This window comes from Balaenoptera ricei, chromosome 11 (assembly GCF_028023285.1).
Source record: "Balaenoptera ricei isolate mBalRic1 chromosome 11, mBalRic1.hap2, whole genome shotgun sequence".
NCBI lineage: Eukaryota > Metazoa > Chordata > Mammalia > Artiodactyla > Balaenopteridae > Balaenoptera > Balaenoptera ricei.
Window position 1 is genome coordinate 39,032,480 of NC_082649.1, and position 144,179 is coordinate 39,176,658.

At 40.6% G+C, this 144,179-nt stretch overlaps 5 protein-coding genes across 8 annotated transcripts; 2 read left to right on the forward strand and 3 right to left on the reverse strand.

Moving 5' to 3' along the window:
* The first annotated feature begins 208 nt into the window (after positions 1–208).
* SRPK1 (SRSF protein kinase 1) lies at positions 209–90,329 on the forward strand. Of its 3 annotated transcripts, XM_059938827.1 has the most exons (16): positions 209–281; positions 810–870; positions 54,152–54,270; positions 55,308–55,416; positions 56,337–56,424; positions 57,502–57,589; positions 66,631–66,737; positions 67,723–67,888; positions 69,238–69,263; positions 69,691–69,904; positions 70,288–70,707; positions 71,436–71,536; positions 78,888–78,995; positions 83,516–83,585; positions 87,650–87,742; positions 89,665–90,329. In XM_059938827.1, exons 1-16 carry the CDS (start codon positions 269–271, stop codon positions 89,847–89,849), a joined length of 1,968 nt encoding a protein of 655 aa, XP_059794810.1. In that variant the 5' UTR covers positions 209–268; the 3' UTR covers positions 89,850–90,329. The 3 variants fall into 3 exon arrangements, with proteins under 3 accessions (XP_059794810.1, XP_059794811.1, XP_059794809.1); XM_059938828.1 differs by lacking the exon at positions 89,665–90,329 and having other exon boundaries at positions 87,650–88,024; XM_059938826.1 differs by lacking the exon at positions 87,650–87,742 and adding an exon at positions 88,055–88,147 and having other exon boundaries at positions 269–870.
* Positions 90,330–101,920: 11,591 nt separating this feature from the next.
* LHFPL5 (LHFPL tetraspan subfamily member 5) lies at positions 101,921–107,338 on the reverse strand. Its single transcript, XM_059940571.1, has 2 exons — positions 106,927–107,338; positions 101,921–102,312 (listed from the first exon to the last, which is right to left on the reverse strand). The coding sequence occupies exons 1-2, from the start codon at positions 107,336–107,338 to the stop codon at positions 101,921–101,923; spliced, it is 804 nt and encodes a 267-aa protein (XP_059796554.1).
* Positions 107,339–123,393: 16,055 nt separating this feature from the next.
* On the forward strand, positions 123,394–125,429 carry CLPS (colipase). Of its 2 annotated transcripts, none has more exons than XM_059937491.1 (3): positions 123,394–123,477; positions 124,717–124,839; positions 125,296–125,429. In XM_059937491.1, exons 1-3 carry the CDS (start codon positions 123,394–123,396, stop codon positions 125,425–125,427), a joined length of 339 nt encoding a protein of 112 aa, XP_059793474.1. In that variant the 3' UTR covers positions 125,428–125,429. The 2 variants fall into 2 exon arrangements, with proteins under 2 accessions (XP_059793474.1, XP_059793475.1); XM_059937492.1 differs by lacking the exon at positions 123,394–123,477 and adding an exon at positions 124,254–124,287.
* A 2,003-nt stretch (positions 125,430–127,432) lies between these two features.
* CLPSL1 (colipase like 1) lies at positions 127,433–132,324 on the reverse strand. The gene is given in 3 exon segments (XM_059940572.1): positions 127,433–127,723; positions 128,470–128,590; positions 132,317–132,324. Coding segments are annotated over 3 exon segments (420 nt in total).
* Positions 132,325–135,724: 3,400 nt separating this feature from the next.
* CLPSL2 (colipase like 2) lies at positions 135,725–137,955 on the reverse strand. Its single transcript, XM_059937494.1, has 3 exons — positions 137,872–137,955; positions 137,032–137,154; positions 135,725–135,881 (listed from the first exon to the last, which is right to left on the reverse strand). The coding sequence occupies exons 1-3, from the start codon at positions 137,953–137,955 to the stop codon at positions 135,786–135,788; spliced, it is 303 nt and encodes a 100-aa protein (XP_059793477.1). The 3' UTR covers positions 135,725–135,785.
* Positions 137,956–144,179: the final 6,224 nt, after the last annotated feature.

Sequence of the window (144,179 nt, forward strand, 5' to 3'; positions counted from 1 at the left end):
AGGCTTCCAAGCTCGGTTCTCAAACACCCCTTGCGTGTTCATCCTCGGCGTTCTTTCCTTCACCCCTCCTCCCCCATTCTTTGCTGCGCCCCCCCTTCTCGGGAACAGGTGGTAGGCTCCGCGCTCAACGCGCAGGCGCGCGCCGTCGTGGGCGGGGCGGGGCGGGAACTGGGGGGCGGGGTGTGCGCGGGCTTGGTTTTGGGCCGCGGCGGGAGCGGGAGTCACCGCCACTGGAGTGCGCAGGCGCCTGGCAGTTACCGGTCTCGCCATGGAGCGGAAAGGTGAGCGGTGGAGCGGCCTCCGCCACGAGGGGCAACGGCAGCCGGGGCAAGGCCCGGGTCAACGCCGGGAGCTTCGCCTAACCGCCGCCGTCCGGTCCCCGGGCGTGCGGCGCCCCTCCACTGAGGTGGTGCCGCCCCTCACCCCCCGCCTCTGGGCAGCCGGTCCGCGCCCCTCAGCTCTGGCGTCCTTCCGCGCCGGCAGTCATTGCCTCTCGTTCCCCGCCAGGCCGGCCCGCCCCTTGGGGCCACTCCAGGGCCCGGCCCTCGGCAGGCGAGGCCGACCCCCGCGCGCCAGCCCCCTGACCCGGCCTGAGCCCCTTCCGGCGTGCCCCGCCTGGGCGCTGCTCTGCGCTCCGTGGGCCGCCAGTCCCCTGAGCGGCCGCCTGGCCGACGCCGCGGCGCTTGCCCCGGAGCCGCCCCTCAGGCAGGCCCCGCACCCGGGCCTCGCGCCCCTGCTGGGTCTCCACCCTCACCTTGGTCTCTTTCTTTCATCCCTATTCGCCCTTCATCCATCCCTCTCTCCTGCAGTGCTTGCGCTCCAGGCCCGAAAGAAAAGGACCAAGGCCAAGAAGGACAAAGCCCAGAAGAAGTGAGTCTCGCGCCCCAACATCCCTTCCTTTGGATTTGCCCCCGCACCTCTTCTATGGTTGCACGCCTTAAACGTGCATCGGGTTTGGACACCCGGCGGCCGCAGCCACATGGCCTCGGGGCGGCCGAGGAGGGTAGCGCCCCGTGAACCATGTGGGCGGGAGCTTCTGTTGGTGGAGGCCAGGTCTGCGTCTTAGCAGCCCCGCGCCTTCTGGAAAGGGCTGTTGGGAGAGGACCGTAGCCCGACCGGTACCTTACCTTCCCAACTCCAGAGAGGAGGCACAAGCTCCCCGAGTTTGAGCCTCCCCACGGAGCTGGTAGATCATTATCAGTTTGCGAACCCTGCTCTCTATCCATACCTGCTTCCCAGCGTCTTAATTTGCCTCCTCCGTCTGCAGGGTAGGCGGCAGGGAATTCTTGAATGAATTTTCCGTATTTTGGTCTGCTAGCCACACGCTCCCTTTTATAGAGGAGGGCATGGAGCTTTCCCCTGGGTTAGGCAACTTCCTGAGCCTGCAGGCGCCTGGCCTTCCTTGCAGTGTGCAGGCAGCCCTCTGGGGTATGCAGCCGGTTTCTGTTGCTGCTTCTCTTTTCCCTGAACCTCAAGTCCTCGCACTGAATGCAGATACCTTCTGGAGTGGGCATCACAGTGGTGACGGGGAAGTTCTTTAGCCAACGCTGTTGCTGATTCTGGCTTGGTGTGTTAAGTACCACTTGCCGGTTTTTATCAGCAGGATGCAGAATCGTGGTTTAGCGCTATTGTGGGAAACACAAAAGTTGGTCAGAGCGTCATAGAAACGCCCAGTAGAGGGCTTCTGCAAGTGAGGCTTAGTCTGAAGAACTTTTATCTTGTGCTCACATTTAATTGCAGAGGACCTTGGAAATTGTCTTTTAGACAATTTGTACTCAGAAAAAAATGCATTATTTTCATGACACTTTTCCATTTCCTTGGATCTACGTGGAGTTGTACACCATCTAAGTCTTTCTGAGCTGATAAAACTCATTTCAGAGGCTTTCCTAGGTTTTCTTTCTGAATGATGATACAAGATCCTGGCATGTGTGCGTGTGTGTATGTTTGTGTATTGTTTTTGGCAGCTGCCTAATGTTTCAGGAGAGCAAACGATGACTTCTATCAATAGAGCTAAAGTGGTAGGTGACCTCACCTCTTGCTTCATTTCTATCAACTGTCATGAAATTTTTTATTTTGTGAAGTGCTTGGTAACCAGTGCATTTAAATGTGAGTTTATATATGTTTGTGTGCGTATTTAATTTGCCTCTTGATTATCCATGTATGGATGATTCAAAAACCAGTTTTTACTCCCAGATTGGTTTAATGGAAACAGCCAGGAGCTAACCTGGTTCTCCCGTGCAGTGGGAATTTAAATGTTACTCTCTGTGTGTGTGTGTGTGTGTGTGTGTGTGCGCGCGAGCGTGTGTGCACAGCCTTAGTTTTGTTACTCTCTGTGGAGCTGATAGGAATGTGTTATAAAACCATATGTTTTCTGCTGATGTAAGGAGGTGGTGATCTTATTATTCACTGTATTATTTAGATTTCATCTGTCCTGGTCTCTCCACTTGGAAATTAACCTTGATATTAGCCTGAATCAGCCTGTAATTTGGGAGATAAATATGTATGGGTGATCATATACTTTACTTTTAACACCAGATATTCATTACTTTGGATTATCTATTTATTTATTTATAATAAGTTTGTTCATTTATTTTTGGCTGCGTTGGGTCTTTGTTGCTGTGCATGGGCCTTCTCTAGTTGCGGCGAGTGGGAGCTACTCCTCGTTGCGGTGTACGGGCTTCTCATTGCGGTGGCTTCTCTTGTTGCGGAGTACGGGCTCTAGGCACGTGGGCTTTAGTATTTGGCTCTCGGGCTCTAGAGCGCAGACTCAGTAGTTGTGGCGCACGGGCTTAGTTGCTCCAAGACATGTGGGATCTTCCCGGACCAGAGCTCTAACCTGTGTCCCCTGCATTGGCGGGCAGATTCTTAACCACTGTGCCACCAGGGAAGCCCCATGGATTATCTGTTTAGACCATATGCTTTATTTGTAAAGCTGAATATATGTAATTTGGATTATCTGTTACTCCTTCATTCACTACTGTGGGTAACCTAGAGTCACTTGTATAAAAGCAAGTGAGTAGTACAGATAATTAGTTATTTTACTGAATATTTCATCTTGTACAACTTTGACTCCTTGAACCACCCCCATTTACTTATAGTTTCAGAGGTGCTTAATTTTTTATTTTGTCTTCAATTAATAGTTTTTCTTGATAATATTACTTTTTCTTTTTTTTGGTTTCTCCAGCCTCCTTTTAAGTACTTGAAATGTCTAATTAACTTGGTTAGAGTACTGTGTCAGAAGTTCAAGCCTCACCTGTCTCAGGTAAATTGACTCTATTCCTTGACTCTTGACTGCACTCCTGACTTATAGTCATTTTGCAAAAGCAAGCTGCTAGTTACCAGGAGATCAGTCAGGGAGAAAGTCTGAGGAAGAAGGTGTGATAGTTTGGTCTTTGGCGTCTTTGGAGTGAGTCAGATTTGAATTCTGATTTTGCCACTTTTTAGCAATCTGACCTTGGATTACTTAGTTAAGGAAACAGTCTTATATGTTATGACTGGTAGCTCAGTCATAATGAAAACTCATCAGGACTTGAAGTTAAAAAAAAAACCAAACATTTAAATGAAAAATTTTAGAAATTTTGGATGTACAACAGTAAATAACATCCTAGTAATTTAATCATGGTGTGGAACAGGTGGAAAAGATTTTCAGTCCCCTGATTTTGTAGATCTTAAAACTAGAATCTACATACTTTAACTAATATTCCCATGGAGCTGAACCTGTTTGTAGCAGTGTCAAAACTGGAATCCAGGGCTCCTGCCTTCCAGCTCAGTGCTCTTTAGGATTTGTTTCCTTTGGGTTCTTTTACTGTGCTGAAAGATCTGACTTTGGGGATTTTTAGTTGTCTTTAGTAGTTTTATTTGAGGAATTCCTTCTCCATTTCAGTTTTTCAGACACTGTACTCTTATTTACTAACATTAACTAGTTGGTGATAATCTCTATTTTACCTTACAGATAAGGCAATTGAGATTTGCCAGATTACTCCCCTAGAAAATTTAAAGCTAGGTTTCTAACCCAGATCTGACATACCCCAAAGCCCTGGATACTAACCATTGCTGTCTCCAAGTGACAATTCCTTTTGGTGTATCTGAGAACAAATAAGAATAGCGGCTGAGTGAACAGAGGCTTCTGAATAAGGGACCTCAGGACGCATGGGTGTTTAGGTACACTTTCATGGCCCATTGGGTATGTCTCTTAAAGGGTACAACATTCTAGCTCCCTTTGAGCATTCAGTTTTCAATGTGTATATCAAGAGCTGTGTGCCTTTATCTGTTTGTCATAGGTTTTTATAATTTAAGACAATTTAGGTCTGCTTTTTTTTTAAGATTTATTATTTATTTTATTTATTTTTGGCTGCATTGGGTCTTAGTTGCAGGACGTGGGATCTTTGTTTAGGTGTGCGGGCTTCTCTCTAATTGTGGCGCACAGGCTCCAGGGCGGGTGGGCTCTGTAGTTTGTGGCATGCAGGCTCTCTAGTTGAGGCACACGAGCTCAGTAGTTGTGGCATGTGGGCTTAGTTGCCCCATGGCATGTGGGATCTTAGTTCCCTGACCAGGGATCAAACCCACATCCCCTGCATTGTTAGGCAGATTCTCTACCACTGGACCACCAGGGAAGTCCCTATGTCTGCTTTCGAAATTGTTTCTATGGAATATAATTCCAGAATGGATTTCATATCTAATAATTTTACTAAGATAAAGGGATTGAGAGGTGGGAAATGGGGGTGCAGTTTTAAATAGGGTGATGGAGGACACATTGATAAGGTGACACTTGAAGGAGGTAAATGAAGGGCTGCTCTAGGCAGAATATTAGGAGTGGGAATATTCTTCTAACTCCTGCTTAGCCACCAGAACTGGACAGTATTACTTGAAAAAGCTTCCCAGAGACGGTAATCTATAAGGTATCTTGTTTTAATTTCTTTTATTACTAAAAAGTTGACCATTTGGAGGATATATTTATTGATCTGCTACTATCTTTTGTCCATTTTTATGTTGGATTGTTGATCATTTTCTTGATCTTAAGAGCTATTAAGAATATACCTTTTGTTATGTGATAGATCTGTATTTATCAGCTTGTTAGCCTTTCAAATTACATTTATAGTATGTTTTTGACATAAATTGATTTTTTAAAATGTGGCTTATCTATTTCTTTGCTTTTTACCTTTGAAATTTTTGATGTCAACTGTCCTATGTTTAAAGAAAGTTGCATTTTTAACTTTGTGTGATTCCATTAAAGTATGTACTTTCAAAATTATGTACTGCTAGAATTGCATTTTAGAATTGCTCTTAGAAATATTTTCTTGTCCTCTTTTCTTTCTCAGTAAGTTTATGTACGTTAGTAAATTTTATTTGCATTAGTGTTTCTTCTACAGTGAGGCCCAGAGGCTTGCCAGTTTACCATGTTTCTTTAGATTACTACTTGAAACCAGCAACTTATTGAAGTGCTAAAAGTGGTGGGTGTTTAGGAACTCCTATATTAAAAATGAAAAGACAACTCACAGAAAGATAAACAAGTTGAAAAGGCAGAGGGCTATGTACCAGATGAAGGAACAAGATAAAACCCCAGAAAAACAACTAAATAAAGTGGAGATAGGCAACCTTCCAGAAAAAGATTTCAGAATAATGATAGTGAAGATGATCCAGGACCTCGGAAAAAGAATGGAGGCAAAGATTGAGAAGATGCAAGAAATGTTTAACAAAGACGTAGAAGAATTAAAGAACAAACAAACAGAGATGAAGAATACAATAACTGAAATGAAAAATACACTAGAAGGAATCAATAGCAGAATAACTGAGGCAGAAGAACGGATAAGTGACCTGAGAGACAGAATGGTGGAATTCACTGCCATGGAACAGAATAAAGAAAAAAGAATGAAAAGAAATGAAGACAGCCTAAGAGACCTCTGGGACAACATTAAACGCAACAACATTCACATTATAGGGGTCCCAGAAAGAGAAGAGAGAGAGAGAGGACCCGAGAAAATATTTGAAGAGATTATAGTCGAAAACTTCCCTAACATAGGAAAGGAAATAACCACCCAAGTCCAGGAAGTGCAGTGAGTTCCATACAGCATCAACCCAAGGAGAATCACGCCGAGACACATAGTAATCAAACTGGCAAAAATTAAAGACAAAGAAAAATTATTGAAAGCAGCAAGGGAAAAATGACAAATAACATACAAGGGAACTCCCATAAAGTTAACAGCTGATTTCTCAGCAGAAACTCTGCAAGCCAGAAGGGAGTGGCATGATATACTTAAAGTGATGAAAGGGAAGAACCTACAACCAAGATTACTCTACCCGGCAAGGATCTCATTCAGATTCGAAGGAGAAATCAAAAGCTTTACAGACAAGCAAAAGCTAAGAGAATTCAGCACCACCAAACCAGCTCTACAACAAATGCTAAAGGAACTTCTCTAAGTGGGAAACACAAGAGAAGAAAAGGACCTACAAAAACAAACCCAAAACAATTAAGAAAATGGTCATAGGAACATACATATCGATAATTACCTTAAATGTCAATGGATTAAATGCTCCAACCAAAAGACACAGGCTTGCTGAATGGATACAAAAACAAGACCCATATATATGCTGTCTACAAGAGACCCACTTCAGACCTAGGGGCATATACAGACTGAAAGTGAGGGGATGGAAAAATATATTCCATGCAAATGGAAATCAAAAGAAAGCTGGAGTAGCTATACTCATATCAGATAAAATAGACTTTAAAATAAAGAATGTTACAAGAGACAAGGAAGGACACTACATAATGATCAAGGGATCAATCCAAGAAGAAGATATAACAATTATAACTATATATGCACCCAACACAGGAGCACCTGAATACGTAAGGCAACTGCTAACAGCTATAAAAGAGGAAATCAACAGTAACACAATAATAGTCGGGGACTTTAACACCTCACTTACACCAATGGACAGATCATCCAAACAGAAAATTAATGAGGAAACACAAGCTTTAAATGACACAACAGACCAGATAGATTTAATTGATATTTATAGGACATTCCATCCAAAAACAGCAGATTACACTTTCTTTTCAAGTGCACACGGAACATTCTCCAGGACAGATCACATCTTGGGTCACAGATCAAGCCTCAGTAAATTTAAGAAAATTGAAATCATATCAAGCATCTTTTCTGACCACAATGCTATGAGATTAGAAATGAATTACAGGGAAAAAACCATAAAAAACACAAACACATGGAGGCTAAACAATACGTTACTAAATAACCAAAAGATCACTGAAGAAATCAAAGAGGAAATCAGAAAATACTTAGAGACAAATGATAATGAAAAGACGATGATCCAAAACCTATGGGATGCAGCAAAAGCAGTTCTAAGAGGGAAGTTTATAGTAATACAAGCCTACATCAAGAAACATGAAAAATCTCAAATAAAGAATGTAACCTTACACCTAAAGGAACTAGAGAAAGAAGAACAAACAAAAGCCAAAGTTAGCAGAAGGAAAGAAATCATAAAGATCAGAGCAGAAATAAATGAAATACAAACAAAGAAAACAGTAGCAAAGATCAATAAAACTAAAAGCTGGTTCTTTGAGAAGATAAAAAAAATTGATAAACCATTAGCCAGACTCATCAAGAAAAAGAGGGAGAGGACTCAAATCAATAAAATTAGAAGTGAAAAAGGAGAAGTTACAACAGACACTGCAGAAATACAAAGCATCCTAAGAGACTACTACAAGCAACTCTGTGCCAATAAAATGGACAACCTGGAAGAAATGGACAAATTCTTAGAAAGGTATAATCTTCCAAGACCGAACCAGGAAGAAATAGAAAATATGAACAGACCAATCACAAGTAATGAAATTGAAACTGTGATTAAAAATCTTCCAGCAAACAAAAGTCCAGGACCAGATGGCTTCACAGGTGAATTCTATCAAACACATAGGGAAGAGCTAATGCCCATCCTTCTCAAACTCTTCCCCAAAATTGCAGAGGAAAGAACCCTCCCAAACTCATTCTATGAGGCCACCATCACCCTGATACCAAAGCCAGACAAAGATACAACAAAAAAAGAAAATTACAGACCAATATCGCTGATGAACATAGATGCAAAAATCCTCAACAAAATACTAGCAAACAGAATCCAACAACACATTAAAAGGATCATACACCATGATCAAGTGGGATTTATCCCAGGGATGCAAGGATTCTTCAATATATGCAAATCAATCAGTGTGGTACATCATATTAACAAATTGAAGAAAAACCATAAGATCATCTCAATAGATGCAGAAAAAGCTTTTGACAAAATTCAACGCCCATTTATGATCAAAACTCTCCAGAAAGTCGGCACAGAGGGAAACTACCTCAACATAATAAAGGCCATATATGACAAACCCACAGCAAACATCATTCTCAATGGTGAAAAACTGAGAGCATTTCCTCTAAGATCAGGAACAAGACAAGGATGTCCACTCTCGCCACTATTATTCAACGTAGTTTTGGAAGTCCTAGTCACGGCAATCAGAGAAGAAAAAGAAATAAAAGGAATCCAAATCGGAAAAGAGACGGTAAAACTCACTGTTTGCAGATGACATGATACTATACATAGAGAATCCTAAAGATGCCAACAGAAAACTACTAGAGCTAATCAATGAATTTGGTAAAGTTGCAGGATACAAAATTAATGCACAGAAATCTCTTGCATTCCTATACACTAATGATGAAAAATCTGAAAGAGAAATTAAGGAAATGCTCCCATTTACCATTGCAACAAAAAGAATAAAATACCTAGGAATAAACCTACCTAGGGAGACAAAAGACCTGTACGCAGAAAACTATAAGACACTGATGAAAGAAATTAAAGATGATACCAACAGGTGGAGAGATATACCATGTTCTTAGATTGGAAGAATCAATATTGTGAGAATGACTATACTACGCAAAGCAATCTACAGATTCAATGCAATCCCTATCAAATTACCAATGGCATTTTTTACAGAACTAGAACAAAAAAATCTTAAAATTCGTATGGAGACACAAAAGACCCTGAATAGCCAAAGCAGGCTTGAGGGAAAAAATAAGGAGCTGGAGGAATCAGACTCCCTGACTTCAGACTATACTACAAAGCTACAGTAATCAAGACAGTATGGTACTGACACAAAAACAGAAATATAGATCAATGGAACAAGATAGAAAGCCCAGAGATAAACCCACGCACCTTTGGTCAAATAATCTATGACAAAGAAGGCAAGGATATACAATGGAGAAAAGACAGTCTCTTCAATAAGTGGTGCTGGAAAAACTGGACAGCTACATGTAAAAGAATGAAATTAGAACGCTCCCTAACACCATACACAAAAATAAACTGAAAATGGATTAGAGACCTAAGTGTAAGACCAGACACTATAAAACTCTTAGAGGAAAACATAGTAAGAACACTCTTTGACGTAAATCACAGCAAGATCTTTTTTGATCCACCTCCTAGAGTAATGGAAATAAAAACAAAAATAAACAAATGGGACCTAATGAAACTTCAAAGCTTTTGTAAAGCAAAGGAAACTACAAACAAGATGAAAAGACAACCCTCAGAATGGGAGAAAATATTTGCAAAGAAATCAACGGACAAAGGATTAATCTCCAAAATATATAAACAGCTCATGCAGCTCAATATTTTAAAAAAACCAACCCAATCCAAAAATGGGCAGAAGACCTAAATAGACATTTCTCCAAAGAAGACATACAGATGGCTAAGAAGCACATGAAAAGCTGCTCAACATCACTAATTATTAGAGGAATACAAATCAAAACTACAATGAGGTATCTCACCTCAGACCAGTTAGAATGGGCATCATCAAAAAATCTACAAACAACAAATGCTGGAGAGGGTGTGGAGAAAAGGGAGCCCTCTTGCAGTGTTGGTGGAAATGTAAATTGATATAGTCACTATGGAGAACAGTATGAAGGTTCCTTAAAAAACTAAAAATAGAATTACCATATGACCCAGCAATCCCACTACTGGGCATATACCCAGAGAAAACCATAATTCAGAAAGACACATGCATCCTAATATTCATTGCAGCTAACTATTTACAGTAGCCTGGTCATGGAAGCAACCTCTATGCCCATTGACAGAGGAATGGATAAAGAAGATGTGGTACATATATGCAATGGAATATTACTCAGCCATAGAAAGGAATGAAATTGGGTCATTTGTAGAGACGTGGATGAACCTAGAGACTGTCATACAGAGTGAAGTAAGTCAGAAAGAGAAAAAGAAATATCGTATGTTAACGTATATATGTGGAACCTAGAAAAATGGTACAAATGAACTGGTTTGCAGGGCAGAAATTGAGACACAGATGTAGAGAACAAACGTATGGATACCAAGGGGGGAAAGCAGCAGGGGGTGGGGGTGGAGTGTGCCAAATTGGGAGATTGGGACTGACATATAGACACTCATATGTATAAAATGGATAACTAGTAAGAACCTGCTGTATTAAAAAAAATTTTTTTTTCCCTTAAAAATGAAAAGACAGGCTGGTCAACTAAAATCTGGTTTTACTCTAGTTTTTAGACTTGGTAGAATAACTGCAGCAGGCTTTTTTGTTTTTTACCCACCTTAGGTAGACTTTTGCCTAGTGTTCCCCAGGTCTTGTCTACCACTAATGCTGGTTTGGGGACTAAGTTCATTTTTATATTGGCTGAAGTATTTTAATGCTTTTCTCACTGTAACTGAATTAATCCCAAGCAAATAAGAAAATTCAGAAAGCTAGGAGTTTTTTTTTTTAACTCTTCCTTTCCAGGTACAATGCAAGTAATGATTTAGCTAAACAGAAATAGATATCTAAATATATTTATAATCTTATGGTTTTTTCATCGAATTTAAGATGCTGTCGGTTTTTTAATTCACCATTTTATGTACTACTAAGAAAAAAAATACTACCAATTAACCTGATACACCATTTACTGTAAGATGTGTCTTGATTTCAGAGATGTAAAATGGGGGACATTTTCATGTTTGAGTTTGTGAAATGCAGTAATTCCAGGGTTGTGCAGAATTGGCAGCATGATTGTCTTTTTTAAAGCTTTGTTGTGGAAATTTTCAAATATGTATAAAATGAGAAAAAAAGGCAAAATAAACTTTCATATATCCACCTTAACTTCCAACAGTTATCAGCTATGGCTGGTGTTGTTTCATCTATTGATACATCTTCTCCTACTCCCCTCCATCTTATTTTAACGCAAACCCTAGACATTATCATTTTGTAAGATATGGACTCTTTATTTTTAAAAACATAACTACAGTACTATTATAACACCTAAAATTTTTTAACACAAGTTGATATCAAATATCCAACTTTGCCATTGTTTTAAAAGTCTCTAGTCTTTTTATCTATAGGTTCTGCATGGTTTTGGTTTTTGTTTTTTCTTTCTTTGAAAACTTTTTTAAATTAATTAATTTATTTCTTTTTGGCTGCGTTGGGTCTTCATTGCTGCGTGGGGGCTTTCTCTCGTTGCGGTGAACGGGGGCTAATCTTCCTCGTGGTGCGCGGGCTTCTCATTGCGGCGGCTTCTCTTGCTGTGGAGAACGGGCTTCAGTAGTTGTGGCACGTGGACTCAGTAGCTGTGACTCACAGGCTGTAGAGCTCAGGCTCAGAAGTTGTGGCACACGGGCTTAGTTGCTCTGTGGCATATGGGATCTTCCCAGACCAGGGATCGAACCCGTGTACCCTGCATTGGCAGACGGATTCTTAACAACTGTGCCACCAGGGAAGTCCCTGCAAATTTTTTGCTAGACTGCTTCATTGGTGGTGTTGTATACTTCTATCAGATGGCACCTACTGTCTGGTTGACTCTTTATTTGTGATGTTAGTGGCCTTTGATCATTGCCTAGATCCCTGATTTTATTTGGGGTTGCAAAATGGTGATATTCTATTATTCTTTAATTTATTAATTGTAATACTTGTGTAAAGAGAAACTATCTCTTCTGTTTGCTTATCTAGGGAGAGACTTCATGTGTATGACAGACTGGATAAATACTTTTCAGTTTTCAAAATAATGAGCTGGGTTCCTAGCATTCTCCAAAATGACCAATAAGATTTATTTGATTATGAACGCTCAGATTTAAACATATTTGTGGTTCAATCCATTGTAGTTTTGTTTTGTACAGCTTTATGGAGGTATAGTTTATATACCATAAAATTCACCTGTTTAAAGTGTACAATTGAGTGATTTTCAGTATGTTCACAGAGTCGTGCAACCTTCACCACGATCTAGGCAGTTTGAAATATATCCATCACCTCAGAAAGAAACGCTGTACCCATTTGCAGTCACTCCTCATTACCCCCCATGCTACCTGACCTCCAAACATAGGCAACCACCAATATACTTTCTGTCTCTATGGATTTGCTTAGGCTGGATATTTCATATAAATGGAATTGTACAATATATGGTCTTTTGTGACTGGCTTCTTTTACTTAGCATGTTTTTAATGCTCATGCATTTTGTAGCATGTATAGTTGTTATTTTTATTGACTGTCCTATCTTTGGCCAGTTGGAGTCCCTTCATGATGGCCCTTGAGTCATTTTGACTCAGCCTGAGGCATCTTTGATAGCTTTTTGCTATCTGGTATGACAGTTTGTCCAGACTTGTACATTTTCTGCCCCAGTCAAGGAAATAGACCTTTCTCTAAGAAGCCTTTTAGTGGGAAATGACGTTTGGAGATCACAATCTGGGCACTTAAGATGCTTATTTCTACTGAGTTAGTCATTGTTTCTAGGCCTTTTCTGTGGTTAATTAGGAAATAAGTTGTGTTTTTTCTCTTTAAAAAAAAAAGTCATGAGTTCAAGTTATACTTAAAAATCAAATTAAATGACCCAGGGACTTTCCTTATCTTCTTTGATTTTACATCTCTATCTCCTTTCTCCCACGTTGAAAACCCCAGTTCTCAACAGCACCAACATGATTATTCATTTTCTTTTCCCACAGTATAAATACAGAATAGTCTGAGAATGACACTGTCAACACTACAACCAATAATATGATTACTGAAGAAAGCTAATGATTTCTTCTTATTGTTCTTCTTAGGGCATAGTATTTCAATAGGGATGTAGAGTCAAATTACTGAATTTTAAAGTTACGTGAGCTAGTTCCTTGCTGTGTGATTATGTTACCACCTGGTACACAGATTCATTTGTTTAATTTTTGCTTTCATTTGACATCTTTGGCTTTTTTAAATCTTGTAGAATTTGGGTCATCTGTGTTCTTAGTTTAAAATGAATATTGAATATATAGTAATTTGTGATTGTGTTGATTTATTTTTAGAATATGGCTTCTGAAGCATACTATCAGTAAGCCAAAAGAGAATGGTGGTTATTAGAATGTATGGAGTGGGCTTTCTCATTTGTCCTGTGAGAAGATGAGTCGTGTTACCATATCTTCAGATTTTTTGAGAGACCCTGGAAATCTTTGCTTTTATGTGCTTCTCAACAACTATTTAGATTTTTTTTTTTTAACCATTATAACCATTATAAACAAGTTTAGGGGCAGGATCTTACAGCCTGCAGTTTATAATCTCTGCTGTAGAATCTTCAGGGTGAGAGTTAGTTACTAATTGGCCTAATTATTAGGTCTAATACTATCTCTAGCCCTTCCCCTTAAAGTTATAGTAAACACAGTTGTGGAAGAGATCTGTGGTTCTGTGTACCTCTTACTGGAAGATTAACTTTGGGAATTTGAAAAAGATCCATGCGATTAGCTATGAAGACCAGAGTATCTAGTTTTTCAACTACTTTAACAAGGAATGCTTTCAGAAAGTTGTCAGAAACCACAAAATAAGTTAAATATACTTTGTTCATTTTCAGAGAAGTATAGTAGCACTGGACACAAAAGTTAGTTGGCAGGAGCTAGATAAATAAAAATCATATTCATTTGTACCATGATGAGCCTTTGGTTATATAGATGAAGGTTAAGGCCAGGTATAATTCATTGCTATTGAGTAATAAATTCCTTGGTGGCTTAAATGCTTTGCATAATAGGTATTTAAAGATTGCTTATCAAAAAGTTTGAGAACATTTGATATACATTTTAACCACTATATAAGAATTGTCACCAGTATAAGAGTTGTCATCAGTGGCATGAAGTTTGGTGTTGGTACCATGAGTCATGTTGATGACCTTTATATATTATTTAATTTACTCAAATTCTAACTTCTTTGTTCTGAGTGATCAGGCATTTTAAACAATGCTACTCATTCTTTGGGGGTGGCCTTGTGAACTTTTGTTTCCTGAAATACTAAGGTGGCCTTATGTTGTAACTAATTACTAATATAAAGGTAATTTATGGGCAACTGTATCTTCTCATTCACTTTGTTCTTGATTGTGGTGCTGCCCTTCGGCCTGTGAAGGACCTTGAATGTCCTTTAAGCCAAGCAGTTTGACCACAGATGTCAGGTTCTGTCTATACATGAGCTTGGTGGCAAGCTCCCTTGATACGCTTTTTCTCTTCTATGACTACCTATGCCTTTGAGAATAGATTTTGCAGGAATTGTATGTTGCATATTTCTTGCTAGTATTAAGAATATAATGAGAGGGCTTCCCTGGTGGCACAGTGGTTAAGAATCCGCCTGCCAATGCAGCGGACACGGGTTCGATCCCTGGTCCGGGAAGATCCCACATGCTGCAGAGCAACTAAGCCCATGCACCACAACTACTGAGCCTGCGCTCTAGAAGCCTGCGAGCCACAACTACTGAGCCCGTGTGCCTAGAGCCCATGCTCCGCAACAAGAGAAGCCACTGCAATGAGAAGCCCGCGCACCGCAACAAAGAGGAGTCCCCGCTCGCCGTAACTAGAGAAAGCCCGTGCACCGAACGAAGACCCAATGAAGCCAAAAATAAGTAAATAAAATAAATAAATTTTTAAAAAATAGAATATAATGAAATAAATTAGCTAACTTATGCCCGTGTTGTAGGTGGAAGGATAGAATAGGTATATGTTTATCAAAAAAGAGCTTGTCTTCTTGAATCACACAGTCCCAGGTTCCAGCTTGCCTGTTTATCAAAATACTGGTACTGTTTATCAAATACTGTTTATCAAAAAAGAGCTTGTCTTCTTGAATCACACAGTCCCAGATTCCAGCTTGCCTCCAACATGGTTGTTGGATGAACTTGGACAATATCATTTGACTTCCTTGAGTCTGAGTTGCCTTATCTGCAGATGGCGAGATTCTGATGCTGAAATTGTACGTGCATGCCTACCTAGTTCAGTACTTAGCTAGGAGTATAGTGCTTTGGTGACTACTCCCATGCTCATGCTTCCTTCCTTAGCTAAAATGGGTTTACCCTTGACTTTTATGTAACATTTCTTACTAGTATTCATGTGTTGAACTAATGGTTTTAACTCACTTGTTGGTATTTCCTATATATATGTATCAGATCTAGTTTGGGTTAGAGTCCCTAAAGATCAGGGATCGTTTATATTTAATTATGTGTATATTTCATCTGATAAATTCAGGCACTCAAATTTTTGTTTCAATGCTGCCAAACCCTAGCTCCTAGGATTACTGAGTTGATTTTGCTACTTGAGTATGTCTCAGAAATTAAATTCAGTTTGTCAGTTTGCAAAAGAAAGAAATTATCTGTCAGGAAAGATATATATGGAAAAGGTTGTGGGAGAAATTTAGCATTTATTGAGCTCCACTGTGTGTAGGTCCTGCAACTTAAAATAGTATCTAATTAAATTTTTGCATCAGATTAGGTACTCCAGAAGGGATAGAAAAATGACTTAAAACAGAGTGAAGGGGACTTCCCTGGTGGTGCAGTGGTTAAGAATTTGCCTGCCAGTGCAGGGGACACAGGTTCGATCCCTGGTCCAGGAAGATCCCACGTGCTGCAGAGCAACTAAGCCCGTGCATCACAACTACTGAGCTTGCACTCTAGAGCCCGAGAGCCACAACTACTGAGCCCGCACGCCACAACTACTGAAGCCCACGTGCCTGGAGCCTGTGCTCCGCAACAAGAGATGCCACTGCAATGAGAAGCCCGCGCACCGCAACGAAGAGTAGCCCCTGTTTGCGCAACTAGAGAAAACCCGCGTGCAGCAACGAAGACCCAACGCAGCCAAAAATAAATAAATTAGTTAATTAAAAAAATAAACAGAGTGAAGCCTTCCCCTCAAGGGGATTTCTTAAGGGAGATAAGTACACAAATATGATTTTCTTCTAGTCTCTATTAGTTTGCTATGGTTACTGAACAAAGTACCACAATCTGGGTGGCTTAGACAACAGAAATGTATTGTCTCACACTTTTGGAGCCTAGAAGTCTGAAATGAAGGTGTCAGCAGGGTTGAAGATGGCCATCTTCTCCTTGTATCTGTGCATCATCTTCCCTCTGTGTGTTTTAGTCTGTGTCCAAATTTCCTCTTTTTATAAGGACACTAGTCATATTGGATCAGGACTCATCCTAGACCTCATCTTACCTTGATCACCTCTGTGAAGATCCTATCTCCAAATAGTCACACTCTGAGAAGCTGGAGGTTAGGACTCCAATGTGTCTTTTTGGGGGGACACAGTTGAACCCATAACACAGTCCGAAGAAGATAGTTCTCTGCATTAGGAGATCCTACAATTATTCATTCCCCAAGGCAGGGAGAAATAGAAGACTGAAGTTCACATGTAAGTAAACTAGAGTTTCTAAGGTGCTTTTTCCAGTCAGCTTTTTTTTTGTTAACTTATTTATTTATTTGGCTGTGCCGGGTCTTAGTTGCAGCACACGGGATCTTTGTTGCAGTATGCGAGATCTTTGTTGCAGCGTGTGGGATCTTCATTTGCAGCATGTGAACTCTTAGTTGTGGCATGCGGGATCTAGTTGCCTGACCAGGGATGGAACCCAGGCCCCCTGCATTGGGAGCGCACAGTCTTAGCCACTGGACCATCAGGGAAGCTCCTCCAGTCAGCTTTTAGTTTGTCTTTTGAAGCCAAATCATTTCTAAGACCCAAACACATCATCTTCAAATCAGTTCTTCCTCCTGAGTTTCAGTTTCATTTTTGAATCATTCCAGATAAAACTCTAGCATCTCTTACCTCTTTACTAAAATGTCACAATCCTATTTAAAATGTCAGCATACTCTGTCCCCTTACCTTATTTAATTTTTCTTTATAGCTCCTCTCATAGCCTGACATTATAGAACATCTATCTCCTTGAGAGATGTTGAGAGAGGACTTTGATGGGACTTGCTGTCCCAACTTTAGCTATTCACCAGCAGAAACTCAAAAACCAGATAGATTCAGATAAATTAGGGCTATTTTTTGTCACCTTGTGCTAGTATGATGAAGACCAGGGACTCTTTTTTTTTTTTTTTCCTCACAGCTGCATTTCCAGTGCCTGGAAAGGTATCTGACATACCTATAGGCACTCGGTAAAAATAAGTTATATAAGTAAACATTTGCTTGTTTCTTTTCCGTTATTTCTTACATGTAATGCTAAAATTTATGTATCAGGTACTGTTATAGTATAAACATAACCTCTGTGTTCCCCACGAGGTAGATGTTTTTCTGCCCTCGTTTTACATACTGGGCAACTGAAGCACAGAGAGCTTCTTGAATTAGCAGTTCATCCAAAGTCATGGAGCTCTGGTAGACTATGGAACCAGGATCAAACCTAACTCCTGACACCAGAGACCGTGGCTGTGTCTCCTGCATCTTTGCTTTCCAGTCCTCCTACGTTTTTACCACCTTCTTGTCAGAAGAATTTTTCTAAAGCACTGCTTCTGCTTAAATTTCTTGATGATTTCCTTCCACATAATACACTTCAACACTTGACATTTAATATTCTTCACAGTCTAGTTCCATTAGGGGATTGGTTGGAGGTGGGGTGGGGTGTAATGGTCTTCAATTGAAGAATGATGAGTAACAGCTAAAAATGAAAAAGAAGATACTTGTCTGATACATATACCTTTTCTGGGTATTTCTATTTTACAGGCAGTTAGCAAAATAAAGTCTGTTCTCATGAAACTTACATTCTGGGAGTATGGGTAGGAAGAAATGGCAAGTGCTGAAGAAAAATGAAGCAAGGTCAGAGGGCAGGGGAGGGCATGCCTCTAAGTGCTGTTTTATACAAACGGGTCAAGGAAGTTTTCTGAAAAGGCAACACTTAAACATGGACCTAAAGAGATAAGGTCAGAGAGATGGGTTGGGGGGGCAAGGGTGGGCAATGAAAAAATCATGTAAGCCCTGTATAGGCCATTGTGAAAACATCTATTTTGAGTATAGTGGTTGCCTAATACATAATGATATGTTATTATATAATAGGGCTTTATTAAAGATCACCAGTTGTTTTCTGTTTTTGTTTTTTTAAGTATTATTGAGTCTAAAATGCTCCCTGCAGAATCCTAGGCTGCTGGGGTTAGGAGATCACAGATTGCCATCTAGTGGCTGTTTATCATAAATGTGGGCAAGCCTTCCAGAAAATAAGCAGGTTCTACGGAAGTTTGTATTGCTAGCTTAATGATATCAGTGCAAAGTGTGGATGTCTGAAAAAAAAAAACCTTCATATATGAACTATTTGAGAGTAAGTTGCAGATATTGTGCCACTTTACCCCTAAATACTTCACATATTCCCTTAGAACAAGGACATTCTCTTACGTAATCACAATTATCAAAATAGGAAATAAAATGTTAATACAGTATTTAATGTAGATCTTATTCAACTTTTGTCAATTGTCCCAATGTCCTTTGTAGAAAGAAGGTTTTTTTCTGGTCTAGTATCTAACCCAGGATCATGCATTGCATTTAGTTTTTGTGTCTCCTAAATCTAGAACAGTTCTTTGCCTGCCTTTGTGTTTCCTGACATTGATATTTTTTAAGAATATCAGCCATTTATTTTCTAGAATGTCTCTCAGTTTGCGTTTTTATGTTTCCTTGTGATTCAGCTTATGCATGCTGGCACTACCTAAGTGAAATGTATCTTCCTTGGTGCATCCCATCAGGAGACACATGATATCCTTGCCAGTATTGGTGATGTTACCTTTGACTGCTGAGATAAGGTGGTGACTTCCAAGTTTCTCTGCCATAAAACTACGATTTTCCCCTTTGCAATTAATAAGTTATTTGTGGGAAGATACTTTGACCTATGTAAATAACTTTTTCCTCATCAAAATCTCACTGTTTTAGCATTCATTGTTGATTCTCACCTAAATCAGTTATTAATGTGATGGTTACAAAATGGTAATTATCTAGTTCTACCATTTCCTTCTATAGTTATTGGTCAGCACTCTGTTAGTAGAAAACGTTCCCTTTTCCCCATTCATTTATTTATCATCATAGTCATCAACATTAGCATGAATTTATGGAGTATTCTTTTATTCAGTGAGCTTTAATCCATTACACTCATTATTACGATGCTCAAATTCTTTCATATTTGGCTATTGGGAGCCCCTTCAAGCTGGCTTCTTGTTCTTTGACATGTCTCCTTTATTCTTTGAGCACTTCTGTACTCTCTGGCACAAGATATTCCATGTTCATCTTGTACTTTTCCTGCCCCAACCCTGGAATCAGTCATTTCCCTGAGGAGCCCTGGTTCCTTTTAGTGAGGATTGGTATTTAGAAACCAAGATTTGGGTGTGACTTTAAGTAAGTTCTTAAAAATTTTGTGTCAGAAAATATGTTAGCATGGTAGGTTTCTGTGATATCACAGTTCTTTATTTCTGGTGAAAAACTTAGGTGACAAATCTGTGATAATTATTCTTGGGCCCGTTCTTTGACCTTGCCTTATGCTGAGTAGGCTACTGGAGCAATGATAATTAATGTTGTATTTGAAGCTTCATATTTCCTTGTGTGGTTATTAAATAATCTAAAATACTGAATACATGAAGAGATATATTGATTTGGAAGACTCAGATTTAAATAATAATTAGTTCTTCCTAAATTAATATATAAATTTCCTATTCCTGTAACAGCATTCTGTGACGCCAATTCCAAACTTTATGGAAAATACAAATGTAAGAATAACCCAAAAAATTTCCAGAAAAGTGTAATCCATTTTGAGGGGTTTTTTTTATATCGTGTGAGAAAATGTTCTAATTTAATTCTTTTACATGTAGCTGTCCAGTTTTTTCACCACCTATTGAAGAGGCTGTCTTTTCCCCTTGTGTATTCTTGCCTCCTTTGTCATAGGTTAACGTAAGTGCATGGGTTTATTTCTGGGCCCGCAGTTCTGTTCCATTTATCTGTCTCTTTTTGTGCTGTTACCACACTGTTTTGATTACTGTAGCCTTGTAGTATAGTTTAAAATCAGGAACCTGATCCCTCCAGCTCTGTTATTCTTCCTCAAGATTGTTTTGTTTATTCAGGATCTTTTGTGTTTCCATACAAATTTTAGAATTGCTAGTTCTGTGAAAAATGCCATTGGTCTTTTAATAGGAATTGCATTGAATCTGTAGATTGACTTGAGTAGTATGGTCATTTTAACAATATTAATTCTTCGAATACGTGAACACAGTGTATCTTTACATCTGTGTTGTCTTCAGTTTCTTTCATCAGTGTATTACAGTTTTCTGAGTACAGTTCTTTCTCCTTAGTTAGATTTATTCCTAGGTATTTTATTCTTTTAGATGCGATGGTAAATTGGATTGTTTTTAAATTTCTCTTTCTGATAGTTTGTTATTAGTGTATAGAAATGCAACAGGTTTTTGTATATTAATTGTATCCTGAAACTTTACCGAGTTCATTGATGAGCTCCAGTAGTTTTTTTGGTGTTGTCTTTAGGATTTTCTATGTATAGTATCATGTTATTTGCAGACAAAAACAGTTTAATTCTTCCTTTCCAATTTGGACTTCTCTTATTTATTTATTTATTTTTTTGGACTTCTCTTATTTTTAAAGTAATGTCTGATTGCTGTGGCTAGGACTTCAAATACTGTGTTGAATAAAAATGGTGAGAGTGGGCATCCTTGGTTCCTGATCTTAGAGGAAATGCTTTCAGCTTTTCGCAGTTGAGAATGACATTATTGGTGGGCTTATATATGACCTTTATTATGTTGAGGTATGCTGCTTCTATATCCACTTTGTGGAGAATTTTTATCAAAATGGATGTTGAATTTTGTCAAACGCTTTGTCTGCATCTGTTGGTGATAAGATTTTTATTCTTCAGCTTGTTAACATGGTATATCATTGACTGACTTGTGGATATTGAACTATTCTTGCATCCATGGGATAAATCCCACTTGATCATGGTGTATGATCCTTTCAATGTATCACTGAATTCAGTTTGCTAATATTTTATTGAGGATTTTTGCATGTATGTTCATCAATGAGATTGGCGTGTAATTTACTTTTTTTGTGGTATCTTGTTTTGGTATCAGCTTGATGCTGGCCTCCTAGAATGAGTTCAGAAGCATTCCTTCCTCTGTAGTTTTTTGGAATGGTTTGAGAAGGATAAGTATTAGCCCTTCTCTAAATGTTTGGTAGAATTCACCCATGAAGCCATCTGGTCCTGGACTTCTGTTTGTTGGGAGGTCTTTATTTATTTCTTTATTATTACTGATTCGGTTTCTCATTACCGGTAATTGGTCTATTTATATTTTCTATTTCTTCCTGACTCAGCCTTGGAAGATTGTACATTTCTAGGAACTTGTCCATTTCTGCTAGGTTGTCCATTTTATTCACGTGTAGTTGTTTGCAGTAATCTCTTATGATTCTTTGTATTTCTGTGGTATTGGTTGTAACTCCTCCTTTTTCATTTCTGATTTTGTTGATTTGACCCTCCTTTTTTCTTGATAAGTCTGGCTACAAAACGCAGTTATTTGTATGTTGTCTTCACTGAAGTTATCAAATTTCTTGCCCATATTTTATTGAGTTGTTTGTCTTGTTATTGTGTTGTGAAAGTTCTTTTTATATTCTGGATACAAGTCCTTTATCAGTTTGTATTGTATTTACAGAGGTTTCTAATTTTGTATAGTATTTATTTGTATTGTACTTAGATTTCTGTTGTATTACAGAGGTTTTTAATTTAGACAAAGTCCAGTTTATCAAATTTTTTTTCTTCTATCAGTGTGTTTTTTTGTGTTTTAGGAAATCTTTGCCTACACTAGGGGTGTGAAGATACATTTAGTTCTGAGGCAAGAGGGGAGTACTGTTTTGGTTTTTTTCCCCATAAAATACAGAGAATTATATAAGATTTTTTAAAGTCTTCAACCCCATCCACACTCCCTTGAAACCACAGACTGGCTAACAGGCATTGTGTGCTTTCTAAGTACAGTTGACCCTTGAACACTGTGGGGGTTAGGGGCACCTATCTCCCCACCAGTTGAAAATTTGCATGTAACTTTTTTTTTCACATCTTTATTGGAGTATAATTGCTTTACAATGTTGTGTTAGTTTCTGTTGTACAACAAAGTGAATTAGCTATATGTATACATATATCTGCATATCTCCTCCCTCCCACCCTCCCTATCCCACCCCTCTAGGTTGTCACAAAGCATCGAGTTGATCTCCCTGTGCTGTGCAGCAGCTTCCCACTAGCCATCCATTTTACATTTGGTAGTGTATATATGTCAATGCTACTCTCTCGCTTCGTCCCAACTTCCCTTTCCCCAGCTGTGTCCTCAAGTCCGTTCTCTACGTCTGCGTCTTTATTCCTGCCCTGCCACTAGGTTCATCAGTACCGTTTTTTTATTTTCTATTTTTTTTCATTCTGAATTTTAGTTTATTTTCTTTTGTAATTTAAGATGAAGCAACACTACCTCTAAAACTGTACCTAAAAGTTGACTCACTTTTACAATGACCCTTAGTGATAAATTTTTTAATTTTTTTAAGACTCTATCTTATTTTATTTTATTATACAGCAGGTTCTTATTAGTTATCTGTTTTATACGTATTAGTGTATATATGTCAATCCCAATCTCCCAGTTCATCCTACCACCACCACCCCCCCACCCGCTTTCCCCCCTTGGTGTCCATATGTTTGTTCTCTAAATCTGTGTCTCTGTTTCCGCCTTGCAAACCAGTTCATCTGTACCGTTTTTCTAGATTCCACATATATGTGTCAATATACAATATTTATTTTTCTCTTTCTGACTTATTTCACTCTGTATGACAGTCTCTAGGTTCATCCACGTCTCTACAAATGACCCAATTTCATTCCTTTTTATGGTTGAGTAATATTCCATTGTATATATGTGCCACATCTTCTTTATCCATTCATCTGTTGATGGACATTTAGGTTGCTTCCATGTCCTGGCTATTGTAAATAGTGCAGCAGTGAACATTGGTACATGTATCTTTTTGAATTATGGTTTTCTCAGGGTATATGCCCAATAGTGGGATTGCTGGGTCATATGGTAATTCTATTTTTAGTTTTTTAAGGAACCTCCATCCTGTTCTCCATAGTGGCTGTATCAATTTACATTCCCACCAACAGTGCCAGAGGGTTCTCTTTTCTCCACACCCTCTCCAGCATTTATTGTTTCTAGATTTTTTTAAATTAATTAATTTATTTATTTTTGGCTGTGTTGGGTCTTCGTTTCTGTGCGAGGGGTTTCTCTAGTTGCAGCAAGCGGGGGCCACTCTTCATTGAGGTGCGCGAGCCTCTCACTATCGTGGCCTCTCTTGTTGCGGAGCACAGGCTCCAGACGCGCAGGCTCAGTAGTTGTGGCTCACGGGCCTAGTTGCTCCGTGGCATGTGGGATCTTCCCAGACCAGGGCTCAAACCCATGACCCCTGCATTAGCAGGCAGATTCTCAACCACTGCGCCACCAGGGAAGCCCCTCTAGATTTTTTTGGTTATAGCCATTATGACCCGTGTGAGGTGATACCTCATTGTGGTTTTGATTTGCATTTCTCTAATGATTAGTGATGTTGAGCATCTTTTCATGTGTGTGTTGGCAATCCGTATGTCTTCTTTGGAGAAATGTCTATTTAGGTCTTCTGTCCATTTTTGGATTGGGTTGTTTGTTTTTTTGATATTGAGCTGCATGAGCTGCTTATATATTTTGGAGATTAATCCTTTGTCAGTTTCTTCATTTGCAAATATTTTCTCCCATTCTGAGGGTTGTCTTTTCATCTTGTTTATGGTTTCCTTTACTGTAGCTTTTTAGTATATTCTGAAGTCAGGGGGCCTCATTCCTCCAGCTCCGTTTTTCTTTCTCAAGATTGCTTTGGCTGTTTGGGGTCTTTTGTGTTTCCATACAAATTGTAAAATTTCTTGTTCTAGTTCTGTGAAAAATGCCGTTGTTAATTTGATAGGGATTGCACTGAATCTGTAGATTGCTTTGGGTAGTATAGTCATTTTCACAGTGTTGATTCTTCCAATCCAAGAACATGGTGTATCTCTCCATCCGTTTGTATCATCTTTGATTTTTTCCATCAGTGTCTTATAGTTTTCTGCATACAGGTCTTTTGCCTTCTTAGGTAGGTTTATGCCTAGGTATTTTATTCTTTTTGTTGCAGTGGTAAATGGGAGTGTTTCCTTAATTTATCTTTCTGATTTTTCGTTGTTAGTGTGTAGGATGCATGTAACCTTTGACTCTCCCAGAACTTTTCTACTAATAGCCTACTGTTGATTGGAAGCCTTACTGATAACATAACAGTCGATTAACACATATTTTGTATGTTATATGTGTTACATACTGTGTTCTTACAATAAAGTAAGCAAAGAGGAAAGAAAAATGTTACTGAGAGAAAATGATAGTAAGAAAATCATAAGGAAAATACATTTATAGTACTGTATTGTATTTATCGATAGTGTAAATTTACATCATGTATTCGTAAGATAAATTGTCATACCTACATCAGTATTGTCTTACATAGTATAAAACACTGTAGATGTTATACATATCACTAACACTAGACATCAAAATGAAAAAATAATGTGAAAATAAAATTCATGTTTATTTACAGGTACAGTGATTCATGCATTGATAATAAAACAGCAATATGATTGCTTTATGATATCCTAGTGTGATTGATACAGTTGCTTCCCGGTAGCCTGGCCTATACATTAATGAATGAATTGTTGTAAAATTTTAATGGCATATAGGATTACATATTATAGTGATATTCGTAACACAGTATTGGAAACATTATTACTTTTTAAAAAAACCATTTACTTGTAATGATAGGCTGATACGCAGTTTCTCCAATTAAGAGGTGGGGACATACTGAATACAGTAATGTAATTCTTATGCCTATGTAAGGATAGGCTATCCACTTCAATACAAGTCTTGCACACAGTGTACTACACGATGCATTCTTAGGCGATGATGATGATGCAAAAAACATTTCATACAGTTCCTGCTCTACAATTATTAGATTTTCACAAAGACATACACATACACAACAGATAAGTTTGTGAACTGTACTGTGTGGTGATTATTTACTAATTTACTAAGTGGAAGTGGATTTTAAAGATCTTCATCTTTGTCTTCACGTTGAGTAGGGTGAGGAGGAGGAGGGAGAGGAGGGGTTGGTCTTGCTTTCACAGAGGTGGCAAAGGTGGAGGAGGTGGCAAGAGGAGGCAGGAGAGGTATGCACACTTGGTGTAGCTTTATGGAAGTACATGGAAATTTCTGTCTGATATTTTTTGCTGTTTTATTTCTCTAAATGTGTTTCTATATGTTACCAATCCTTTTTCCACCATTTGCTTTAGTTTCAGTTTCAGTGATACGTAGAAGGGTCCATGTCATAAAAGAAGTCAGAAGCAGTCTTGAATAATCAGAACCCTTCTTCCAAACTGTATAATGTCAGTTTGTTTTCTGACACTGCTTCTTCTATGTCTTCTTCCTTATCTGTCACTGATTTGGAAGCACTCATCTCCATCAAATCTTCTTTTGTTAATTCCTCTGTTGTGTCTCTTAGTTCTTGAATTTCTCCAAGATCCATATCTTGAAACACTTTAACCCCCACCTTTACTGTCATGTCCACAATCTCTTTCACGATTTCCTTGATTGGCTCTTTTATAAATCCTGTGAAGTCATGCACAACACCTAGGCACAGTTTTCTCCAGCAGGAATTTATTGTTTCAGCCTTGATTTCTTTTTTTTTTAAATTAATTAATTAATTAATTTATTTATTTATTTTTGGCTGTGTTGGGTCTTCATTTCTGTGCGAGGGCTTTCTCCAGTTGTGGCGAGCGGGGACCACTCTTCATCGTGGTGTGCAGGCCTCTCACTGTCGCGGCCTCTCCCGTTGCGGAGCACAGGCTCCAGATGCGCAGGCTCAGTAGTTGTGGCTCACGGGCTTAGTTGCTCCGCGGCATGTGGAATCTTCCCAGACCAGGGCTTGAACCCGTGTCCCCTGCACTGGCAGGCAGATTCTTAACCACTGCGCCACCAGGGAAGCCCCAGGCTTGATTTCTTTCATGGCTTTTTAAGTAACAGTGATGACATCTTCAGTGGTCTAATCCTTCCAGACTTTCATAATGTTTTCTCTCTTGGGGTTCTCTTCCATAGCATTGACAGTTCTTTCCATAGAGTACCATGACCTAGAGGCTGACTTAGAGATGACGCGTTTCGGGGCAAGTACACCACTTGGATGCCATTCATTAGTTGATGGATATTTGGGTTGTTTTCACTTGGGGCTGTTATGAATAATGCTGTTGTGAACATTTATGTGCAATTTTTTGTGTGGGCACATGTTTTCATTTCTCTTGGAAATATACCTAGAAGTAGAATTGCTGGGCCATATAGTAATTTTTTTTTTTTTTTGGTCACGGCATGTGGGATCTCAGTTCCCCAACCAGGGATTGAACCCATGCCCCTTGGCATTGGGAGCGTGGAGTCTTAACCACTGGACCACCAGGGAAGTCCCCATATAGTAATTCTGATGTTTAACATTTTGAAGAACTGACAACAGTTTTCCAAAGTAGTTGTACCATTTTGCATTTCCACCAGCAATACATGAGGGTTCCAGTTTCTCCACATCCTCACTTGTTATTGTCTGCTAGATCCACTTTTGATTACTTCGTAACTTTAATGTACCTCAACCTTTATTTTTGGTTTCATCCACTCTAGGCAAACTTTATTTTTTTTTAATTTAATATCTTTATTAGAGTATAATTGCTTTACCATGTTGTGTTACTTTATGCTGCACAACAAAGTGAATCAGCTATATGTATACATATATCCCCATATCCCTTTAGGCAGACTTTTAATTTCCCACTTTGTAAAATGGAATTTTGGTGGATCTACGCCTCTCCTACCCTTCCCACCTCTGCCCCTAAATTCTCTCTTTACCATCTTAGGGTGATTACCTTACATTCTCCTCTGTAACAATAATTATTTTGTATTTTGTTTTTTCACCATAAATATTTGTTTGTTTTCTTGGTAGCACAATGAAAAAAGCATTTGGCTGGAATGCAACACACTTAGGTTCTAGTCTGTTACTACCTATACCTGGGACACTTCCCTAACTTCTGGGTTTGAGTATTCATCTGTAAAATGGGGCTCTGGATAGAGTTCAGGACTTTGCTAGTTCTAAAATTCATTGATTCTATGAAGGAATAAGCATCTTCAGTGTATGTATGTAATAATTCATTTTATAAACTTATTTCACACAATTTTTAGGGCTCCATTCATTGCATAAAGTACATGCATATTTCACACAAAATACATAGACTTTAAAACTAAAATAGGGGGCTTCCCTGGTGGCGCAGTGGTTGAGAATCTGCCTGCCAATGCAGGGGACACGGGTTCGAGCCCCGGTCTGGGAAGATCCCACATGCCGCGGAGCAACTAGGCCCGTGAGCCACAACTACTGAGCCTGCGCGTCTGGAGCCTGTGCTCCGCAACAAGAGAGGCCACGACAGTGAGAGGCCCGCGCACCGCGATGAAGAATGGCCCCCGCTTGCCGCAACTAGAGAAAGCCCTCGCAAAGAAACGAAGACCCAACACAGCCAAAAATAAACAAACAAATAAACAAATAAATAAAATTTAAAAAAAAAAAAAAAAACTAAAATAGGAACTTGATCAGCAGATTGTAGTTGGTATTTCCCAGATCCCCAAACTTCTGCAAGATTATCTAAAAGAATTTTTATCAAATTCAGCTTATTGTTAGGCTTGTCTCTTTCTATTAGTGTCACTCCCCTAACTGCTCAATGAGCTGTGTAGATAATTAAAAAGCATGTTGCTTTTTAAAAAGAGCTGATCCTTCCTAAAATGGGTGGTTGTAGAGCATGAATCATTCTGTGCTGTTCTGGAGTTTGGTGATTAAGACCGAATTTGCAAATTTACTTCTGAAAAGAAGTTTCTAAGATTGAAGGAGATTATTGGATTTAGAGTTCGAAGTCTACCATTCTTTAGCTCTGTGACCTTTGGAAAGTTTTCTACCTCTCTGATTCTGTTTGCCCAATTTAAAGGGCATGAGTCTCAACATTGTTAAAAGTGAGATAATCTACAGATTTCTATACTGCAAGTAATCGTTACATGTATAGGTTATTACTTTTATGGTTTTATGCAGATAATTCAGATTTTTTTTCAGATTCAAAAGGATTTTGTTAAGCTTGTTCCATGTTAAGCTTTTTTTTCCCCCTTTTAAAATTTATACCCCCTTCACCCATTTCTCCCACCATCCACCACCCACATCTGGCAACCACCAGTCTATTCTCTGTATCTGTGAGTTGTTCTGTTTTGTTTTTATTTTTTGGTTTCTTTCCTTTTTTTTTTTTTTTTAAGTTTCCACATATAAGAGATACCTTACAGTATTTGTCTTTCTCTGACTTATTTCACTTAACGTAATACCTGTGAGGTCTGTCCATGAGAAGATTTTGTTCTTTCTTATGGCTGAATAATATTCCATTGTGTGTGTATACCACAGTTTCTTTATCCATTCATCCATCCATGGAAATTTAGGTTGTTTCCATGTCTTAGCTATTGTAAATAATGCAGTGAACATGGGGATCTGTATATTTTTTCAACTTAGTGTTCTTGTTTTCTTCACATAAATACCCAAAAGTGGAATTGCTGGATCATATGGTAGTTCTCTTTTTAATTTTTTGAGGAACCTTCATACTGTATTCAGTAGTGGCTGCACCAATACATTCTCACCAGTAGTGCAGAGGGTTCTCTTTTCTCCACATCCTTGTCAACAATCTGTTGTCTTTTTTTTTTTTGTCTTTTTTGTAATAACCCATCCTAACAGATGTGAGGTGATATATCTCATTGTGGTTTTGATTTGCATTTCCCTGATGATTAGTGAGGTGATATCTCATTGTGGTTTTGATTTGCATTTCCCTGATGATTAGTGATGTGGAGCACTTTTTCATGTACCTGTTGGCCATCTGTATGTCTTCTTTTAAAAAAAAAAAGTCTATGTCTTCTGCCCATTTTTTAATTGGATTGCTTGGTTTTTTGCTATCAAGTTGTATGAGTTCATTATATTTTTTTAAATTTATTTATTTATTTATTTTTGGTTGCATTGGGTCTTCGTTGATGCACGCAGGCTTCCTCTAGTTGCGGCGAGCAGGGTCACTCTTTGTTGTGGTGTGCGGGCTTCTTTTGTTGCGGAGCATGGGCTTCACTAGTTGCGGCCTGTGGGCTCAGTAGTTGTGGCATGTGGGCTCAGTAGTTGTGGCTCATGGGCTTAGTTGCTCCATGGCATGTAGGATCTTCCCGGACCAGGGATTGAACCCATGTCCCCTGCATTGGCAGGCAAATTCTTAACCACTGCACCACCAGGGAAGTCCCTGTGTAACACTGTATCAGATCTTTGGTTTGCATATATTTTCTCCCATTCCATAGGTAGCCTTATCATTTTTTGATGGTTTCCTTTGTTGTGCAGAAGCATTTTATTTTATTTTTAAACATTGTTTATTTTTTTAATATTTATTTATTTATTTGGTTGTGCCGGCTCTTAGTTGTGGCAAGCAGGCTCCATTGTGGCTCACGGGCTCCTTAGTTGTGGCTCGCCGGCTCCTTAGTTGCGGCACATGGGCTCCTTAGTTGCAGCAGGCAGGCTCCTTAGTCATGGCTCCAGGGCTCCTTAGTCGCGACACAAGGGCTTCTTAGTTGTGGTATGCAAACTCTTAGTTGCGGCATGCATGTGGGATCTAGTTCCCTGACCAGGGATTGAACCTGGGCCCCCTGAACTGGGAGCGCACAGTCTTATCCACTGCGCCACTAGGGAAGTCCAGAAGCATTTTAATTTGATGTAATCCCACTTGTTTACTTTTGGTTTTGTTGCCTTTGCTTTTGATGTCATATTCAAAAAATCACTGCCAAGATCTATGTCAAGGAGCTTACTGTCCATGTTTTCTTTTAGGAGTTTTATGGTTTCACGTCTTACGTTCAAGTCTTTAATCCATTTTGAGTTTATTTCTGTGTATGGTGTAAGGTGGGGTTCAGTTTCACTTTTTTGCATGTGGCTCTACAGTTTTCCCAGCACCATTTATTGAAGAGACTGTCCTTTCCCCATTGTATATCCTGGCATATTTCCTGTCTTAAATTAATTGACCATATATGTGTGGGTTTATATAAGGGCTCTCTTCTGTTCCATTGTGTTATGTGTCTTTTTATGCCAGTACCATACTGTTTTGGTTACTGTAGCTTTGTAATGTAGTTTGAAATCATGAAGCATGATGCCTCCAGCTTTGTTCTTCTTTCTCAGGATAGCTCTGGTTATTCAGGGTTTTCTATGGTTTCATACAAATTTTAGGAGTATTCTATTTTTTGAAAAATGCTGTTGGAATTTGATAGGGATTGCATTGAATCTGTACCTTGCTTTGGAGAGTATGTACATGTTAACAATATTGAGTCTTCTAATCTGTGAACATGGAATATCCGTTTATTGGTGTGTTCTTCAATTTCTTTCATTACAGTTTTGTAGTTTTCAATATACAGGTCTTTCACCTCCTTGGTTAAGTTTACTCCTAGGTATTTTACTCTTTTTGATGAATAAATAGTATAGTTTTCTTAATTTCTCTGATATTTCATTAGGGTATAGCAATGCAACAGATTTTTGTGTATTGATTTTGTATCCTACAACTTTACTAGATTTATTAGTCCAAACAGTTTTTTGATGGAGTTTTTAGAATCTTCTATTTATAATGTCATGTCATCTGCAAATAGTAAAAGTTCTACTTCTTCTTTTCCAATTTGGATGTCTTTTATTTATTTTTCGTGCCTAATTGTGCTGACTAGGACTTCAGTACTATGTTAAGTACAAGTGGTGAGAGTGGGCATCTTTGTCTTGTTCCTGATCTTAGAGGAAAAGCTTTTAGCTTTTCACCACTGAGTATGATTGTCATTGTGGGCTTGTCATAGATGGCCTTAATGATGTTGAGATATGTTTCCTCTGTATCCACTTTGTTGAGAGTTTTTAATCATAAATGGATGCTCAGTTTTGTCAAATGCTTTTTCTGCATCTATTGAGATCATATGATTTCTGTCCTTCATTTTGTTAATGTGGTGTATCACATTGACTGATTTGCAGATGTTGAACCATTCTTGCACCCTTGGAGTAAATCTCACTTGATAATGGTTTATGATCCTTTTACTGTGTTATTGAAATTGGTTTGCTAATGTTTTGTTGAGGATTTTTGCATCTTTGTTCATCAGTGATACTGGCCTGTAATTTTCTTGCGGCATGCTTGTCTAGTTTTGGGATCAGGGTGATGCTAGCCTCATAAAATGAATTTGGAAGAGTTCCCTTCTCTACTGTTTTTGGAAGAGTTTATGAAGGATTGGTATTAATTCGTATTTGAATATTTATTAGAATTCACCAGTGAAGCTGATCTTGGCCTTTGGTTGTTAAGAGAATTTTGGTTATTGATTTAGTCTCCTTACTAGTAATCAGTCTATGTTCAGATTGTCTGTTTCACCATGATTCAGTATTGGTAAGTTGTATGTTTCTAGAAATTTATCCATTTCTTATAGGTTGTCAATTTGTTGGCATGTAATTGTTCATAATACGATCAGTTATAATCCTTTGTATTTCTGTTGCATCGGCTGTAACATCTCTTTCATTTCTGATTTTATTTATTTGAGTCTTCTCTCTTTTTTTCTTGGTGAGTCTAGCTAAAGGCTTGGCAGTTTTGTTTACCTTTTCAAAGAACTAGCTCTTAGTTCCATTGATCTTCTCTATTGTCTTTTCGATCTCTATTTCATTTATTTCTGCTCTCATCATTATTTGCTTCTAGTAATTTTAGGCTTTGTTTTTTCTTCTTTTTCTAATCCCTTGAGGTGTAAAGGTAGGTTGTTTGAGACTTTTTTTATTTCTTCAGGTAGGCATTTATCACTATGAACTTCTCTCTTAAAACTGCCTTTGCTGCATCCCACAAATTTTGGTATGTTACTTTTCCATTTTCATTTGTCTCAAGGTATTTTTTTATTTCTCTTTTGATTTCTTCTTTAACCCTTTGGTTGTTCAGTAGCATGTTGTTTTACCTCCACATATTTGTGAATTTTCCAGTTTTCTCCATGTAATTAATTTCTAATTTCATACCATTGTGGTCAGAAAAGATGCTTGATAAGATTTCAGTCCTTTTAAATTAAGACTTGTTTTATGGCCTAATGTATGATCTGTCCTGGAAAATGTTCCATGTATACTGGAGAAGAATGTGTTTTCTTTTGGTTTTGGATGGAATGTTCTGTATGTATCTGTTAAGTCCATCTGATCTAATGTATCATTTAATGCATATTTTTCCTAATTGATTTTCTGTCTGGATGATATATCCCTTACTATTATTGTATTGCTGTCTGTTTCTCCCTTTAGGTCTGTTAATAATATATTTGCTGTATATATTTATCAATAGGTGTTCCTTTGTTGGGTGCATAAATATTTACAAATGTTATATTCCCATGTTGGATTGACCTCTTTCTCATTATGTAATACCCATATTTGTCTTTTTATTACAGTCTTTGTTTTAAAGTCTGTTTTGTCTGATATAGGTATATGTACTCCAGCTTTCTTTTGGTTTCCATTTGGATGGAATATCTTTTTCTGTCCCTTCACTTTCAGTCTGTATGTATCCTTTCATCTGAAGTGAGTCACTTGTACGTAGCATATAGGTGGATCTTGTTCTTTTAATCCACTCAGCCATTCTATGTCTTTTGATTGGAGAATTTAATCCATTTACATTTTAAAGTAATTTTTGGCAGGTATATGCTTTTTGCCATTTTGTTAATTGTTTACTGGCTGTTTTTGTAGTGCCTCTCTCTTCCTTTCTTCTTCTCTTGCTCTCTTCCTTTGTGGTTTGATGATTTCCCTTAATGGTTTATTTATATTTCTTTATCTTTTTTGAATTTTCTATAGGTTTTTGCTTTGTGGTTACAGTGAGGCTTACATATGGCAACTTCGATCGGTAACAGTCTCTTTTAAGTTGATAACAACTAAGTTTGATCCTATTCTGAAGCTCAGCATTTTTACTCTTTCCTTCCCCTCCCCTCATTTTATGTTTTTGATGTCATGTTTTACTTGTGTATCCCTTAATTAATTATTGTGGACTTCCCTGGTGGCGCAGTGGTTAAGAATCCGCCTGCCACTGCACATGCCTGTTTTTACATCTTACATAGAATCTATCACAGCATTTACCCAATAAGAAGGGTTAGCAAACTTTCAAATAATAGAGCTCTGGATCAAGAAAAATGTGACTAGAAATAGAATTGGAGCCAAAAAGACCTAAGACATGTACAATTTTATATGTGGTATTATACAATTCAGTTCATCTCTCTCAACTTCTGAAAAATTCTAACTACTAAAGACTCAACAAGGGGACTTCCCTGGTAGCACAGTGGTTAAGAATCGTCCTGCCAATGCAGGGGACATGGGTTTGAGCCTTGGTCCGGGAGGATCCCACGTGCTGCAGAGCAACTAAGCCCATGTGCCACAACTACTGAGCCTGGGCTCTAGAGCCTGCAAGCCACAACTACTGAAGCCCGCATACCACAACTACTGAATCTCACGCACCTAGAGCCCATGCTCTGCAACAAGAGAAGCCACCACAATGAGAAGCCTGCATACCGCAACGAAGAGCAGCCCCCACTCTCCGCAACTAGAGATAGCTCACGCGTAGCAGCGAAGACCCAACACAGCCAGAAATTAATTAATTAACTAATTAAAAAATATTGTAACCATAATTATTTTTACTACTTTTGTCTTTTAATCCTCATACTAGCTATAATAGTGTTTAGTCCACTTTAGTATATTTTTACCTTTCCAGTGAAATTTGTTCTTTGATATATTTTCTTATCAATTAGCACTCTTTCTTTCCAGCTTAAAGAAATCTCTTTAACATTTCTTGTTAAGGCCAGTTTGGTAGTGATGAACAACTTTAGATTCTGTTTGTATGGAAAACTCTCTCTCCTTGAATTCCGTATGATAACTTTGCTGGGTGTAGTATTCTTGGTTAGTTCTTTTCTTTCAGCACTTTGAGTGTATCGGCCGCTTCCTTCTAGCCTGCAAAGTTTTTGCTGAAGAATCTGCTGATAATCTTATGGGAGTTCCCTTGCATGTAACAAGTTGTTTTTCTCTTGCTGCTTTTAATATTCTCTCCTTGTCTTTAACTTTTGAGATTTCAGTTATAATGTGTCTTGGTGTGCATCTCTTTGGGTTTCTTCTTTGGAACCTTCTGGGATTCTTGGATCTGGGTGTCTGTTTCCTCCCCAAATTAGGGAAGTTTTCAGCCGTTATTTCTTCAAACAAGATTTCTGCCTCTTTCTCTCTTCTTCTGGTATCCCTTTAGTGCGAATGTTAGTCTGTTTGATGTTGTCGCATAAACCCCTTAAACCATCTTCAGTTTTTTTCATTCTTTCTTCTTTTTGCTGCTCTGATTGGGTGAGTTACAGTACCTGTCTTTGAATTGACTGATTATTCCGCTTCATCTAGTCTGCTGTTGAACCCCTCTAGTGTATTTTTCAGTGAATTATTTTATTCTTTAGCTCTGTGACTTTTATTTGATATACTTTCTTATTTTTTCCATCTCTTTGTTGAAGGTTCCACTGTATTCATCTTTTCCTTTTCCCAGCTCATTGAGTATCTTTATGACCATTACTTTGAACTTTTTATCAGGTAAATTACTTGTCTTCATTTCATTAAGCCTCTTTTCTGAGGTTTTATTTTGTTCTTTCATTTGGAATATATTACTCTGTTTCTTCATTCTGCTTCATTCTCCATGTTGACTGGTTGGAAACAGCCACCTCTCCAGGTCTTGAAGGAGTGGCCTCGTGTAGGAGCCGAACCTTGTCTTTCAACCCTTCCCCAACTCTTTGTCTTCTCTCAAACCTTTGTGCTTGTTCAAGCAGGCTGTTATTATTTTTTATTTTGGCTGCACTGCGCAGCATGCAGGATCTTAGTTCTCGGACCAGGGATCGAACCCATGCCCCCAGCAGTGGAAATGTGGAGTCTTAACCATTGGACCACCAGGGAAGTCCAGCAGGCTATTATATTTTTAATAGCTCCTAGTTGTTGAGGAGGTGCCAAGATCTGTCACTGTCCCTAAGGGGAGGATCTCAGCACCTAGATTCAGGCTGTTTGGAAGCTTGACTCTCAGGCAGCTTTTAAAAGTATGCAAATTGATACAGTTCTGTGGAACTGCAGGTGTAAGCCCTGCTGGCCAGGCAGTCTGGTGGTGTCCCCTGGGGAGCAGTTGCAGAAATCAGGGCACTAGATGAGTATATAAGTTCTCTTCTGTAAGAAGCTCATACTGGTGAGCTGGAACAAGACAGAGAGCATCAGATGTGTGCCAAACATGAAGCATGCCCCTCAGGCCGAAGCTCTAGGACAATCAAGAGGCCTCCTTCACAGAAAGACTGGGAGTTGTTCCTCAGTCTACTGTCTGCAGTGCCCTGGGGGTGACAGCCTGCCAAGAGCCATCTCTGATTGCCATAGCCCTCTGGGCCTCAAGAATGCAAGACCAGCTGGCCACCAGAGACTGGCAATTAAGGGGCATCTTCTGGGTGGCAATTGCAAAAACCGGGACAACAGATGCAAAAACCGGGACAACAGATGTAAAAACCTATCTGCCACAGGTAAAGCTCCCCTCCAGGAGACACTGGTGCTTTGGAGCAATGCTATGGAGAGTTAGACTGGGTAAAAAGTTCATTTCCTCAGATTTAGAAGTCACTGCCTGATGGTCTTTTGCTATCCTGGGTTTCTGATGAGATATTTAATGCCAGTCTGATTACTCCCCTTTAACCTTATTCTTTTTCCTAGAAGCCTTTAAGATCTTCTTAATACTGGATTCTGAAATTTCCCTAGTACTATATTTATATGTAGGTAAAAGTAATCCTGTTTAACACCAGGAGGGCCCTTTTGATTTAAATGAAGATTCCATTTAATCCTCAGACATTTCTTGTATTTCTTTCATATTTCTTCCCCTCCATTTTCTTAAGCATCTTTTTCTGCCGCTCTTATTATTCAGATGTTGGGACTTCTGGATTGATTGTATCTTGTCTCTTTTTGGTGCATTTATCATTTCCATAGTTTTTTCTCAACATTTAGAGAACTCGTTTTTTTTCCCCCCAAATCCTTTTTCTCACTTCAACTACTTTTAGAGCACTTTATTTTGTTTGGAAGTCAATATCATTTAAGATTTCTCTATTCATATTAACTATGTTTAAAAATTGTGTTTTTCCTGAGTGCATTTTTGACCTGTAGGGTCAGTTTCCCAATTATTTCTCTTGGTCTCTATCTTTGAGGTTGAAGGCTTTCCTCAAAGGTTTAGTGATCCTTGGTCATCTCTTCATATTTATGGATAAAGTGTTAGAGATCTCATTGAAAGCCCTGTGTTCCTAGCAAGGTTTTTTCTTTAAGGTGAATAGGTAGGGAGCTGTCGGTGATGCTGGGCACCAGAATCTGGAAAACTTTACTGTGGGATACCATCATCTACACTAACAGCCTTTGTTCTTTCCAGTTTTGTTCTCTTTCTTTAGAGAATAACCTTCCTTTTGTTTTTTCCCTGCAGGGTAAATGTAAGGTGTCAACTTTATTATACAAGCCTTCAGTTAACCTCCCTCTTTACCATCCCTCTTCTCACACCTGTGTTCCTATCCCCCTTCTCCACTTCAGCTCACCCTACACTTTTTTTCCTAGGTTGCCAGAGCATTGCTCCCTCTCCCTGTTTCTACATTGTGGTAGATTTATAACTTTATTCTTTATTTTAGTTTTATTGGCTTTGAGTGGGGAGATGATATAATTATGCAATCTATTAAAGTTTTTGTTTCTAGCTTTTTGCTTTAATAAATGCTGTGATAGCCATCATTGTGCCTAAATCTTTGTGCATATGTTAATTTTTCCATAATTAAAAGAAAACTTCTTATTTTAAAATAATTGCAGATTCACAGGAAGTTGCAAAGATAAGACAGGGAGGTCCCCAGGTACCCTTCATCCGGTTTCCCCCAATGGTTGCTTCTTCTGTAACAATATCAAAACTAGGTATATCATTGGTATAAAGTGTGTGGTGAGTGTGTGATTATCTTAATTTTTAGGATAAATATATATAAGGGAAATAGTTCAAAATTGTTGTGATTATTGCCTAATTATGTATATGTATATGACCTATTTAGAATGCTTCTTGTTATAAATAACCAAATTCCAACTCACTTTTTAGACTATATCTAGAGGGGTTAATAGGTACGGATCTATGAGGCTGGACTCTGAATATATCTCCATGGATTTGCCCATTTTTCTCCACTCCTAGCCAGTGAATGTCTTAGCTTCATTTTCCCGTATTTTAATATCATTCTCAGACATTTTCTTCCTATTTGGGGACAGTAATCCCCTCTGACAACTCCTTGGTCCTTATTGCTTAAGATTTCAGAAGTAGAGCTTCCAGCATCCATTATTTCCTTCCCTAAAGGTTTCTAATCTTCTTAGATCATGCAAGGGAGGTACCTACCTATGGGAAGGTAGGGTGGATAGGACCAGGTGCTTAGTAGCCTTGCCAAGCTGTGGAGGGTTAGTTCCTGAAAGGAAATGATGCCAGACAGAAGAAGCTGTGTATGAGAGTAGCAGTCCAGTGTCCCTGCACTCTTCCCAACATAACAGTGAGTTGTATTTTTTAAAATTTTGTCTGTTTTTGAAATGATGTGAATATTTCATGAGTAATTCTCATAGGAAAAGATTCCAACAATTCAGAATTGTATTATATAAGACAAAATATGAAAACTCCCTTTTATATTCCCCCACATCCTTATTCCTTCACAATTTCCAGGAGGGGAACCCTGTCAAAAATTGTCTGTATCCTTTAAATCCCTCTCAATATGTTTGTATACTAATATATGTACCTATATACATTTTATTTTATTTTATTTTTTTATTGGAGGATAATTACTTTACAATGTTGTATTAGTTTCTGCTGTACAATGAAGTGAATCAGCTATTAAATGGATTACACTATAGCTAATCTACCTACCTATGTATCTATCTTGTCCAGTTACTTGTCTTTTTCATTGTAATGGTGTGTCTTAACTTTCCTTGATAGTACCTCTCCATTATATGGATGGTGCCATAAATTACTTAGCTGTTGCTATTGATTACAAGTTACATTCATTTATTTTACACTAACAATAAAATGATGGCTTTTTTTTTTTTTGCTTCAGTATTTATTTCCTGCTTAATTAAAAGATCTAGGACTCTAGATACTGTGTGACATCACAGCATCATGCTAAGGCACTGTTAACAAGTCCATTCATAGTGTTTTGGCATTGGTTTTTTTTCCTATGTTGATCTTTTTTTTCAAATTGTGGTAAAATACACATAACAAAATTTACCATCTTAACCAATTTTTAAAATAAGTATTTAAAAAAGAACATCGAATTTATTTATTTATTTATTTAGGCTGTGCTGGGTCTTAGTTGCGGCACATGGGTCCTTCGTAGCAGCATGTAGCACAACCCTTAGTTGTGGCATGCATGTGGGATCTGGTTCCCCAAGCAGGGATCGAACTTGTGCTCCCTGCATTGGGAGCAGGGAGTCTTACCCACTGGACCACCAGGGAAGTCCCCACCATCTTAACCATTTTTAAGTATGCAGTTCAGTTGTATTAAATACATTCACATTGTTGTGCAGCCATCACCACCATCTATCCCCATAACACTTTTCATTTTGTATGACTGAAACCCTATACCCATTAAACATTTTGAGTCCTTGCTTTCAATTCTTTAGGTATATACCCAGAAGAATTGTTGAATTATATGGTGATTCTATTTTTAATTTTGGAGGGACTCCCATACTGTTTTTCATAGCAGCTGCACTATTTTTATATCTCAGCAAAATGCACAAAGGTTCCAATTCCTCCACATCCTCATCAACAAGTTATTTTAAATGTACATGTACTTTAGAATACATTAATAATAGATAATATGTATCACGTACTACCTATGTACTAAGCATTATGCTAATTACATTAAATGTCAAATTCTCATAGCAGCTACTATCCTCATTATATAGATAGTCATTTTTGAGGCTTGGGATGTTAAGTGACTCCCACTTCAAGCAGTCACCCTTCAGTAGTACCTGTGTTCTTGATATTCCATAACTGTTGCCTCCCAGAAATAAACTTACTTAGTCAAAGGATATAAATTTTTTAAACTTTAAACTGCCAAATTACCTTTCACAAAGACTTCACCAATTTTATTCCCATCAACAGCATAAAAGAGTGCCTACCCACTCCCTCCAAATCCTTGTCAATATATGAAATTATTGCTTTTTGATTTCTCCCAAGTCACTGGGCAAAAAAATTATCTTTGTTTTTTTTCTTTGTTACTATTGATTTGAGATCTTTTCATGCATTTATAGTACATTTGAATGTTTTCTTGAACTGGCATGTTATTAGTTTGAGTAATGCTAGGCTGCTGTATTAGTTTCCTGCTATAAATTTAGTAGCTTAAAGCAACACAAAGTTATTATCTTACAGTTCTGGGAATTAGAAGTCTAAAATGGGTCAGCAGCACATTGTTTCTTCTGTTGGCTCTAGGGAAGAATCCATTTCCTTGTCTTTTCCAGCTTCTAGAGGTTGAGTTGCCTGCGTTCCTTGGCTCATGGCCCCTTCCTTGTATTGTCATCATATCTCACTCTGACCTTCCTGCTTCCCTCTTAGAAGGACCCCTTTCCCAAACAACTTCAGTTTTTCTCGTTGTTGTTGTTTTTTTTTCACACACACACACACACTGTATTTTATTTTTACAAGAGATAAATAGACTGACACCAAGCATTGTCCATGGATGACCACAACAAAAGCAACAATGATTGCAATTACCAAACATGAAACACACTCATACTATGTCATAATATTGACATTCAGTCCAGTAATCCTCCACTGTAACAGCTCCTTTACTTTGCAGTGAAAATTGATTTGTATATTCTTTGCCTCTGAGTCCTTGTGGGATTTTTTTTTTTTTAATTCAGACAGAAAGTCACAAAAATTATACTCATCCTCATCAGTTCACTCAGTCCCATGTAATTAATTTTTTTATCTTGATCTTTTGTTAGCACTTTTATGAGTTCATCAGTTTTTCATTAGAGTTCTGAAAATGCTTATTCATTCAGTTCAGCAGTACAGTCAGTTACCAGAAACCTGTACTTGTCAGAGTCTTTCCATGAATTTCTTGAAGATGAAACCCTTTTATAGGAACATATTTGCAAAAGCATCAGAGTACACCCAGAACTGTCTGTAAATGACAAAAGACTTAAAAATGACCACAGTTAAAGATTTGATGAAAGTTCATAATAATGCAGTTGACAAGAAAATTAGTTATTTCTGAGATATACATTTTAAAGTAATAACTAGGATTATGACTTATAACATTATACCAGAACATATAAGATTTTTAGAAATTTCATGTAATGTCTGAAACATTTATATTAACATATTTCCATACATATTTCCATACAAATACAAATATAAGATTTTTAGAAATTTCATGTAATGTCTGAAACATTTATATTAACATATTTCCATACAAATAACCCAATGAAAGTTTAGTATTAGTTGTTTTGTTTGGTTGTTTTTTTATACTGCAGGTTCTTATTAGGCATCAGTTTTATACACATCAGTGTATACATGTCAATCCCAATCGCCCAATTCAGCACACCACCATCCCCACCCCACCACAGTTTTCCCCCCTTGGTGTCCATATGTCCATTCTCTACATCTGTGTCTCAACTTCTGCCCTGCAAACCGGCTCATCTGTACCATTTTTCTAGGTTCCACATACATGCATTAATATAACGATATTTGTTTTTCTCTTTCTGACTTACTTCACTCTGTATGACAGTCTCTAGATCCATCCACTTCTCAACAAATGACTCAATTTCGTTCCCTTTTATGGCTGAGTAATATTCCATTGTATATATGTACCACAACTTCTTTATCCGTTCGTCTGTTGATGGGCATTTAGGTTGCTTCCATGACCTGGCTATTGTAAATAGTGCTGCAATGAACATTGGGGTGCATGTGTCTTTTTGAATTACGGTTTTCTCTGGGTATATGCCCAGTAGTGGGATTGCTGGGTCATATGGTAATTCTATTTTTAGTTTTTTAAGGAACCTCCATATTGTTCTCCATAGTGGCTGTATCAATTTACATTCCCACCAACAGTGCAAGAGGGTACCCTTTTCTCCACACCCTCTCCAGCATTTGTTGTTTGTAGATTTTCTGATGATGCCCATTCTAACAGGAGTGAGGTGATACCTCATTGTAGTTTTGATTTGCATTTCTCTAATAATTAGTGATGTTGAGCATCTTTTCATGTGCTTCGTGGCTGTCTGTATGTCTTCTTTGGAGAAATGTCTATTTAGGTCTTCTGCCCATTTTTGGATTGGGGTGTTTGTTTCTTTAATATTGAGCTGAATGAGCTGTTTATATATGTTGGAGATTAATCCTTTGTCCGTTGATTCGTTTGCAAATATTTTCTCCCATTCTGAGGGTTGTCTTTTCGTCTTGTTTATGGTTTCCTTTGCTGTGCAAAAGCTTTGAAGTTTCATTAGGTCCCATTTGTATATTTTTGTTTTTATTTCCATTACTCTAGGAGGTGGATCAAAAAAGATCTTGCTGTGATTTATGTCAAAGAGTGTTCTTACTATGTTTTCCTCTAAGAGTTTTATAGTGTCCAGTCTTATATTTAGGTCTCGAATCCATTTTGAGTTTATTTTTGTGTATGGTGTTAGGGAGTATTCTAATTTCATTCTTTTACATGTAGCTGTCCAGTTTTCCCAGCACCACTTATTGAAGAGACTGTCTTTTCTCCAGTGTATATCTTTGCCTCCTTTGTCATAGATTAGTTGACCATAGGTGCGTGGGTTAATCTCTGGGCTTTCTATCTTGTTCCATTGATCTATGTTTCTGTTTTTGTGCCAGTACCATATTGTCTTGATTACTGTAGCTTTGTAGTATAGTCTGAAGTCAGGGAGTCTGAATCCTCCAGCTCCATTTTTTTGCCTCAAGACTGCTTTGGCTATTCGGGGTCTTTTGTGTCTCCATACAAATTTTAAGATGATTTATTCTAGCTCCGTAAAAAATGCCATTGGTAATTTGATAGGGATTGCATTGAATCTGTAGATTGCTTTGGGTAGTATACTCATTTTCACAATGTTGATTCTTCCAATCCAAGAACATGGTATATCTCTCCATCTGTTGGTATCATCTTTAATTTCTTTCATCAGTGTCTTATAGTTTTCTGCATACAGGTCTTTTGTCTCCCTAGGTAGGTTTATTCCTAGGTATTTTATTCTTTTTGTTGCAATGGTAAATGGGAGTGTTTCCATAATTTCTCTTTCAGATTTTTCATCATTAGTGTATAGGAATGCAAGAGATTTCTGTGCATTAATTTTGTATCCTGCAACTTTACCATATTCATTGATTAGCTCTAGCAGTTTTCTGGTGGCATTTTTAGGATTCTCTATGTATAGTATCATGTCATCCACAAACAGTGACAGTTTTACTTCTTCTTTTCCAATTTGTATTCCTTTTATTTCTTTTCTTCTCTGATTGCCGTGACTAGGACTTCCAAAACTATGTTGAATAATAGTGGTGAGAGTGGACATCCTTGTCTCGTTCCTGATCTTAGAGGAAATGCTTTCAGTTTTTCACCATTGAGAATGATGTTTGCTGTGGGTTTGTCATATATGGCCTTTATTATGTTGAGGTAGGTTCCCTCTATGCCCACTTTCTGGAGAGTTTTTATCATAAATGGGTGTTGAATTTCGTCCAAAGCTTTTTCTGCATCTATTGAGATGATCATATGGTTTTTATTCTTCAATTTGTTAATATGGTGTATCACATTGATTGATTTGCGTATATTGAAGAATCCTTGCATCCCTGGGATAAATCCCACTTGATCGTGGTGTATGATCCTTTTAATGTGTTGTTGGATTCTGTTTGCTAGTATTTTGTTGAGGATTTTTGCATCTATATTCATCAGTGATATTGGTCTGTAATTTTCTTTTTTTGTATTGTCTTTGTCTGGTTTTGGTATCAGGGTGATGGTGGCCTCATAGAACAAGTTTGGGAGTGTTCCTTCCTCTGCAATTTTTTGGAAGAGTTTGAGAAGGATAGGTGTTAGCTCTTCTCTAAATGTTTGATAGAATTCACCTGTGAAGCCATCTGGTCCTGGACTTTTGTTTGTTGGAAGATTTTTAATCACAGTTTCAATTTCATTACTTGTGATTGGTCTGTTCATATTTTCTGTTTCTTCCTGGTTCAGTCTTGGAAGGTTATACCTTTCTAAAAATTTGTCCATTTCTTCCAGGTTGTCCATTTTATTGGCATAAAGTTGCTTGTAGTAGTCTCTTAGGATGCTTTGTATTTCTGCGGTGTCTGTTGTAACTTCTCCTTTTTCATTCCTGATTTTATTGATTTGAGTCCTCTCCCTCTTTTTCTTGATGAGTCTGGCTAATGGCTTATCAATTTTGTTTATCTTCTCAAAGAACCAGCTTTTAGTTTTATTGATCTTTGCTATTGTTTTCTTTGTTTCTATTTCATTTATTTCTGCTCTGATCTTTATGATTTCTTTCCTTCTGCTAACTTTGGGTTTTGTTTGTTCTTCTTTCTCTAGTTTCTTTAGGTGTAAGGTTAGATTGTTTACTTGAGATTTTTCTTGTTTCTTTAGGTAGGCTTGTATAGCTATAAACTTCCCTCTTAGAACTGCTTTCGCTGCATCCCATAGGTTTTGGGTCGTCGTGTTTTCATTGTCATTTGTCTCTAGGTATTTTTTGATTTCCTCTTTGGTTTCTTCAGTGATCTCTTGGTTATTTAGTAATGTATTGTTTAGCCTCCATGTGTTTGTCTTTTTTATGTTTTTTTCCCTGTAATTCATTTCTAATCTCATAGCGTTGTGGTCAGAAAAGATGCTTGATATGATTTCAATTTTCTTAAATTTACTGAGGCTTGATTTGTGACCCAAGATGTGATCTATCCTGGAGAATGTTCCGTGCGCACTTGAGAAGAACGTGTAATCTGCTGTTTTTGGATGGAATGTCCTATATATATCAATTAAATCTATCTGGTCTATTGTGTCATTGAAAGCTTCTGTTTCCTTATTTATTTTCATTTTGGGTGATCTGTCCATTGGTGTAAGTGAGGTGTTAAAGTCCCCCACTATGATTGTGTTACTGTCAATTTCCTCTTTTATAGCTGTTAGCAGTTGCCTTATGTATTGAGGTGCTCCTATGTTGGGTGCATATATATTTATAATTGTTCTATCTTCTTCTTGGATTGATCCCTTGATCATTATGTAGTGTCCTTCCTTGTCTCTTGTAACATTCTTTATTTTAAAGTCTATTTTATCTGATATGAGTATAGCTACTCCAGCTTTCTTTTGATTTCCATTTGCATGGAATATCTTTTTCCATCCCCTCACTTTCAGTCTGTAGGTGTCCCTAGGTCTGAAGTGGGTCTCTTGTAGACAGCATATATATGGGTCTTGTTTTTGTATCCATTCAGCCAGTCTATGTCTTTTGGTTGGGGCATTTAATCCATTCACGTTTAAGATAATTATCGATATGTATGTTCCTATGACCATTTTCTTAATTGTTTTGGGTTTGTTTTTGTAGGTCCTTTTCTTCTCTTGTGTTTCCCACTTAGAGAAGTTCCTTTAGCATTTGTTGTAGAGCTGGTTTGGTGGTGCTGAATTCTCTTAGCTTTTGCTTGTCTGTAAAGCTTTTGATTTCTCCTTCGAATCTGAATGAGATCCTTGCCGGGTAGAGTAATCTTGGTTGTAGGTTCTTCCCTTTCATCACTTTAAGTATATCATGCCACTCCCTTCCGGCTTGTAGAGTTTCTGCTGAGAAATCAGCTGTTAACCTTATGGGAGTTCCCTTGTATGTTATTTGTCATTTTTCCCTTGCTGCTTTCAATAATTTTTCTTTGTCTTTAATTTTTGCCACTTTGATTACTATGTGTCTCGGCGTGTTTCTCCTTGGGTTTATCCTGTATGGGACTCTCTGCGCTTCCTGGACTTGGGTGGCTATTTCCTTTCCCATGTTAGGGAAGTTTTCGACTATAATCTCTTCAAATATTTTCTCTGGTCCTTTCTCTCTCTCTTCTCCTTCTGGGACCCCTATAATGTGAATGTTGTTGCGTTTAATGTTGTCCCAGAGGTCTCTTAGGCTGTCTTCATTTCTTTTCATTCTTTTTTCTTTAGTCTGTTCCGCAGCAGTGAATTCCACCATTCTGTCTTCCAGGTCACTTATCCGTTCTTCTGCCTCAGTTATTCTGCTATTGATTCCTTCTAGTGTAGTTTTCATTTCAGTTATTGTATTGGTCATCTCTGTTTGTTTGTTCTTTAATTCTTCTAGGTCTTTGTTAATCATTTCTTGCATCTTCTCAATCTTTGCCTCCATTCTTATTCCGAGGTCCTGGATCATCTTCACTATCATTATTGTGAAATCGTTTTCTGGAAGGTTGCCTATCTCCACTTCATTTAGTTGTTTTTCTGGGGTTTTTTCTTGTTCCTTCATCTGGTACATAGCCCTCTGCCTTTTCATCTTGTCTGTCTTTCTGTAACTGTGGTTTTTGGTCCACAGGCTGCAGGATTGTAGTTTTTCTTGCTTCTGTTGTCTGCCCTCTGGTGGTTGAGGCTATCTAAGAGGCTTGATGGGAGGCTCTGGTGGTCGGTAGACTTTCTCGTTGTTTTGAAATGCAATTTTATTTAATACTAAATTCTCATATTTACTTGAGTCTGTGGCTAGATTTCATTCTGATCCAGTACCAGGACTACAGGGTTTTAATTACTATAGTTTGTTATATTTTGCTATCTGGGAGCCAAATTCCCAATTATTTCTCTTGTTTGAAAAATTTTTGGCTGTTTTTGCTAATTTCCTTTTCTAAGATTTTACTGGTCAGGTTCTACAAAATACCATGTTGCTTTCAGTTGAGATTGTTTTGAATTTATGGATTACTTTCTGGAAAATTGACACTTAAAGTTTTGATTCTTCCCATCTAGGAGTATTCTATAGCTTGCTTTTGTTAGTTTGTTAAAGCATCATATACCCTTCAGATGTGTGTGTTTCTAGATTTTAGAGCTGTTGCTGTTGCAAATTTATTTTTATCTATTACATTTTTTATTGGTTATTGCCATTATGTAGAAATACTTTTGTTTTTGTAATTTGTATGGTAGTTTGTTTCTTCCTTGCCTAAAACCCTTTATTGGTTGTACTAATTTTTCTCCAATTTTCTAGGTAAATAGCCACTTTGTAATGGTGACAGTTCTGGTTCTTTTTCTTGCCTTAAATTATTATCTGTGACTGCAAGTACAACTTTGAAAAGTAGCCATTAAACTGTGTAATTGTGATGAACATCTGTCTTTTGTAGGAATGCTCCTATAATGTTTCTGTGATTTTCTAATAGATAACTTTGAGTTGAGTAAGTTTTTCTCCACTTCATTCCTAGATTACCAAGTGTTTCAGTCTCAAATGCATCTTGAAGTTTGTCAGATGTCTTCATAATTTTTCTAAGAGTTTTCTTCTGTACATATATTAAATAGTGAATAACAGTAAGTTTCCTGTTTGATTATCCTTTTATGTCTGCTTGTGAATATTACAATATTCAGTAGTTGTATATGAAGTTCACTGGTGAAACTGACCAGTAGTTTTCAGTTTGTTGTGTGTGTGTGTGCACACGCACGCACGCACACGTGCATGCATCTGTGTTATTCTCTTCTGCTTTGGATGTCAGGGTTATGCTAGTGCTCTCAAATTAACTGGAAAGCTTTTCCAACTCTTAGAGATGCACTGGTACACTTTATTAACTGGTATTCTTTGTTGAAAATGTAGTAGCACTTGACCTTACTGTCTGACCAACTGAACTTGTTGCCTTTTGGGGTGACTCTTCAATTATTTAATCTCCATGATTGTTATATCTCTGTGGATTTTTTTTTTTAATTAGTTTTGCCAGAGGCTTATCTATTTTATTAATCTTTTTCAAATAATTAACTTTCAATTTAGAGTTAAAATTTTACTCCTTTTATTTCTAGCTCTTTATTCAGTTAACAACAGCTTTTCTTGTTTTCTAATTGGTATACTCATGGTTATAAATTTTTCTCTTGAGTAAAGCTGAGTATGTCATAGATTTTAACATGTAATGCACTTATACCTAAATACTTTGAAATTTTAAATTTCATTTCCTCTTTAAATCAAGATCTGCCAAGATATTTTCATTTTATTCTATAGTATGCCAATTTTTTTTAATGTTTGGAAAGAATGGATATAAAGTTACATATACGAATATATCAATTTAGATCGAACTTGTTTGTTATTTAAATTCTCTCTGTGCACTTTTCATTTATTTGAATTGTTTATTCTCCATAAAACAAACAGAAGACTCTAAGTTAACTATAGAAAATTTTTGTGCAGATATAGATTTTTTCATGAATTAGGCATGCAGTTGAATCTCTCCCCTTTCCCCATTGCCACCATTTGTATTTTGTGATAAAGCCGTGATTAAACTGAGAGAGGCAATATAAAGTTACTTTTTGGGATAACTTGATGGATCAGGTCAATAAGATTCCCAAGTGTCTGATAATATTTTAGCAAAATCTCAATAAGCCAACCATATGTTAGATTCATACTTGAACTTGAAAGCAATCAGAGCCAATATTTTTTAAACAAAATATTTGAGATATACAAAAAAAGAAAAAAGAATAAAATAATAAATAATAAAATGGTAGCTCCTACCCAGCTTAAGAAAATGTCATTGCTGTACAGGTGATGCCCACTTGTACTCCTCCTTGATCATATCTCTATATTATAGTTCACTTGTGGAATTAATAGCTATCCTGAATTTATCCTGTATTTCTTTTGTGTTGTGGTTTCGTTTTTCATTCTTTTTTCTCAGCTTTTTAAAAACTGAGATATAATTGACATATTGCGTAAGTTTAAAGTGTACAACCTATTGATTTGGTGGATTTATATCACATTGATGGATTTATATTACATTATGATTGCCATTGTAGTATTAGCTAATACCTCTGTTCCATCTCATAATTATTATTTCTTCCAGTGGTGGGAACAGTTAAGATCTAGTCTCTTAGAAAGTTTTATGTTCGTAATACAGTTTTATTGTCTATAATCACTGTACTGTGTTAGAGCTCTAGGATTTATTTACCTACTAGTTGCAGTTGTGTAATTCTTTATATTTTAACTATATATTGGCTGTTTTGTATGTTTTAAAAATTTGATTGAAGGTGATGCATTGTATTTATTCTGCAGCTTGCTATTTGCATTCCATCTTATGTTTGTGCAGTTTATTCAAGCTGATGCTTGTAGCTTATTCATTTTCACTGTTGGGTATAATATTTTATTATATCAAAATACTATAACTTACTCATTCTCCTCTTGATGGACATTTAGTTGTTTCCTGCTTTTCGTTATTACAAACAGTGCTGCTCTGAACACGATTGTATATGCTTCTTCTAGGGTGTTCATAGCAGCAAGATTCATAATAGCTAAAGAGTAGAAACAACCCAAATGTCCATCAGCTGACTAATGGATAAATTAAAATGTGGTCTATCCATATAATGGAATATTATTCGGCCATAAAAAGTAATGAAGTACTGATACATCCTACAACATGGATAAACCTTGAAAACATGTTAAGTGAAAGAAGTCAGTCACAAACGACTGCATAATATGTGATTCCGTTTATATGAAATATGCAGAATAAGCAAATTCATAGAGACAGAAAGTAGACTAGTGTTTCCCAGAGTCTGGGGGAAGAGTGTAATGGTGAGTGACTGTTAATGGGTTTGGGGCTTTTGGGGTTGGGGGGGGAATGAAAATGTTCTAAATTTAGATTGTGGTGATATTGCACAACTCTGAATATACTAAAACCACTGAACTGTACACTTTAGATTGGTGAGCTTATGGCATGTGAATTACATCTCACTAAAGAAGTTAAAGATAATTTCTAGGACAGTATTTTTCAAACCCAACCCACTAGTAGGTTATAAACCAATTTTAGTGAGTCAGAATAGAGTTTGCAGAGTGTTTTTGTTTTGAGCTGTAAGAATTTCTTCATTTATTCTTTAGAAAACGGGAGCGGGGAGCTCACGTGGCTAGTTTGAGTATATAAATTCATGAAATGTTTAAGTGAAAACTCGTAAATAGCATATTTATGATAGTTATGAATATATAATATTTGTCTGCAAAAAATTCAGTAAATTTTTGTTTGGTACTTTGGTTTTACTATTTATTTGGGTGATTAGTGATGATTATACCAGAAATGGAATCTTGAAAGGATCCTCGGAAATAAGAGAGAACACTCTAATTTGGCTTTTATCATCTCTTTGTTCACACTCCAGAGTTCCCGTGTCAAATCTGTCAAGCTTTTCCGCTACTTTCTGCCTTTCTCCCAGATTTTTGCCTTGGCTCTATTCTGTACCGCAGCCAAATACATTCCTATTTCTAACATTCTGGTGTTTTGATCAGGTTATAAATTGACTCCTTTGGAAGCATACTGCTATTAAAATTAGATCTGTTGTCCATTTCAGTTTATATTAGAGATTTTGTAGATGGTACTGGGTTAAATTTTATATGCTTTGAGAGCTTTAAAGTACTGATACAGTTTTTGTCTTCTGAATATGAATAACAAATACTTGAGGCATGAAAATAGAGATGAAGAGTTTAAAATCACAGATTGAAACTATTTTAGAACTCTCCTTTTTTGTTCTAGGAAGAATTGTTTTCAGTTTCAAATGTTAATAAGCTGAAATTTCTTTCTGTAATATTTCTTCAGATTTTTTATACTATTTTCTTATAACAACCATCAATCAAAGTTATAGTGGTTTTGAGCTCTTTAATCATGTCATCGTCTTATCCTCATTATCTAATAGTAACTATCTCTGTTTTCTCAAATTTTCTCTTTTTGTTTTTGGTTTTTGTCTTTCTGACAGAGGCTTTTTTTTTTTTTTTTTACTTATTTTTGGCTGTGTTGGGTCTTCGTTTCTGTGCGAGGGCTTTCTCTAGTTGTGGCAAGCGGGGGCCACTCTTCATCGCAGCGCGCGGGCCTCTCACTATCACGGCCTCTCTTGTTGCGGAGCACAGGCTCCAGACGCGCAGGCTCAGCAGTTGTGGCTCACGGGCCTAGTTGCTCCACGGCACGTGGGATCCTCCCAGACCAGGGCTCGAACCCGTGTCCCCTGCATTGGCAGGCAGATTCTCAACCACTGCGCCACCAGGGAAGCCCGGCTTTTTTTTTTTTAATTTATTTTATTGAAGTATAGTTGATTTACAGTGTTGTGTTAATTACTGTTGTACAGCAAAGTAATTCAGTTATACGTATAAATATGTTCTTTTTCATATTCTTTTCCATTATGGTTTATCAGAGGATATTGAGTATAGTCCCCAGTGCTATACAGTAGGACCGTAGTTTATCCATTCTATATATAATAGTTTGCACCTGCTAATCCTAAACTCCCAGCCCATCCCTCTCCCACCCACTCCTGCTTGACAACCACAAGTCTATTCTTTATGTCTAAAACTGGGACCTTTAGTCAGTAAAACTGGTGTGTGTGTTTTGGCACGAGGCTGGGAAAAAATTAGACTGAGGATGTCATTAAAAGGCAATATTTAACGTGAGGGGCTTGTGGTTGCCAGGCCATTTTTGCCTTTCTCTGACAGAGGCTTTTTTCAGTTGTCTGATGTTCATTGATTGACATCATGTATAAAAAGCATAGCATTAGTAAAACATGGGCAGTTTGAGAAAGCCAAGACAATGCAGGGATCAGAAGGAAACTTAAAAACTATAATCATATCCTGAAGAGAAAAGAAGGCGTAGGAGTCTGTCGAAAAAGAATGTTCAAGAGAGAAAAAAAAAAGTATGGGAAACTAAAATACGGTCGAAATTTAAAGGATAATACAAGTTAGGAAGATAAATCTGGAAAGTAGAATGAAAAACTTAAAGATGCATAAATAAGAGAAAATATAAGAAGATTAATGAAGTAGACCAGTAGATCCAGAATCTGGAGGGGGAAAAGTTCCAGAGAGAGTAGACAATATGAAGAAGATTGAATTTTCAGTGAATTACAGGAAATTTTCTCAACTGAATGAATCTCTATTTTGCAAGTACATAGAAAGTACTTAGCAAGATGGATTTTTTTAAAAGCCACTCTGGAAATTTCAGAACATGCGGATTAAAGAGAAGGTCCTTCAAAACAAAAAACAAACAAAAAACACCTTCCAGGGAGAAAAACAAGCCCTATTTCAAAGCTCAGAAGACATTGATGGACTTGTCAACAGCACCACTGAAAGCTAGAACGCAACAGAGCAGTGTATTTTATACCCAGACTGGCAGTCAAGGATGAGAATAAAATAAAATAAAGATAGGAGAGATCTTAATAAATTTACCTCCCATGCACTCATTCTCCAGAAGTTACTGATAAATGTGCACTATGAAAATGGAGTAAATCAAGATAGAGGAAGACTGTGGGATTGAGGACACAGGACATCCAACACACACAGAGATGACAGAACATTTAAGACATTATGTATATACTTAAAATTAATAAATATAAATTAAGTGTATTTTTTAATGAAATTTAAAAGTTAAAAATTGGATCTTTTCCCCTTTTGTTGATCAATTTCTCTTATTGATTTAGAATGAGACAGGATTTTCTTCTGTACCAGCCATGGTCAGGATAGAGACTTGTATTTTACATTGAGACCTGGAACTTATAATTCCTTTTTGAATCCTTGAACTGGGAATGATACTTAATAATGTTTGGTTTTATAACTAAAAACAACTTCACAAATACATATTCTTCCAAAAATGTTGCGAATCTTTAAAAAATAAATTTTTAACTTGACTACTCCCATGATACTTGTGGAATTGTAATATTCCAGCATTTTCATGTCTGTTTTTTGCTACTTATATTTCACTACTTTTCAAAAATTTCTCAATTGTAGTTCTTAAAATGAAATTTTAATTGCAAAAGGCAACAAGTTTGAAATCAGAGAATTTGTTTTAGAAACATGTCTTAATCATAAATTTGGAAATGTTCATTCAGACTCATTATTTTTCCACTTAGGAAAGTAAGCCAGGTAGTTCCATACTGAATAAATTTCCCAAGGACATGTTTTCACTGAGAATGAACACATTGAATCCTGCAGTGTTATAACTACTTTTGTATCCTCTGGGGGACAAAAAATACCAAGAATTGAGGCAGGTTGGAATGGCCACCAAAAATCTAAATCTAGTCATGCTTGCCAAGGTATTTCTTAGGTCTCAACAGCCCATGTAACTGATTCTGCTATTATAATTTTCTGTTAAATTGAATCTTTTGAAAAAACAATCTGATGAAACAGGTTTGAAAACACAAATAAAATACTGGAAAATGGGAATTAAAATTCCTTTTCCTACAACTACTGAAAAGAGTGCTATGGACACTGTTTCTTTTGCTTAAAGCTTTACGAAGCAGGCAGCTAATAAGTGTCAGAGCCTGAATGCAAATCCAAGTCTTTCTGCCTCCTGAACTACTACTCAGTGCTCAAAAATTTTGATATGACTAATTGACAGCATGTAGAGAAAGGAATCAATTTGGAAGTGTTTAATACATTATAAAATGAGATACCATTTTTACCTGTTAAATAAGCTAAGTTTTCTGAACTTAGTAATACTTAAATACTGGAAGCCCATATGTAGCTGGAGGTGTAATTCACTACAACCCTATCAGAAAAGTCATACTATGTAATAATCCTAAAAACTGTTCATGGCCACAGACTGGAAGGAAATAGTCCAAAGTGTTAATATGTTCAGAGTAGAGATCTAACAAAATAATTATTTTCCAAATTTCCTACATTTAACTTTTTTTTTTTTTAATTTATTTTTGGCTGTAGTGGGTCTTCACTGCTGTGCGCAGGCTTCTCCTTGTGGTGGCTTCTTTTGTTGCAGAGCATGGGCTCTAGGTGCATGGGCTTCAGTAGTTGTGGCACACGGCCTCAGTAGTTGTGGTATGCGGGCACTAGAGCGCACGGGCTTCAGTAGTTGCAGTGCATGGGCTCGTGGCACATGGCATGTGGGCTCTAGGGTGCAGGCTTCAGTAGTTGTGGCGAACAGGCTTAGTTGCTTCGCGGCATGTGGCATCTTCCCAGACCAGGGATCAAACCCGTGTCCCCTGCATTGGCAGGCGGATTCTTAACCACTGCACCACCAGGGAAGTCCTAACATGTTATTTTTATAAATAGGGGAAATGTTTCTATCTTTATCTGGTAGTTTAACTTTAGGGAAATAATTCTAAATACAGAATAAAGATTATCTAAAAATACTCAACAGCTTTATTTTTTAGTAGTGAAAAATTAGAAACAAATGTCCAGCTGAGCAGAATGTACCAGAGTAAATAGTGATACTTCTATGGGAAATATGTAAGACTTAAGAGATTGCATAGGTATGAGGGGGAAAGTTTACAGTATAATAGGCAAAGCCGGATACAGATTTGTTTATCAAGTATGTGATTACCGATATATATTTTTATAAAAATACAGCAGATTACTGGAAGAAGGTCTAGTAGTTTTATCAGCAATTTTGTTTGGACATTGAGATTCAAGTAATTTTTTCCCTTTGTACTTTTATATATTTTCCAGATTTTATTTAGTCATGTACTGACTTTTTAAGGCTAATATTTTCCTAACATGAGGTAAAGTGATAGGTAATGTTTTCCTAGGCTGCCACTACATAACATTCTGTTTGTAGTATCTGTTAATTGGTCCTGTTTTCTTCTGTCCATATGGAATGAACATGTTTGTATTATTTCTTAGATCTGAAACTCAGCACCGAGGCTCTGCTCCCCACTCTGAGAGTGATCTCCCAGAGCAGGAAGAGGAGATTCTGGGATCTGATGATGATGAGCAGGAAGATCCCAATGATTATTGTAAAGGTAAGATTTTCTGTGAGGAGATACTAAGTAAGATGTGATCCATGTATATGCAGTTTTTCATTTGAATATTTGGTTTATCAGCGTAAACAGTATTAATGCTTTCTGCTTATTGCATCCTTTTCTCTAAGTATAGGAATTAGTATTTCCTTTTACTTTGACTTAATTAAAGCTTAGTTTAAATTAAATTTGTTTCTACTCCTTAAAAACGATAGTGCATATTTACCTTAGAAAATTTCAGAAATATGTTAAACAAAAAGAAAACAAAAGCCGTCTATAATGCTGTCACCCAGAAGTAACCAGTGGTAAGATTTGGTATGTAGACTTTTGAAAAACACCTTTCACTACTCTTTTCTCAAAGTGATGATTGCTAAGATACATTAAACTGGAATTATAGATACTTAAACTGTGTCATAAGGTTGCCTATTATCTTTTCTGTTTCTTTTATGAAACTTTCCAGGATTCTTGGGTAGGATATTATAACAGAATATCTCTTAACCATTGAGGAGAACCTGGTTCTTCTCAGTAGGCAGAGATGCATGTTTAAATCCCTTGATTCCTGCCACTGTTGGCAGTCTTTTCAGGCCTTCCTGGTTTTTATGTTTTAGAAAAGCAATTTCTTTTTTTAAAGTTAAATAAATGGAATTCATTAATCTCTCTCCTAAAAAAACATCCTGAGACTACAACTATAAATAGATTTATATGTTTAGATAAATCTTGGATTACTGAGGGGCAAGAATGTTGTGAAACATAACCTTATTTTTGTTTGAGGATGACTTATTTTTTTAAGTAATCATTGGTTGTTCCACAAAGCATCACTTGCTCACTCTAAATCATTACTCTTATTCTTTAAGATATTTTTTGTAACATGAGCTTAATAATACTGTGTTGCTGACTTGACTTAACATTTTCTTTTGTTGAATTGGTTGCGTTAGAAGAAACCATTTTTATTTGCTAAAAGGTGTATAGATGTTGAAAAATGTGTTGTGAGATACCTTTTCCTACTACTTAACTGACTATTTCCCCCCTGTTTCTTCCAGGAGGTTATCATCTTGTGAAAATCGGAGATCTATTTAATGGGAGATATCATGTGATCCGAAAGTTGGGCTGGGGACACTTTTCAACAGTGTGGTTATCATGGGATATTCAGTAAGTTTTAGTGATCCTGCAAGAGAATTAGGTGATTCCTAAATGTTTGTGTCTGATTTTCCACTTTTAGTCTAAGCTCTAGACTGATTTCTTGATAAGAATCTTATTACTGAGAATCTTGATGTTCTTGGGCAAATGACTTTCCTCAGATGAAGAGTCAGCTTAGAGGAGACACAAGATTGATTAAATTAGTATCAGTAAGGCGCTTGAAACTCCCAAATTCAAAACATTACAAATACCCAAAGAAAGTGTAGTATGTAAGTTCATAGTTTTTCTCATTGGAGTAGAGCTAAATTTTTAGATGATGCCCTAGACCAACCTTTGTGAAATTACTTATTTTCTTGTATTTTGTTTTGATAACAGATTTGTTTAACCATACAGTATAAAACTTCTCTACATAAAAATCACAGGCAATTAACATTGGATGTTTACCTAAAAGTATACCATCTATCTTTGGTGAGACAGCAGTTGCTATCTATGTGCTTAATTTTTTTATCAGTTTTTCACCCAAGTATTTCTTCTGGCTTCTTAGAGGAAAGTATTATAGCTTTTAACCTTTTAGGTTTTGCTATACAGATATACAGAATACTTCTGATTTGGTGGAGCTTTCCCCCTTATTTATCCCCACTTCATGGTTTTACTTGGATTCACGGAGCATTCAGAAAGTAGATTTTAACTTAGAGGAAATGTTTGGTGACTGACATTACCCAGGAACAGATTTTCTTCTTCTCATAAGTTAAGTTTGGCCAGTTAGTGCTATTAACAGGTACAGGTGATCCCATAGTAGTAGTTCGTGTTTGAGTACAGGGAATATGAAGTCAATATTTGTACTTCTGTCACTGTCTCCCAGTTATAGTTAAATCTCAGCTTCCTAACATAAAGGTAGAGCATTTAGTCTTAATCGCCTGTTTGTTTCTTAGGGGGAAGAAGTTTGTGGCAATGAAAGTAGTTAAAAGTGCTGAACATTATACCGAAACAGCACTAGATGAAATCCGGTTGCTGAAATCAGTAAGTATTAGATTGTATGTGTGAGCTGCAAAGCATTATAAATAAATGAAGTTTTATTCAGTTAAGATATACCAAGTGTATACTCTTTGGCATGGCTAATTTTTACTGTAAAGTTCTAGTATCCTTAAAGAGGTAGAGGAAGACAATATTTACACATCCTGTGTATGGGGTAGGGAACTGGTGGAATATGCTGCGATGGGAATTTTCCCTACATATACAATGGAAAAAAACCTTGCAAATAAACAAAAATGTTTATTGAGTATGTTTCATGTGCCAGATAGCACAAAGAATGTTTTTCTTTCCTGCTATGGTTAAAAGAAAAGTTGTGTGAATAAATATATAATATCTATTTTGTTTTAAAATCTTATACAGATATATAAAAATAAGCACTATATTTACTAATTTCCTTTATTACCTGGAAACTTAGGTAAATATTATCAAAAGCTTATTTTCAGTTTTGTTACAAATTAGTAAGTGTCAGTGTAGTAGAAGGAGCTTAAACTCAGAGTTAGAAAACATGAGTTTTAGGGCCAGCTCTATCCGAATATATCCTTCAACTCATCGTTTTATTTCTTCTGAGCCTTAGGTTTTTCATTCGTAAAGTAAGGAAGCTAGACCAGGAGAGCTCCGAGGAAGTACTTTTCAAAGTGCCAGTCTGTGATAAGATAAGGAGCTCATGCCCCAAAGTAAATCAGTGTACTGCTTCCTTCCCTCAAAGTTTTTCTATGAAAAAAAATGAAGGCTGAATAAACAGTATGGTTAGTGCAATGGTTGACTGCATCCTGCAAAAGCTCCTGAATTCCTCCTGGCCTGGTAACTAGCAGTTAATTTGGGAGTAGCAAAATGGTATAATTAAACAATAGTCTTTGTTGATTGTGTTTTCTTTTGTGAACTGCTTATATTAAGTTCTTTGTCTGTTTGAGCTATTAAAATTTTATGTTTGTCTCATAGATTTGTATGAGCTCTTTCTTGGAGTAATCCTTTGTTATATTTGCTGCAGATATCCCCTCCCCCACCACCATTTGGTTTATTTCTATGGTTTCCCTTTTGCTAAGCATTGTTTCTTCCCTGTTGTAGGTTCGCAATTCAGATCCTAATGATCCAAATAGAGAAATGGTTGTTCAACTACTAGATGACTTTAAAATATCAGGAGTTAATGGAACACGTATCCTTTTTAAAACCTATTTGAAAACAAATCATGAAATAACTTTATCCCAAAGAAAGGAACGAGATTTGTACAGGTAACATTGGTCTCTTCTCTCAAAACAAACTATAATCAAATTACTTTATTTTATTGTAAACTTTTGAACACAGATATGAATCAGGTCTCTCTTTGTATGTTGTGATTTTTTAGGCTATTGGCGTTACACTTTTTTCCTTTTTTCAGGCAAATTAAAACCAAACACAAAAGAAACTTTTTAAAAAAAGAATCTTGTGCTAGTAAGTAGTTTCTATGATTTTTATCAATTAGCACAGAAATTTTAATGGAGTTAATGAGAAATACTGGGTAAAGGACTTCCCTGGTGGTCCAGTGGTTAAGAATCTGCCTGCCAATGTAGGGGACATGGGTTCGATCCCTGGTCCAGGAAGATCCGCAGAGCAACTAAGCCCGTGCGCCACAACTACTGAGCCTGTGCCCTAGAGCCTGCGAGCTGCAACTACTGAAGCCCGCGCACTCTAGGGCCCGTGCTCCACAACAAGAGAAGCCACCGCAGTGAGAAGCCCCCGCACCTCAACGAAGAGTAGCCCCACCTCGCCGCAACTAGAGAAAGCCCACGCGCAGCAATGGAGACCCAGTGCAGCCAAAAATAAATAAATTAATTAATTAAAATTTAAAAGAAAGAAAGAAATACTGGGTAAACAAGAATTTAATGCATTTTATCTCAGTATTTAAGAGGCTGTACATGTATGCTTAAAATCTAAACAGGTGTAATTGTTCACATTCTGTCATAATGGAAAAACTGACTTGTTTTATGTTTTGATCCAGAATTTTAGAATTTTAAAGTTGGAAGGAATGTTAGCTGTTTTTTTCCCCACAGGTTAATATCAGAGTGACATGCACCGAAGTAATTGAAAGGTTGTTGCAACAGCTATGCTTGTAAAGGCCTATCACATTTTTCAGAATGAAAGATGAAGAAGAATCTCACTTGGATTGGAGAGTCTGAAACCTGTTTATAAACTATTTTAAAATGTATAAGGAAAGACATTGCATATATCATTCTACTTTCCCTGCATGTTTAGCTTCTCTTAGCACACATTTTTAATTGCCAGTGATGATCTTTTTTTAAGGAGATGGGCTACATAGGGCCCATCTCTAATCATGTGGACTATGGTTAGAGATTTGAACAGAGAAGCAAGGAGAGAGGATGAGAAAGGAGAGAGAACAGGTGATAACATAAAGATTTTATCTATCATTCTGAAGTTAGTTTTCAGTTACTTCCTTGGAGAAATATAAATCAAATCCCCCCCTTCCCCAAATCGCTAAGGAAACTGGTACAAGAAGCATTTCATATGAATCATCATTTTACGTCTGTTGTGGTCATTTCATAGATGGCTTACTCTGTGTGTGTGTGTGTGGTATGCATGTTTTCAGAGAATTAAGAGGAAGGCTAACCATGAAATAAAACCATACAGGATGTCATGATTGCCATTAGGTTATGTTTCCCTATTTCTTCATCTTGTACTGTTTCTCACTGTGCCACATTTTCCTATTAATTTGGGAATATTGTAGTAAAACTGTAGAAATATTCTAAATAGTCTCCTCAGTAATGCTGAGTACCTTTATTTGACCCTAAGCAAGAAGGCTTTGTTTTTAACTATTGAAATATCTTATTAGATTTGAATTTCAAGTTCTAAGATATTTTCCAGACACTACCAGATGGTTTCTCTGTAGTTTCTATCCACTGAGTTCCTTTTTTATTCATTTCTGTCTTTATCCATAGCCATTTCTCTTTGCCCTTCCTCTTACTTGTCTCCCAGCTATCTTGGCTACTGCATTATTTGCTGCTTCTAGAGATTAGAAAGGATAAAACGCAGAGTACTGAGTTAAGGTTTAATGGATTATGTCATTCTCCTGCCCCTCATCTCTTTTCACAACACAGGTACACCTGCATGGAGCTATATATCTGTATTTTTCATTGTATCTGGGCATACTGCCTTTTCTCTGGAGCACTGTCCTTTCTCATATTGAAGTATCACAGGACTCTGAACTAGAAAGTTAATATAGACTTCAGTATAAATGGGTTCATTCTACTTCCATGAGTGGTGAGGGGAGAAGAGTGATTAAGAAGGGACAGCTGATTTTATATAATATTGACATTAGTAAGTGTCATTTTTGGCCACCTATGTGACCTACTATGTTTTAGGAAACCTTTTTTTTTTAGTATGTGTTTTACCTCTTTTGCTAGCTTTTCTTATAAGGCACTCTAAATGTGGCTCTTAATTAGTTTTCAGCCTTTTTTTTTTTTTCCTTTACAACATCTCCCACAAAATTTTTTTTCACATATTCTTTTGATATTTTACCCAATTCTTGTTTTTTAAGCTACTGAATGTTTGGTCATTTTTATATCACTGCTTACAAATTAAAATAACATTGTTGTCAAATTGTAATCTCTCAACAAATGAAAGTTAATATTGAAGCTAGGAACATGAAAATAACTTAAAAATTCTGTTTTCTGGTTTGTTTAATCAGTCTGCATTCTAAAATACCTTATTTTGATATATTTCATATATACAGAAGTAGAATAGTTTGATGAATCCTCATAGATCCATTACCCATTTCAGAAGTTATCAACTCACAATCTTGTTTTGTCTGTATCTCCTGATAATTTTGTGACCAATCTTAAAGATATGTTTTCATCTGTAATTATTTTAGCATGTATCTCCAAAAGACAAAGACTTAAAATATAACCCCAACACAGTTATTATTCCTAAAACATTGGGGACCAGTTTCTTAAGTCCTTTTTTCTAGTCAGTGTTTCAGTCTCTCCAAATGTCTCATACTTTTTTTTTCTTTTAGTTTTTTAATTCTTAATTTCAGTCAGGAGCCACAAGGTTTTTGACAGTTCCTTTATGATTTGGCACATCAAAATGTTCCAGGCTCATTTTGTGCATTTCTTGTCCCAAACCTGGGGTCAGCCATTTCTTTAAAAAGCCCTAATTCCTATGAGTTGGGAAATGAGAACAGAATCTAAGCGCTAGGTATACACTTTGCTACTGGGTTGATTATTGCCATCACTTTTATGATTTCTTGATCCATTGCAAAGAGCAAATACCTTCCTTCCCTTCCCCCCCTTCCTTTTTTTGGGTCACTTGAAGTTGCCGGTGCAGCTTACTTTTGTGGGTGGGTGGGTTTATTTGTTGGTTTGTATTATTTTTTCTTTGTGTAGTTCATTTTGGATACTTTCTATTGCTATACCTTCGAGTTCACTAATCTCATTCTGCAGTGCTTAATCTGCCATTTATCCCATCCAGGGTCTTTTTCTGCTTTTCATCTCAGAAGTTCAATTTGGGTATCTTTTTTTTTTTTCTTCCAGTCTTATTGAAGTATAATTGACATACAGCAGTGTATAAGTATAAGGACTACAGCATAATGATTTGACTTACATACATCATTAAATGATTATCACACAATAATTCATCTCGTAAAATAACAAAATTAAATAGAAAAAAATATATTTTTCTTTGTGGTGAGAACTTTTAGACTTTACTCCCAGTAACTTACATATATAACATATAGCATTGTTAATTATATTTATTGTATTGTACATTATATCCCTAGTACTTATCTTGTAACTGGAAATTTATACCTTTTGACTGCCTTCATCCAGTTTCCCCTCCCCTAACCACCACCTCTGGTAACCACAGATTTGATCTTTTTCTTTTGAGTTTGTTTGTTTATTTTTGAAGTATAATTGACCTATAACACTATGTTAGTTCTGGTGCACAATGTGGTGATTTGATATTTCTATACATTTCAAAATGATCACCGTGATAAGTCTACTTAGTTTATGTTACCATACAAAGATATTATGTAGTTATTGACTATATTCCCCACACTGTACATTTCACACCCATGACTCACTTATTTTGCAACTGGAGGTTTGTACTACTTAATCTCTCTCACCTTTTCTTTCCTCCTTCCACCTTACTCCCCTCTGGCAACCACCTGTTTGTTCTCTGTATCTGTAACTTTCTGTTATGTTTGTTCATTTGTTTTGTCTTTTATATTCCACATTATTAAGTGAAATCGTACAGTGTTTGTCTTTCTCTGTCTCACTCATCTCCCCGTCCATGTCACAAATGGCGAGGTTTCATTCTTTTTTATGGCTGAGTCACATTCCATTAATACATATACACCACATCATCTTTGCGTCTCTCTTTTTTTCTATATATATCTTCTGTATCTCTTTTCAACATATGGAATACTACTATAACTGTTTAATTTCCTTGTCTGCTAATTCTAACATCTGGGTCAGTTCTGGGTCAATTTCAAATGGTTGATTTATTACTGTATCTAATTTTCAGATACATTTTCCTGCACCTTTGTTGCCTGGTAGTCTTTGATTGAGACACTGTGATTTTTACCTTGTTGGCTGCTGGATATGTTGTATAGCTATAAATCTTGAGCTTTGTTCTGGGATGCAGTTGTTACTTGGAAGCAGTTTGGTCCTTTTCTGATTTTACTTTTATGATTTGTTAGATGGCTCCAGAGCAGTGTTCAGTCTAGGGCTAATCATTCCTTCTACTGAGGCAAGGTCTTCTGAATAATCTATCCAATGCCCCATGACTATGAATTTTTCTAGTTTTTTTTCTTAATTGAGATATAATTGACATATAACATTGTATTAGTTTTGGGTGTACAACATAATGATTTGATAGATGTATACATTGCAAAATGAGTACCATAGTAAGTTTAGTTAACATCCATCACCACACATACTTACAGTTTTTTTCTTGTGATGAGAACTTTAAGATTTACTGTCTTAGCAACTCTCAAATACACAATATAGTATTATTAACAATAGTCACCATGCTGTACATTACACACCCAGGACTTACTCATCTTTTTTTTTTTTTTAATAAATTCATTTATCTATTTATTTTTGGCTGCATTGGGTCTTTGTTGCTGCATGCGGGTTTTCTCTAGTTGTGGCGAGATGGGGCTACTCTTCGTTGTGGTGCGCGGGCTTCTCCTTGCGGTGGCTTCTCTTATTGGAGAGCACGGGCTCTAGGCGCCTGGGGCTCAGTAGTTGTGGCTCACGGGCTCCAGAGCACAGGCTCAGTAGTTGTGGTGCACGGGCTTAGTTGCTCCGCAGCATGTGGGATCTTCCTGGACCAGGCCTCGAACCCGTGTCCCCTGCATTGGCAGGCGGGTTCTTAACCACTGTGCCCCCAGGGAAGTCCCAGACTTACTCATCTTATAACTGGAAGTTTGCACCTTCTGACCACCGTCACCCATTTCCCCCACCCCCCACCTTTGGCAACCACTAGTCTGTTTTCTGTATCTATGAGTTTGTTGTTTTGTTTTGTTTTTAGATTCCACATATAAGTAAGATCATACGGTATTTGTCTTTCTCTGTTTTATTTCACTTAGCATAACACCCTCAAGGTCCATCCATGTTATCACAAATGGCAAGATTTCCTTCTTCTTATGGCTAAATAATATTCCATTGTGTATGTAGACCATATTTTCTTTATCCATTCATCCATCAGTGGACACTAGGGTTGCTTCCATGTCTTGGTTATTGTAAATAATGCTGCAGTGAACATGGGGGTGCACATCTTTTTAAGTTAGTGATTTTGTTTTCTTCGGATAAATACCCAAAAGTGGAATTGCTGGAATGTATGGTAGTTCTCTTTTTAGTTTTTTTGAGGAACCTCCGTACTGTTTTCCGTAGTGGCTGTACCAGTTTACATTCCCACCAACAGTGCACAAGGGCTCCTTTTTCTCCACATATTCACCAACACTTGTTATCGCTTGTCTTTTTTATAATAGCCATTCTAACAGCTGTGAGGTGGTATATCATTGTGGTTTTGATTTGCATTTCCCTGATGATTAGTGATGTTGAACACCTTTTCATGTACCTGTTGGCCATCTGTATGTCTTCTCTGGAAAAATACATGTTCAGATTCTTTGTTCATTTTTTAATCAGATTGGGTTTTTTTCCCCCCTATTGAGTTATATGAGTTCTTTATATATTTTTGATATTAACCCCTTATCAGATCTTTGATTTGCAAATATTTTTTCCCATTCCATAGGTTGCCTTTTCATTTTCATTTTGTTTCCTTTGCTCTGCAGAAGATTTTTAGTTTGATGTAGTCCACTTGTTCATTTTTGCTTTTGTTGACTTTGTTTTTGGTGTCAGATCCAAAATACCATCGCCAAGACCAATGTCAAGGAGCTTACCACCTGTGTTTTCTTCTAGGAGTTTTATGGTGTCAGGTCTTATGTTCAAGTCGTTAATCCATTTTGAGTTGATTTTGGGGTCTAGTGTAAGATAATGGTCCAGTTTCATTCTTTTGCATGTAGCTGTTCAGTTTTCCCCCCATGATTTATTGAAATTACTGTCCCCATTGTAAGTTCTTGGCTACTTTGTTGTAAATTAATTGACCATATATGTGTGGATTTATTTCTGGCCTATGACTATAACTGAATTTTTCTAGTCCTTTTCATGAGACCAGATACTGTTGGAGCCCTGTGAGAATGCTGGGCACTATTCCCTCTAATCCTTTCAGATGATTTTTTTCCCCTCTAGTAGTTTCCTCATATACCTATGCTGATTACTACTCTACTGAATACTTGAGGGGGATCCCTTTGCACATCTCCAGGGTTCTCTTTCTCTGCAGCTCTCTCCTCGCTAGTATTGTTCTGTGAACCATAGCTGCTGCCTTGATCTCCCAGGACTCTCAGCTCCGTCTGTTTAACTCAAGGGGTTTGCTTGGAGAGTCTCAAGACAGTAAGAAGACAGTGATCTCTCAGGGATCACTGCCTTCTTTGCCTGATGTCCAGGGTCTTTAAATCTGTTGTTTTATGTATTTTGTCTGATTTTTTTGTTGTCGCTTAAAGCAAGAGGGTTAAGCCAGTCCCTGTTACTCCATCTTGACTGAAGCAGAAGTTCCTAGATGTATGTTTAACTCTTAAGAAATTACCAACCAGTTTTCCAAAGTGGTTGTACCATTTTATACTTCTGTTAGCATAATATGGGAGTTCTAATTGCTCCATATGCTCATCTACATTTGGTCATGTTAGTCTTTTTATTTTAGTTATTCTTTTGAGTTTGAAATAGTATCATCCTGTAATTTTGATTTGTATTTTCTGAGGTAGTCATGTGCCTTTTTTAATCTTCTTTAATTAAGAACGGTTCCTTTCATGGCATTCACTCCCCCCCCGCCCCACCGGCCAGAGAATCCAGGCCAGTTGTATTGTTCCTTAATTTGGATTTGTCTGATTATTTCCTCATGATTAAGTTCATTAATCATTTTTGTCAAGTATGCTACATGGATGATGTTTTATTTTTCTCAGTGTATTATTATATCAGAGGGCACATAATGTGAATTTGTGCTTATCATTGGTGATGATATGTTTGATTACATGGTTAAGGCAGTGTCTGCTCGATTTCCCTGTTTAAAAGTATCTTTTTCCTTTTATAATTAATAAGCAACCTATGGGGTGATAATGTGACACTGTGAGAATTCTTTTTCCCCTAGAAGTCTTCACTTAGTAGTTTTAGTATTCATTGATTCTTATCTGAATCAGTTCAGTTATTACTATAGTGATGGTAAAATGGTAAGTTTTTATTTCTGTCATACTTTATGTATGTATTAGTTGACTTTTTCTCTGAAGAAGACATTTTCCTCCCCCGAACACACACTTATTTTAGTATCCCGTTTGGATTCATTCTGTTTTTCATTTATAAGCTAATTCATAACTTCACTCTTTAAAATGTTCTCAACTTTGGCCAGTGGCTTCTTTTTTTTTTTAAATAGATTTATTTTATTTACTTATTTATTTATTTATTTATTTATTGGTTGCGTTGGGTCTTCGTTGCTGTGCACAGGCTTTCTCTAGTTGCAGCGAGCAGGGGCTACTCTTCGTTGAGGTGCGCTGGCTCCTCATTGCGGTGGCTTCTCTTGTTGTGGAGCACGGGCTCTAGGCGCACAGGCTTCAGTAGTTGTGTCACGTGGGCTTCCGTAGTTGTGGCTTGTGGGCTCTAGAGCACAGGCTCAGTAGTTGTGGTGCACGGGCCCAGTTGCTTTGCGGCATGTGGGATCTTCCCGGACCAGGGCTCGAACCCATGTCCCCTGCATTGGCAGGCGGATTCTTAACCAGCCAGTGGCTTCTTCAAGCTGGTTCCTGTTTCCTCCTGACGTGTTCCCTTACTGTTGGCACAGCAAGGTATTCCAGGTTTTCCCTGGAATTGGCCATTTCTTTAAGGAGTCCAGGTTTTCCTTTAGCAGAGAATCTTATTTAAAACAAAAGTCTGAGTGCTAGATCATTATTACATATGTATGTCTTGACTTTCCAATTTATGTGGAAGCTTCTAGAGGTCGAAAATACCAACATCTTCTGACTAAAATCCCTGCAGTCCCCTAGCCCTGGCACTACTAGGCCCAAAGAGTATTCCTGTTATGAGGCGTGATTAGGGTGTTCATACATAAGAGAACACATGGTGGCAGTAGAATCAAGATTAGTTTTGTAAAGTAAAGAGCGTAAAGCAAGTCAGTTTCCTATTTTTTTAAAATGTTGACATTTACATTTTTTAGCTCGTTTTGGTACATTGTCTTCTTTCGCTAAAGCCAAATTTATTTTTCCTTGCTTTGATACTATGAGAGTAGGCGTTGTTACCCTGGACATTAGTTTTGACATCAGGGAAGAGACTAATCAACACCTTAAGCCTATAGTGCTTTTACTAATTTTATGTATATGTTTCACTTTTATTTTTATCACTGAGTGTTTTAATGTGCATAGTTTTATTAATAAACCAGCACCCCAGAGTTTTCCATATTTGGGGTATTTTCTGTGACTAAAGCATTAATTAACCTTTAGAATTTCAGAATATTGACAGCTAGATTTTCTTTTTTAGTCAAGCTCTATAACTCTTTATACTGAAAGAATACAATAATAATTTCATTGAGGTGGAACACAGCTTGTCTTGCCCCCTTTCTTCTCTTCTGTCTCCCTTTTCCTCCTTAACAAACTCCTAGATATCTGCATGGTGTTTGAAGTTTTGGGGCATCATCTGCTCAAGTGGATCATCAAGTCCAATTATCAAGGGCTTCCACTGCCGTGTGTCAAAAAAATTATTCAACAAGTATGTATCTTAATATTTTCTGTGTGGTGGGGTTTTTTTTTAAGGTTATACTCCATTATAGTTATTATAAAATATCGGCTATATTCCTTGTGTTGTACAGTATATCCTTGTAGCTTATTTATTTTATACATAATAGTTTGTATGTGGTAATTTTTTTAGATTCTTAAAGTGTCAGGAGTTTCCTATTTCCAATAGCATTTTTATTTTTAAAACTAGGTTTTTTTAATTGCTGAAATTATTTATTCAGCCCCTAGGGTTTATTGTGTTTATTCTGTTTTTAAATGTTTTAGTGTAACCATTTTCCCCCAGGTTAATCGTCTGTAATAATTATTAGGTGGGGAGCTGAGTGTAATGCCTGATTTTAGAAATTTGGAGCCCTTATCCAGAAGTTCTGGTTGCAAAAATTGATTATATATTAATAGAAAATTGTCAAATTTACCATCTCTTTATATAACATTATTCATGAGCATTTTCTCATATTCTAAACAGCTTTCAATATATAGTGAAGAAGTTTGTCACCAGGAAAGTGGTAATACCTCAGAGGGCTAACAGTTTGTTTAGATAATGTGTTTTGTTGGACAGAGCTCCAAACTGGGAAGCAAGAGACCTCAGTTCTTCATCAACAAGGATATTTGAATTTAAAGATACCTAAATCTCTTTCATGACCTACATTTCAGTAGTTAAAGGACAATGTCAACCGTTTATTCTTCGTCTCTATAATGTATCAATAAATATCTCCAAATAGAATTAGCTTTGTAAAACTTGGAAGAACTTTTTATTGTAAATAAACTCTTGCCTTTGTTCATAGTTTACAGTTAATCTTTCTGGGGAAGTTTGTTGTGCTTTAAAAAAAATGCTTTCTCTGTAGAAAACTACCATATCATTTTTATTTTTTATTTTTTCAAAATGTTGTATTGTGATTTTTTCCCTCTCCAGAAAGACTTGTATTTTGTGTTTGCAAGTCTACTGCTCTATTCCCATTCAGGTGTTACAGGGTCTGGATTATTTACACACCAAGTGCCGTATCATCCACACTGACATTAAACCAGAAAACATCTTGTTGTCAGTGAATGAACAGTACATCCGGAAGCTGGCTGCAGAAGCAACAGAATGGCAGCGATCTGGAGCTCCTCCACCTTCTGGATCTGCAGGTATATTTTCTTTGGGGACTTCACTTTCATTAGAAGTTAAGAGAACTTCTTGTTTTTATTCCATTACCTGACAGTTAAGTAAAAGTAAAACACCACTAATTCATTTAACAGTAAGATATAATAAGTACTTACATAAGAAATAGTTCCAGCCTTCAAAAGACTTTTTATACTCAGTATTATTCCCATAGGGGAAGAAGACTGTGCCTTTTAGGTCCAGATATGTTGTGTATTATAAAAGCTGATTCACGTTGTTGTTAAAATGTTTTCTCTTGTGATTTGATGGTCTTTTTTGATGTTCATACATGCTCACCTATGTGAATCAGTGATCCCTGTGCAGGGGCAAGATAACATTGCTAGTAAGAGCTTGGGTTTAAGCACTGGAGTGGACATAACCTATTTTGAATCCTTGGTTCATTCATTGAATGACCTTGGGCACATGACTTGACTTCTTTTTTCTCAGGCAGGAGTTACTGGGATTAAATTTCATGTTAAAGCAGTTAGTAGTATGCCACACAGTACTATGCGTTAAATAAATGGTGGCTACTATGATTATGATGACTTTTTTCCATTTGTGGTACAGATTTTAATTTTAGTAGTTTAATTATATTTGAGGAACTCTCTTGATCCTCAGGTTGAAATATCAATTATCCAGAGACTTCCTTTGAAAAAGAAGACCTACAAAGGGAGCAAGGGGCAATTGTTCAATGGGCATAGAATTTCATTTTTGCACAGTGAAAAAGTTCTAGAAATGTTACACAACTATGTGAAATTAACACTACTGAACTGTATGCTTAAGGATGGTTAAGAGGGAAATTTTATATTACAAGTTTCTTACCACAATTAAAAAAAAATTTTTTTTTTTTTTTAAGGAAGACTGAAGATCCTACCTCCCACCTAAGCTAAACTAATATCCATAACATGCTATGTAATAAATTACTGTAGCTTTTGATGCCACTCTCCTTTTAAAACTGACAAGTGTCACAGGGACGAATTAGTCCTGGGTGGGGATGAGAGGGTTGTTGCCTGTCCTTTTCTGTTTTAAGCAGTACATGGGAATGAGTTTTTAGCAACATGAATGACGTAAATCAGAAAGGAAGACTTGGTTCTTTGCATATATTGATGCTACCTGGCGAAGAATTTATTTAAATTTATTTTAAGTTTGTTGACTTTTGTATGCATTGTTTGTTCTTTTAAAAAAAATAATGTTGCTTCTACCAAAATTGCTTAAAAACAGTAGTTCTCTCTACAATATAAACTGTACAAGAAAGACTTTTCATTCTGGTAGGGTGTCTTGGTTTATATTTCCTGCTGAATGCCAGGATTCTTACTTGGTTTTCTTTTCTTTTCAGTCAGTACTGCACCCCAGCCTAAACCAGTAAGTATAAGGTGTTTCTATATTTAATTCTGATCTATGGGCAATGGGCAGGGATTCTTCTGTTATGGATCACAGTTTATTTATAGTTTGGAAACCAGAGAAAAAAAATATTCCTGCGCTTCTGTAATTTTCTCCAATAAATTCCTGTGCATCTTCAGCAAGTTTGTACTGGTGACGTTTCCATAAATTTGAGCATGAGAGTGGACCAGCCCCACAGACTGTTCAGAGGACCAAGATTTGTTGTTAATTTTGTTTTAATTTGGTTTCTTAAGAGTATCTGCATTTTTTAAATTAATGAAAAGCTTAAGTGCTATGTTAGGACAAGAGTGGAATTTAATTAAGAAGTAATTAAAATGAACAGTTATCTCCAACTGGGGATAATGGATTAGCCACCTGAAGGCTTTATCTGTTTGTAATCTCCGCCCAGGCTGACAAAATGTCAAAGAATAAGAAGAAGAAATTGAAGAAGAAGCAGAAGCGCCAGGCAGAATTACTAGAGAAGCGAATGCAGGAAATTGAGGAAATGGAAAAAGAGTCGGGCCCTGGGCAAAAAAGACCAAACCAGCAAGAAGAATCAGAGAGTCCTGTTGAAAGACCCTTGAAAGAGAACTCACCTAATAAAATGACCCAAGAAAAACTTGGTATAAATAGAGCATCACAAAAATTACTTTATAGCAAACTTTAACATTAATTTATCATTGTTTTATAATATAGTGGTTTCATGCATATACAACATCTCTGGGGGTGTCGTTATACAGTAAGAATACAGAATTTGTCATAAATGTTAGGTAATATTCAAATGTAATTTCTAACTTTTCTCAGGAAATGCAACGTAGACCTCATTTAGCTATTGGGTAAGAATAAGAAGATCTTTGTCCTTTCATAAATAGATTTTAGATGTGCAGTCATGTTTTTATGTCACCCTGTATAAAGTTCTAGAAAACGTTTTAATCTTGTGGAGAGATTTTTTTTGTTCTTTCATGCGTATGCATACACGTACATCCTTTTTGTCTTTGTTCCTTAGAAGAGTCAAGTACCATTCACCAGGATCAAACATTTACAGAACATGGTGTAGAGGGTGGTGCAGCAGAAATAAATTGCAATGGAGTAATTGAAGTCATTAATTATACTGAGAACAATAATAAAGAAACATTGAGGCTTAAAGAGGATCTACATAATGCTAATGACTGTGATGTCCAAAATTTGAAGAAGGAACCTAGTTTTCTAAGTTCCCAAAATGGAGACAGCAGCACATCTCAAGAAACAGACTCCTGTACACCTGTAACCTCTGAGGTGTCAGATACCATGATGTGCCAGTCTTCATCAAATGTAGACCGGTCATTCAGTGAACAGGACATTAGCCAACTTCAAGAAAGCATTCGAGCAGAGATACCCTGTGAAGATGAGCAAGAGCAAGAACATAATGGACCACTAGACAACAAAGGTACTTCCCCAGTACTCCTTCCCTGCATAACATATTCATGAATTTCTAATAAGTCAGACAGACAAAGACAAATAATGTATGTTATCACTTATCTGTGGAACCTAAAAAATAAAACAGATGAATTCAGCAAAACAGAAACAGACTCACAGGTATAGAGAACGATAGGTGGTTACCAGTGTGGAGAGGGAGGAGGGGATTGAGAGGAACAAGCTACCATATATAATAAAATAGATAGGCTACAGGGATATATTGTACAGCACAGGGAAATATAGTATTACTTTGTGGTGACTTTAAATGGAATATAATCTATAAAAATGCTGAGTTGCTATGTTTTATACCTGAAACTAGTATGTTGTAAATCAGCTATACAATTTTTAAAAATTCACCACATAGAAAAAAATTTTTCATGAATTTCTAAACTAAAAGTACCATTGTTGTTATAAATATAGCTTTACAGCAGGTGTCCAAGTTACCTTCAATGTGTAAATGTGTAGCTCAATTTGATTTTTATTGGTTAAACAGTGAGTATACAGCATTTTACTTGTTGCTGTGAAGGCAGAGGTTTTAATTCTGGGAAGTCAAGGTGTTGCTTTACTTGGTTTATTATAGAAAATTTATTGTAGGTTGCCAGTTGGGGGCCTGGGTGAATTACTTCATAGAGTTTTATTAACCTTTGGATATTTCTGTGTTCATTGAACAGTCTTATTGATGATACCTGTTGTCTATAGGAAAATCCACTGCTGGAAATTTTCTTGTTAATCCCCTTGAGCCAAAAAATGCAGAAAAGCTCCAAGTGAAGATTGCTGATCTTGGAAATGCCTGTTGGGTGGTAAGTTAAACTTGTCTCAGTCTCTTGAAGTGACTGGGGATAAATGAGAACTTGGACTTAGTTGTGCTAAAAGAAGAAAACATCTGCAGTTCTATACCCAAATTGCCAGTTAACATTTTAGTGAACTTTTTTTTTACTTTTTCTTTTAACCATTTACACGAGTAGAGAGAATGGTATGATCCTGCCCCTATTCCAGGTACCTGTCACGCAGATTCAGTAATGTCAACTCCTGGCCGGTTTTGTTTTATCTATATCCTCATTGACTTTCATACTCTCAATGCCCACGTTCATACTTTCCCCCTATTTTTAAAATCAGCATCTGACTTCTTAATTGTAACCTTTTAATTCATTTAATATATTTCGAACACTTTTGTCAACCAGAAATTTACATCAAATTCAGTTGGTTATGTGGTATTTGCCAGTATACTATAACCTTTACATACTCTTGACAGTTCTTTGTGATGAACATCTTTGCTCATGAGTCTTTTGAAGTTGACCTGAGGACATGTCCTAGACATGAAATTACTAAGTCAGAAGTTGGGTACTTTTTTTTTTCTTTAATTTTTATTTTATTTATTTATGGCCGTGTTGGGTCTTCATTTCTGTGCGAGGGCTTTCTCTAGTTGTGGCAAGTGGGGGCCACTCTTCATCGCGGCGCGTGGGCCTCTCACTATCGCAGCCTCTCTTGTTACAGAGCACAGGCTCCAGACGCGCAGGCTCAGCAATTGTGGCTCACGGGCCTAGTCGCTCCGCGGCACGTGGGATCTTCCCAGACCAGGGCTCGAACCCGTGTTCCCTGCATTGGCAGGCAGATTCTCAACCACTGCGCCACCAGGGAAGCCCTGGGTACTTTTTTTAAAGGAGGTTTTTGACGTATAGTGTCATATTAATACTGTTGTTTACCAGTATTAAGAATGCTTTTTGTGTTATTTTTAATGAATATCTTTTAAAAATCTACAATAGAATGATTTGCACATAAATGATACTATTCAAAGAGCTATATGCTTTGTAAACAGGGATGTTGGAGACTATTGAGGCAAAATCCACTTTAATAGGTCTTAGGTTTACTTTTATACTTCAAATTCCCTATTCCACATGACATCCTATATCTAGTGGTTCATAACCTAGAAGGATCTCACTTTCAATATCGATTCTAGAATATTGTGATAACTTTGTGGAAAAAATGAAGTCAGCGCTTAGCACTGACTGATAGAAATGTAGAAAAGCTTTTCAAGGAATTAGAATTATTTCACCATGCCACCAGACAGTCCAGGCCACCATATATTTTCACCTGGATGACTACATTAGCCTCCTCACTTCTCTCTTCTCTTGTCCTTCCCTCTTACTGACTGTTCTCAACATAGCTATCAGAGTGATCCTTTTAAATGCAAGTCACGTCAGATATTCTTAAAACCTTGTGGTGGCTTCCTTCAGAATGAGTGCCAGAGTCCCTACCATGGCCCACACACCACCAAGCAAAAAACACTTATTATTTCTTCTGCCTGGAATTCTCTTCCCAAGATAATATGTATAATTCACTCCTTCATTTTCTTCAAGTTCCTATTGAGATGTCATCTTAACCAGGGAGATCTTCCGCTGAACACCTAACATACAGTAATTAGCAAACCACCACTCTTTACACCCATTTTCTTTTTCTTCCTCTCCTCCCTCAATTTTTTTTTCTCCACAGCACTTAACCCAATCTGATACTAGATATTTGTTTGTTTAATATCCCTCTCGCTATAATGTATGTCCCATCACAGCAGAGATTTTTTTCATTCACTGCTGTATCTATGGGACTTAGAACAGTGCCTGATACGTAGGAGGTACTCATTAAATATTTAAGTAAAACAATTATAGAGGAAAATATTGACTCTGTAACAAATATCACATGGTATAAACTTCAAATGTTTGTCAGTTTTCTGCTCACATCATGTTTCAAGCTCCTTTGCCTTTGTGTTTGGAACACCTTGCTTCATGCCTGCGTTATGCATTTGGCATACTCTGCTTTATTTGCGTGCAGTCTTTCCTGTCATTTTTACTACAACAGAATCAATCTCTCTCTCTACAACTATTATATACATTTTTTAATGTGTCTCTATGCTAAAATGACTTTACATTCTTCTCATCCATTTATTCATTCAGCAAATATATGGGCACATATTCTGATCTGAGCACTAAGACAGTGGTGAACTGGACATGGGTGCCTTGTCCTGCTGGATCCTGGTCTAATCTCACATCTTGTTGGTCTCAAGCACAGCAGCGTGTGCTATTTGGTAATGGAATTTTACATGATTTTCAAAGAGCTTGATTTTTAAAAATATTATACTTTTGCTCATCAGTTGTGCACATGCATATATAGTTTAGGGACACTTAAATAGATTTTGATTCAAAAATCTGTCCCCCCTCCCTTTGCCAATTTGTCACTCTCCACGTGAGGGTATTTACCTTCGCATTGCTAATAAATAACTTGGGTATATTGCTTCCAATTCTTTTTTTCAGTTTTAGGTATTTCTGCCTCCTGGAAAGTAGGACTTATCTACCACTACACCCATCCCCTATCTTGTCAGTTTAATATGACTTTTGGCTAAATGATTCCATGTTTACATTATTAGGACTCTAATGCTGTCTTCAGCTGAACTAAGCATATATTGTGGTATGATTCCTTTTCCTTTTCTGCCTAACACTGTGTTTCATTTGCTTAGTTGTCTTTGTATTACTTATCACTTAATTCCACCCCACACTTTGATCCAGTGCTATGATTACACTTTAATACACATGGATACCTTGGGTATTGTTTCAACTTTTACTTCCTAAAGAGCTCTATCCTGGAACCTGTGCTCTGCTAATCTGTGTTCATCTCTTGGGTTGCCCTGTAGGCTTGCTGCATCACTGCCATTTGGGATTTCCTTTCATAATCGTCCTGGAGATTATTTTTATATCCTGTTTCCTGTCTCTCTGATCTTCTTTCTTGGTTTACTCCATCACAGTTTTTGTTTGGTTTTGTTTGTTTGTTTTAACATCTTTATTGGAGTATAATTGCTTTACAATGGTGTATTAGTTTCTGCTTTATATCAAAGTGAATCAGCTATACCTATACATATATCCCCACATCTCCTTCCTTTTGCATCTCCCTCCCACCCTCCCTATTTTGTTTGTTTGTTTGAAGTATATACAACTTTTAGTAGCTTCCTCAGAAAGGGTGTGTGTGATTGAGGGAGTGGGCATCCTTGTATGTCTAATAATGTCTTTATTCTGGTTTTACACTCAGTTGGCTGCATGTAAAATTCTAGGTTGAAAGTCGTTTTCCCTCAGAATGTTCGTCATTGCTCCATTGTTTTCTAGTTTCCCGTCTTATTGCTGCTAAAAGACCAAAGTCATTCTGATTCTTGGACCTTTGTATGAAGCCTTTTCCCCTGTGAAAGTCTGCAGGATCATTTCACAGCGATGTGCCTCATGAGGTCTGTTTTGATCCATTAGCTAAGGGACCCAGTGTGCACTTTCAGTATTGAAACTCTGGTTCTTTGTTTTTGATTCTTTCTTGATTTTTTTTCTTTTTTTTTAATTCTCTAGCTCTGAAATCTCATTATTCAAATGTTAGATTTATGCAGGTTCTCTCATTTTCTTACCTTTCTCTCCTATTTTCTAGTATTTTTCTTTTTGCTTATTTTCTGGGAGGTTTCTCAGCTTGTTCTTTTAAGCCTTATTTTTTCTTATTTCTCCTATTATATCCTTACTTTCCAAGAGTTCTTTGGTTCCCTGATTATCTCTGAGAGGATATTGATTATTTTTTCATTTTTGACATTTTCTTCTTTTTTTTTTTAAATATTCATTTTATCAACCTGTAATTCACAGGCGTCTGATTTTTTTTTTGTCTGCTTTGGGTCTTCGTTGCTGCATGCGGGCTTTCTCTAGTTGCGGTGAGCAGGGTCTGCTCTTTGTTGCGGTGTGGTGGCTTCTCTTGTTGCAGAGCACAGGCTCTAGGCACGTGGGCTTCAGTAGTTGCGGCACGTGGGCTCAGTAGTTGTGGCTCATGGGCTCTAGAGCACAAGCTCAGTAGTTGTGGCGCACAGGCTTAGTTGCTCCACGGCATGTGGGATCTTCCTGGACCAGGGATCGAACCCATGTCGCCTGCATTGGCAAGTGGATTCTTAACCACTGTGCCACCAGGGAAGTCCTCTTCTTCTTTACATAGTGTCTCTTGCCTTCTTTGTTCAGGATCATTAAACAAAAAACTGACCATATGAATGGAGTGCCAGAAAGCCGTTTGGAAGCTTTGTGCCTGCGTGGGTCTTGTTGACTGTCATTCACTATAAAATGATGTGTCTGAGCTATTTCATTTCATCCTCAGATGTCAGGGTCTTGGATTGGTCATACTTCCCACAGAAAACTTACAGTCTTCCTCAGATCTCTTACCCGGGGAGTGAATGCCTGGCTGCTAGTGTTTTGGAAACTGAGTTAAGCAGGAAAACTGGGGTTCAATATGCAGTTACATATAGTCACTTAATTTCCCTGTTTTCAGAATAGTACTCTCCCCTCAACCATGCCGAGCACCCTCCAGAAACTGTTTTACCCACTCCAGAGGAAACCTCTAAGTGTCTGTCAGGCCAGGGGAAGGCTGTTATACTGCATCATGCCCTGTGTTCTGGAGCTGTTTCTTTAAAAGATACTCTAAAGCAGTATTCCTTTGTTGAATCCCACCCTCCCTGCTACTTCCAGAGATACCTGATACCACCGAATCCTGAGCCTTGGGAGGACTCCTGTGGAATGCCTCACACTGCTTCTCCGCTTTCACCAGTGGCTTATTCAGCTTTCTTGGATCCATTAAGACACTTGCCAGTGATCTCTCTGCTTTCCAGCTTCTAAATAGTATTGCTCTGACTTCTTTGCCTTCTCTGTCTTTGTCAGTTTATGCTTTAAAAATTAACATTGGATTCGCTACAAAAGTGGAGTTTCAGGAGTGAGTGGATGTGTATGTTTCCAATCCACCTTCTTTACTTTTGCTGATTCTTGACCTCATTTATCATTTACAGTGTATTTGTAAAGCAGTAGTGAGGCACGATGAGTAAAGACAACTCCCTTGAACAGCATGTTCATTTTTCTAACTGTATCACCTGTAGTACATTTCCATTTCAAACTCAGTATCTGAACCCATTGTTTTCCTGTAAAACCACTTCCCTCTCTAAGTCTCTCCATCCGTGTTTTTGTCGACAGCCTCTACCACAAAGTTCTTTTTGACTCTTCCTCCTGTCTCCCACTTGAATTGAATTTTTAAATTGTGCTCATTCTTTCTGTGAATGTCCTTGGTTTTAACTCTTCCTTCTCCTATTTCCACAGCCATTGTTCAGATGTTCATTACTAAGCCTAAATCTGGCCACAAACCAGAGGATTACTGGAATGGTGTTCTCAGAGGTCCTATCAGTCTTCTTACAGGACACTGTCCTGTTGACTAACGTGCAGTGGTGTTCTCTTGTCTGCCAGATGAAATCGAAACTCTTCAACCTAGCAGTCAGCTATGTTTGGCTTTAGCAAATGTCTTTCTGTGCCTTTATTTATGATGTTCCCTCCACCTGAAGTACTTTTTGCTCTTTTGCACATTTAGTCCAGTACTACCCTGTGGAGCTCTGGTCAATGCTGGTTTTTCTACCTGAAGCTTTCTCTGCCTAATTTCTCCTGTTCACAAATGCTGTTCCTTGTTTTTTTTTTCTTTTTAATTTTAATAGGATTAGAAAATCATCTTTCACACTACATGTTGTAGTATTATCTGAATTTTGTTTCCTGTGTATGACTCATTTGAAGCTTCTTTTTTCTGTATTATTTTTTATTATGGAAAATTTCAAACCTATACAAAAGTAGAGAGTAGAATGAACTCCCCTGCCGTTATACTAGTGTCACCCAGCAGTTATCAACTCATTGGCTGTTTTTCACCTATATCCCCACCCTGCCACCCACTCCAGGTCATTTTGAAGTATATCGCAGGCATCTTATTTTCATTTGTAAATATGGCTTTCTAAAAAATGATTCTTTTTTTTTTTAATAAATGTATTTATTTATTTTTGGCTGCATTGGGTCTTCGTTGCTGCGCGTGGGCTTCCTCTAGTTGTGGCAAGTGGGGGCTACTCTTCGCAGCAGTGTGCGGGCTTCTCACTGCGGTGGCTTCTCTTGTTGTGGGGCACGGGCTCTAGGCGCACGGGCTTCAGTAGTTGTGGCATGCGGGCTCAGTAGTTGTGGCTTGCGGGCTGTAGAGCGCAGGCTCAGTACTTGTGGCACACGGGCTTAGTTGATCCGCGGCATGTGGGATCTTCCGGGACCAGGGCTTGAACCCGTGTCCCCTGCATTGGCAGGCGAATTCTTTTTTTTTTTTTTTTTTTAATCAGTCATCAGTTTTATACACATCACTTTATACATGTCAATCCCAATCGCCCAATTCAACACACCACCATCCCCACCCCACCGCAGTTTTCCCCCCTTGGTGTCCGTATGTTCGTTCTCTACGTCTGTGTCTCAACTTCTGCCCTGCAGCCCGGTTCATCTGTACCATTAAAAAATGATTCTTTTAAGGTAACCATGACACCATTGTTACACCTAAAAAGGTTGACAGTTCACTAATATCAAATATTCAGTCAGTTTTGCCAGTTATCTCATAAACATTCTTCTAATTTTGTTTGTTTAGAACAAGATCCAAATAAAATCCATGAATGCCAGACTGGGTGCTGTGTCTCTTAAGTTGCTTTTATATAGAGGTTTTCCCTTTCTTTCCCATACATGTGTTAAAGAAACGTTTTGCTGATTGCATCCCCTTGATGCTTAACATGGTCTCTGTTTGCCCAAGATTCGTGTTTGATATTTTTGGAGGAGTGAGGGAGGCAAAAGAGAATGAGGGCAAGAAGTCTTTATAGGTGGTGTTTATAAGGTTCTTAAAACTTGAAACTTACATCTTTTATTTTCCTATAATGAGCACACAGCAAGAAGAGTTTGAACTGAACCTAAATTGGTATCATTTATTTGTTGAAATGCAAGTTATTAATTTTAGACAAATGAACAACTTAATTTTTGTTTGGAGTAATAGTTTTCCATTTCTTAAAAAGTGATTGTTATTTCCTAACCTGTGTATCTATATTAAGTTCAGACTCATGTTTAGAGAAATAATTTGGAGTAGACAGCATATAAAGAAAAGTGCTGTTTGGAGCTAATAACATCTAAATGATACTTAAGAAATTAGCCACATGGGAACTTTGGTTTGGGGACAGCTCCCTGAACTTATTTTAATCTCCATTATTAAGCAATCATGACTTGTTACTTTTTAGAATAAAGGAATTTTTAAATACTGTTTCTTTCTTCATTTACTCAGCACAAACATTTCACAGAAGATATTCAAACAAGGCAGTATCGCTCCTTGGAAGTTCTGATAGGATCTGGCTATAATACCCCTGCTGACATTTGGAGCACAGCCTGCATGGTAATGTTTTTCCCATTGACTTAAACTTGTTATGTGGTAATTTGCTAATTTCAGTAGACCAGCTGATTAACAGAAAAGGATTTTTTTTCTGACTCATCACTGGCACTCTGAATCCCGTGTCTGGAGAGGTCTGAATTTAAAAGCTTAGTTACAAACATCTGACATTCCGTTCATTTCCTGCCAAATTCCTGTTAGGTGAAGGAACCAAATGTTTCCTACTACAGATTGGGGTTGCGGGGTGGCTAAAAACAACTGCTCAGACAGGGTGTTGCTTTTGATGATGAGAGGTTACCCTTACCCTTGCCCTCTCAGCTCTGATCTATTTTCAGATTAGGGAAAACCCTGGAAACTGCTTCATTCTGTACAGTTTAGCAGTCACTCACCATCTTTGCACCTCACAGGATATGAAGCTCAGTCATCCATGGATTCATAAGTTGCTGCTTTGTCCTTGTCAGGCAACTACTCAAGTAGTCAGACTTAGTTGATATTAAATGACTTCCCACAGATAGCCTCATGTTGGAACATATTGTTTCCTGAAGTGGAGTGTACTCTTCAATTTGTAATTGTGGATTTACTTTTTTCTCTTCCACTTATTATAAGTACTGGCAGGAACCATGTCTATAATGTATAGCTAAGTGTCTGGTGCAGGGCCTGGGACATTTTGAGTGGGTGCAATGCACTGCTAATGCCAACTTCCCAGAGTTATCACAGACTTCACAGATTAAAGGCATAGTTTTCCACGAGACTACCCTCACTTCAGACACCAGCTGCAAGCTCTGGGGTCCACAGGCCACCTTCACCTCCTGACCATCTGGCTACAAATTGGGAGTTTCCATTGTCCTTTCAGATTCAGTAGTTTGCTAGAATGACTCACAGAACTAAGGGAAGTGCTAAAATATTACAGTTTTGATATAAAGGTTACAAATCAGGACCAGCCAAATGAAGACATGCATACAGTGAGGTCTGAGAGGGTACCAAAGGTGAAGCTTCTGTGTCCTTAGGACACATCAGTTTCCTGGCACGTCAGTGTGTATCACCAACCAGGGAAGTTCACCCAAGCTTTAGATGCCCAAAGTTTTTACTGAGATTTCGTTACTTGGGCATGATTTATTGAATCATTGGTCATGTGGTTGAACTCAGTCTCCAGCCCCCTTCCCTTCCCGAGAGGTTGGGGGGTCAGTTTTGACAACACTCAGCCCAAAGCCTCAACCCTCTAATTGTACAGTTGGTCTTGTCCAACTTGGTGGCATATCCAGCCCCCCTCTTGAAACTGTGTCTAGGGGTCCACTGTGAGTCACCTCATCAGTATAAACTTAAGTGTGGTCCGAAGGGGCCCACCATGAATAACAAAAGGCACATTTATCACTTGGAAAGCCCAAGAGTTGAGAGGCTTCCTCCCGGGAACAGAACAAGATCAAACAAATTCTTCAGTATACAATAGTATTTAATAAATATTTGTGGACCATCAAATGAGTGAACTAAATCAGAAACATATTAAACTGTCATTTCAAGTAACATTTAGTATTTACAGTCAACTTTGGGGAAAACTTAAAAGAGAAAGGACAGACAGGAAGCCCCAACCTGTTTTGGGTCATAGATTTCTTTGACGCTCACATTCCTGAAAACCTTTGTCTTCCAAAGATAATAAAGTTAAAACCATGTTGTTAATATGGCATGACCTTTTAAATTATTTTGTTATGGCATGTCTGTCACAGGTCTTTTAAGGGGGAGGGCTGTCTAAATTGAAGATGATTTGGTATTGTTGCACAAGATGAAAGAACATTGGAAGAAAATCTTCTTTCTTGCCATACTTTAAAGTTTTGTGTTGAGGAATTTGATTTGGATTGAGTTGGTAGAGGAAATAATTGATAGAGATGCCGCCATACAAAATACAGCTAGTTTGTAGGTGGCATCTGATTTATTATGATGTGGTTCTTAGTAGTGGGTTAATTGAGGGCAGTAGGTCCTGCTTGCTATGTAACATAGTATGTACAGTGTCAGGCTTAAGAAGGCAAAAAGGCAAAAAAGATGAAAGGGGGGTGGATTAACCTTGGCCCCTCTTTGTACCAGCTCATGTGCAGGAATTTTCTTAACCAAAGGAGGGAAAGCACTTACCTGACTTGAGACAATATCATGAAAACTTGAGCCCCATTTGTTCCCCCAAATTTCTCTCGTTTTGCTAATAGACGTAGAAAAAGTGCTTTAAATTTCACCATACTCAGAGAATAAAAATAAATCTTGAAATATCAGAAGTGCCTGGAGAGATGGATCATCCTTCATCTAGTACAATTAATTGATGGAAAGATTGGGACCCTTTCTGAGGTAAAAAGGCAAGTTATGAGATTGCCTACCACTTCAGTGATTGAGACTACAAAGTTAGAAGGACAGTTATAAGAAGGGAATGCTCTGTGAAGAACATTAAGAATTAATAAAGAATAGATGTTTTAAAATTCTCCAAACGTTCTATGGACTTTGACAAATTTGTAATGACATGTATCTACTATTATAGTATCATACAGCATAGTTTCACTGCCCTAAGAATCCTCTGTGCTCTGCCTCTTCATCCATCTGCACCCCCTGCCAACCCCTGGCCACCACTGATGTTTTTATTGTCTCTATAGTTTTGCCTTTTCCAGAATGTCATAGTTGGAATCATACAGTATAATTCAGGTTAGCTTTTTTTCACTTTATAATATCATTTACGGTTCCTCCATGTCTTTTCATGACTTGATAGCTCATTCCTTTTTGTCACTGAATAATATTCCATTATCTGGATATACCAGCACACTGGATTTATTATACGTTCCCTGATTTTGCCTCTGTCTGTTAGCATGACCCTGACTGACATAAAATAGGCCCTTTGGTCAGTGTGAGACAAGCACAGGAGTGGGCACCAGGAGCCATGGATTCTAGGATGGACTTGGCCTTTCCGTTCTGGTCAGTTTTCTCATCTGTAAAGGAAAGATGTTCAACTAGGTGTTTTGTAATCTAGAGTTTCTACTAGTTTTCATTTCTGATGTTGTGATCTTTCAGTTTGGTTTGGTTTTATTACTGTTATTTATAAAATTGTAACTACTAGCAACTACCTTATGTTCCAAAAATAAAGTTCTTTTAGAGAACTTTAGGTAACTAGTTATAAGTATCTAGGTGGAAAATTTTATAATATTTTAAACTTTTAGAAAACTATCTACTTTTTTTTTTTTTTAGCTTTAATATCTTCACTGAATCCCCCACTATGAGATGGAAAAATTTAAGTACTGGTTTCAGAAGAGACTGACAAACTTTGATGAATAAGAATCACAAATTGTTTCTGTTCTGCTTTGAGACCGTAAACCTCAGGATAATTAGAGGGTGAAACAGGTATCTGTTCTATCAGTGTAGTTCAGTTTCATAACAGACTGCTAGCATGTAAAGCAAGCTATGCCTAGCAAGAAGCCACAGCATCTCTGACATTTTAGAGACAATCCTGAAACTTCTGCTTTTGTGGCCTTGCTCTGGGCAGTGGTACAGCCCAGGTTATACATTTTTGAGAAAGACTATTCTATCGTAGCACTGGCAAACCACCGAGACCTAGACATGGGTCTGAATTGAGAATGTGCCCCAACTAAATCCACTCCACAGTTCTTGAGATTGTCTGGGCTACTTAGTACCATTAAGTCAACCAAAACTGGCCCATGGCTAGCAGTTGACTTATAACTGTACTTTTTATATCAATAAGGTCCTTTTTAAAACTGCTGTTAAATTCCTTGCTTTATTTTTTGTCAGTGAAAAATTAATATAGCCCCATCACTCACATGCTGTCCTTCTGTACTGGTTGACACTTATCCTGAGGAAATCACTTTTTCAGTCCCTCTCAAACACTGTTTACAAGACGTTTTCTTGTTATAGGGGACATGTGCCTTTTCCTGGTTGGTGAATGCTAACCTGCTGGTCAATATGAGTAGCTCCTGACTCCATTTATACTTAATCTTTTTCTGATGTTCTATAGACCTAGGAATTGGGAACTCTCTATCTGGGACAGTTTAGTAAGTGCTTTCCAAAGCAAAACTTTAAAAATATACTTTTTACCAAACCCTGAAGAGTTATAGGTAGAAAAATGTCTGAATTTTTTTGGTTTTGATTTTAGATACAGAATCGTAATTTCTAGCCATGTGAAGTTATAAGTTATTCATGTTCATCTCATGAATAATTTAATAACTTAGAATCACCTTAGATATGCCCCTCTCTGAGCAAAAAGAGAAACTTAAGAGAGCTGAATTACTGATTGAAGGATTGGGGTGTACAGGGCTTTGAATAATCCACATATTGATATTAACTGAGTTTTTGCAGTTTTTCTGCTCCATTTTATTAAGGTACAGGTGTGAAAGGAAAGCTTTTTAGGAATAATCTTAGACAATTTTTAAAATAATCATTTGCAGGTTTTCCAAGAAGAAAAAATTACTTAAAATTGAGCCAAATAGCAGTAAACTTCCTAAACGTCTTTTTTTTAATGCTTTCATAAGCTTTCCTCTTTTTCTTAGGCCTTTGAACTGGCCACAGGCGACTATTTATTTGAACCTCATTCAGGGGAAGAGTACACTCGAGATGAAGGTAAGTCCCCTCAACCAAGGATGTCTGTGCACGGTGGCTAATGTAATTTGCTAGTACTGAAGAGCCTTAGTCTTCTTAGTGTGCTAAGTATATATAAGTCCCAGAAAAGATAGAAATATAAGATATTTTATATTAAGTATTAGGTATACTAGATATTTTATAATAGATATTAAAGAATTCTATAGAAGGATTAGAGAAAAGACCACAATTGGTTAAACTAAAACTTGTATTGGGTTGGCCAAAAAGTGCCTTTGGTTTTTAAGTAAAAATAAAAGACACATTTTTCATTTTCACCAAGAACTTTATTGAACAACGTACTCACCCTTTTGTTCCACTACCTTCTGCCATTTTTCAGGCAACTTCATAATTCAGTTTTCCCAAAACTTTTATCTTTTTGAGCAAAGAACTGTTCCAGGTGTCTTCCAGGGGATTGAAATTTTTTCCATTAGAAGAATTTTGTAAAGATTGAAATAAATGGAAATCTGAAGATGCAATGTCTGGTGAATATGGCAGATGAATCAGAACTTCCCAACCAAGCTGTAACATTTTTTGCCTGATCATCAAAGAAACATGCGGTCTTGCGTTATCTTGATGGAAGATTATACATTTTCCGTTGACTAATTCTGGACGCTTTTCGTCGAGTGCTGCTTTCAGTTGGTCTAATTGGGAGCAGTACTTGTTGAAATTAATCGTTTGGTTTTCTGGAAGGAGCTCATAATAGAGGACACCCTTCCAATCCCACCATGTACACAACATCACCTTCTTTGGATGAAGACCAGCCTTTGGTGTGATTGGTGGTGGTTCATTTCACTTGTCCCACGATCTCTTCTGTTCCACATTATTGTACAGTATCCACTTTTCATCGCCAATCACAATTTGTTTTAAAAACGGAACATTTTCATTACATTTAAGTAGAAAATCGCTTGCAGAAATACGATCAAGAAGGTTTTTTTCACTTAACTTACGTGGAACCCAAACATCAAAGCATTTAACATAACCTAGCTGGTGCAAATGATTTTCAGCGCTTGATTTGGATATTTTGAGTATGTCGACTGTCTCCCGCGTGGTATAACGTTGATTGTTCTCAGTGTTTCGATTGATCGTTATCAACTTCAACTGGTCTGCCCGACCATGGAGCATCATCCAGCGAGAAATCTCCAACATGAAACTTTGCAAACCACTTTTGACACATTCAGTCAGTCACAGTACCTTCTGCATACACTGCACAAATCTTTTTTTGCGTTTCAGTTGCGTTTTTACCTTTCTTGAAATAATAAAGCATAATATGCCGAAAATGTTGCTTTTTTCACAAAAATTCACCAATTTTGATAAGTCTTTTTTTTTAAATGCACACTGATAAGACAAGCTGTCACATACAATCTAACAAAATTGTTTCGAATGAAGTTAAAAACAACTAAGTGCTACTAGAGCCATCTTACGTAAAAACCCGAACGAACCTTTTGGCCAACCCAATATTTGCCAGGTTTCTTATAAAACATCTAGTCATTTTCCTTCCTGTGTAAATCAGTGATTCATTCTTTACCCAGTTGGGATCTACCTGTTCATCAGCTTGTTGCCCAGTTAGCTTGCAACTTTATTTGGAAGTCGATTTTAACAGATACACACTACTTGAATGCAGGGAATATATCCTATATGTTTATATAAATTGTACAACATTTAGCATTCTTTTTTCTCCTTTCTGAAAATTAAAGCTGTATTTTTCTTTTTAAATGATACTAACATTTAGAATTCCATTTTAAAACAAAATATTATTGATTGATATTTTGCAATACCAGTGGGAAAAGCCCAAGGTGTCAGATGCTCTGAGAGGCTGTGAAAGCAGACAACTAAATGAGTGATGATTTTTTTTAAATCATGGTGGCATTCAAGTAACTAGATGAAATAATAATGTGAATAAAAACACTTTATTAAAGGAATGTTTTACCTTCTTTATTATACAATTTTGGCGCTTTTATTTTCAGGATTAATGGGGATTACTTTGAGAGCGCACTACCAGTGTACCCTCCCAATGTGGAAAATGTGTCTTTTACTTTCTGTGCTTTCCTTGATTCTTTGGGAAGTCAGGTTCTGTGCTTTATGGAACCAACAATGCTATTTCTCAAACTGGTCCCCTGGGATGTCAAAAGGCAATGTTAGTAAGGCCTGCTGATATTCTTAATAAGTACTATTTGAAAAATGCTCTGCTAACTAATCACCATAGCCATATGCCTGTTTTAGTGGGTACAGTTTGGACATGTTTTCTGTATATAAGCCCCTTTTACTGTAATTACTACCTGTGTACACACTTGATTTTTCCCTGTTATCTGCTTGCTTGGATTCCCTATAAATAGTGTGTGGTACAGACTCATATAGTGGCTAGAATTACATTGTACAGGATCTTATGCTACCAAACCTGAAAATTGAAATGTATATGAAAAGACTCAAGTAAGGGAAAAGGGAGAACCAGTTACCCTAGATATTTATATCCTAATTTATTCCCTCCTATTCCAGCCCTTAGATAAAACCTCAGATTACTACTGTTTGGCCCATAGGAGCAGGAAAAAGCAAACCCTATCCCCTGGCTAGTGTATGCATAGTGTTACAAGTCATGGTAAGACTGGGGCCTAAGTAGCATGTCCTCTGTTATTAGGGACATTCCACAACCCTAAATCTTGGAATAATAGTTGATAATTTTGCCTGTCAGATACATTAATCCTATGATTAATTGATAAGCCAGAGATAGGTTGCTGGAATTTCAAGTAATATAACAATTTTAAGGGAAAAATAATTCCTTGGTATAGGAAAAATATTAAAAGAACCAATACTTTACTTGGAAGTTTACAGTAAGACAAATTATAGTCTCATTTATAATTAATTTATACAAAGATATTTACTTGCAGATCCTGCCTAAAATTGGCAGAAATTTTTTGGCAGCCAAATACTTGTTACCAAACCATAAATTCAGTAAAAACTGCCCAAAAGTTATAGTGAATTCATAAATATAAAGTTATTTTAAAATGACACCACTGAGTCCTTTACATGAGAAATAGATATGACCTGAAACCTTCACAAATTCCCAGATAAGTGTATGTCTCTAGCATATTATTTTCCTCTAAGATACATTATTGGAAGTTTTAAGTGATTCCTTTTGACCTGGATTTTGTAACTACAGGCTTAAAGTCATTTTTAAAGCTGTTTTGTGGCTAGGAGCCATCACTTTTTAAAGCCTCTTCTATTTTTACTTTTTGTCACCTGCAGAAAAAGGTAATAGACCTGTCTGTAGGTGTGGATGCTGGCTGGTCCCAGGCTCGTCTCCTGGTGACAGACTGCCCACCTCCCTGGCGGTGCTCACAGTCCATATGCCTGCGGTGACGGCTACAAGGCACTACATGACTTCAACATTTTAGTGGCCAAAGATAGTCAAGTAGCTATACTTTAAATGTTTGTGCTAATTTTTTCTTTAATAATGTGATTTATTAAATTAAAAAACAGACAAAGAAAACAAAAAAACCTCTGGACTAGACATGATAAGGTAGCGGTTTTCATTTGAGTTCTAGCTCTTATTGGCCTTGTGGCTTCAAGTAGTCCGTTCTCCCTGAGGTTCCACTTTTCACCTTTAAAATGGGGTATTAATTTTTGGCCTGTTTTACAGGGTGATTGTGAAAACTCGATCATATGTGAGTGCTTTGTCATGAACATTCTTAAAGTGATATTATTACTCTCTGAAGCCCAGAGCACTATTATAAATGAATGTCTGTCCTAGAATGTCTAAAGCATATTGCTACACTCTTTTAGCTTAGCTGAAGAACCCACCTGGACCTAGATATAGACAAAATAGAAATAAAATATTATAGATAAGCCTCCAAACTCCAGAATGTGACTTGCCAACTACTATCAGGTGACCAACCACCGGAAATAATTCTTGGCCTTCCCAGTCTTCCCTTGAGTATCCTCGGTTTTATTTGTACTTACTTTTAAACAGCTAGTTCTTGAAAAAGCTATTCATAGAAAAACCTTTTTTACAGCTTGTCCTTGATCCTGTTCTTCTTACCCTTCTATTTTAGACCACATTGCGCACATTATAGAGCTGATAGGCAGAATACCAAGACGCTTTGCCCTCAGTGGGAAATATTCACAGGACTTCTTCAATCGCAGAGGTAGTATTGTTAACATGAGTTTTCATCTAGGCCCCAGGGATGCAACTTCAGGAAGCAGAGCATTCACACCAAGATTGTTTTTAGTTATCACTCAAGTCCCACTGGAGTGGGTACCTGAATTTTAATGGTTTTCTGGATTCTCCATTAGATGGATAGAGTCCTCTTCTTCCCATTTAGGACAGCAAGCAAGCTGAAATGCTTGCTTTATAAAGAGGTGTGCATGCTACTCTTTCTGCCAATATCTAGAACTGCATTTGTTACCCCTGTTATGTATATCTTTTTTCCCCCTCTTGAAATGTTCAAAACATACAGATCACATTGCATTGATCATAGAACTTCTGGGGAAGGTGCCTCGCAAGCTCATTGTGGCAGGAAAATATTCCAAGGAATTTTTCACCAAAAAAGGTAAAATAAATGTGTTTGTTCCCAAACATTAAGGGGACAAAAGTGTTTAACAATGAAGAGGTAAGTACAGCTTGGGTACGTGTTCTCAACATCTACAGGTTTGTCCTACCTTGAATGCTGAGCTGTGACTTAGCAGACCCTGGAGCTAGACTGCCTGGGTTCAGATCCCAGCTTCTCCACTACTTATGTGGCCTTTGGCACAACCTCAGTTTGCTGCTTTATAAATGGAGATTACTTCATATTAAGTTAGTTACTATGTGTATAGTAGCTGGCACCTGGTTGATTACTCCTACTACAGGACTTCTGAAAAATGGGCAGATTTTGCTGAGGCATTTCTATCAAAGGGCAAGTAGTTTCAGCTTTTTAAGGGCAGGACTACATCTCACCTTGTAGTCCGTGATACCTAACACAGTCACTTCAACACATCAGTCATATGAATTAACTTTATACTTTCAATTGCGTAAGTTATGTTATCACTTATTAGTGAAGAAAAAACAAGGTAAAACTCTCACCTCAAATTTTTGCCTAGATAATATATGTTGACGTATTTAAATATGAATTTCTTATGCATTCTAAATAAATTTAAAAGCTTAAGTATGAAACCCTGACCTAGAAGGGACTAGAAAACTGTCTGGCCTTTTTTCCATGGTTCCCCTTTTCCTCACAACGTCTACACTAGTGCTGAGAAAAATCATCTTTCTCAACACTTGACAGCAGGCATCCTCAGAAAATTTCTTAATGTTTCTCTTTGGGGCAGGAAAATGGTGAAGTGCTTCATAGGTTCTTCCTTGTGTGCAAAGTCAAATTAACGGTATGCACGTACCAAGTAGGTAATTAGGCACTCACTGCCCACAGAAGAGACTTCAAATAAGTGTCATGTAAGAAAAAAAATTTAAAGCAGCATTTACCTTAACAAGTCACTGATCATTGACTATCTTTTTAAAAAACCATTGTTTCAAGGAGGCAAAAAGTAATGTTCCAGAATAATACAGAGTGTGATGCAGCTGTATCTATAAGTTTATTTGTTCTTTTAGTTTTGTTACTTTTATACGTTTGACATAGTTTTAGCTCTTTGTTTTTTAATTACTGCCTTATTTCGAAGCAACATTTGCTAAACTATTGAGCCAAAAAAAGAGTACAAGCAAATTATTCTTGGTATGTGGTGATAAATTGCCTCTGAACACTGTATAAGACCACGCTGAGTATATAGGCATTTAATATTCATTTTAGTGAATACCTAGTTCCTGATAGGCCTGCCAAATTTGATAGGGACAAAAAATCCTGCAATGGTGGAGAAAAAAATTATTTAAAATTTTTAGGCCCTCGTGAAAAATGGAGACACTTCTTTCCAAGGAATGCATTAGAGAAGAGATGTGCTTTGTGAATGGAGAAGGATTAGATTCTGATGGCAAAATTTGATTCTTTATAGACTATCTGCATTAGTTCCTGGATTTCCACAAAAGGATCTTGTCACTTGTCAATGTTGGTCAGTTTCTTTTGTACTCTCTTTACCGTAGGTGACCTGAAACACATCACGAAGCTGAAACCCTGGGGCCTTTTTGAGGTTCTAGTGGAGAAGTATGAGTGGTCTCAGGAAGAGGCAGCTGGTTTCACAGATTTCTTACTGCCCATGTTGGAGCTGATCCCCGAGAAGAGGGCCACTGCCGCTGATTGTCTCCGGCACCCTTGGCTCAACTCCTAAGCCCCAGCCCAGCACCGCAGCAGAGATCACACGCTGGCCCTCTGCCCCTCCCCTCCAAGCATTTCCCTCTTCCCTTTTCAGGGTGAAGCTCTTCCTTCAAGGGTTTCTAGGGTGTTTTTTGTTTTTTTGTTGAATCCAACATGTTCATTTGGGTTTGCTTATTTGACCCTGTGGAGATCCCCCCACAGCCATTGGGCATCCTAGGTGAATTTGGCCTTGATTGGGTTCTGCCAAAGACTAATGGACTAAAATGTGAAACAGCCTCTCACCCCTGTACCCTTGTCTTTCCATTAGGACATCCTTTAAATTATAAGCATCCTTTTAAAAAGAGCTATGAAGATGTATGAGCTCATCCTTTTATTCACTGACTCTAAGAGTCAAATTTTCTAGTGCATATCCTATTGCCAGCATAAGGATGAGAAGGGGAAAGGGTATTACTTCTGTGTACAGCAGAGACATTAAACTTGCTGTATCCAGGCTGCATCCTCTTCCTGGATTATTTCTGTTGTTTTCTATGTTCACTTTTTTTTCTGCGACTTTTAAACTGCTATCTTTTTAAATGAGCTGTATAAACACCAAATTTGGGTACCATTTTATCACTGTTCAAAGCACTGTCAAATTCCTTTCATCCTTTAATAACTCTGAGATCCTCGAATCTTCAGTCTGATTTTTGATGGAAACAAAAATGGAACCACTGACTAGTAATTTCTTCAGAACCACATATATTCTGCAAACTGTCCTTTCCTATGTCTCTTCTGTACCCTACCAGCAGAGTTACTTTGATTGACTGTTTGTTTTGTTTTTTGTTTTTGTTTTTTAATCCCTGGCTGGCACTTTACTCATTGCACTTGAGTTTATTGCCCCATAACTAAAGAATTCAGGATGACTCTAGAAAGGAAAACTGGATTTCAGAGATTTCCCATCTGAGAAGAAACTGTCCTAGAGTTCTCGGTTCTTTTACAAACAGTCCCCAACTTTTATTTACAGCTTTTTCTTTACCTTGTCCAGAATTCAGCCTTGAAGCAGTTTCCCCCTACGGCTTTGCCTTTCTCATTTTCTCAGAGGCTTCAGGTCTTAAATGAAATCCCAGGATACAAGAACCAAGGGGAGGGGGTGGGATGGCACTTTTTTCATTGTTGTTTATTTTGAGAGTTGTAGGGGTTTTTTTTCTCTTTTTGTTTGGTTTAAGGTTAGCCATTCTCTGCTGCTATTTCTTTGTATAATGTAAGTTTTAAATTTTGAGATGTTTGAAATGTACTTGAGGCTTTTTTTTTTTTTTTTAATGAGAAAAGGCTTTGTGAATCTTATTTTAGGATGGGCCTCTCCTAGACTTGCCCAAGACATTACATATATTCCTCGGGTCATATTGAAAAGCAAAAGAGGGGCAGGATTGGGGTCACAGCTGCTTGTTCTGCACGGACCAAGTGGGCCTTGGGGGTTACAGCATTCTCCAGAAGCGACTACGGGACTCTGATTTACAGAAAGCCAAGGAGGTGCAACTTGAGGCTCTACTAGCAAAGCACCGATGAGGCTGTTAGGTAGCCAGCTTCCTATTCAGGAGATTGGAATCTAGATTCTGTCATTTATCTACCAACAAAGGCAAAGGAAAAAGTGGTGCAATTATGCAATCCATTTAACTCATAAACATATTACCCTGAATAACTGGCCAGCCATTCATCGGATCCTTGATGGATGGTTCTGAAATCAGACATGTTCCTATAGAAAGAATTTCAAGTGAGGCTGTTCTATGCACCTATCAAGAATAAAGAAAATAGATTGTATCAAACAACGGCAGGGAAAATCCTTCAGCAATTCTAATCCACTTTGGGTTTTCAGCGATATATACATCTAAAGCAATACCAGACTAGAACTGAATTCTTTTCTATGCTGTAAAATCACAATTGTGGAATTACAGGAATTCTGGTGATGACATTAAGGTGAACTAACCAAACACACACACAAATAGAAGGCCCTGTTTTAACAACTGACATGAAGAGAAATTTTAATAAGAGAGAACCTGTAATTTTTTGGAAATGTTTTTGCACCAAATAAGGGCTTTTCCTCTATCACTTAAGGAGCCAGATGAATTAAAAGCCGTAGAAAGAGGCAGCTGTAGAATTTGATCTTCCAAGCACCCCATGTACCTTTCCTGAACTCAATCATAACATTGTCAAATTGCCAGGATCTCACTAAAGGATTTCTATTTGCTGTCAGTAAAAAATAAAACCCCAAACACATTTTTATTCTTTCTACTGGTTGCATTGTCTGTTTTCTTTGTAAATGCAGTACAATAAACAAATTATTTAATAACCTACATGTTTCCAGGAGATTTCTGTTTATTTGTTGCCCAAGTTGATCTGACCTAGCTTCAGAATGGAGGAAAGGGTTGGTTGAGTTGCTTTTTGAATTTAAATATGCCATGAAACTGTATAACTTCAACACATGCCATTTTGTGGCGTTTGTAGCTTTGCTTCTATCTTTAAATTGGGCGTGGGGTGGGATTTAACAAAGTACATCTTGGAAAATTCTAAGAAAATTGTTATTCCCTACATTTGATACCATTTTTGCAGTATTTGTGGGTTGCTTTTTTTCCCCACAGATCACAAAGTGCAAAATGTCAATGTTTTGTGAACTCAAAGGCAGTGGACTGATGACCACTATTATACATAGGTTTTCATATACTTGTCTCATTCACCCCTCAGTATAAATTCTTAGAAATGGAATGGCTGGGGCAGAGAGTAAGCATGTTTTTAAGGCTTTTAATAAATGTTCCCCAACTTACGTGGAGAACAGTTGGACTGTTTTGCTATGACCAACAGTGTTTGAATGGGTCTATTGTAATCTCACTCATTTTATTCCTAATAGCCAGTTTGATTGCCCCAAAAGGGGAATATCTTGTTTTAATTTGCATATTAGGTGACTAGTGAAGTCAGAAGCTTGTTTCATGGGTTTTATTGGCCATTTGTAGTTTTTGGTTATTAGCCTACAATTACCCAGCTTCCTTTTGGCATGCTTCCCTATTTGATGATTTGGTAACATTTTTGTCATTTTTCCATCACATTTTCCAGTTTTTAATTTGCCTTTCATTTTTATTTGTGGAATTTTTGGGCTGCGTTGGGCCTTTGTTGCTGCACACAGGCTTTTCTCTAGTTACCGTGTACGGGCTTCTCATTGCGGTGGCTTCTCATTGCGGAGCACGGGCTCTAGGTGCGCGGGCTCAGTAGTTGTGGCACACAGGCTGAGTTGCTCCGTGGCATGTGGGATCTTCCTGGACCAGGGATTGAACCCGTGTCCCCTGCATTGGCAGGCGAACTCTCAACCACTGCGCCACCAGGGAAGTCCCTATTTATGGTATTTTTAATGTTATTCATAAAAAGTCCTCCAGCCCTGAACTACATAAACTGGTTTTTTTTGTTTGTTTTAATTGAGCCATGCTTAAGACATACATAGTGTGTTCATACTGTAGTGTTGACTAGAATGTAACGTGTTTAAAAAACAACCAAAAAAAATAAATTGGAATTCATCAAACCAGTATGTTCATCAGACTGATGAACTTAGGCAGTCCCTCTAAGCTTTGTGTTAAATGTATGGACCTTGAACTCAGGGTTTTGGAAAACTTAAGTTCTAAGGGAGCTTGTAGCTATCTCAAAAGAACTGTCAAACTGAGGTGGAGTTACAGCCCTGAGTGTCCACAGGGAGACCACTTAGCTGCTCCAGAGCAGGCCCAGGTTACAAATTGACTTCATTACTGCTCATTCTTTTATTTTTGACACCTGTAAGAGTCTTCTAGTTTGGCCTTGTAAGGAAAGTGATTTGCTCTAAGAGTATCACAAAAAATTGATGATTTATTGATAATAGAATTTAAACTTATATTTGCTCTGTAAATAAGGTCTTATGACACCAGGGAAGTTTCAATAGTCCTTTGTGTTTTGCCCACCAATTTGGTGCAGTTGGAGTTAGCAAAGCATTGATAATTTACAGCTCTTTCTCAGTCTTCAAATCAATATGAAAAGATATGTAAACTTACAATATATGAACCTTGAGACCTACTGAGGAGGAAGTTTGTTTTTATGTCACTGAAGTCTTGTTTTTAAAAGGTGGAATTTTAAAACTAAAGTGATAAGCATTTGTCTTTTAAGTCCTTGTGCAAATATTAATCCACACCAAGTCCTTATGATATCAGAAATATCTCAGTTAAAAAAAAAAACAATTTGAGATCATTTTGTGTTTAGAAGTTTTAACTAAGTAAGCAAGTTTACATTAGTACCTACTCTGTTACTGACTGTACCATTCCTTGTAAAGGGATGAGGGTTTTCAATACATAGATGATCAATCTGATTTTATATCCTCCCCAGTTCAATTTTTTATCATAATCTTCTCTTTTGTCCTTAATTCATATCTAGTTGTTGCCCATTATAATACAATAACAAGCCTTGCCCTCTATTTGGCAGAACTGGATTGTGTTATCAGTGTATCAGCTGCCTGCAATTTGAGCTATGTTCATAGAAGTTGTGCCCTTAAGACATTTCATTGGTTGCTTTGGATTTACTAAATATAGAGGAAAGTATGGTCAGTGTTGGAAATTAGTGGACCCTACTATAAATCCTTGAGGTTAGATAGCAAAAGTGGGATGAGTTTGAGGGTTAGGGCCCTTCATCTTCAGCAATTTATTACAAAACAAACATGTATCCATCAACATGTAAGGTTACTAGAATCTAATCTTTGTTCCAGTAAAGCATTCTAGTAAATGCCCATTTCAGCAGAAAATTAATTATGAATAACTATGAGAAACAACTTTTTAAAATACTCCAATGATTCTCACCTCCTGGTATTCACACACTTGTGCAATTCCCTCACCTTTAACGTGGGCTGGACTTTGTGACTGTTCTAACAATCAGATTAAGGCAAAAGTAGCAGGATGTCACTTAGATTCGGTTACAAAGGGTGCTTCTGTCTGTGCACCTGCTCTTGCTCTGTCTTGGAAGACTTGCTCTGGGGAAGCAAGTTGCCAGGTGAATAGCCCTTTGGAGAGGCCCTCAGCCAGCAAGGAACTCAGGCCTTCGGCCCAACAACCTGTGAGAAGTTGAGTCCTGCAGACAACCACTGAGCTTGGAAGCAGATCCAACACCTTAATTGCAGCCCTGTGAGAAGCCTTGAGGCAGAGACACCTAGCTAAGCCTTGCTGATTCCTAACCCACAGAAACTGAAATGTTTTAAGCCACTGAGTCGAGGGGTAATTTGTTATGCAGCAACAGGTAACTAATACAGAGATGTAAGATAATGAAAGCATTTAGGAAAGACACCCTTCTGGTTCACATTTCGGATGTAAATGATAAGGCCTTCTTACCTCTCTTGACCTGCTCAGTGCTAGTCACTGGTAAAGCTTGGGCATCACAACCATTCCTGTGCTCCAGCCCAAGGCAGAGGAAGGAGTAGAGTAACTCAACTTGGTTTAGAGGAGTGCTGGTTTTATTAATTTTTCTGTATACTTTCAAAGATGATATTTGAGGCATCTTTAAGAATTTAAAGGTAAAGCCACTTGAAAAGGGCTGATAAGCAGTTATTAAGTGTCAGCCAAAATCATTACTTTATTGGAGAGGTTGAATTCTGAGTTTCCTTGAAGATAAAGCAGAAGGTGAAACGCTGAGTCATGTGACTCAAACAGATTTCAGATCGTCCCCAGCACTGGTCATTAGTAAACATCCACTCCTGCTTTGGTGAAACTCACTGTTCTTGAGAGCAAGGTGTAGGCTATTGGCATATGCACCTTAGGCCCCCCAGAAGCTTCTGTGGACCACCGTGGTTGCCATTTCAGAAATATTCTGAAGTTAGGGAGGCTTTTAGAAATTTTTCTTTTGCCTTTTATAAAAAGTAAAATTACGAGAAATAACTGAACAAATCTATCTAGAAAAGTCACAAAGCTACAGAATTGGCCAAATTCTGTCACTCATCCATTCATCAAGCTTGCATAGGGAATTCCCTGGCGGTCCAGTGGTTAAGACCTCTTTTACTGCCGTCGGCCCAGGTTTGGTCCCTGGTCAGGGAACTAAGATCCCACAAGCCGTGCAACCAAAAATAAAAATAAAAAATAAATAAAATTTAAAAGCTTGCATAAAGTAGATGCCTGACAATGAAATAATTTTATCAGCACAAGAAAACATGAAAGTGATCATTCTTAAATCCCATTCTAATAGTCCCTGTCATCAACAACTGGGACAATGCTGGGATACTCATACCTAGCCTATCTGGAACAATGCTGGGATACTCATACCTAGCCTATCCAAACTGGAGAAGAAACACTGCACTCACTGGGCAGGTTGTCAGAGTGCACTGGTTAAAAAGCATCTTTTAAACCAGTGCACTCTGAATAATCCCTGCAGCCCAGAATAAGAAGCCTGTTTTCCGTGTCACTGCTGGTTGATCAAGCAACAAGATCCATTACGGTTTTGTTCGACATTTACCCACTTTCTACCTGTGAGAAAACAGCACCCACGTTTTCTCTTTACTGAGGAAACAGACAAAAGACCAGAAAAAAGCACCTGTTCCTCCTGGATCATTCACTGCAGATAATCAACAAAACCCTGTTTCTATTGCAATACATACCATCCTCAGGGCAGGGAACAGCCTAAAGAATCTAATCTTTGTCTTGGCATTTGCTACAATGAGGTATTACCTAAATTGAGTTCCCCTCTAGAGACTGGTAAAAGATTCACCATTTAATGTACCAAATCCAAAGTTGTTTTTTTTTGTTTTTTTTACAGGAGAGTTCATCTATTACTCTTAACAAATTACTTGGCCACAAGTAACAACTTTCCAAAACTGGTAGCCCATTCTGACTGGGTCAGTGTGGACACTGAAAAAATGTGATTTTTGGTTCCAAAGGGAAAAAAGAATTTAGTCTCGAAAGTTTTTAGATCCTAAGGTCACCCAATCCTGATGGATTCAGGTTCCGGTGACCTCTCCATTCCTTACCCATCTCTGAGCATCAATAAGAAAACAAACCTGAAAAGAAAAAAGCAAAGGACCCCCTAAACCTCAACCTGAAATGATCCAGCATGCTTACAGCCACCTCTTCTTCATCGCCCTCTTAGAGCTGGGTGTCAATTTCTGGGTGCTTTCAAACAAGTATCCTCAGTGAATTAGACTGTCAGGGACTCACCTGGGAGGCCCCTAGACATAGACTCATCCTGCTCTCATTTTACCGAGAGGCCTCAAGAGGGTAAAGCAATTTGCTGGTGTGAAAGGATAGGAAGAGAAAGTGGGTCCCCAGTCAGGAGAGTTAAACACATGTCTCTGAACATCTTGGATGTGGTCACTGCAGTTCTTCCTCGCTGGAGTTTTCCGGATACAGTAAGAGGTCTTGTCTCAGGAGATTGTCATCCTATAATGAAAGGCTTCAGGATATCAGGCCTAGAGCAGCAGATACAGGGAAGCATGGAAGGAACAAGTTTCTGTTTCTGAAGAATTTGATTCCCTCATTTTCCATTGTCAGGGAAATAGATGACCTGTGGTATTAAAAAAAAAAAAAAGATTGCAAGATTATAGAATTTGACATTTTTTAAGCCAATAAAAACACAAAACTTCCCCATGTATGCTCACATTTTGATTCAGTTACTCCAGACATGCAAACTTCCTCACTAGTATATAAGATAGTATCAATGTCCCTCAAGTAAAAACTCATAAATGTCTTTTAAGATGTAAATAAATGTAGTGCAAGAAAAAGAAAAAAGCAGACAGCTGTAGTTAGCTTTGATTCAGTAATTCCACTCCAGAATTTATCAACAGGAGCAAAAAGTTATCTATGATAGCAGTGCTAAATGCCTAACTAAGGTCTTGTTTAGCAATGAAATGGTACACCAGTGCTGTGGAGTTTGTGGCTTTCAAAAACTTCAGTAAGGAACATGGCAAAAACACGAGAAAACGTTTATACTCTAATCATTTACTACCCGAAGTGTGACCCCTCCCCAGCAGTGTATCACTGGGGAGCTGGTTAGAAATGCAGTGCTTGGCACCACTGCAACTGAATCAGTCTGAATTTTAACAAGATCCCCAGGTGAGTTATGCACATTAACGTTTAAGAATCGTAAGTGTGTGTGTGCGGGGGGAGGGCGATGCTAATTTATCATTATTCAAAAAAGTATGTCTGTGTGGTCAAGGATGGGAAGGTTCTTAGCAAAAATTATCAATAAAATAGTTTAAATGGAGATAATCCCTGTGACCCACATGAAGTGCCTGGCCTGCTGTAAGTCCTCAATAAATGACAGCTATCAGGGAGGTGATACTGTTGTGGGCTATTCCTTCTCTTCCTTCCTCCATTCCTCCCTCCTCCCCCACCCTTTCCTTCTTTTTAAAGGTGTTCCTTCATGTCCTTGTTAAATCACGTTTTAGAAACTGAAATGACAATAAGGAAATTAACATGTGTTTCGTTTTCAACCAGACATTAAAATTGGTTAAATTCGTTTTTTGCTTCAGCTATCAGGGAGCAGGGAGCTAAATTTAATACTCAATACACTAATTCTATTAGCCTAGCTTTCTGTAATATTTGTTTTCTTCTCTATGACTTTTATTTTCTATTTTATTAGGTTTTCCACTATGTCTCTTAAAATCACTTAAACTTCTTTCTGAAAATAAGGGTCCAAATGACAATAATGACTTCTAAAAACAGTCTGTTCTTGTTTGCCAGGCTCCACAAAAAGATGAGTTTATGAAACCACCCGCCTGTTTTAAATTATTTCTTCTCTCCCTGTGCTTTTACCACTTCTCAAGACACAAGTAAAACTAAAGGGTTCCTGTTTGCCCCTCAGTGAAGGTCTCAGATGCCATCCAGCTCCTGCCCCCTCCCACCCCACCCCCACCCCCCTACCCCCTCTCTCCCTAGGCCCTACAGCCTAGCCTCATGAGTCATTCTGCGAGCCCACAGCACTTCCAAAGGAACACAGACCACCCTCCAATCAAATTACGCACCAACACTCCTGTTGCTTCAGACTTCCTCTGCGATAAAAAAAAAGAGAACAGTATGTGTTTACAACCAAGCCTTGTTTTCAGGATAATTCCCTGCACACTATTCCCTCTCCAAACTAGTTCAGATTCCTCTTATTCACTCTCAAGAAAGCTTGCACTTTTTGTTCATAATGTTTATCACCTTGTGATTCCATCTTGCATGATTGTCTCCCTTACTAGACTTAAGGTCCAAATGTAGACTTCCTCCCTCACTGTACCCCCTGGACCTAAAGGTGTCGGTGGGCAGCTGGAGCACAGGTCCTATTATTGGCTGGGCAGATGGATGATATAAAGAGTGGAGATACTGGAAAGACAGAAGGTGGAGAGAACTAACATTTATTCATCACCTAAAATATGCAGGTATTGTTGGTGCTTTATATACACTATCTAATCCTCAGCACAATCTTTTATTTTTTTTATTGAGGTATAATTTACTAACATAAAATTTACTCATGTAAAGTATACAACTTGGTGGTTTTTAGTGTATTCACTACATTGTGCAACCATCACTACTATCTGCTTCTAGAACATTTTCATCACCCCAAAAAAACCCTGTGAACTTTAGCGATCACTCCCAATTCCCCCCTCTTCCCAGCCCAGGGGAAATACTAAAATTTACTTTCTGTCTCTGTGGATTTGCCAGTTCTGAACATTTCATATAAATGGGGTCATGCAGTATCTGGTCTTTTGTATCTGGCTTCAATGTTTCCTTCCACACTGTAGCAACTAACAGTACTTCATTCCTTTTTATGGCTGAATAATAACTTATTGTATGGATATACACATTATGTTCATTCAGTCATTAGATGCATGACTGTTATGCTACTATGAACATGTGTACAAGTTTTTGTGTGAACATATGTTTTCAATTTTCTTGTGTATAAACCTAGGAGTGGAATTGCTGGGTCACATGGTAACTCTGTGTTTAATCATTTGAAGAACTGCCATTCTGTTTTCCACAGCAACTGCACAATTTTACATTTTCTATAGCAACGTACAAGGATTCCAATTTCTCCACATGCTCATCAGTACTCGTTATTGTTCATCTTTTTTGTTACAGCCATCCTAGTGGATGTGAAGTGATATCTCATTGTGGTTTTGATTTGCATTTTCATAATGACTAATGATGTTGAGTGTCTTTTCATGTGCTTTTTGGCCATTTGTATATCTTCTTTGAAGAAAAGTCTATTCAAATCCTTTGCCCATTTGGGACTTCCCCGGTAGTCCAGTGGTTAATACTCCACGCTCCCAATGCAGGGGGCCCAGGTTGGATCCCTGGTCAGGGAACTAGATCCCGCGTGCCGCAACTAAGAGCCCGCATGCCGCAACTAAGAGCCCGCATGCCACAACTAAAATCCTCACACGGCAACGAAGATCCTGTGCGCTGCAACGAAGACCCGGTGCAGCCAAATAAATTAATTAATTAATTAAAACTGTATACTTTTTTTAAAAAATCCTTTGCCCATTTAAAAAATTGGGTTATTTTTTATTATTGTTGAGTTGTAGGAGTTCTTAATATACTCTGGATACTAGAATTATTATTATGACTTGCAAATATTTTCTCCCAATCTATGGGTTGTCTTATCACTTTCATGATGGTGTACTTCGAAGCACAAAGTTTTCAATTTTGATGAAATCTAGTTTATTTTTTTCTTTGGTACTTGTGTATTAGGTGTCAAATCTAAGAAATCATTGCCTAATCCAAGGTCTCTTCTAAGAGTTTTATAATTTTATATCTTACATTTAGGTCTTTGATCCATTTTGAGTTAATTTTTGTATATGATGTGTGGTAGGTGGCCCAACTTCATTCTTTTGCATGTAGATATCTGGTTGTCCCAGCACCATTTATTGAAAAGACTATTCTTTTCCCCATTGAATGGTCTTGGGCACCCTTGCTGAAAATCAGTTGGTTGTAGATGTTTGGTTTGATTTCTGGACTCTCTATTTTATTTCATTGATCTGTATGTCTGTCCGTATGTCAGTACCACACCGTCTTGATTATTGTATCTTTCTAATAAGTTTTGAAATCAGGACATGTGTGTCCTCCAACTTTGTTCTTCTTCAAGATTGTTTTGGCTATTCTGGGTGTCTTGCATTTCCAACTGACAACCTGATCCTAAAATCAAAAAGCCAGCTGGGATTCTGATAGAAATTGCATTAAATCTGTAGATCAGTTTGGGGAGTATTGCCATGTCAGCAATATTAAGTCTTCTGATCCATGAACATGGATGTTTCCATTTACTTAGGCCTTTTCTTTAAACAATGTTTTTTTTAATTTTCATGTACATTTCATTTACTTTTTTGTTAAATTTATTCCTAAGTATTTTATTCTTTTTGTTGCTATTGTAAATGAAATTTTTTTAATGTCATTTTCAGATTGTTCATTGTTAGTGTATACAAATACATTTTTGTATATTGTTCTTATATTCTGCAGCCTTGCTGAAGTTGTATATCAGCTTTAATAGTTTTTTAGTGGCTTATTTAGGATTTTCCATATACAAAATCATGTCATCTGCTAATAGAGATAGTTTTTCTTCTTCTTCTCCAAAGTAGATGTCTTTTATTTCTTTTTCTTGACTAATTTTCCTGGCTGTAACCTCCGGTACAATCTTCAATAGAAGCGACAAGAGCAAACATCCTTATCTTGTTCCTGAGTACAATCTTGTGAAGTAGGTATTTTTTACAAATGAGGAAAAACCTGCCTCCTACCCTCTAATGAGGGGAAAGAGGCTCAGATCAGGAAATGGATATACGGAGAACCCCCAGGCTACCCTAAACCAAGGGGGCTAGGCGCCCACAATCTGCAATCCAGGAGCTGTCACATCTCTGCCCTAACCTGCCTTTCCTCCTTCCCCAACAACTCATCCCCTTTGCTCCCCTGTTGTTCCTCTCTCCACCTAGCAAACTCCCCTGTTATTTCAAGACCCAGCCTCAGTGCCACCTATGGGAGGCCACACCTAGCTCCCCAAGCTGGACCAGGGCTCTCTCCCCTGTAGGCCCTGAGAGTGCAGGGGGACAGGGGGACACTCTTCTATCACAGACAGCCTCTGCCACGTAGGTCTGTCAATGCCTTATCGCATGCCAGCCTGCAACCCTCCACTGTCCCTTGGCCTCTGCGACAAGGGCTGTGTTTGATTGGTCTTGGTGTCCCCACCCTTGGCCAGTGGCCAAACCTCAGGCACCTGGCAGAGAGGAAGCCTCACCTCCCTGGGGTGGAGAGAATTACCTTTTCCATCAGCCTTATAGTCGTCAGGCAGCAGCTTATCCTGGCGGTAGCCCAGCACAAAGGCCAGGAAGGAGAGGATGAGAGCGTCTCCAATGCTGAGGATGGCCAACATGAAGGCCCAGCGGATGGTGCAGTGGCCCAGTGTGTATTTGCCGGTCTGCTCCCCACACATGCGCCGTACCTCACTTGAGTCCCAGCCATCTGGGTAGACCAGGCAGCCAATCATCAGGCCTGTGGCTGAGGGGGCAGGAGGGGTACAGATGGTATCAAGCTGGGTGTGCTCGCCTGCTGCCTCCCACCTTGCACTGCTGTCATCGTGTCACCTCCCTTCTTCTCTTATTAACAGCCTTGAGAGGCACAAGGGGCAGCTCCTGCCATCCTTCTTGTAGAACACGGGGGAGAAAACTGAGGCTCCAAGAGCTAAAGCTACTTGCCCCTGGGGGCCAGTGGTCAGGGGTGGAGGCGGAGAGAAGAGCTCCTCAGCCCAGGGAGGTTCTGCCACAGCACCAGGCCCTCAGCTGTGCCCCTCACTTTGGACTTGATGAGGCGCCTGGCTTCAAAGTCCTCCCAAAATCTGGTCCCAGCCCAGAGAACTCATCACTCCTAAGATATACATTTGTTCATACTCCAACATCTCTGAAATAAGTGTAATAACAAAGCTTTAGGCTATAATTTGATTAGAAGTATTTTTCCTTTTTACAGCACATAGAATAATGGTGTGTCCTACAACTCAGGTATCTTAGATTGAATGAATACAGGAAGTTTTCCAGCCCCATCTCTGGCTGCTTCCTTCATGAACCTTCCATTCAAGCAAACAGGTCTCCACACTATTACCCACTACAGAACAGTGCAGTTGTCCACACTTCCCTGAATGTGTTTAAAATGCTGATTCCCAGGTCAGGGTTGGGTTCAGGAATCCCTGTCTTTAAAAGCACTCTTCTGGGTGATTCTCTCAACAGGAAAAGCTGGAAACACTAGGGAAGGCTGCCTGGATCTCAAGCCCAGCTCTTCACTAACTAGCTGTGTGACTCAGAGCAAGCTTCTTAAGTTTTCTTGCCTCAGTTTCCTCATCTGTAAAATGGGAATAATAATAGTATCTACCTTTTGGATTGCAGCAAGGTTACAATGAGTTAATATTGGAAAAGTGCTCAGAAGGTTGCCTGACACATAGTTGGCATTTCCTGAGTGTTAGCTAGTATGCCACACTGTGCTTTCATTGATTTAGCATTGACAGCCCAAAATTTCATCTTCCCCGCCTTCCCTCCACTACTCCCACACCCTCCCACCAAATTTCCACCCCAACTTAGCTGCCCATATTCCTGGGATGTGACTGGGGCAACCCAAGGACAACCACCAGGCAGGCAGGGGGTGCCTTCCTTCCCTTGTCTGTGCCGCTTTCCCACCCCTGGCCCTCCTTTCACAGGCCTGGAGTCTCTTTAGTCCCAAAGCTGTGCCCTACCTGGGAGCCCCATGGAGAAGCACCTTGCAGGACCCAAAGTCACCAACCTGGGGCTCCGCTTGTTCTTGCAAGGAAAGTTAGCAGATCAAACAAAGCAGAACAAAGTGTAAAGATCAAGGATCCCACCTCCCCACCTAAATGTATCAACCGTCCTTGTTTTTTTCTAAGAGGAGCTCATTTACATACTTATAGATTACAAAATACTTCATGTACCATTTTTCTCTTGATCCTTACCACAGTTCTGTGAAGTAGGCCATGTATTAATATCCCATCTTCAGATTAAAAGACTGAGGTCTCAGAGAAACCAAGTGAGTTGCCCAGTCATTTAGCGATGGCAGAGCCAAGACCTGCAATCATGGCTCCTGACTTTCTTGACTTCAAAGTTAATTCCCCCAGGCTCCCAGACTGACATCTCTCCAAAGAGCTGAAAGTATTTAGTGGTGACATTTCAGACTTAGTGACAAGCAGGAAGATCCTTAGGATGGAGGAGGGGAACCCTCCCAGAGCTCTTTGGTAAAACCTGTGCTCTTCCCCACTTGGTGTGTGACAAGCCCTCTGGTACCTGGCATGGCCCCCTTCTCCTTCTATAGCACCTCCCTACAGGGGTTCAGAAAAGAGCCCAGGGCCTCCGACTTGGAAACAGGTTGTTACTATGGGTACCACAGCCCTCTAGGAGCACCCCACCCATCTACCTGGGCACAGTGGGGGTCCACCCCGTCGTGGTGTCTCAGGGCTCTACATAGAGGCCAGCAGGGTATTCTCAGGCAAGTTTACTTACCCCTTCTGACTTCCAGTCTCTCATCTGGAAAATAAGGATAATAATACGTGACTCGGAACAGGGTTATGAGGACCGTGATCGTGTATAGAAAGTGCTTACTGCAGTGTCTGGTACATGGTAAGTGGCCAATTAATGTTAGTTGTTGCTATTATTATTGGCATTGAAGTCAGATGGAAGCAACCTCGATGGATGTGGCTGTCATTAGAGCTGTTTACAAGTATTTCAGGTACATAGTAGGATTATACTTCCTCGCCTCTCTCCCTTGGAGTTCGGCAAGTTCTTAAAAATTCCTTCAGCTAATAAAATGTGAGCAGAAATGCCGCGTGCTTTTCCAGGCCAGAGCATTTAACTGCTGATGGAGACTTTCCAGAGCTCCCTTTCCCTTCGCAATGATGACAGCCAGATGACAGCTGATGCTCCATCAGTCTGGGCTCTGGAAGAGCACAGTGAGAGCAGAGCCCTCCACTGATCCTCAGTGAGCGTGTACCATTATCAAGAAATAAACCTTGGTCATAAGCCACTAAGATTTGGGAGTTGTCTGTTACTGTGGCATCACCCCATCCATCCTGACTGATAAAGTTGTTTTGTGTTTTTCGTGTTTACTGAGCACCTACCATGTGTCAGGCACCGTGCAAGGTGTTTTACACGCATTATAACATCCCATCCTCGCAAGAACCCTGTGATGGGGGTACTGTTGCTACCTTCTACAGATGAGTTTAATAGAACTCAGACAAGCAAATTGCACTACCTGTGTTTTTAGGATCTGGGACCACATTCTGCCTACACCTGGCATCCAGAAGCTCAGTTAACTTTGTTAAGCTACAGCCCCACACTGCCCCATTCATCAGTCCTCTTTCCCCTCTCCTGCTCCCTTCCCTGGCCCCAGGCTTCTTGGCAAGGTTAAGATAACTGGTTTAGGTCTCTTCAAATGGAGGAATCTCCCAGCGGCTGGCTGTGGGGCACACCTCCTCCTCATCCCTCCCTTTGGCTCATCTTCCCTTCCCCAGCACGGAAGAATGGAACATGACACCACCTTTGCTCTCTCCCCCAACGTAAATGTTTCATGGGATGGCACCTGGCCACCTCTGCTATCGGTGTCTTCAGCTCCATGACCCAGACAGGGTCTGACTCAAATGGCCTGGTGACCCCTCCCCTACCCAGGCCCTCCCAGCACTGCCTGTTCAGCAAATGGCACCTGTTGCAGGAGGTTGGGGGAGTGGGACAGTGGAGAGAATGAGAGAGGGAGGGTTGTGTTTCCAGCATCCCATAGCTCTGATATGGAGGACCAGCTGGCAAGCGTGCCAGGGTCCATTCTACTCCTCTTTGTCACAGAACTGCTAAATCTTCATTCTCCCTTCTTCCTCCCCACTGTCCACTGAGACTTAGCCTCATCCCTGCCCCAGCCTCTCCCTCATCATATAGAGGGAGTACAGAGAGAGGGAGAAGGCAGGGGGATTGGGGAGGCAGCTCTGGAACCAGGTAAGTAGCCTGAATACAAGATTCAGAGTCGAAGGTTCTGTCCCTCACTACCTGTGTGCTAAAAGACAAGTTACCGGCTAAGAGCCTCGTCTGTAAAACAGGAGGAAAACCCCCCTCACTGTGTCATGATGAGGCTCCTCCAGATGATACATGTGAAAGTACTTTACAAATCATTACATTTATGTAAATGTGTGCCTCAATAAAAAATGTCTTTGGAATACAGCTAGTTCTTGGGACTCACTGCCTTTATTCTATTTCCTTTGTTGCCAGATGATCTGCTGCAGCCTTGGCTAAGTCTTATCTTCTCTCTCAGTCCCAGATTCCTCCTCTATAGTTGGGGGGGGGGGGATGCTATAGCTCTCTAGGGTCCCCTCCAACTCTGACAGTCTTGAGTCTACATGTTTGGTTGTATGGGATTCTGATCCCTATTCCCTTCTCCCTGTTAACACTGCTTCTCATTCTAACCAATGATGTCAAGATGTTTTCACTCTAGCCTGCAGTCCCTAACAAGGCTCCTGGACATTTCCCTAGTATGGACAGTCTGTGTGTGGTCCTTGGAGAGGGGAGGGACCAAGGGCTGCAGGACAAGGTCTTAGGCATCCCTTCCTGGGCTCTAGAGGAGAGCAGGACCAGCTGGCCCAAGGACCCAGTGGCCTGCCTGGGGCCAGGAGCAGGAAAAGGGGGACAGGGAAGGCCTTGCCTCTGAGCACCACCAGTAGCCACCTACCCCACATAGTTCTAAAAGACCCTATTCCCCTCCTCCATCACAAAATATCACTTCCACTTGCTGCCTCAAATGCTCACACTTGCTGCATCAAGTATGGAATCTTATAATTAGGGAACAAAGACCTTCACTCTACCATTAGTGACTTGCTCCTGGGCAAATCATTTCCCCTCTCTTGACCTCAGTTCCTCATCTACAAGAAGAGGAGGTTGAACAATTTGATCTCTAAGGTCTTTTTGGTCTCAGCCATCCTAAGACTCTCTAATTACTCTTCCAAGGCATCTGCAGAGCATTGAGTATGGCTGCGCTATAAAGGAGGACAGCTGGGTAGGAGGCTCAGAGACTCCACAGAAGGTGGGATGGTGGGCCCCTGCCTGCCCTCCCGCTATCCCTCCTGCTACCCCTGCTCACCCGCAGCCAGCTGCATCCATGCGCAGATCTTGTAGACAGTGGCCGTGTTGCAGACAAAGAACAGGCTGAAGCAGATGATGGAGCCAATGATGAGGAACATGGCCAAGGCCACAAAGAACATGGCAGTCTTGAAGGCTCTAGAGGGGATGGAGGAGAAGTCCAGCGGGCCACCCTTGCAGATAAGCTCAGACGACAGCACGTTGCCCACGCAGTAGGAGAAAAGGCCAAAGTAGCCTGCCTGGGGTGTGCTGACGCTGTCACCGATCCAGTAGGGCTGGATGAAGAGCGCCATGACCAGCACGGAGAAGCAGATGGTGAGTGTGCCCCACATCACACCTACAGCCCTCGAGTTCCGCACATAGTTGGTATGGTAGATCTTGGCTGCCTCCTGGGCAGGCAGCAACTTCACCATGGTGAGGACACTGGGTCCTGGGCTGGGGACTTGCGGGCTGGAAGCGGCTTTGCAGATGGATGGAGGCCCAGAAGTGGGTCACCCCTCAGCCGGGTTTGGGGAGAAGGCGGAGGTCAGGGCACAAGGTAAGGCTCCCTCCAAGGTAGAAGAAAGAGGACTAATAGGACAGGGAAGATGACCTTGGCCTCTTCAGGGGAAGCTTGTCCAGGTGCCTGTGTCCCCTCTTGCTCTAGCCGGGCTGTCTCCTGTCTCCTACCTCCTCTCAAACCCGCCGGGGTCTCGAGCCTGCTGGCGCCGCCCTGCCCCACCCCCACCGCCAGCTGAGAGCACCAGAGAGCTCCTCCCCCTTCGCGCGGCCCGGCTCCTCCTCCCTCCCTCCTCCGATAGCACTGTTTTCAGCACCGTGGCCAGCGCCTCGGGACTCGGCACAGACGTTGCAGAGTGGCCGACCTACCCACTGCACACCCCCGCCACTGGGAATCAAGGCCCCTCTTCACCCTCCTGAGTAGGGAAGGCAAGAATTGAAGGCGTGAGGCTGCGGTTGTCACATTCCTCTCGCTTGGTTTCCAGCCGCAAAACCGATTCTTGAACGCAGTCCATATCCCATCCCACCGCTCCCCGGCTCCCTAGTCATCCTCCCGGAACCTCCAATCCCCCGGAGGCCAGCAACGCCTTCCGGGTCACTGGTTTCTCGTCCCTATCATTCAATCGACAATTACTAAGAGCCTACTGCGTACTACGCCCTATGTTGGAGGATATCTTCCCTCAGCAAGAACCATAGAATAAAAAGGACAGGGCCCCTGCTCTCAAGGACCGTGAGGTATTTACATATATGTAAATATATGTGTATTTGCAATGCAGACTGATAGGGTGATAATAGAAGCTACAAAGTAAAGAACAGTTCTTATGAGCCTTCTCAGACCTTAACATATGCTTTTTGTTCAATACAATGTCTTTCTCCTCCTGTTTATATTTTTGTTGCCTATTTCTTTTTTTTTTTTTTTAAGATTTATTTTTATTTATTTATTTATTTATTTATTTTGGCTGCACCGGGTCTTAGTTGCAGCACGTGGGATCTTCGTTGAGGTATGTGGGCTTCTTAGTTGCAGCATGCAGACTCTTAGTTGTGGCATGAGAACTCTCAGTTGCAACATGCATGAGGGATCTAGCTCCCCGACCAGGGATTGAACCCAGGCCACCTGCACTGGGAGCACAGAGTCCTACCCACTGGACTACCAGGGAAGTCCCTGAACCAATGTTTCCTTTTTTTTTTTTTTTTTTTCCCTGTTTTATTTATTTATTTATTTATTTTTCACACACACACACACTGTATTTTATTTTTACAAGAGATAAATAGACTGACACCAAGCATTGTACATGGATGACCACAACAAAAGCAACAATGGTTGCAATTACCAAACATGAAACACACTCATACTATGTCATAATATTGACATTCAGTCCAGTAATCCTCCACTGTAACAGCTCCTTTACTTTGCAGTGAAAATTGATTTTTATATTCTTTGCCTCTGAGTCCTTGTGGGATTTTTTTTTTTTTAATTCAGACAGAAAGTCACAAAAATTATACTCATCCTCATCAGTTCACTCAGTCCCATGTAATTAATTTTTTTTTCATCTTGATCTTTTGTTAGCACTTTTATGAGTTCATCAGTTTTTCATTAGAGTTCTGAAAATGCTTATTCATTCAGTTCAGCAGTACAGTCCGTTACCAGAAACCTGTACTTGTCAGAGTCTTTTCCATGAATTTCGTGAAGATGAAACCCTTTTATAGGAACATATTTGCAAAATCATCAGAGTACACCCAGAACTGTCTGTAAATGACAAAAGACTTAAAAATGACCACGGTTAAAGATTTGATGAGAGTTCATAAGAATGCAGTTGACAAGAAAATTAGTTATTTCTGAGATATACATTTTAAAGTAATAACTAGGATTATGACTTATAACATTATACCAGAACATATAAGATTTTTAGAAATTTCATGTAATGTCTGAAACATTTATATTAACATATTTCCATACATATTTCCATACAAATACAAATATAAGATTTTTAGAAATTTCATGTAATGTCTGAAACATTTATATTAACATATTTCCATACAAATAACCCAATGAAAGTTTAGTATTAGTTGTTTTGTTTGTTTTTTTATACTGTAGGTTCTTATTAGGCATCAATTTTATACACATCAGTGTATACATGTCAATCCCAATCGCCCAATTCTGCACACCACCATCCCCACCTCACCGCAGTTTTCCCCCCTTGGTGTCCATATGTCCATTCTCTACATCTGTGTCTCAACTTCTGCCCTGCAAACTGGCTCATCTGTACCATTTTTCTAGGTTCCACATACATGCATTAATATACGATATTTGTTTTTCTCTTTCTGACTTACTTCACTCTGTATGACAGTCTCTAGATCCATCCACTTCTCAACAAATGACTCAATTTCGTTCCTTTTTATGGCTGAGTAATATTCCATTGTATATATGTACCACATCTTCTTTATCCATTCGTCTGTTGATGGGCATTTAGGTTGCTTCCATGACCTGGCTATTGTAAATAGTGCTGCAATGAACATTGGGGTGCATGTGTCTTTTTGAATTACGGTTTTCTCTGGGTATATGCCCAGTAGTGGGATTGCTGGGTCATATGGTAATTCTATTTTTAGTTTTTTAAGGAACCTCCATATTGTTCTCCATAGTGGCTGTATCAATTTACATTCCCACCAACAGTGCAAGAGGTTTCCCTTTTCTCCACACCCTCTCCAGCATTTGTTGTTTGTAGATTTTCTGATGATGCCCATTCTAACAGGAGTGAGGTGATACCTCATTGTAGTTTTGATTTGCATTTCTCTAATAATTAGTGATGTTGAGCATCTTTTCATGTGCTTCGTGGCCGTCTGTATGTCTTCTTTGGAGAAATGTCTATTTAGGTCTTCTGCCCATTTTTGGATTGGGGTGTTTGTTTCTTTGATATTGAGCTGAATGACCTGTTTATATATTTTGGAGATTAATCCTTTGTCCATTGATTCATTTGCAAATATTTTCTCCCATTCTGAGGGTTGTCTTTTCGTCTTGTTTATGGTTTCCTTTGCTGTGCAAAAGCTTTGAAGTTTCATTAGGTCCCACTTGTTTATTTTTGTTTTTATTTCCATTACTCTAGGAGGTGGATCAAAAAAGATCTTGCTGTGATTTATGTCAAAGAGTGTTCTTCCTATGTTTTCCTCTAAGAGTTTTATAGTGTCCAGTCTTATATTTAGGTCTCAAATCCATTTTGAGTTTATTTTTGTGTATGGTGTTAGGGAGTATTCTAATTTCATTCTTTTACATGTAGCTGTCCAGTTTTCCCAGCACCACTTATTGAAGAGACTGTCTTTTCTCCAGTGTATATCTTTGCCTCCTTTGTCATAGATTAGTTGACCATAGGTGCGTGGGTTAATCTCTGGGCTTTCTATCTTGTTCCATTGATCTATGTTTCTGTTTTTGTGCCAGTACCATATTGTCTTGATTACTGTAGCTTTGTAGTATAGTCTGAAGTCAGGGAGTCTGATTCCTCCAGCTCCATTTTTTTGCCTCAAGACTGCTTTGGCTATTCGGGGTCTTTTGTGTCTCCATACAAATTTTAAGATGATTTGTTCTAGCTCCGTAAAAAATGCCATTGGTAATTTGATAGGGATTGCATTGAATCTGTAGATTGCTTTGGGTAGTATAGTCATTTTCACAATATTGATCCTTCCAATCCAAGAACATGGTATATCTCTCCATCTGTTGGTATCATCTTTAATTTCTTTCATCAGTGTCTTATAGTTTTCTGCATACAGGTCTTTTGTCTCCCTAGGTAGGTTTATTCCTAGGTATTTTATTCTTTTTGTTGCAATGGTAAATGGGAGTGTTTCCATAATTTCTCTTTCAGATTTCTCATCATTATTGTATAGGAATGCAAGAGATTTCTGTGCATTAATTTTGTATCCTGCTACTTTACCATATTCATTAATTAGCTCTAGCAGTTTTCTGGTGGCAGTTTTAGGATTCTCTATGTATAGTATCATGTCATCCGCAAACAGTGACAGTTTTACTTCTTCTTTTCCAATTTGTATTCCTTTTATTTCTTTTTCTCTCTGATTGCCGTGGCTAGGACTTCCAGAACTATGTTGAATAATAGTGGTGAGAGTGGACATCCTTGTCTCGTTCCTGATCTTAGAGGAAATGCTTTCAGTTTTTCACCATTGAGAATGATGTTTGCTGTGGGTTTGTCATATATGGCCTTTATTATGTTGAGGTAGGTTCCCTCTATGCCCACTTTCTGGAGAGTTTTTATCAGAAATGGGTGTTGAATTTTGTCAAAAGCTTTTTCTGCATCTACTGAGATGATCATATGGTTTTTATTCTTCAATTTGTTAATATGGTGTATCACATTGATTGATTTGCGTATATTGAAGAATCCTTGCATCCCTGGGATAAATCCCACTTGATCGTGGTGTATGATCCTTTTAATGTGTTGTTGGATTCTGTTTGCTAGTATTTTGTTGAGGATTTTTGCATCTATATTCATCAGTGATATTGGTCTGTAATTTTCTTTTTTTGTAGTGTCTTTGTCTGGTTTTGGTATCAGGGTGATGGTGGCCTCATAGAATGAGTTTGGGAGTGTTCCTTCCTCTGCAATTTTTTGGAAGAGTTTGAGAAGGATGGGTGTTAGCTCTTCTCTAAATGTTTGATAGAATTCACCTGTGAAGCCATCTGGTCCTGGACTTTTGTTTGTTGGAAGATTTTTAATCACAGTTTCAATTTCATTACTTGTGATTGGTCTGTTCATATTTTCTGTTTCTTCCTGGTTCAGTCTTGGAAGGTTATACCTTTCTAAGAATTTGTCCATTTCTTCCAAGTTGTCCATTTTATTGGCATAAAGTTGCTTGTAGTAGTCTCTTAGGATGCTTTGTATTTCTGCGGTGTCTGTTGTAACTTCTCCTTTTTCATTTCTGATTTTATTGATTTGAGTCCTCTCCCTCTTTTTCTTGATGAGTCTGGCTAATGGCTTATCAATTTTGTTTATCTTCTCAAAGAACCAACTTTTAGTTTTATTGATCTTTGCTATTGTTTTCTTTGTTTCTATTTCATTTATTTCTGCTCTGATCTTTATGATTTCTTTCCTTCTGCTAACTTTGGGTTTTGTTTGTTCTTCTTTCTCTAGTTTCTTTAGGTGTAAGGTTAGATTGTTTACTTGAGATTTTTCTTGTTTCTTTAGGTAGGCTTGTATAGCTATAAACTTCCCTCTTAGAGCCGCTTTTGCTGCATCCCATAGGTTTTGGGTCGTCGTGTTTTCATTGTCATTTGTCTCTAGGTATTTTTTGATTTCCTCTTTGATTTCTTCAGTGATCTCTTGGTTATTTAGTAACGTATTGTTTAGCCTCCATGTGTTTGTCTTTTTTACGTTTTTTTCCCTGTAATTCATTTCTAATCTCATAGCGTTGTGGTCAGAAAAGATGCTTGATATGATTTCAATTTTCTTAAATTTACTGAGGCTTGATTTGTGACCCAAGATGTGATCTATCCTGGAGAATGTTCCGTGTGCACTTGAGAAGAACGTGTAATCTGCTGTTTTTGGATGGAATGTCCTATATATATCAATTAAATCTATCTGGTCTATTGTGTCATTGAAAGCTTCTGTTTCCTTATTTATTTTCATTTTGGATGATCTGTCCATTGGTGTAAGTGAGGTGTTAAAGTCCCCCACTATTATTGTGTTACTGTCGATTTCCTCTTTTATAGCTGTTAGCAGTTGCCTTATGTATTGAGGTGCTCCTATGTTGGGTGCATATATATTTATAATTGTTCTATCTTCTTCTTGGATTGATCCCTGGATCATTATGTAGTGTCCTTCCTTGTCTCTTGTAACATTCTTTATTTTAAAGTCTATTTTATCTGATATGAGTATAGCTACTCCAGCTTTCTTTTGATTTCCATTTGCATGGAATATCTTTTTCCATCCCCTCACTTTCAGTCTGTAGGTGTCCCTAGGTCTAAAGTGGGTCTCTTGTAGACAGCATATATATGGGTCTTGTTTTTGTATCCATTCAGCCAGTCTACGTCTTTTGGTTGGGGCATTTAATCCATTCAAGTTTAAGGTAATTATCGATATGTATGTTCCTATGACCATTTTCTTAATTGTTTTGGGTTTGTTTTTGTAGGTCCTTTTCTTCTCTTGTGTTTCCCACTTAGAGAAGTTCCTTTAGCATTTGTTGTAGAGCTGGTTTGGTGGTGCTGAATTCTCTTAGCTTTTGCTTGTCTGTAAAGCTTTTGATTTCTCCATCAAATCTAAATGAGATCCTTGCCGGGTAGAGTAATCTTGGTTGTAGGTTCTTCCCTTTCATCACTTTAAGTATATCATGCCACTCCCTTCTGGCTTGCAGAGTTTCTGCTGAGAAATCAGCTGTTAACCTTATGGGAGTTCCCTTGTATGTTATTTGTCGTTTTTCCCTTGCTGCTTTCAATAATTTTTCTTTGTCTTTAATTTTTGCCACTTTGATTACTATGTGTCTCCGCGTGTTTCTCCTTGGGTTTATCCTGCCTGGGACTCTCTGCGCTTCCTGGACTTGGGTGGCTATTTCCTTTCCCATGTTAGGGAAGTTTTCGACTATAATCTCTTCAAATATTTTCTCTGGCCCTTTCTCTCTCTCTTCTCCTTCTGGGACCCCTACAATGCGAATGTTGTTGCGTTTAATGTTGTCCCAGAGGTCTCTTAGGCTGTCTTCATTTCTTTTCATTCTTTTTTCTTTAGTCTGTTCCGCAGCAGTGAATTCCACCATTCTGTCTTCCAGGTCACTTATCCGTTCTTCTGCCTCAGTTATTCTGCTATTGATTCCTTCTAGTGTAGTTTTCACTTCAGTTATTGTATTGGTCATCTCTGTTTGTTTGTTCTTTAATTCTTCTAGGTCTTTATTAATCATTTCTTGCATCTTCTCAATCTTTGCCTCCATTCTTATTCCGAGGTCCTGGATCAACTTCACTATCATTATTGTGAAATCTTTTTCTGGAAGGTTGCCTATCTCCACTTCATTTAGTTGTTTTTCTGGGGTTTTTTCTTGTTCCTTCATCTGGTACATAGCCCTCTGCCTTTTCATCTTCTCTATCTTTCTGTAACTGTGGTTTTTGGTCCACAGGCTGCAGGATTGTAGTTTTTCTTGCTTCTGTTGTCTGCCCTCTGGTGGTTGAGGCTATCTAAGAGGCTTGATGGGAGGCTCTGGTGGTGGGTAGAGCTGACTGTTGCTGTGGCCATCAGAGCTCAGTACCCAATGTTTCTTGATGTCCTGCTGGTGTTGGGGGGTCCCCCGCAGAGGCGAGTGGTGGCTCCGCTCCACCGTGGGGACAAGGACACTGGCAGCAGAGGCTCTGGGAAGCTCTCCCCGGCATGAGCCCTCCCAGAGTCTCTATTTCTTTTTTTTAAATTCATTTTTTATTGAAGTATAGTTGATTTACAATGTTGTGTTAATTTCTGCTGTACAGCAAAGTGACTCGGTTATACACATATACACATTCTTTTTTTAATTCTTTTCCATTATGGTTTATCCCAGGACATTGAATATAGTTCCCTGTGCTATACAGTAGGACCTTGTTGTTTATCCATTCTGTATGTAATAGTTTGCATCTGATAACCCCAAACTCCCAGTCCGTCCCTCCCCCACCCCCTGCATATTTCTTTTTTTCCCCTCTTTTTCAAAATATCTATATTTTTCCTGAATTTATAGGTAAATACATGATTAGTATATAGAAAAATTCAAGAAAGTTACATAAAAGAATAAAAATCACTCATAACCCCAAACTGGGAGCTTTAGGCAGATCTAGATTTGAGTCAGCCACTTTTTAGCTAAGGATGTAAATTTCCCAAGCCTCAGTTCATTCATGTATAAGATGGGAATGATAATAGTATCTATCACATAACGGTTAGGTAAAATAACATATGTAAAATGTTTAGTCCAGGGCCTCACATATAAAAGTGCTCAGAAATGTTTATTATTATTATTACTATTACTATTACTATTGTTATTATTATTACCTCTGTTAACATATTGGTGTATTTCCCTCCTCCTGGACGTACTGCTTTACACAGTTGGATAATAATGTATACGTATTTAGCATCCAATTTTTTTCTCACATTACTAGTTTTTCAAAATCAAGATTTTAGTCTTTATGTAATAATTGTTTATTTATTCCCCCTTTTGAGGGTATTTTGACAGTTTCCAATTTTTCACTATTAAAAAGAACCCTGCTTTAAACATATTTGTGCTGTTACCTATGTTTCCTCTTCCTCTTAAATCTCTGGTTTTGTGACCAGTCTTCGCCATCAGACTGGAAGTTCATCAAGGCATGGCCTGTGTCTCCACCATCAGACTGGGAGCTTCCCCAGAGCAGGGGCTGTATGTTCCCACATTCAGAAAAGGCCCTAACCTAGGGCCAAGCTCTTAGGAGCTGATGGACACTCTTTGTTTGGTCTGACCAGCAGAACTTCCTCTGCCTCTGAGAGAAGCCTCTCTTGCTTTCTGAGGTTCTGGTGGGATAGCCAATCACAGGGTACACAGACCCTAGAGACAGGGCTGGGTGTGTGACCCAAGCTAGGCCATCAGTCTCTCCCTAGGGAATCTGAATTGGTGGTGGATTGACATGAGGGAAAAAAGGTATTGTTTAGTCAGGCCTTGGCAACATCCTCAAGAGATAATCCATAAACTCCTGCTACTGGGAGCCTCAGAGCCACCTTGATTCCTGCCCCACCCAAGACAGGTGGCTCTGTTGCATCTTCAGCTCTGTGACTCACCCACTATCTTTCCATTTCCTTCTTTTTTGCTTTCATTAGCTAGAGTAGGTTTTCGCTATTGGCATCAAAGAGCCCTAACCTTGGGAATTCCCTGGCGGTCCAGTGGTTAGGACTCAGCACTTTCACTGCAAAGGTGCGGGTTCAATCTCTGGTCAGGGAACTAAGATCCTGCAAGCTGTGAGGCCGAAAAAAAAAAAAAAAGAGCCCTAGGCTTCAGACAAAAGGCTCTGTTATTCCTGTTTATGTCTGGAGTTGGGAAAACCACAGCCCATGATACGTAGAGGAGAAACAGCTAATCAAATTATGAGCTGCAAACAATAGGGATCATGTGCCCTCTGAGGGTCAAGTTCTGGGGAACTGAGTAGCTTTGGCCACAGACAGATTTAAAGGTAATGAAGAAATCAGGAACACAGAGTAGGGTGACTGCTTATAAAGGCAATGAATAATGTCAAGCAAGACAAGCTCAGTTGTCTAGATTATTGATTCAAGGAATAAAATGAATTGCAAGACCTTTACGTGCAATGGCTCAAAGAATTCATTAAGTCTTGTTGCTAGAGGGCATAGGACCCTTAAAATAAGATTCAGGTGTATGAAAGGACTGAACTGCAAGGCCTTGAACCCATCCCATGCTCCTGAATGGTTAGACCAGATCACCTCAGGAACTGGTAGAATCCTCACCTTGGCCCCCTGACCCTTGAGCTAAAGGGTAATATACTAGGAAGAGCTAAGCCAATGCCCCTGGTGCTCCCTCTCACTCTCCAAATAATAAATCAAAAACAGTATTATGTCCCCATGGGAGCTGTAGAAATCAGTCACTATCAATGACTGCAAAGATGCAGGGGTGGTGGCTCCTGTCTCTAGTGGACTTTTGTTACATTGTTTTTGGTTTTGGCTGACCAGCCTCCTAACCTCCTTCCTATGTGCGGGTGATACCCTGCTGTGTGGGTCCTGTGGGGGGAGGTTGAGCCTCTTCTCTCACTGTGGAATTGAAGCCCCTTCCTCGGCCTGCTCTGGAGAGAGTTCCGATAGCATGCTGGCACCAGGTAACGTTGGATTGCTGTGGCATGACATCCCACCCCTCCATGGGAAGGCCCTGAGGACAGCAGGGAAGGGAAATATTCATGGAAGGTAGAACTTCATGTGCTGTAACTATCTATCCCCGAAAGATCTATCAATACATCCTAATCCCCAGAACCTATGAATGTTACATTATTTGGAAAAGGGTTCTTTGAAGATATAATTAAATTGAGGATTTTGAGATAAGGAGATCCTACCAGATTATCTGGGGTGGGGGGGCGTCCTAAATCCAAAGACGAGTGTCCTTCTAAGAGACACACAGACAAGAAGACAAAGAAGAAAAGGCGACATGTCTATGGAGGCAGGGACTAGAATGATGCAGCCACAGCCAAGGAAGCTGGCAACCACCAGAAGCTAGAAGGGGTGGGGAATGGATCCTTCCCTAGAGCCTCTGTAGGGAGTGCAGCCCTGCTGACACCTTGATTTCGACTTCTGACCTACAATTGTAAGTGAACAAATTTGTTGTTTTAAGCCACCTAGTTTGTAATCATTTGTTATGGCACCTCAGGAAATATACCAACTCTCCTGTAAGGGGAGAGGGCCTAAGGTACAGATGAACACCACTTTGTGGGCAGCAGATAATGGACCAGTCATATGGTCATTATCTTAGACAGAGTAAGTTTGGAGAGTTAAGTAAAAGTTTGGGGAAAGGGAGCCTTCAGAACAGGGGCAAAAACCAGAGAGTATTTGGGTTCAATGAGAATGTGCTCCAGAGGCCTGCTACTGCAGAGGCTTTTAACATCAGTTGGACAGGATGACTCACTCTGTGAATGCTAGCCAGCCTCCTTCCTCAGCACCCCCATTCCAATCCCACCGTGCACTGGCTCAAAGACCCCTAACAATGTGTCCACGGTGGGTCAGATGGAGACTGTGGATGAATCTTCCATCAAAGCCGATACAGCCAGTCACTACTGGCCCCCAACAATATCAACAAATTTGAGCTCCTGGTATGACATCTGTAATTCTCAAAACTCAACAATAAGAAAACAAACAACCCAATTAAAGATTGGATGGCAAAAGATCCACACAAATACTTCTTTCAAATAAGATATATGGATGGCAATTAAGCACATGAAAAAACACTCAACATCATTAGTCAGTAGGCAAATGCAGATTAAACCACACATACCATTATACACCAGTGAGAAAGGCTCAATTAAAAACAAACCCCCCCAAAACTGACAATGTCAAGTACTGGCAAGGATGTGGAGCAACTGGAACTTTTGTATGCTGCTGGTGGGAATGCATATTTGTTCAGCCACTTTAGAAAAAAGTTTGACATCTCTTAGAAATGGAAACAAACATTTGCCATGAGACTCAGCCGTCTCACTCCTGGGTATTTGTCTCAGAGAAATGAAAACTTGTGTTCACACACACAAAAAAAACATGTACATGAATATGTGTAGCAGCTTTATCCATAACTGCCCAAAACTTTTCAGAAATAAACCAAATGTCTTTCAGGTGGGAAATGACAATGGGCTACTTCCAGACAATGGACTTCCACCCAGACAACGGACTACTACTCAGCAATAAAACGTAAGTAGCTACTGAAACCTGCAACAGCATGCCTGAATCTCAAAGGTGTTAAGTAAAAGAAGCGAGACACCACCCCCCAAGAGAAATATATACATACTGTGTGATTTCATCTATATTACATATAGAAAAGGCAAAACTATAGGGAAATAAAACAGATTTCTGGTTGCCAGGATCTGGTGGTGGGGTTGATTATAAAGGGAAATCATACAAGGGAATTTTTTTTTAGGTGATGGAAGTGTTCTGTATCTTGGCTGGGGTGTTGGTTCCATGATGTATGTGTTTCTCAAAACTCATGGAACTGTATGCTATAAAGGGTGGACTTTCTGTGTCGATTATACTTTAATTCTTTAAAAGGGGGGTTACTCATGTTGGTAAGGTGCCAAATCCTGACTGTCCAGGGGAGAGAGTGTGCTGTTACACAAAGGGAACAGAGAGGTATGTGTAGAACATATGCATAGGCTGCCTCCTATTACTGCCGTGTCCAGTATAAAAAATTAATGGAAGGAAGAAACAAATTAATGAAGGCTTCAGTAACCCAACACAGGGGCAGGCCCATCAAGTGCCCAGATATCTCAGGGCTAGAAGGTCTGGGTCACTGTACAGCATAAAGAACCCTGATCAGCAGAGATGCTGGCTGAGAGCAAAAGGAACAGGATGGGAGATGGAGGATGAAAGTCACAAGCACTGTCTACAGCCACGTGGTGCCTGAAGAAAGGAGGGCTCTAGAGACTTCCCTGGTGGTCCAGTGGTTAAGACTCCACGCTTCCACTGCAAGGGGCACAGGTTCCATCCCTGGTCGGGGAACTAAGATTCCACATGCCATGCAGCGCAGCCAACAATTAAAAAAAAAAAAAAAAAAAAGGACTCTAGTGTCTACCCAGATTTTCATTCTTGATGTGTCATGTGTATATTTATATACCCGACTAACTCTCTCTTCTTTGGTGATGGCTAACTTTAATATTTAGTCCCTGAGCTGTAGAATATTGAGATGTGATTGTGACCAAACTAAAAGAGGGGTGACATAACACAGACGTCCTGGACCTAGCGCTGGAGTAATGACTGATGACACATTGGGCCGTCTCCCCAGCTTTTTTCAGAGGATGGTTGTGATGTGTTTGAAGGGAACACTAGCAAGGAGTGAGGATTATAAATATGGGAAAAAAAGAGTTCATGTGTTTGTTGACCAGCGAAGGGAGCGGCCACGCTAAGAGAACAGAGCACAAATTTCAGCAGGACCAGAAGGATGAGGTGGGACAAGGGACATCTTCACAGCAGCCATTGAGGGCCCAGAGGATCAAAAAGACCCCTTCCCCTAATTCCTGAAGCTACATAAGCTTCACTCCACACTCAATCCAATCTTGGTCAGGAGAATGGGGTGGTGAGGGGAACCCTAAAGGCTGAGTATTGAATTAAAGACTGGTAACCTGAAAGTCACTGAATGTCTCATTTCCTACCCTCACCTAAATAAAATGGAGACTGGATGGTCAATGTAAATTTAAAAGCTAAAATTATTGCACATCCCAGTTATAATTTGAGCCTGCTTCTTGGGAAAGAAAGGTTATCTATGAACTAGGCAGCCACGAGTGTCTATTGTTCTTGTTTGCCCAAAATCCTTCCCCTTTCTTTGGTAACAAAAACTCACTCTCTATTTGGAGAACTGCCCCTCCCCTTTCCATCCCCCTCAGGGCTCTGCCCAGTGCAGATCATGAGTAGGGGTCTGGAGGACCCAAACTAAGTCAACCTGAGTCTCTTGATTGGGAATCTGAGTCTTGAGTGGATTCCCTGTCTGCTCCCCAAGCTGACTCCAGGGCTGTCGCACATCTGACCTTGATCCAGAGCTGTGAGCCCCTTCCCAGAACTGCGATGTCTGTGTCTGTGGCTTATGTAAAGGGAATGTGTTATAGGGGAGTTTCAGGTCCCATAGGGGCAGGAATGCAGCAGCCATGGGAAGGGTGTGTGTGTGTGTGTGTGTGTGTGTGAGTGTGTGTGTGTGTGTGTGTGTGTGTGCAAGTATGTGTAACCAGGACCTGGAAATCCATCAGCAAGTCAGGGCACGGCTGACGCTGCTTCTTCCCAAATGGCGAATCCATTCTTCCTCCCCTCTGCAGTCCAGCTTTCTTCATGTCTTCATCAGCACGTCAGAAAACTGCCTTCCTGGGCTTCCCTAGTTCCATGTTTCAGATCAGCTTGAAGGCGAGCTGGTGGGCACAAGCCTACATCCCAGGAGAGGGCCTTGGGTCAGATGTCCATTCCTTGTCTAGTCCGTCCAGTGGTGGGGTGCAAAGACAGTCTCATTTATTAACATGGCTGCCAGAGGCCCGTCCTTGTGTGTCTGGGGTGGACCTTGGCGAATGAAGACTGGGTGACACCCAAGAGGAGTTTGCCACATCCCTGGGTCTACAGCCACTGTGGCCCAACCCCACTGACCAGGAGGCATGACAACACCCATCCCCCACCATCCCAGGTGGTAGGACTTGACCAGGGAGAATTTTGCCCCCTTTTGTTCGTTTGTTTGTTTTGGCCATGCCACGTGGCTTGCGGGATCTTAGTACCCAGACCAGGGATGGAACCCATCCCCCCTGCTGTGGAAGCGCGGAGCCTTAACCACTGGACCGCCAGGGAAGTCCCTGTTTGTTTTTTAATTGAGGTGCAGTATCTACATTACATACAGTAAAATCGGTTCTTTTTTGAGGTGGGGGGAAAACCCAAAGCAAAACACTCTTTACATTGGAGAAAGGGTGGTTAGACCGTATGAGGTTTTGGTCCAAAAAGTCCTTAATTACTTCTTGTTTACATTTTGGAAGCACAAACATTGCCAAAGTTCTCTTTGCTGTATTCTCCATTTGTAATGGAAAAATCTCCATTCTTTCTCCTCTGGGAAGGTGGCCGTGGGCTGCTGGCAATACTAGGACTGATGCAGTTTCATAGCTTCAATCACAGATAGAAACACCTCCTCGGTTCCAGTTTCTTCCCAGGCCCCCTAGTCTTGACTGGTGAGAAGGGAACAGAAGGGTGGGGAGAGAAGGAGGGGTCAGGATGAGCTCATGGGGAAAAGTGGTTTTAAACACTGAGTCCCATAAAAATAAGAGAAGATAGTGTTCCTTTAATCAATGGCATTTCCACGTCTCTGGAATTGGGTGGGTTTCTCTCATTTTGAGGGTCTCCTGGCTGGTTCCTCCAGCTGCTCCTCTCTACGCCACCCTCAGTGCTATAAGGGGGAGTGACAGGGGTTGGCTACACGGGCTGAGCACCTACTATGTGCCAGGCACTTCTATGGGGTTTCACATACACTGTCTTATTCAATCCTCATTTTACTAAGAGCTATCAACCTCTTTGCCTCGATAGGAAAACTGAGGCTCACAGAGATTACAAATTCAAATAACTTGGCCAAGGTCATGTAACTAGTGATGGTGAGTTTTGAAGCCAGGATAAAGGCAAGCCAGTCTGGGGCCTCCCCAGCGGCGCCGTCTTCCACCTCTGGGATGGGGAAGGGGTGCTTTGCTACAATGACCAGTCCTTCAGGGAAAGCTGCTCTGGTCCCACACCTGAGCACACTCAGGCAGCTGTGCCCTTCCCAGCCTTCAGCCCAGGCCGTCAGAGGCTCACGAGACCTCCTCACACGTGGCCTGGGGTAGGGGACAGGGTGAGTGGAGACTTAACTAAAGGGGTGAGTCTTTAATGCTGGAATTGCAGATGTTAAGTGAAGCGGAAAGGAACGGGAGAGAGTCGCTGGAGAAGGACTTCCTAGGGGCCCCTAAATCACTCCTGCAGGCACCCCCGGTGGGAGGGTGGGAGGGCGGTACACCTGGAGTGAGAACACACACCCCTCGGCCAGGGGTTGCAGGGCTGGTCAGCCCAGGGCCCCGGCCCTGCCTGAAAATTCCCGAGGGGGCGTGGGAAGGTTGAGGGTGGGGAAACTGGGCCCCCTCCTCACGCGAGCCTGATACTGCCACATACCTGGGTTTGGGTGAGGTCAAAAGCAGGGCCCAGACTGGGGTGAGGCAAGAGAGGTGTCTAGGATGCAAAATTTAAGGACGTGCTCACACTCTAGGTGTCTCACTTGCCTCACCCTAGTCCCAGCCCTGCCACAGAGCTCAGGGCACCAGAGGTGAATACAGCAGTGATGGCAGCTAATGTGTACTGTTCACGGGCGGAGCCCTGTTCCAGGCTATGTATATTATGTATATAACATATGTTAATTCACTCAACTCTCACCCATCTTATCAGTTGACAGATAAGGGGACAGATTCAGAACAGGTAACTTGCCCAGCTAATAACTCGTACAGGTAAAAGTGTCCCAGAGTTCCCACTCTTAACCATGCTGCCGTATCAGCACCCCCCGCCCAACACACACACACACACACACACACACACACACACACACACACATACAAGGCACCAGACGCCAGGTGGTGCCCAGCTACCTTATCAGGACCCACCCCAGCAGACTGGCCACAGCTGGGTCTCTGCCCACAGCAGGCCCTGCGGGACTGGGAAGGTGGGTCACGTGTGGATGAGGCCCCTTTTATAGCCCCACCACCCCCTCTGGCTCTGTCTTTTGCCACCTGACCTGACTTGCTGGCCACGACCTACACCAGCTGTGCCCATTCATCATGGAGAAGGTCCTCGTCCTCCTGCTCCTCACCCTCGCAGTAGCCTATGCGGTCCCCGACCCCCGGGGACTCATTATCAACCTGGTAAGAGGGTCTTCGGGGCAGGAGTCATCTGAACCCTGAGGTGGGAATTCTTTTTAAGCTTGGATCTTGACCTCTGGGTGGGTCAAGTTGTCCCCACGTGGGGCTACCCAAGGGCTGGGAGGTAAGGCGTCTCTTCCTTTACTGCCCATTCCTGTCCCACGCCCCTTCCCCGGGGGCCCCAGAGAAGGCTGATCAGCATGGAGCATGCTCAGAGCAGCGGTTCAACCTGGCTGAGGGGACTTTATAAAAATCCAGAGCGGAATTCCCTTGCAGTCCAGTGGTTAGGACTCAGCGCTTTCACTGCCACGGTTCAATCTCTGGTTGGGGAACTAAGATCCTGCAAGCCAGGGCGCGGCCAAAAAAAAAAAAAAAAAAATTCCAGAGCCCTGGGCTCCTGCCCCGGAAACTCTGGCTCAGAAGGTTCAGTAGTTTAAAAAGCTTCCCCAGTGATTCTGGCTTCTGACCTAGCCTGACCAGACCAGCTCTAAATGCCTCAGGAATACTTCCTTATTTAGTCCTCATAAGAGACACGTGAGATAGGTACTATTCTGATCAACCCCGTTTTCAAATGGAAAGATGACACAGGGGGAGGTTCAGTCACCTGCCTGAGGTCACACAGCTGGAAAGTCTTGAGCAGGGGTTGGCGCCCGGGCTGGCAGGCTCCAGAGCCAGGCTCCCACCACTGCCCACGCTGCCTCTCCACCAAGGGCACAATTGCGAAAGCCCTTTGGGTTAAGAACTCAGTTCACAGCTTCTTAACTCAGGGCCATGCATGGACTCGGAGGGTCCAGGATGCCCCTGAGATTATTTGTAAGAGTCTGTGGGGGGAGGGAGGGAGGAGTTTTCCAGGGAGGGAGGGTCCTCAACCTTCACAGGCTCCTGGAGGGATTGGGGGACCCAGAGAGGTTTGGGGGCCACAAGTGTCCATTCCAGATGGGAACTCTGAGGCATAGGGTGGGCCAGTGACTTGCCCAGGGTCACCCAGGGAGTTGGTAGCGCAGCCAGTCCTAGAAGCCAGGTGTCCTGTCCCCAACCCGGGGCTGCTTCTCTGGCACCACACTGCCCGCTTCTCACGTGGGTGGATGGGGGGTCGGGGTGGGAGGAGAGGCCGCCAGCCCCAGGGGTTGGGTTCCTTCACACATGGCCCCCCCCAACCGGGTAGTGGGTAGCGAGGTGAGGCTCTGGGTGGAGAAGGGAGCAAACGGAGGGGGGCCTGGGCTGATGGGCTGCCCCTGGCAGGAAGAGGGCGAACTCTGCCTGAACAGCATCCAGTGCAAGAGCAAGTGCTGCCACCGCGATACCGGCCTGAGCCTGGCCCGCTGCGCACCCAAGGCCAGAGAGAGCAGCGGGTGCTCCGCCTTTGTGAGTTCCGGGGCGGGGCGGGGAGGGGGCGGGGAGGACAGCTCCGAGGCGGAGGGCCCTCGAGGCTTGGGGGGCGGGGTGGGTGGGATCAGGGAGGAGGCTCCGTCTGGACACGGAATTGAGGAGATGAAGAGAGGGAGGTCAGCAGGCTTCAAAGCCCTTTCCCATCCCATCACCTCTCTTGACCCTCACCACAGACCAGTGAGATGGGTGGGGCAGCCATCTGTTATCCCTGTTTCATGGATGGGTACATAGAGGCTTCCCAGAGAGAGCAAGTTAATAACAGCAAGTGAGCCTACAGAGCAGAGACCAGAACCCAAGTCCTCCAGGCCCACAGCGCCCCCTGGGGAGGCAGTCCGGAGAAGCACCATGTGAAAAGAGACGAGTCAGGCAGGGCAGGCGATGCCCAAAGTGGCTCCCACAGCCTGTGACTCCACTGGCTCCGTGTCTCTGCAGACCCTCTATGGGGTTTACTACAAGTGTCCCTGTGAGCGGGGTCTGACCTGTGAGGTGGACAAGACCATCGTGGGCTCCATCACCAACACCAACTTCGGCATCTGCCTCGATGCTGGACGCTCCAGAGAGTGAGGACACTCACCCAGGCCGGCACGCCACACGGCGCTCCTCCTCCACCACCTCTCCCTGGGTGGCCACCCCTACACCGGCACCTCCATCTTCTAATTGGATTCTTGGCAATTAAATCCCGTCTTGCAAACCTTCCCCAGGCTCCTGGATGTTCTTGCTGAATAAGCGTCTTCCTTGATGTTACATCAAGCTTTTCGCCCCATCAGGGCAGGTGTCCTCCGAAAAGGAGGAATGGGTCTGGGGCCAGGCAGGATGAGGCTGACGGACTGGAGACAAGGTTGTGGAACAGGCCCAGCCAGGCTGGGAATGTTTCCATTTCTTCTTCTTCTTCTTTTTTTTTTTTTAAATTTATTTAATTTATTTTATTTTTGGCTGCATTGGGTCTTCGTTGATGCATGCGGGCTTTCTCTAGTTGCGGCGAGCGGGGGCTACTCTTCGTTGCGGTGCGCGGGCTTCTCACTGCAGTGGCTTCTCTTGTTGCGGAGCACGGTCTGTAGGCATGCGGGCTTCAGTAGTTGTGGCTCGTGGGCTCCAGAGCACAGGCTCAGTAGTTGTGGCGCACGGGCTTAGTTGCTCCGCGCCATGTGGGATCTTCCCGGACCAGGGCTCGAACCCGTGTCCCCTGCATGCGCAGGCGGATTCTTAACCACTGTGCCACCAGGGAAGACCTATGTTTCCATTTCTGAGGAACAATCACACCTCCCTGGGAGGCCCTCATTGCCCCTCAAGTTCTCAAGCAGACAGGCACACATACACACACACACATCTCTGGTGGGGAGTTACAGTGGCCCATATTCTTTGCCCTGCATCAAAACTTACCAGTCCCCTCTCCTGGGCTCTCACCTCTTTTCTGGGCCAGACTTTCAGATGTGACAGCTAGCTGACACAATCTGTGTGTTAAGGGGTCAGACCACAAACAATTGCTATAGGCTTACTCTGTGCTAGAAAATTCTCACAATGACCTTGGGAAGGAGAATTCATTGTGTCCACTTTATAGGTAAAAGAAACTAAGGATCAGAGAGGTTAAGTAACTTGCCCAATGTCATGTAATTAGAAAAAGTTGCTACTAAACCCATCCAACTCCACCTCCTACGCTTTCTACAATTCCCTGTTCTTTCCCAATTATGCATACTAAGACAGATGGGTGGAATTGTAAGGAATTTAGTTTTCACTTAATATAAAAATTTTATACCCCCTGGAGCCATCAAACCTGGGTTTCCTTAGGCAGTCCTGAGGTGCCGGTCACTGAGATGTGCAAGCAGAGGGTCACTGATCCCTCGGTGGGGATGCTGGAGAGGAGATTCCCATAAATGAGGGAGAGTGATAATGAAATTGAGATGCTCTCCCAGCCCCAGGATTCTGTAGTTCTGGGATAATGAATCCTTAGATTAACCATTAGGTTTATGAGTTAAGACTGGATTCAACTGTAAGTAACAACAACAGCAACAAAAACCCAAGTAATTACGACTTAAACAAAGGGGGCATATGTTGGGTTGGCCAAAAATTCATTTGGGGTTTTCCATAACATCTTACAGAAAAAATCCGAACGAACTTTTTGGCCAACCCAATATTTCTCAGGCATGAAGAAGTCTAGAGATGGAAGTGCTGGCATTTGTTTGGGTGCTGGCAGACCTGCAGTTCTCTTCACCTCCTCTCAGCAAATGCCTTCACAGCAGCTCCTAACGTCAGATCCTCTCACCATGTGCTAGAAAGCCTTGGGTAGAGGCTGGGCTGGGGAGGGGGTGAGGGCAGAGTGCTTCTCCTGGGGTACCTTCTTATCTTGCCCTAACGTCTCCGGGCTGACGTCTCCACATCTCCATGGCTACAACTGGGTCACCTGACCACCTCTAGCTGCAAGGGAGGCTGGGAAAGCAAAGGGAATGGGATTGCCATGACTGGCTTAGACTAATTATGATCCCTCTCCAGGGCTGGACACATTACTGCCCAAACAATATTGGGGTTCAGCAAGGAAGGGGGGCAATGGCTGCCAGCAAACATTGAAAGTTCTTTATTGCAATGATTGTGCATCACCCCTCCCTCCTTGTCCTTCCCCTGTTGGGGGAGGCTCTAGGGACCAGGGACAGGAACACACAGTTCTGGGTAGGCACAGGAGTAGGCGGAGGAGAAGTGGGGGGAGGCAAGGAAGAGAGATCATTAAAAGAAAGTTTTCTTAGCTGGCTTCTTTTTTTTCAATTTTCTTACAATGGCCGTAGATGATTTTAAACGATTTCTCATTCTTCGGAAATATACAAGTCAGGCCCTGCTGGCAGGGACATTTGTTATACAGGCCGAGGAACGTCTGGGAAAGGCGAGACTTTGACCCCGACCTTGGGGTTGCTCTGCCCTCAGCCCCGAGGGCCAGCCCCCACTTTCACCACAGCCCAGCTCTGGGGCCCATCTGCTTGTGCACAACAGAGGAGCCTAGGCATAAAGACCTCCACACCCAGCTGCTCAGAGTCTCTGGTCACCTCCTCCAGGCTGACCCCTAGTGTTGCTAAGTTTTCTCTTCACTCCATCCCTGGCATCACCTTTCCCTTGTTAACCCATCTGCCAGTCCTAAGTGGATGAACACTGAGAGGGAGCCCCATCTCAGCTCCTTAAATCCTTTCATAGGTAAGTCAACTCCCCTCTCCTGCACACTCAGTTCAGAGGCTGCCTCAGCCCACCTCCCCCCAGGAGGCCACAGCAGAACTCCTGGGGCTTGGGAGGACAGTGGTTAAGGCAGAGGTAGAAAGGGTGAGGGCCAGACCTAACTGCCCATTTACAGTGCTACTTTCAGGGTTTGCTAAGATGACCCCTGAAGAAAGGGAACTCATATTAGAGAAAGAAGCATCGCCATGCCCCATGCCCCCCCATCCAGGATTCCAAGCCCCTGGAGTGGGGACCCACCTTGGGTCTGTCCAAAGGCTTCCCCAGCAGAGAATTCCCGGGTCATTTCCGCCCCCTCCCCGCCCCCCCCCCCGGCCTTCCCTGGCCTCTGGGTGTGCCCAGGCTCCACCTTCCGTGGGTCCCTCCCCCTCAGCTCCCCCGGGCACCGACACCCACCTCCGTGTGACACGTGCCGCCCTCAGACCCCTTTAAGGAGCTGTGCGACTCGCAGTTCTCTGCCGCCCGGCGGCAGCATCCACTTGTGCACTTGCCCCGGAAAGCAAATCTCCCCAGTGTCCTGCGGGGAGACGACTCCACCGCGGGCCCCCGCCTGCCTCCTTCTCCCACACGGCGCCCTCACAGCCCACTCCACCCTCCGGGCTGGGCAGTCTCTGGACGGGGCCCCGGGGCATCTCTGCGGCTGGGGGCGGGGGACAGAAGGCACCCGCAGGACCTGACTTGTGCCTAGAGGGAACTAAACAGTTTTGGAAGGTTTGCCTTTAGTGTCCCCAAAATAGGTTACCTCTCCTCTGGTACACACGAGGGTGAGCCAGACCTTCCTGTCTGCCACTGCACAAGCTGCTCTCCTGCAAACTCTGACTTACCCTTTCAGCTGAGCTTGATTGTCACCTACACCCCCCCCACCCCAAACACACACACACTCACACACCAACGGCCCCCAGTGCTGGAGCTTATGACGTCACCCATCATCCCTCCATCAGACATTTTCAGTAGTCTTTCAACAAGCAAATACTGAGCACCTACTGTGTCCAGGCCCTGGAGATACAGCTGGGAACAAAACCAACGAATGCCTGCCCTGCTCAGCACGCCGCCAGGCCCCGTGAGCTCCGCCTGCCTGCTTCCCTCTCTGGTCCCGGCTGCGGCCTTCCTGGACACCCAGCCACAGCAGTCCCATCACCTGGGTTTACCATGTTCGCAACACATCTGACTCTCTGAAATTATCTTCTTCATCTTGTTTTTAAATTTTTCTATCTCCCCCTCAACTCCAGGAGGGCAGGGATTTTTGCTCTCTTGTTCACTGCTGTATTTCTTAGATGCTAGGACTAAAGTCCTCACACACAGTGGGCGCTGAATGCAAAACTGCTGAACAAAGGAGAATATTGTAATGTTCCTTTGATCTCTCTGACCTCATCTCCTATTATTTCCATTCTCTCTCACTCCTCTTTTCTATTCCTTGAATATGCCAGGCAAGGTCCCGCCTCTAGACCTTTGCCCTGTTACTCCACCTGGACTGCTCTTTCCACTGCCTGCCTGGCTCCCTTTAGGAAAGACCTCACACCCTTTAGGTCTTTGCTTAAATTTCCCATTGTCGGTAAGGTCTTCCCTGAGCACCCTCTCCTCACACCACAACTCCTGAAGCCCCTTCCTTATTTCCTTTGTCCTCAGGTGTTGATCACCTGGAATTACATTAATATTTTACTTATTTGCCTCCTACAATAGAATGTCAGCTCTCCCAGGGCAAGGATTTTTGTGTCTTGTTCACAGCCCCATCACTAGCACCTAGAAAAATCACTTACATATAGTAGGTGCTCAATAAAACGTGTGGAGGAATGAATGTCTGTCTCTCTTACCAGATGCAAGCGAGCCTGGGATGGGAGTGCTGTGTTGTGTTCACCTCTGCAGTGAGAGCACCCGGCAGCACCCCGGCACGGCTCCCATGACTCCGGTGCGCTTTCTTTGTCCCCCCAAACATCCTCCACCCAGCACTCCCTGCTGCCCCCCACTTCCAGCTTTCACCCACATGAGCCTCTGTGCCCACCCACCCTCCCCAAACAAAGTCTTAGGATGGTGGCAGATGGTGTGCCCTCTACGTTCCTTACCAAACTTTTGACTTCTCCCTGGAAAAATGAGCCCACAGTGAGGAGCAAGGAAAAAGAGAGGAGGAAGAAGAGGACCAGGAGCTGCCGCCACATCATGGACCAGAGGTGGTGGCCGTGCCTCTAAGGTCCAGCTAAATACCCTGCATCTGCAATGTGAGTGCCATGTGAGGCCTGGCGGGTAGGTAATGAGGTGTGATTGCCCAGTCCTGGGGTTGACAGGGAGATGCCCGCAGTGCCAGTTCCCAGACCAAAGGGACAGAGGAGCAAGCAATGGGGATAAAGCTGATGTTTCCCAAGAACCGCTGCTACTTCCTGGACCATTTGCTGTGCTCATCTTGCTGCCGGCAGAATATCTAGTCTGTGTGCTTGGGCTCTGGCACCGGCGAGATCTGGGTTCAATCCCAGCTCTGCTGCCTACTGGCTGTGTGATCTTGGGCAGCCTTCTTAACCTCTTTGAGCCTCAGTTTCCCCTTCTGCAAGATGGGGCATAATAACAGTACATCACAGGGATGATGCAATGCTTAAATTAAATAGTAGATATTTTGCTCTGCATGGAGTAGGCACCCAATAAATGGAAGCTGTTATTATCTTTACGGTTAGAAGTCCTCAGTTAGAAGGATCTCAGATGACTCTCTCATCCAATCCAATTGTGTATTATTGGTAACAACAGCATTGTGAATATTTGTTTTGCAGATGAGGTGACTAAGGCCCAGAGAAGCTGCCAAACCTCCCCAAAGTCACAAAGCTATCAAGTAACAGAAGATTAGACTCTGGTTTTCATCTTTCCACTCCCTTCCTCCATAGGCTTTCAATTAGAATTTCAGTAACTCCCTCTCTTTGAGAAAATGCAGTGCGCCAAAACGCATTTCTGTAGGCCTTCTTGGCGAGCACGAGAATTACAAGCCCAGGACGCACAAAACACAAATGGTGAGTGGGTTGTGGCAGCGGATAATCAGAACAAAGTGCCTAAGTCTTGGGCGTGGGAGCGGGTGATAATGCTGCGGGCAGAGCAGCAAGAGACATTTTTACACATATTAGTCACAGTAGGTAAGGAAATGCTGTGGGAACAAACCGTCCAGGAATCACAGAGGCTTAACACAACACAAGTGGATTTCTTGCTGTGAGTCAGGACACTCTCCGGGGCCACTGTCCTCCCTGTGGTGACTTAGCAATCCAGGCACCTCCCAGCAATATATCCTCACCTTGTCACCCAGCCATCGCAGGGAAAGAGAACTGGAGAACTCACAGGTTTTCTGGGTGCCTCACAGAGGGTGAAATCACCCCCTACCCAAAATTGGTTTGGATGTTGGAATGGATGATGCCACACGTACCCAGACAATATGGAAATGTTTATTACTCGAATAATGGAACTTTCTGGGGACAGCAGCGCAGATGCAAGGAGGTGTGAGTGGCAAGGATGAAGGGGCGGGTGGCTTTGACTTTTACTGCGGCTAGGAGATGGGGCCAGGGTGAGGGTTTCCTGAGCAGGCTGGGGTTTGTGTGGTTTGCACCTCCCACCAGCACCAAGGGAGGAAGCAGGTGCTTTTATCGGCTGGCCTAGATGTGGGGCAAAAAGGGAGTGAGAGCTTGAAAGCTGTCATTGGCCAATCGTCAAAAATGGAGTCTTCCTTGGGAATTCCCTGGCGGTTCAACGGTTAGGGCTCTGAGCTTCCACTGCAGGGGGCACGGGTTCCATCCCGGGTTGGGGAACTAAGATACTGCAAGATGCCTGGCATGGCAAAAAAAAAGGAAAAAAAAAATGGGAGTCTTCCTACCTAAGCATAGGCAAGTCTTTGCATCGCTCTTAGCTGCATATTTCTAGATGTGATTCCTCAGGCAAAGGGAAACAAAAGCAAAAATAAACAAATAGGAGAAGATAATGCAAATGATATATCCAATAAGGTGTTAATGCCCAAGATATATAAAGAATTCATATAAACTAATAAGGACCTACTGTACAGCACAGGGAACTCTACTCAATACTCTGTAATAGCCTGCATGGGAAAAGAATCTAAAACAGAGTGGATATATGTATATGTATATGTATAACTGATTCACTTTGCTGTACACCTGAAACTAACACAACATTTTAAATCAACTATACTCCAGTAAAAATTAAAAAAAAAAAGAACTCATACAAATCAACAACAACAAAACAAACTACCCGATTCGAGCTGCCTTACCAGTACATCGTTAGCTCTAGGTCCTGGGATCCAAGTTCCCCTGGCTTGTTAAAATAATAATAAAAGGTTTTGTGGCAGTGAATTGCTCCCACTATACATTCTCCTTTTGTCCTTTAATGATAGAACCCTCCAAGCTTTAGCTGGGCACACAGATGCCCACATGAAAACTACACTTCCCAGTCTCCCTTGCAGCTATCTGCAGCCATGTGACTAAATTTTGCCCAATCAGATGTAAGTGAAAACAATTCCTGTGGCCTCTTGGTCATGCCCTTTTAGGAAGACTGAGCTACTTGCTGTCCCTCTACCCCCTTTCTTCTAACTGGAATGTGGACACAGCAGTTATGGTGATGCATCATCTTTGACATCCTGGGGCAGAGCTTCCTGACTAGTGTGTCTGGAAATGTGGATGCCTTCTGCCCTCAGGAGAGCCTCTTTAAGGCCCCAAGGCCCTTCTACTCTTACCCCAAGGTGCTATACACATATGATGTTTCTGTGTGTGCCGTGTTGTAAAAAATTAAAGGGAAAAAAAGAGAAAAGGAAACAGAGCAGCAGATGGCTGAGCAAGAGGGTGGAAGGAGGTGGTGGCGTGGACAATCTCACCCAGCATGAGCCTCCAGCCAGCCTCCCCCAACTACCAGATGAGAGAGAAAGCATCTACCTTGCTTAAGCCATCATTAGGGTAGGTTTTTGCTTCTGCAACTGTAAAGTTGTATCCTAAAGAACATAGATGGTTTGGACTTGGAAATGATCTTACTGTCTACTCATAGGGACATAGTTAAGTAAATATGAATCCACGTATATAATAAAATCAGGCAGTCATTACTGTTTTAAAAAGCACTTTGGTGACATGAGGGAAATGATTGAGATATAATGAGATAGGAGAAAAAGCAATTTCTGATTTCTGCGTGAGGCAAAGGATCTCTGAGTTACACTGTGGTTATGTCAAATGAGGAGTGATGGGTGGGTCCAGGGCAAGGTGACCCCCAGGACAGACTGGACTGGGGGTAGAGTCTCAGTGTTCCAGTCTCAGTGTAGAGTCTCAGTGTTCCAGTCTGACCCAGGAGAGGGGGTCCAGACATCAGAGCTGAGGCCATGCATCTTCATCAGGATCTGGCCAGGAAAGGCGATGGTGTTCTGAGTCCTGACTGTGTTGGTGACCTCTTGGCTGGGGAGACACCAGGTAAAACCTGCACCCACCCCCATCGGAATAGTCCCAGAGAGGCTGACTCCACCTTTGCACCCTTGCACATAAGCCAGGCTAAGTCAATCGGCTAATTCCATCACAATGATTGGTTCAGGGTTGAGCATGCAGACCAAGCAAATCCAATCAGAATCAATCTTAGCATGTTTGCTGAGAATTTTGAGACAGATGTTTCCTTTCTCTGGGAGGCATGATTTGCATATGTGAGGTGGATTTGTGGTTAAGAGCCTGCCCTGTGGAGCAAGACAGCCTGGATTCAAATCCCAGCCTCACTCCTACTCTGAACCTTTGAGAAGGGTACTTTGAGCCTCAATACCCTATTTGTAAAATAGGGGTATTTATAGTACCTACTATAACTTTGTTGTGAGAATAAGAGGAGTTGATACAGATACAAAAGCACTTTGCTCAGTGTCTGGAACATAATAAGTGCTCAATAAATCTTAGCTGTTATTATTATGTGACACCTGGAACTTTTGCAGCTACTGGCAAGGAATCCAGCCTGAGGGCCATGGAGCTACTGGATTCAGCCACACCTGAGGACAGCCTGCTACTGCACTTCTAGTTCCGACCGCCAATGAATTCCCTCAGCATCTAGACCAGTTTGGGTTGGTTTTTTGGATAACTGCAGCAGAAAATACCCCATGGTGATAACCCATGGTGAGACCTTGGGCAAGTCATGTAGCTTTCTGAGCCTCAGTTTCTTTATCTTTATTTTTTTTAAATGTATTTCATTGACGTATAGTTGATTTACAATGTTAATTTCTACCATACAGCAAAGTGATGCAGTTATACATATATATACATTCTTTTTTCATATTCTTTTCCATTATGTTTTATCACAGGATATTGATTATAGTTCCTTGTGCTATACAGTAGGACCTTGTTGTTTATCCATTCTATATATAACAGTTTGCATCTGCTTATCCCCAAATCCCAATCCATCCCTTACCCACCATTCCCCCTTGGCAACCACAAGTCTGTTCTCTATGTCTGTGGATCTGTTTCTGTTTCACAGATAAGTTCATTTGTGTTGTATTTTAGATTTCACATATAAGTGATATCATATGGTATTTGTCTTTCTCTTTCTGACTTACTTTGCTTAGTATGATAATCTCTAGGTCCATCCACGTTGCTGCAAATGGCATTACTTCATTCTTTTTATGGCTGAGTAGTATTCCATTGTATATATGTACTACATCTTCTTTATCCATTCATCTGTCCATGGATATTTAGGTTTTTTCCATGTCTTGGCTATTGTAAATAGTGCTGCAGTGAACAGCATGTATCTTTTCAAACTATAGTTTTCTCTAGATAAATGCCCAGGAGTGGGATTGCAGGATCATATGGCAACTCTACTTTTAGTTTTTTGAGGAACCTCCATACTGTTTTCCATAGTGGCTGCACCAATTTACATTCCCACCAACAGTGTAGGAGGGTTCCCTTTTCTCCACACCCTCTGCAGCATTTGTTATTTGTAGACTTTTTAATGATGGCCATTCTGACCGGTGTGAGGTGGTACCTCATTATAGTTTTGATTTGCATTTCTCTAATAATTCGCGATATTGAGCATCTTTTCATGTGCATACTGGCCATCTGTATGTCTTCTTTGGAGAAATGCCTATTTAGGTGTTCTGCCCATTTTTTGACTGGGTTGTTTGCTTTTTTGTTATTGAGTTGTGTGAGCTAGTTTCTTTATCCATAAAATGGAACTGATGATATTCGAGAGCGTGGAGCGATCAATGCACCAGGTCACTTTCCCACCACAGGCATGGACATTTTTGCATTTATGCTTCACAAGCATTCTCATAAACACCTCTCAATGATCTCCACCCTCATGTTTCCCTTGAAAAGCATTCAGATCCCCCTCTCAGTCCCCCCTACCACATACCCATCCATGAGCACCTCAACATACTCTCTCGAGGCACATTCCTCAACCATGCCCCTCCCACATAGCCCTCCTTCCCAAGGCTTGGCCCTTCCTGGATGCAGCCTCCTCTCACCCCCCACCCCCCCAGTTCCCTCCCGCAGATCCGCCCTGAGGCCACCAGGCCTCCAGACAGGGCCAAACCCCATGGGAAGCTCTATCATGCCTCCCGTCTCCCCTTTCAGCTACCCCCAGACTGGAGCAATCCCTATCCAGTTCCCTCTCCCAGGAAGTGCAGACAGAAGCCAGAGCCAGGAAGTGACTTTAATGTCTTTTGAGCAAGATGGGGCCCCCCCAAGGAGAAGAGGGAAGGAGGGGTGGCATTGACCAGCCTGCATCCTCCTCTAAATCAAATGGCACCGGCGGGTACAGACTGGGTCCTTGTGTATGCAACTTAAGCCTACTTGGCAGGGGCATATGATGTTGATGGCGCCCTTGGTCTGCGGAAAACGGGTAAGAGAGTTGAGAGTTACCAAGGTGCAGGGAAGAAGGGGGTTTAAACTCCTTGGGGAGCAGGAGCAACAGCACAGGTGATGGAGTGAGACAGACGTGAGCTCTGTCAGCTCTACAGCTGATAACTTTGTGACCTTAGGCTTCTTTGTCTTAGTTTCTGCATCCGTCAAATGGGGTTAATAATAGTAACCCCATTTGTTATTTTGAGGATTAGACAAAATAAAGTAGATCAAGTGCCCATGATGAAAAGATCCTCTGGCCACTCCAGCTGTAGACTTAGGCCACAGGAGCGGCTGGACTGGCTCCCTTGGCAATGGCAGCTCCGCAGACAGGGAGATGGAGGCTGAGCCCATCCCCCGTAGAAAGATTTGGGCCCAGGGCCAGAGAAAAGGCAAGCAAGAACAAGATGTACAATGCATTCTGCTCCCTGCATTTCCACCAGCTAATAACAGCCATGCTCCATTGAGCACTGTCACTGCCATGACCATACACTCTTCCCAACAACCTGGTGGGGTGGGTACTTTAACCCCATTTTTCAGATGACGAAACTAAGGCTCAGAGAGCAGAAGTGATCTGTCTGAGGTCACAAAGACGGCGGCTGGAAAAGCCAGGGTTTAAACTCAGGTCCAATACCAAAACTGTGGGCCTGCCGTGGCAGCTCCGCTCAAGAAATTAGGTCATTGCGGCAGGGAGGTAGGGATGGGTTGGGAGGTCTTTTCCCACCCGCTCTGCTGCAGTGATGTTAGGGTAGAGATATTCATTCATGCAACAAACATTTGTTGAGCACTGCTATGTGCAGGCACTAAGCTGGGGGGATAGGGGTTCAAAAGTGAATATGCCTTAATCCTTCCCTTGCAGAGCTCTGCCCAGTGGCGGAGGCAGACAGAAGGCAGGCAAGTCAGGGAGATACATGCTCTGCTGAGGGTCTGGGTCCCAAGGGTGTCGGAGCTCCAAGGAGGGAAGTCTTCTCAGAGGAGGTGGCTGGAGTTGTATTGCAGGACGATTAGGAGTTTGCCAGGTGGAGAAGGGGAAAAGGCTGCCCCAAGGAAAGGGTGAAAAAAGCAGGTGCAGCCACATGGGTTTTTTAACCCATCCCCACCCTACATACCAGAAGGGGCTGCCCCACCCGAGTCTCACCTGGGGCAAGCACATCATGGTTATTCTGGCCCTAGGGACACAGAAGGCACCACCGTGGTCCAAGTTGATGAGACAGCAGTCACTGTAGCACTCCGAGTGGTGGGAGCACCTAGCCCCGTTCGTCTGTGGGGACACGCCCTAAGTCACCAGCTCTCTGGCAGCGTGTGTGTGTAGGGGTCAGGGGGTCCCTGACATTGCCAAAGCCCCAGGGGTCCAGAAAGAGAAGCCCTGAGATGGTCGCCCCACCTCCCACCCCCCCCTGCACCCCTCCAGCAGTACTCAGAGGAGCAGGGGGAGAGGAAGGGTGGCAGTTTAGTACTTTTCCCTCTGCTTCTCCTCTCCTGGGGGCCTCCCTCAGCTCTGTGGGTCCCACAGGGTGACCTTTGTTGGGGGGAGAATATACTCCCAGATCACACTTTAGTGGGGCATGGGCAGAGAATGGGGTGGAGAAAAAGATGGGGAAGGAAAGGGTCGTGCCTAGAACGTCAGGGAGAGGGGTAGACGCTTAGAGCAGGTAGGTAAGGGGGTGGGGGAGGCAGGACCGAGTGCCCAGGAGCGGGTGTTGGGAGGGAGGGGATGGTGTTGGGAGGGAGGGGATGGTGCTGGTTATAAGGCCACTTTCTTTCCCCTCCAGAGCCACCAGGGAGGTGAAGCAGGGCTTTGAAGTCCTTTGGGAACCCATCAAGCTTCCAGCCTGAAAAGAAATCGCCAATATGGGGTGGTTCCCCCCCATCCCCCTCTTATCTCTCAAAACCCACCTGGCACCTTCTGGCTAGACGATGATACCTCGGCCACCGCCCTCTGCTAGAGTGGAAGGTTCCAAAAGCTCTCCTGGCTCACCTTTGTAGACCCCCTTTTAAACTGCGGGAACGCGCCCCAGCAGGGGAGCAGCATCGCCGCGAGTATCGCGAGGGCCGCGGCCATGCGCTTGGGAAGCAGAAGTCCCGCCGGGCTCCGAGAAGCCGCGGGGATAATCCCTCCCGCTGCCACGTGACCCGGCGCCCGCAGCGCCCGCCCTGGGCTGGGGGCGGAGGGTGAGGGAGTTAATGGTCACAGGCCACTCCAGAGCGGAGGCCCAAACCAGCAGAAACCCTTTCTAGCGCCCAGGAGGCTCCCAGGCCCCGGCAAAGGATGATAATTAGGAAAGGCGCTCCTATGAGACCTGACTCAGGCGTGGACAGGCCAGATGATCGATTTTAGGGGCCCTAGGGCCGTCCGTATGTATTACTTGCAAATTAAAACTTAAAACTGTAAACTAAAACTTTATTTTGAAAAATTATGCAAAATGTATATGCTGATATGAAACAGCTTGCTTCTTGATGTTCTGACTCTCTCTCTGCCCTTGCTGCACCAAATTGCCCACCACCCCACCCACCCTGATCTTTTGGACAAGCCAGCCCCGCCCTCTGATGTTTTTCACACCCTCACAGGCCCAGACACGTCCTCTGTAAGAATCAGGAGGCAATGGGAATTCCCTGGCGGTCCAGTGGTTAGAACTCGGGACCGCTGGGTTCAATCTCCGGTGGGAGAACTGAAATCCCACAAGCCTTGGGCTGCGGCCAAAAAAAAAAACAAACAAACAGCCAGGAGGCAAGACAAGATGACCTCTAAGACCTAGACGTCTTCCAGTTTTAAGGAGTCAATTAACTGTCAAAGAATTTGTAAATTGTATGTAATTCACCCACCTTAGTATGGGGGCAAGATGGAGGGGGCGAGGAGAGGAAGACTGGGAAGGAAGAGGGTTCAGGGAGAGCTGCAGGTAGCCCTCAGTGGAACTGGGGGAGGCAGGCCTTCCACACCATTTCCCTCTGGATGAAACTCCCATCTCACCCCACCCTTGGCTGCTTCTGCTTTTAAAATTTTGCTAGTAAGATCACTCTGTATGACAGTCTCTAGGTCCATCCACGTCTCTGCAAATGACACAATTTCGTTTCTTCTTATGGCTAATATTCCATTGTATATGTGTACCACATCTTCTTTATCCATACCTCTGTTGATGGACATTTAGGTTGCTTCCATGTCCTGGCTATTGTAAATAGTGCTGCTGTGAACATTGGGGTGCATGTGTCTTTTTGAATTATGGTTTTCTCCAGGTATATGCCCAGGAGTGCTGGGTCGTATGTTTTTAGTTTTTTAAGGAACCTCCATACTGTTTTCCACAGTGGCTGCCCAATTTACATTTCCACCAACAGTGTAAGAGGGTTCCTTTTTCTCCACACCCTCTCCAGCATTTATTGTTGAGAGACTGTCATGCAGAGTGAAGTAAGTCAGAAAGAGAAAAACAAATATCGTATATTAATGCATATATTTGGAATCTAGAAAAATAGTACAGATGAACCTATTTGCAAAGCAGAGACACAGATGTAGAGAACAAACATATGGACACCAAGGGGGGAAAGTGGGGGGCAGGGATGAATTGGGAGATTGGGATTGACATATATACACTACTATATATAAAATAGATAACTAATGAGAACCTACTGTATAGCACAGGGAACTCTACTCAATGCTCTGTGGTGACCTAAATGGGAAGGAAATCCAAAAAGGAGGGGATATATGTATACGTATAACTGATGCACTTTGCTGTAGAGCAGAAACTAATACTACATTGTAAAGCAACTATACTCCAATAAAAAAAAAAAATTTTTGCTCATAAGGAAAGACCTGAGGGGCCCTGACTTGAAGGGGGTGCTATAGACTGAATTGTTTCCCCCCTTCCCCAAATTCATATGTTGATGCCAGATCCCCCAGTGAGATGAGATTTGGAGATGAGGCCTTTGGGAGGTGATTAGGTTTAGATGAAGTCAGGAGGGTCCCCTCATGATGGGATTAGCACCATCATGAGAAGGGACACCAGAGAGCTTGCCTTCTCTTCCTCTCTGCCATGTAAGGACACAGAGAGAAGGCAGCTGTCTGCAAGCCAGAAAAAGGGTTCTCACCAGAACCAGACCATGCTGGCACCCTTATGTTGGATTTCCAGCCTCCAGAAGTGTGAGAGGTAAATTTGTGTCGTTTAGGCCACCCAGCCTATGGTGTTTTCTTACGGCAGCATGAGCTGACTGATATAGGGGGCTTAGGTCTTTTCTCTAAGATAACAGCTCCCACTGAGCTCAGAGGGTTTTGTGTCCATGAGCTCTGTTAGCCCTCCCTGTATTAGGGTAATTAACACAGGCTGTCACAACAGAGAACTCTTGAAATTTCAGTGGCTTGGTACAATAATGCTTTATTTACCGGTCATGTAAATTTTGATGCGGGGCAGGAGACCTTTCTCCCATCTCATAGCCTCACCGTCTGGAAGAGTAGCCTCCAAGGTCCTTATGGAAGATGGGAGAGAGAGATGGGGAAAGCACATGGATCCCTAAATGCCTCAGCCAAGCCTGACACATGCCTCTTCCACTCAGAGACCATTGGCTGCAACTAGTCATGTGACTTCAACCTTCTGCAAGGGAAGCTGGGAAATTCAAGTCCGGGAATATTTAGTGCATACTATCGTTTCTGCTGTCCATTTTACAGCTGAAGAACCTGAAGGCTCAAGGTAAAATAACTTGCCCAAATAACACAAGTAAGTCGCAGAGCCAGATATAAACCCAGGGCATTCTAACTCCTGAGCCCAAGCTCTTCCACTGCCCCTCCCCCGCCACTGCTGTGGGTGGCCAGAAGGCTTTGTCCCCTAAAGGGATTTCTATCATCATTAGTTTTCCATCTGCAAAGCTCATTGTGAACTGGAGAGGAACCCCAGGGGATAATAATTCTTTGTGCAGAGTTACATGCTTCCTTGCGGTATTTGTGAGGGGTAGATAATTGGTAAATAGTGTCTAAGACTGCTCAGGAAAGGGGCAGGTGTGGGGCAAGAGGCCAATGGCTGTGTGTCAGGATTGGCAGGTTGAGATTCTTGATCTGAGGACCAGGGGCCCCGTGGAGGTTTATTGAAGGCCCTGAGTGGGTGGTGGGCCCCTGAACTTCTAAATTATATGCAAAATACTCTTTTTTTTTAGGACAAGGGGCTACATTAGCCTCAGAGACTAGTTCAAAACCTTCATTATTTTTCCTTTTTAAAAAAAATTTTGTTGAAGTCTAGTTGATAGAGCCTTCATTTTAAGGTCAGGAAACTGAGGCCCAGAGAAGGAAGGGACTTCCCCAGGTGACTCAACAGAGCCAGGTCTGGACCCCGCGCTCCTGACTCCAAGTCCTCTTCTTCCTGTACCAATGGCCTGTTTCCCAAATCCAGCTGGCTCTGGTCACAAGCACAAATCCAGGACACCTGTGCTATGTGAGGGGGTGGGAGCCAGATCACTAGGGTCCCCAGGGCCGGTGAGGTGGGTGGTCACTGAGCCACCTGACCTGTGAGCACGGCCCTGGCTCTGCCCTTTGGCCGGGACCCAAACCTGGCCAGCCCAGTCTTGTCTGAGGAGAAAGGGGCAGGAAGCGCCTGGCTGGGCGGACATCCTCCAGTGCCTTCTTCTTTCCTGCATCTATCTGCTGGTTTCCATGACAATATTCTCACTGGTCTACAGCAAAATGAAAAAAATAAGGACTTTTTTTTGTTAAAGAGTTTATCATTTAGGGGACTTCCCTGCTGGCCCAGTGGTTAAGAATCCGCCTGCTAATGCAGGGGACACGGGTTCCATCCCTGGTCCGGGAAGATCTCACATGCCACAGAGCAACTAAGCCCATGCGCCACAACTACTGAGTCTGAGCTCTAGAGCCCGTGAGCCACAACTACTGAAGCCTGCGCACCTAGAGCCCGTGCTCCGCAACAAGAGAAGCCACCGCAATGAAAAGCCCGCGCACCGCAACGAAGAGTAGCCCCCGCTCGCAGCAACTAGAGAAAGCCCGTGCGCAGCAACGAAGACCCAAAGCAGCCTAAATAAATAAATAAATAAATACATTTATTTTAAAAAATAAATAAAGATAAACGTATTTACAGAACCAGTTTTTCTTTTTGGCTGCACCGTGGGGCATACACAACTTCCCCGAACAGGGATCAAACCCATGCCCCCTGCAGTGGAAACATGGAGTCTTAACCACCGGACCACCAGGGAAGTCCTAAAGAACAATTCTTTACTCTGAAATTACATCCTTCCTACTTTTTTGGCCTTCAAATGTGTTTTTATGAAACAATGGAAAATAAGACAGTAGTAGTTTTGTTCAGTTTTCCATGTTGTCTCTTTGCCGATATATTAGATATATATACACAAATTCTGTCAGTTCCTCAAATTTTTTGGAATTTTTAATCAGTCTGGGAAATCCAAAATAGAATTCTGGAGAAAACTGCCCTTGTGAAAATCACCCATCGCTCAACTCATTCCTGAAGGAACTCTCAAGGTAGTCTGGGGAGAATGATGAACAGTTGCCCGAAAGAGTCTGAGATGTGGAGAGAGGGCAGCAAAAGCTTCCTCGAGAAGAGGACAGGCAGTGAGAAGTGTTTGCAGGTACAGAGATGGGGGCACTGAGGCCTACATAGGATGCCCAGGACAGGCCTGGATGCCCACAGGAGGGGGTGGTGCTCTTTTGTGAAGCCTTGAAGGGGGACTAGGATTTAGGCAGGCCGAGAGTAAAGGCCTTCCAAGCAGGGGTCCAGAGGGACAAAGGTTTGGAGGTGATGAGTAGAGGACAGGCTCTCTGCTTGTGGAGGATGCAAATGAAGTTGGAGTGGTCAGTACTCCAGGGAACTTGGGGGACCATGGGAATAACCCCAGTTGAGGTGGCTCCTCAGTGGAAAGTTGGGCTGGTGGTGGCCGTGCTGGAGTCACGGTGGGTCCCAGACTTAGCCTGGGTTCCGGGGGTTTGGTGGGGTAGGGGGGTTCCCTGCTCTGTCTGTGAGGATGGGAAGGGTCTCCTGAGAGAGGAAGAGGCTCACCATGTCTTTTTTTTTTTAACATCTTTATTGGAGTATAAGTGCTTTACAATGGTGTGTTAGTTTCTGCTGTATAACAAAGTGAATCAGCTATATGTATACATATATCCCCATATCCCCTCCCTCTTGCATCTCCCTCCCACCCTCCCTATCCCACCCCTCTAGGTGGACACAAAGCACGGAGCTGATCTCCCTGTGCTATGCGGCTGCTTCCCACTAGCTATCTATTTTACATTTGGTAGTGTATATATGTCCATGCCACTCTCTCACTTCGTCCCGGCCCAGCATGTCTTGAGGGAGGTCACCTCATGCCCAACCTCAGGTCATTTCACTCACACACACACACACACACACACACACACACACACAGGGGCAGGGCTCAGAACACACAGCTCCCATCTTATTTCTTCCCAGGACAGGCTGGTCCTGGGGAGGGGCTGTCAGCTCAGCCGGGGAGGAAGACAGGCCTGGAGGGAGAGGACAGAGCTGACCGCAGCCTCCTCCGGACGTAGCCAGCCCTTAGACCCGGGGCTTCTACCTGGAGGACAGAAGTGGGTAGTCACACCTGGTGGCCAGTGTGCTACTCCATTGCCCTCCACCCACGGGAGTGGATTGAGCATCTCCAGACAGGTTAGCCTATGACGGGGCTTCGTCAGAGGGGCCATAAAGTGCTCCCCACGACCTCTGCATTCAGGTGAAATGAAGAAGGTCCCCAGAGGTCTCCATGCAGCTTCGGGTAACAGAGGGATGGCCTGAACTGGTGCCCTGCCCACACTGCCTAAGCGTAGGGTGCCTGTGTAGACGGGAGTTTTGTCCTTCCCGTCTCCAGGAGTCTCTGAGCCACATCAGTACTCAGTCACTTGGGTAAAGAGGGCCCCTGACCACTTCGAGGAGCTATGAAGTAATCACAATTCCTTTAGCTGCAACTGAAAGAAACCCAAGACTAACTAACTTGTTTTAAAAATAAAAACCAAAGGAACAGCGTTGGGCCAATAGCTGTGTGAGGCTGGCCTCAGGGGTCCAGGGACACACTTGCTGATGTTAGGTGTCTCCTCCTCAGCTTCAGGCTTTGTGGGGACCTCAGTCTCTCTGTCTCTGGGAGGGAGGCTGCCCCTCTGGACAGTGGGAGGGGGTGGGCAAATGTGTATAAAGCCCCAAGCCCCTCCCTTCAGCACCCATTATACAAAACCCTGGAAGAATTTACTGGCAGAACCTCGTGAAGCCTGGGCAGGGCAGGTTCCCAAAGGCAGGGAGATGGGGGTTGGGATGGGAATGGATGCCAGTGGGCAGA

Coding starts and splice junctions, on each gene's coding strand:
- CLPS (XM_059937491.1), top strand. CDS start 123,394: ATGGAGAAGGTCCTCGTCCTCCTGCTCCTCACCCTCGCAGTAGCCTAT. Junction 123,478..124,716: donor GGGGACTCATTATCAACCTG/GTAAGAGGGTCT, acceptor TGCCCCTGGCAG/GAAGAGGGCGAACTCTGCCT. Junction 124,840..125,295: donor GCAGCGGGTGCTCCGCCTTT/GTGAGTTCCGGG, acceptor GTGTCTCTGCAG/ACCCTCTATGGGGTTTACTA.
- SRPK1 (XM_059938826.1), top strand. CDS start 269: ATGGAGCGGAAAGGTGAGCGGTGGAGCGGCCTCCGCCACGAGGGGCAA. Junction 54,271..55,307: donor TCCCAATGATTATTGTAAAG/GTAAGATTTTCT, acceptor TGTTTCTTCCAG/GAGGTTATCATCTTGTGAAA. Junction 55,417..56,336: donor TGGTTATCATGGGATATTCA/GTAAGTTTTAGT, acceptor TTTGTTTCTTAG/GGGGAAGAAGTTTGTGGCAA.
- LHFPL5 (XM_059940571.1), bottom strand. CDS start 107,338: ATGGTGAAGTTGCTGCCTGCCCAGGAGGCAGCCAAGATCTACCATACC. Junction 102,313..106,926: donor ATGGATGCAGCTGGCTGCGG/GTGAGCAGGGGT, acceptor CTGCCCCCTCAG/CCACAGGCCTGATGATTGGC.
- CLPSL2 (XM_059937494.1), bottom strand. CDS start 137,955: ATGGCCGCGGCCCTCGCGATACTCGCGGCGATGCTGCTCCCCTGCTGG. Junction 137,155..137,871: donor TTAAAAGGGGGTCTACAAAG/GTGAGCCAGGAG, acceptor GTGTCCCCACAG/ACGAACGGGGCTAGGTGCTC. Junction 135,882..137,031: donor CCATGATGTGCTTGCCCCAG/GTGAGACTCGGG, acceptor CGTTTTCCGCAG/ACCAAGGGCGCCATCAACAT.